Source organism: Nyctibius grandis, chromosome 11 (genome assembly GCF_013368605.1).
Source record: "Nyctibius grandis isolate bNycGra1 chromosome 11, bNycGra1.pri, whole genome shotgun sequence".
In the NCBI taxonomy this organism is placed as follows: Eukaryota; Metazoa; Chordata; class Aves; order Nyctibiiformes; family Nyctibiidae; genus Nyctibius; species Nyctibius grandis.
Window position 1 is genome coordinate 20,644,674 of NC_090668.1, and position 141,656 is coordinate 20,786,329.

General features: G+C 47.0%; 2 protein-coding genes across 15 annotated transcripts; one reads left to right on the plus strand and one right to left on the minus strand.

The window, feature by feature from the left end:
- Nucleotides 1–18,152: 18,152 nt before the first annotated feature.
- CHD2 (chromodomain helicase DNA binding protein 2) lies at nt 18,153–108,477 on the plus strand. Of its 14 annotated transcripts, XM_068409980.1 has the most exons (43): nt 18,153–18,242; nt 29,767–29,846; nt 32,784–32,912; nt 38,507–38,578; nt 39,296–39,385; nt 52,724–52,857; nt 66,883–67,090; nt 69,871–69,957; nt 76,157–76,218; nt 77,554–77,676; nt 78,009–78,158; nt 79,078–79,211; nt 79,865–80,090; nt 80,821–80,921; nt 81,597–81,641; nt 81,809–81,984; nt 82,664–82,788; nt 83,404–83,620; nt 84,252–84,341; nt 84,891–85,081; nt 86,111–86,299; nt 86,814–86,976; nt 87,355–87,507; nt 88,024–88,095; nt 89,292–89,441; nt 90,065–90,213; nt 90,731–90,827; nt 91,586–91,678; nt 92,144–92,317; nt 93,234–93,409; nt 94,899–94,940; nt 95,991–96,130; nt 96,885–97,023; nt 97,162–97,312; nt 98,624–98,746; nt 99,069–99,197; nt 99,945–100,085; nt 101,276–101,410; nt 102,785–102,963; nt 103,366–103,465; nt 104,010–104,226; nt 104,604–104,853; nt 104,972–108,477. In XM_068409980.1, exons 6-43 carry the CDS (start codon nt 52,796–52,798, stop codon nt 105,303–105,305), a joined length of 5,493 nt encoding a protein of 1,830 aa, XP_068266081.1. In that variant the 5' UTR covers nt 18,153–18,242; nt 29,767–29,846; nt 32,784–32,912; nt 38,507–38,578; nt 39,296–39,385; nt 52,724–52,795; the 3' UTR covers nt 105,306–108,477. The 14 variants fall into 14 exon arrangements, with proteins under 14 accessions (XP_068266081.1, XP_068266080.1, XP_068266083.1 ...); XM_068409979.1 differs by lacking the exon at nt 32,784–32,912; XM_068409982.1 differs by lacking the exons at nt 18,153–18,242; nt 32,784–32,912 and adding an exon at nt 20,527–20,612.
- A 3,318-nt stretch (nt 108,478–111,795) lies between these two features.
- On the minus strand, nt 111,796–138,542 carry RGMA (repulsive guidance molecule BMP co-receptor a). The gene is made up of 4 exons (XM_068410268.1): nt 138,317–138,542; nt 130,992–131,107; nt 117,543–118,054; nt 111,796–114,987 (listed from the first exon to the last, which is right to left on the minus strand). The coding sequence occupies exons 1-4, from the start codon at nt 138,328–138,330 to the stop codon at nt 114,286–114,288; spliced, it is 1,344 nt and encodes a 447-aa protein (XP_068266369.1). The 5' UTR covers nt 138,331–138,542; the 3' UTR covers nt 111,796–114,285.
- Nucleotides 138,543–141,656: the final 3,114 nt, after the last annotated feature.

Sequence of the window (141,656 nt, forward strand, 5' to 3'; positions counted from 1 at the left end):
GTCCTTTCGCTTCGGCCAACGAGGGCTGTGCCGTGCCTTTCTCTGTGGGAAGGACAGCGACTCACCTGTTGTGATGTGGATTTGGGGATCCCCCAGAGCCGTCGGTGGAGGAGAGACAGGCAGCTCTCTCCTCACACTTGTACCTGTGATGAACAGTAATCCCACAGGCAGGGGATCGAGAGGAGGGAGAGGTATTTAAACATTTTCTTCACTTGCTCAATGTCTGAGTCCAAATGTATGGAGGTCTAGGTCTGGGCTTCAGCTTGAGAGCTGTAAATAAGGACCTGTAAGCTGTCTTAGGCTTATAAATCTCCCCATCATCCTGAGAAATCAACTGGTTTCATCATCTAGACGCTTGCCAGTGTGTTTGACTGGCATGGTAGTGAAATGGCACGAAGTTAAATGAATTATTCCAAAAGCAGAGAAGGTGAAAAAGCTCTGCTGTGAGCTCAGTGCCTAAATGAGTGTCAGGCCCGGGCTATGAATTCAGGCCACGACGTGTTGGCCAGGGCCCTGCAACAGCTTTTCATGACATGCTGCTCTCGGACCAACTTCTGCGGTTGCGTGGCTTCCCACGCACGGCACTGCTTCGTAGGTGTGCAGGTGATGGAGGGCACAGGACCTGCCTGCAGCTCAGTGAGGGGAGCAGTAAAGACGTCCTTTCTTCCCTGGCCATCCTTTCGCAGCAGAGGCTGCAGCGGGGACAGTGAAGCCAGAGGGATGAAAGGGAGTAGCTTCTGTGAAGTGAGGAAGGGGAAGAGAGAGTCAGGCAGGAGCACTGAACCACATCCCGCACTGTCACGCTGCGGTACAGCACATCGGGGGCTTTTTGGAGAGAGAGGCCAAGCCCTGGCTGGCAAAGTTACATCCAGACAGTTGCAGTGATGAATGGGAAGTGATTCATGTAGCAAATGTGCTCCCGTGATGGAAATCAATTTGCTGGAGAATTGATGATGCTCGGCACAGGTCAGTTCATCTCTCCTGGTTCTCTGCCCCCCTGCCCTAAATCCTGCAGGACACAGAGACCATGGTTCACCCTCCACCAGCCCCAAGCATCTCTCAGGCTGTAGGAGTGACTCAAGGCATCTGCATGGGGTTGGCTCGGGTGGACAGTTGTCCTGATCCATTTGTGGGCAGCTGAGAGTTGTTCGGGAGCTTCAGCAGCCTGGCTTGAAAACAGCTTTGCAGCCCCCACTGAAAAGCTGCCTATGGCTGTAGGGAGGCTGCGGTGACTTTATGCCACAGGCGATGCATTCTGGGCTAGATAAGGAGCTTGTGAGGGAGCAAAGGGGTGTAGAAAAGGGGTGTAGAAAAGAGTGGTTCCTGATTCAGACTGCAAATAAGGGTGGAAGTTGCAACAGAGCAAAATGCTTGGTGGGAAACAGCAGGAGGACTGAAAGCTGGAGAATTCTGTGCTGCTGTGTAAAAAGGTGTTTGGGACTCCAGGGATAAGATAGTCCTTTTTATCTCCTATTTCATTCCACATCAGGGTGCAGTCAAGATCAGGGGACAGGACTCCAGTTCTCAATGGATAAGAGGTTAAATCCAAGAAATTTTGTAACTGTCTTTTCGCAAGTTCAGGACCATCTTGTGGAACCTTTGGGGGTAACAGAAGGAAATTTTCCTCCTCGTTGGCAGCATCATTGCTGTGCGATGCAGCACGCTGGGAAGAACCGCAGAGCTGCATGTGGTGGGAGAACAATACCAGCCTGCCTCGGAGATTGGCATTGCTGCAGCTTTCTCTCCTGCTATATTTCAAGAGGTTTTTAGTAACTCTTGGGTCCTCTTAAAACAGATTGTCTGATTCTTGGCAGTGTATTTTGAGCACCCAATTTGTTTCATGGCACAGAAGCATTGTGGACCATGATGTTTCTATGTCAACACGTGCTTGAGGAGGTAATTTTTTCAGCAGAAGTGGCAGGTGTTAGAATCCAGACCACAGCTCTCTCCACATCATTATTTTTAGTAAAGGACTTTTTTAAATAAGACATGTTGATATGTTTTCTCTATGTGGGATTAAAAGCACTTTAGGCTCATGCACGGAATTTCACTTTATAAATCTGTGGGAGATTTTCTCCACTCTTGCCCACTCTTGTTATATTGCCTTTGTGAAATGGGAATAATAAACCTTGTCTGCCTCCTGAAGGGGAAGAGAATTAACTCTTTGAAGTTTGTAAGGCCATATAAATGCCTTGCTATTATTAACGTTACTACTGCTCGGGGCTTTTAAACAGCTGCCACATTTCACTTCAGAGGAGGTTGCCTTGAACTGGTAGGTGAAGCGAACACAGTATATCAGGGTGTTACGCTGAAAAAAAGCTTTGGGATCTGTTAGGTTGAAAGGCACTATATAAATATGAGTTATTTGTAGAAATGGATTTTGTAACCCTATCGTTCTCCCCTGGTGTACCTTTTAATCTAAGGGTTTCAGTATCCTTTATGAACACTTAACAAGACCTATATTAAGATTCAAGCCCCTTCAGTGCACATATTTTACATTTACTTCGAGTCAATGCAGGGGGGACAGATACATTTTTTTCCCAGCTCACACAGCAGGTCAGCAATGGACCTGAGTAGCCCACTTTGCTAATTAGTCATTCATAATGACCCAGAAAACGGTAAGAGAAATGCAGTAGCTTTAGGAAGAGGTGGCCTCTCAACACTCATGGTTTTGGAAGATTGGCTGCCTCTTGCTCTCCTTGCAGCTTTTCTAGGAATAGCTGAAGACCGATGGTCTCATTTAACAAATGTGGGTTTGGATGAGAGGCACAAAGGCCAGTCTCCGAGCCTGGTGTCTCTGTGTTTGATCTGTGGACACCCATTCCCATACCTTTCATAAATATTGGGACAAGAATAATAAGTGAAAGCCTGTGAGTGTCCCAGTTAATGCAGTTATGGAGACACAATGGGTAAATTATACAGACTGGGAAATGAAGGCACTGAGCTGGTATTTCAGACAGTTCTGTATTCAGAGTGCCAGACTTTTGATTGCTAGAAGATGTAGGATTTAGGCCCGGATAAGCATTTCTTGAAGGAAGATGCTGAGGACTTCACTACTCCTAGTCCCTGTGTTTCTACACTGGAAACTGTTTGAATCTGCCTTGAATCTTTGTCAATGAAGCAAAAACATTTTTTCTAACCTTTGATTTAGTATTTCTGCTTGAGGAAGAAAGAATCAAATTTCGATCCCTGATACTTCAGCAGTGCAGAACGACACTGACGGACAGTAGCTGTTTCAGCCTGTGTCTGGTAACTCTCCCTGAGCTTTCAAAGCTGCGGAGCAACAACAGGGCAGTGCAGCTCTCTGGCCTCTTCTCAGGCAAAGGCTCTTCTCATGACGTCCTCAAGACAGTGTGTATGGGAAGGTAGCAGCATGTTAACATGGAGTGGGGGAAAGCAAAGAAATTAGTTGCTTGATTTTTCTAGTGTCAAGCTTAGACCAAGTTCTGTAAGCCAACAGAGGCCATGGGGATATATGGACAAGCCCACGGCTCTTCTCTGGGCAATAAGGTTGCAGGGAGGTTCTCCATCACTTGGTGACCCATCCCTTCTCCATGGGAAGATTCCAGTTCCTAGTGCTGGAACAAGCTCTGCGTGCACCGCCTGTTAGGGGATGGAAAAATCAGGGTCAGAGTCCTTCCAAGCATCTCTGCAATCTGCTTTCATGCCTCCCAACCTTGTCTTTATCTTTGTAATACTTAAAAAAGAGCAAACATTATGTTTCTCCTGTGCTTGTCCTTGGCCATACCAGATGGTAAATTTGTCTGGTCTTAACTCCAGTATCTCAACAGGTACATGCAGGCCATGAATGAGTATGTACAAAGGAGACTGTTGTTGTGGGGAATGGACTCTCAGCCCCCTTGCCAGGAAGGTGCAAAGCAGGCAGCCACCAGCGCAGGAGGCCCTCTCCTGCTGCCTGTCCCTGCCTTGCCTCCACCAGCCCATACTGACGTGCTGTGGAAGGTGCCACCCTGCCCACCGCTTCTTTCTCCTGAGTGGGAACAGCGTAGGGAGCAGGATGCTGCTGACTGACAGGGTTGTGTTTGGATCCCTCAGCCTTGGCCTGAAGGGGCCTTATCCATGGCCAAGGGGAGGGCTCAGTTAATGAGTCAGTTTAATCATGGACAGCTTTTTATTTTGCCTGCGAAGTCTCCACTGGCTGCTAAGTTACACATCAGGCAGCTGCAGACCGGCTCACTCTTGAACTGCAGCCATAGCCACTGGTTCCTACCTGATGCCCAGGTCTGGGACAGTGTTTTAGCACTGAGTGGTTCTTCATCCTCCAGCTGCTTCCCAGGAGCCTGAGACATTCGCTCCTTCTCTCTCCTTCTGTTGTGCCTACTAAAACTTTTCCCACTGCGCTGGCTCACAGTTGCTACACACTGCGTATGCTGCCTGGAAAGGAGAAACTGCTCGAGGCAAGGAACACCATGGGCTTGGGCTCCTGGAGTGATCCACCCACCCCTTGCAAGCCCAGACAGCTTCAGGGCATGAACGGTCTGATGAGCCTCTTCCCTCGTCTGGGAGAACTGCTGTTGCTTTCGAATTTATTGTCTGTGTAGCAGAAGGCTGTACCAACACATCCTTTATCCCACTGCAAGCAGCAGTGGGTACATTTGCAGGGGGGTGCAGGGGTACGTGCGTAGATATGTGTGCTCTCCCCCGTGGGTCAGGACCAGGACGTGGGTATCCACGTCCCTGTGTGCTTCCATGCCGTCTGGGTCTCTTCACTAGTGTCTTTGCCAAGTATCTATTGATTTCAGGCACACTGAACACAGCCCCTTAAATGCATTTGTTGCTTTATGTCTTCAAAGTACTCTACACGCATTAGCTAATTAATCTTTCTAGTGTGGCCTGTAAAATAGGTAAATATTATTCTTGCTCTGGAGCCAGAGAAGCAAAAACAAGAAGACACAGTGACTCCACCAAGCTATCCCAGACAATTGTGTTAAGGCCAGTGGTGAAGACTCCTGACTGTTGCTGGCAGCCATCATCTGTGCTGCCACGAGCGACGTATGCATGACATCCTTTTCTAGAGGAATTAACAGTACAGACCTCATTTGTCATCACGGTCACATGCCGAGATGCAGCACGAATTCTGATTTCTAGCCCTGTAACCCACATGGGCTTCACCAAGTACGGAGTTGCCAGAAGAGACAAAGTGGAGTGTGGTCCCCGTTCTCAGCATCACTATGAACTAGATGCTCAGCTCTCTATGCTCAGTTGCATTTACGGGCGCCATGTGAGTTAGAAAATGAAATACTGTGAGACAGCCCCTTCTTTAGCAGCCACTCCATTTACAGCTGCCGAATACACCAGATTTTGAAGACGCATCTGAATTTAGGATATTTCTTTCCACCAAACCACTGAAATTCCCAGGCAGGAGAACTGTGGAGGCATGAGGGTACCCTGGATGTGAAAAACAAAGCAGCTTCCTATTGCTGTTCTCAGTTTGAGCTAAAATTTCCCTAGAAAAAATATGTAGCTGCCAACACACTGTGAGTGGAAATTATTTGCCTTACATTTGCATGCTTGCCTTTTCAATAACATGTCTTAACAAAAAAAAAAAAATACAACCTAAGAGCTTGATACCATTGTGCCCAGTTTGATGATCAAAAGTGCTTTTGTTCTTTCTGCTGCTCCCGTTGTTTTACACGGAGAAGGACTTCAGTAAACAGAGAGCGAGGCTGCCCAGGCAGCGGCAGAGAAGAGGATTAAACTCCAGGAGTGAGGCACGGACGATACCTGGAGGTGACGGGGTTTGTACTGAACGTTTCATTAGCTCCCGCAGAGCTGTCTAGCTGACGCCTGTTCATTAGCCACATACATCCCAACCCAATTGCCCATGTAGCTCAGCAAGGGATCCCATCGCTTTATCCCAACGGTGCCGCACACAAAGCAGGAAAGCTCCAGATTTCAAGCTAGCCCCTCAGTAGGAGACATAATTAGGGAGTCTGGTCCATCAATATTTCACCGCATCTCTGCTCCATGAGGGACAGGCTGTGGGATGTTTCTCTGTAGCTCATGTGCTTCTCAAACTTATCTCCTTGACAACTCTTTAAACAAAGATTATTTTGGAACCGGAGCTGTCAAAAAACCCAGTAGCTCCGGGAAGTTTTCTTGTTAAAATCTGTTGGCTCGACAGCACCATCTTCTGTTCTGCCCTTTGAAGAGCCTTAGATGTCCCACTGAAAATGAGTGCGTGCACCTTGGTTAGCTCGGGGCAAAAGAACAGTTTGAATAAGATTGAGTTAATGATTTCCATGCTGGGAGTCGAAGCCATAAAACAGATCTAGCACAAGAGATTGGAAGTGTGAGTCCAGGAGGAGGAAGAGGAGGCAGCGGGGTTGCGGGAGGCAGCAAGGGCCGGTAAACCCTGCCCGCAGTGGCACCTTGCAACCACGGGCAAATGGGTCCCAGTCAAGTGGTTTCCCAGGTGAGGTATCTTTACTGTGGTGGTTGTACTCCTGCTTCTGGGATTTTTCAAGGGCCGTGAGCCCCTCATTACTGCGGTGGCTTTGGGGGAGCAGGAACTCAGCTCCTGCTCTGCACAATCCATCTCGCACGCACACTGAGCCCCGCTTTCCCCGGAGTTTTGCTGTTGGGTTTTCTAGGCTTTGAGGTGAAGACATTCCTCCTTGCCAGAAAAGTTTCTATATGGCTGCTGTCCGGTGATGCTGCATAAATGCCAGGTCCCACTCAGCAGAGCCCAGGGAGATCCAGGGACAGGAGAGAGGGCAGGGAGAGGGAGGAAGGACTCAAAGGCTCCTCCCAGCACACTGGGATTCAGGCAGAGATCTGTGGCATGAAGGTTAAATTAGGAGGGCAGCTACAGTAACTTCTCATATCTTCTTCTGTCTGGTTGCTGTCTCCTCTCAGTGTCCTGCATGTATCCTCTGGGCTGGTAGCTCACCTCCTTCACCTCCAAACACAGCTCTGCTTCTTCAGCCCACCATATAGACAACTGCCCATATGTTTCACTACAGTGTGTGTGTGAGAAAGAGAAAGAACATCCATGTTTACCTTTTACTTTAGAGTATTGTTGCAGGCCCTGAGTAATTAATATCTGAGCAGCTCAGATCCTTGTGTGGCAATCATCACTCAAGAGAAAAGTGTTCTGATGAAAAATACAACAAAGCCCTTAAATCTAAAACACAGCAGCTTTCTTGTAAGAGACACTCTGTGGCAGGATTCTGCAACACAGCAATCACTCTCGCTTTAATATACAGACCAGGGTAATGTAAGAAATACTTGGAGAGCAGCCACAGCTTTCACAGCAGCTGCTGTTACATTTTTGTCAGGATTAAGTTCATTTCAATTATAGAAAGGCTTATGATCACCTGCTAGGAGGTTTTCAGCAGTTCAGGAGGCTGAGGGTGTGTGTACAGCTATATTTAAATACCAAATGCGTAGCATACTCTGTCACCATCCCATTCGCAGAGCACTTTGCAGACACCCCCTAATTAAGTGTTTTAAGTATAGATTCCTTCTTCCTTTATGGCTTGATATGAGCGGATTTTTTTAAAGAGCCACATAAATCCTAATTTAATTTGGAGACAATTTAAAGAAACTGAGGAGACAACAAAATGGACATCATGTCGTGTATCCCTTTGTTACTGCTGCATTGCTGAGGCTATGCCAGAAGAGGGCTAAACGTTGTACCTTTTGGTGCTGCTTCAACCCTTCACTTCACACAATGAAACCACGAAGTACTCTGTCCCAGTGTAAATGCCCAGATACCAAAACCTCAAAAAGGGAGAATTTTATTTTGCACAGAGGTCGAAGGACAATGCAGGCAGCAAAAAGGCTGAGAAACCCATGTGGAAGCCTGGAGACCACCATGCAACCTCAGAAGGAGGAGGACTGGGAGCTGGGACAGAAAATTAATGTCCCAGAAGTGGTCTATGGAAGGAGGATGCGCGGTTTCACATGGCCCTTCTGCCAACCACTGACCCCAAAGGTCTCTTCCATCGTGTAAATGACCCCAAGCAGCCAGAGCCTCGTTGGCTGCAGCGTGAAAGGGAAGAGGCTTACGGGGATTGTTCAGGGTTTTAAGTGAGCGTTTCGCACAGTACTTGCAGCCTGTTCCATTTCCATCCCCGCTCCAACCCAGGTACGACCGCAAACACAGACCTCTGGGGCTCCCAAAGTTTAATCGTATTAAGACTTTGCCCTTCTGTGCCCTCAGCTGTGGGAGGTTTGCAGAATTAGCAGCAGGTAGTCCTGCAAAGAAATACCAGTATCCCTGTTTGGCTGCAGGAGAAGGCAGGTATGGAGAGGGGCAGCCATTCACCTCCTGCTCCCCATCGGGTGGCTGTAAGGGATGTCATGCTGCAGGGCTGACCAGCAAGGTCACCACTGATGCTCCCCCTTCCTACCATGCCTGTCTGGTCATCATGAGAGCCTGCAATCACTGTGGAGGTGGCAAAAAAGGGACAGAAAACAAAGAGGCCAGAGGACTCTGACAGCTCAGGCAGAAGGGAAACCTTTTAGGGTGACAACAGCAAGTGCTTGGCAGCTGTGGGAAGTGACTTCTGGGGAGAAGGTCTGGCACCGCATCTCCTGATAGCAATGCTGGCAGGCAAGTCACAGCTATCATTTGACCTGGGGAACGATGTGGTTTGATTGCCCTTTTAAAAATAAATTAGGAAATGGCTAATGCCAATTTTTAAGAAGTGTCAGAACTACAGAAGCTTCCTAGCACTTTCCGAAGTTCTGCCAGAAGGTTGTTCTCAAAGGAATTAATTTTGTCTAATTAAATATCTCCACAGAGCTCTCCAAGTATCAAACCAAAACATCAACATGCAGCACTTCGAAGACTAATCAGAATCACACTGGAGATTGGCACCATGTGCCGAAGTGTTAACAGATGGAGCGGATGGTCACGATGGAGGAGATGGAGGACAAACCTCCTTTTCCACCTCTGCCCCAAACGATGCACTTCATCCCCCATCTCAGCTTACCCATCTGTTAAATGCATGGAAAATACTTCCTATAGCATGGATTTAGCCAGAGGGCAAGCTGGCTGTGGTCATGGAGCAGAGCAGCAGAGGCTTCGAGGGAGCTGAGAGCTTTGGATTTTTTGGATGAGGTTCAGATGAGTGGGGGTAGAAGCCCTGGTGGGATCCAAAGGATTGTATCTCACTCTGCACTACAGCAACGGGACTCTCGTTGCTTGCAAAACCCTGAGCATTCAGGCCTGCCAGAGACTGATTCCCAAATCTCTCTCTTTTGTTGTATGTTGCAGCAGAGACAGACTGGAGGGTTGAGCCGCATCCTGGAGGCAGAGGGCTGCTGTCAAGTCCTGCCCTGGAGCATCCTCTTCTTGGGTTGCTAATTCACACCAAAAATCAAGCATTTTTGCTTTCAGCCTGATTCAGTTACTGTCACTGGCTCCTTTTTAGTCCCTAGGAAGTGGAAACCTTGTGTTACAGCCAGCTCTGTTGCTGCCCCCAAGTTGTTCTCAACTCCTCCTCCTCTTTATCGAAGAGCAGCGTTTACATGCAGGGCCATGTTTTGGCCAGCCGGAGAGATTTTTGACACTTGGAAAACAGAGCTTCTTAAATATTTCTTACCTATTTCTTACCTCAACACCTTCCATTTTATAAAACCTGAACTATTCATTACAAATCAGGTTAAATGAAAAAAAATAAGTGGGAAATAGCAAAGTCCTCAAAAAAAGTATAAACAGCCAGTTGAAATTGCTGGTGCAGCTTGGTACATGGTACCATGTACTATAGTACAGCCATTCAGTGCAGGCTCAATTATTTCTCAAACTGGTCTGAAAAGCTCCCTGGCTTTGCTACCTATTATGAGCATTTACCCTATTTATAGGAGACGTTTCTGCATAGCGCAAAGTCTGGATGAGATAGACGTGGTGGCCACCTGATGCTCCTGGAAAGTCCTCCCTGAGCCAGCTGCTGCAGTTTGCAGTGCAAACGTGGTGCCTTAGCCTCTGCCTGCCAGAGAGGAGCATCTCGCCTTCTTAAAAGCTGTCAGATTACTTGCAGCAGACAATAAAATTATCCCAGGATAGAGGGTTTTTTGCCTTTTTTAGTGGAGTGACGGACGCTCAGATGAATTGTTTGCATGCTGGATGATTTCCACTGACACGAATAACCTCGCTGCAGTAGGGAGAAAAAAATTTAAAATTACCTTTTGTTTCATAAAGCCACTGCGAATAATAAAAGAGATGAACATAAATTATCTCTGTTGTGTATCTATATCCATTTAAAATTATATATTTGTAGCATCTCACTTTGCCATTGGCCTGATCCCCAGAAATGCTGGGTAACAGCAACAAGTCTCCCAAGGGTGGAGAGGGGCTAAAGATGATTTTCAACAGGAGAGGGAGCTCTCTCTGCACAGCTGCTGGGGAACCGCTGCTGGCTTCAGGCGGGAAGAATGACAGGGAAAAGCCATGCTCACCATTTTGTTCCGTATGTGTTTTCTCATATGTTTGCAAGAATTTCTCAGGCTATTTAACTGCAGTGATTTGGTTTTATATATATAATAATGCTCTATAAATTTAATAGTAAAACAAGCTTCCATGCAAAGTGTGCTTGCATTTGGTCCAAGAAGAAACAACATACCCACTTAAATGCAACAGCTTAGGTTTTGGAGAAGTTTGGCGCAGGAAGGGGAGAGTACACTTGTCACATCCCTAGAGGTCTGCAGGTGAGAACCTTTCCCTTATAATTGCAAGAAGTTTACAGAATGCTAAAAGCTGTGCAAGACACAGCCACACTTGATATCTGCATTTCCTATGGGAAAAAAAAAAAAAAAAAGAAGTAGAGATCAGATGAAAGTATTGTTGCCCTTTTGACCTAAATATTTTTTTTTTAATCAGGATCTTACAATTTATTTGTAGGGAAGGGAAGGGGAGGGAAGGGAAAGGAAGGGAAGGGAAGGGGTGGAATGATTCATTTATTTGACTCAGTTTTGTACATTTACAAATATACAAAATTCTGGTTTTCTGACCAGGACTGGGGGCACTGTCCTTGTTCAGAGCTCCTGGCCCAGATCTCGCTCAGTATTTTCAGCATCACACACCATGTCTTGTTCAGGCTGTTCTGGAACCCCTTTATTTCTCTCTTTCAGTAACACTACTTCTTGCTTGTCAGTTTGTTTCTCTCTGGTGTGCCTGAGCCACAAATACCCACCAGCCATCCATACCCTCGCACCCACTCCCAAAAATCTACCCTGCACAACCCCCTCCCCGGGTGGTTTGCGTTCCCGCGCTGTCTGGCATGGCCGTTTTGGGGGACAGGGAGATATACATGTCTTTATGCCTTTAGCTCTCTGAAACCAAAGCTGGAGCTTACGAAGCAGCTTTCCACCAGGTCCAGCCCCACCAGCGGTAGGACACTGGGCTCCATTCCGCACGCTCCAGAAAAAATGCTCTTCTTTTGGGAGTTTTTCCTGAATTTCTAGGTGGGTTTTGTTTTTTTCCCCCCTCCCCCGGTTCACTGACACACACCCTCCCCCCCATCCCGGGCTGCGGGGGGCACCGGGCTCCCGGGCCACGAGGTGGCAGCAGCCGGTTTCCAGCGGGGCCGGGGCCGGGATCGGGGCCGGGATCGGGGCCGGGGCCGGGGCGGCGGCGGCAGCGCCTGCCCCCCCCTCTCTCGCCCTCCTCTGCCCTAAAGAAAGGTGGTTTGTTTTTTTTTTCCTTACTCCCCCTCATTGTCCCCCATGAGGGTCCTTGGCTGCGCGTTGTAGCGGACTGGGAAGGGCACGGGGTGCCTTAGCTCCAGCGTCGCTGCGAAGGGCGATGTTACGAGCTGGGGGTGTGTTGGGGGGGTTTAGGGTTTGATTCAGAGGGCCCCGGGTTTAAGGACTCCTCGCTGCTCCTGCTGGGGGGTAACACAGGCCTCTCTTACCTCTGTCCCCTGGGATCCCTAAACGGATCGGTGGGAGCTCAGTTGTGTTTTCTCTCATATTTTGGCTTCATTTCATCCTGTCCATTTGAATATCAGATGTAGTTTAATTCTGGCTGTTAACACGCCGAGCAAGTATGGCAGATTAGCAGCCCTTTCATTTGACTTCCTAATTACAACCATCTTTTTTTCTTCTTTGCAATAGGAATGTCTGAACTCATAAATGAGAATTACTTTCCAATTTACAGCTACAGACAAAGTAGTATGTGGCAAAGACGTGTTTCCTTTTTGCACACTGTGTTGGTTTTGGCTGGATTTCAAGTCTGACCTCTCCTTGTATATATGCAGGTATATGCTGGATGTTTCTGCACTATTGTGGTTGGTGCTAGACAGAAAGCTTCGCCAGAGAAGCAGACATTCTTTTTCCTCTTTTGCAAGGGCTTTGTCTTTACTTTTTTCTCTTTATCCTTAGCTCAGAACAAGAGGGATTTAAGTCTGCTGGTATCAATTTGATTAAGAACACGGAACATTTTTCATTATTTCTTTTTTTTTTGTTTCTTCTCTGTTGGGATATTCTCCAGCACTAGGAAATTATGCAATCAAAATGGCTGCTTAACTCATAATTGCAACAACTCATAATTGCAACAGCCTTTGGAGTCAGCTTATGCCTGATTGCTGAAATAGTTTCATTCACTGATGATAGAATATTTCTGTGTTTAAAGAAGAAAGCTTATGATACCTACCCTTAAAGCCATGACTTATGCTTCAATCTTATAAACAGATGGGGAAAACCATAGGGTTTGTTTTGTTTCTTAGTCTAGGAGAGCCGTACTCACCTCTCAGCTTTGGTCACAAAACTCCTGGCAGAGTAATGGCATTTCAGGACTGATTTAATCTCTCTGTATTTCACAGTTAACTTCCATGAGGCGCACAAAGGACCTCAGCATTTCACAGTGACAACAGGACTGAGATGTGGACCTGCCTGGGCAAACCTCCCTCAGCCAGCAGCAGATAAGGGTCTTGAGGCTAAAGCAGTCCCAGACCCACCTAGAAGAAGGAAATGGGGCCAGCGTACCACGTATTAACCAGTTCCTGGCAAACCCGTCTCAAGAGAGGGCCACCAGTTTCACAAGGTGCATGCTCAAGACCTGCATTTAGGGACACAGGTGAGATGGCGAGGAGACACCACGCACCTTCTCACGGTAGGCCAGGCTCCAAATGCATGTCGGGCAGCACCACGCCGAGTGACTGCCTTTCTCTTTAGTGGTAGCTTTAACAGCAGCTGGAACAGCAGGGATGAAAATTGATGTAACTCTCCCAGCAGGGCAGTGGTCTCATTAGGTACATATTTAACAGGAATAAATTCCAGCGCTGAGCCAAACCACAGCATTAGAGGTGAAGTCAGAGTCCCGGTGAAACCCAGTGTTCTCTAAGTACTGCTTTAATCTCTCACCTGCCTTTGGTATTTACATTCATTTGTTCGTTAAAGGTTTTTTGTTTACCCAGGGTAATGTATCGTTCTTCCCAGTGGAGGTCAAATTTTAGCCAGGTGCAAGTCATGGCAGCGCTCTGCCAAATGACCCGCTGCGCTGCGCCTGATGACACGGGGAGAACTGCAGTTCCTCGGTGGAAGAGGAGAAGCCCTGGTGCGGGTATTTACAGGCACAGCCATGCTAACAGCAGGACACAGGGATAAGGCTGGGATGCTGATGTTTGACGCAGCCTGCTGAGGGACCTCCCCATCTTCTAATGCCCTTGCAATGGAGGGCATCAGCCAAAATACCCGTTACCCCTTACAAGTGCTCTCGGGGGTGCTGGATTGGTATGATGTGTGTCCTGCAAAGGAACATGCATCCTCCAGCTTATTCCTCCAGGTCTGCACAATAAAGCAGACAACTGGGATGTGTTTCTCCATGAGCAGGAAGTAAAGCCTCATTTCCTGCAAATTTGTGTCCTGTATTACTGCAAAAATCCCGGCTCCCTCCCCACATCTCCTGTCACACCCACACCACGCAGAGAGTATGTGCTGTGATGATACGCACACTAATTAGCAGGCTATAATGCACGTGCAGCCTGACCGGGCAGCTGCCGCCGAGCAGGATGGCAGATGGCCGTGCTCGCAGCCTTCCTACCCTGAGCTCAAGCGTTTGGAGGTCAGGTGGGGGAAGGAGTTTTGAGGAGACACACAGAAGACACTCTTCGGTTCTTCTACGTGTCTTTCAAGTGTGGTTGGATTCTGCAAGGGAGCTCAAAGCATTGTAGGAAGCACTGCCAGATTGTGCAGCACAGCGTTCCCATAGCAAAGGGGGATAACAGGGCTGGGCTGAGCTGAGCTGACTGCTGTCTCACATGACTCCACAAAATCTCTACCTTCTGCATCTCCTAAACATCCTCAGCAAGTCTGGAGTTGCAGCTGTGCTCACACCAGAACAAGTTCCTGTTGGCTGGAGCCTGTGGCAGTTTCCAGACTTTGCCTTTTCTGGGCTAACACAGAAATACATGCTGGAGTTAGAATATGTATAAATATTGAAACCAGAAGTGGGGGAACTTCTTCGTAAGAGTGAAAGAGTTGGTAGGATCCCTCCTATAGTTCCTCTTCCTATAGTTCCTCTATACCTACCTGCCCCCTTAGATGGTCGTTTACTCGGGCATTAAGGCAATGCAAGGTAAGCTATAGGCTCTTTCTCTTCCCCTGCTGATCTCCCAGTGCACTCGCTGTGTGCTGGCTTAGGAGAGAGGAACCAGCTGAGCCAAGAGCTGTGGCACTATGGGGCTGTTTTGGGGTCAACATGCACCAAACCGAGTCCTTGGTGCTGCTGGCAGGAGGCACCTTGCACTCCTCTGCCCTGGTCCCCTATTCCCACCCACTCTGTGTGCTGGCCCATGTGTGCAGGGAGCTAATCCACCTGAAGAGTAGAGAAAAAAGGAAAAAGACGGAGTTTGAATCTAGATTAATTCGTCAGTCTGGCTGACAGCACGACCACTCCATAGCAAGCATCTCCACGAGAGAAGGGGCCACCTTCTCTTTGAGCTGATGTAGAAGCCAGTTATTAAAAAACATCTTCCACAGGCACAAGCACTGGTGCCAAGAGCCATCCTGCTTTCCTCCAGCCCCGGACACTGTTTCCCAACACCGCAGTGCCCTCACCTTGTGCTGATGGGTGGTTTCAGCCAGATCCGAGCTGGCTGGAAGCTCCTGGTGAGTTGTCAGCTAAATTAGTTCCCTGACCCAGCACTCCAGGTGGTCATACATGGCTGAGGGTGGTGGGAAGGACATCCATCTCTCCCGTTCAACCCTACTATGGATTTTTGCCCAGTTAAAATGACTATTAACTGTGGCCTTTGTTAGTAGGCTTGACAATGGCAACTTTTAATCGAGCATTTGGCTTGCAAAGAGGCGGAGGAGGGAAGGGATCACTTCTCCATTTACGATGGATATGTTTAAAAAAAAACCTAAAAAAACCTCCTCATGAGTAATTTGAGTGTCATACAGCTGGATTTTAAAATTCAGGGCTTAGGCGTGGGAGGTATAACATATATTTTAAATCCCCGCATTCTCTCTCCAGACAGATGAATTTTAGCAAGGATCAGGTTAAGGTGGTGACTGTTTTCCATGTTGGCTCTTGAATGTTTCTGCCAGAACTGGATTTTTATGTCCCATTTATAACGGGGCTGGAGCAGGGGAAAGGTGCTGTAATGGAAGCGCTGACACCACTTCATCGCCCGTCAGCCCTGCTAACGATGCCCGCCGAGCTGGAGGAGACGACTTGGCAGCTTACACGGGGCCAAGCCTGACAGAAAGGCTCTTTGAAAATTAACTTACTGCTCTAAAAATAAACAAAGAAAGGCTAAACTTCATTGCACTGAAGGGGCGACAAAATTGCTCCCAGCTTTATTGGAGTCCCAGGACACTGTCCAGGGCTTCCCCAGGCAGCGCAGCCATGGGGACGGGGTTAATTGCTTGAGGTGTGGTGGGAATTGTTTCCTGTCATTTATTAACACACTTTATCTGATATAGGAGGTACCTGAAGGAGAGAGAGGAAAAACTAGCTAAACTCGAATAGCCCTGGCCTTGCTGAGGGTGGAAGCAAAGTAGTGCACAAGACCAAAGGTGTCTTATCTATGCTGTGTCCTTCTGTCCCTGTGGGACTGCAGGAGGAGATCCGCTGGCCACCAAAGTGTCCTCCCAGCCCTGCACCCCATCCTGGGCTTCCTCACCTGTTTTACTTGTATGGAGTAGAAATCTGTTCCTGGAGAGGAGCAACAAAGGCTGGGTGCTTTAAGCCACCGTGCTGTGGACTTCAGGGAGTTTTTGATTATGTTCTTGGAGGAGCTGCGTTTCTCTCTTCTCCCGTTGAAATGCACGTTGTGGCACAAACAACAGGGTGAACAGTCGGCGGGGCAAACCGACTGCAGGTGTGGGCAGCAACCGCTCTGCTCAGGGCCGGGCACACAGACCCAGGAGAGGGGGTACTACAGCAAAAGAGTTGCTATTTAACACCACGTGAAAGTGCTTCAGCTGGGGACACCACCACTTATCTTGATTTTTCATGAAACCAAGTCCAAAGCTGAGTTTTGAGCAGAGCTGAACTCAGTCGTTTGCGGCGGGGAGAACCGTGCAAAAATCAGGAACTTCTGAGGCTCGCTGAAGCAGAAACGCTGGTTCAAACTGCAAAATCTAAAGGGAAATTTAAGGGAGCCTGGGGCTTTTAACAAGAAATTGTTCTTTTTACATAATGAGAGTTCTCTTAGCAACGCGCCAGTGTTTAAGCGGGGAGGTGACACGTAGCCAGCAGGACCCAGAGCATGGGAAACACAAGGGACGCTCAGGAGATGGGAGAGCAATGGGGGCACCACAAGAGCTGGGAAAATTAATTCAAAATATGCATTTCAAGTGGACTTTTACAGTTTGGAAAAGTGCAGGCTTATTTGAAAAGTAGGCTATGAACAGCTGTTTTAAAATCAAAACATCTTAAGATGAAAAGCCTCCACACAGCCGTGCTCAGCGAGGCCCCTGGCACGGTGCAGCACATCCCTCGCAGTGCTCTCTCTCGCAGTGCTCTCCCTCACTTCGGCAAATGGATTTATTTAGAGGCAGCCCGTGGCTGTGTTTACCCCCTCCCCTGTGATGACGGTGTCCACTGCGTGGAAACCCAGGTTACACTAGTAAAGCTAGAAAGCTACCAAAGCTGGGGCATTCTCTCCCTTGTGTGAGTTTACTGAGCTCAAACCCTTTTGCTTTCTTTGTCTCAGACCACAGCCTTGGAAATGCAGTAGAAAATTCCAGCAGTTCCCTCCAGATGAGCAGAGGCTGCCACGTGGGCAGGTCCGTGCATGACCACCGGTCCTCTCCACCATCAGATGTCTTGTGTAACTCCAGACTCAGAGCGAGATTAGCTTTCACCCGCAACGCACGCTCGTGGTTCTTCCAGAGAGTCTCTGCAGGAAGCCTTGTGTGCTGTTGAAGGGTTTCATTTCATTTCTCTGTACAGCTTGTAAAAGGCTTCCTGGAAACCAGATCTTTGCATTTGACTTGAGTTCGCTTATCTGCCAAAAGCTGTTTCAAGTTACTCTTTCCAAGCCATATTAAATGAATCCTTAGGTAAGAGGGAGGTAGCAACAACAAGTACTGTGTATCTTTGTTGAGAAGTCACCGCTTCTAATTACGTTTTCTCCTTATAAGCTTTAATATCAAGGACTACAAAATGAGGTCAACCTCTATTAAATGTAACGACTTTCCCTGTGGAGCTTGCAATGAAAGCAGCTCCACAACAAAGGCTCCTACTTAAGGGGGGGGAGAGTTTCTATTACAAAGAAGTCCCCTAACTCGGTGCAGGGGCTTCATTTTCATTTGCTGGCTACAACAAAATGAAAAGATTTGGGTTAAGACTTTAACCAGTGCTTATCTGAGAAAAACAGAGAGGAGAAGATGAATGAAAACATGAAGTTGGGGAAGAGCAAAAGCCTTGTTGTTGTAGGAGCTGACCTAGAACCAGTCTGGCAAGCAACACCTTCAATCGCAGGCAGCTCCAGAGAGGACAGAAAGCACAGCTGCACCCTTGAATGAAACCAGGGTCATCACGAGCCACAGCTGCATGCAGCGAGCAAAAAGGTTATAGCAAGTGGAGCAGATTTGCCTTTCTCTGTGTGCTGCAGGCAGGACGTAGTTGGTTCCCTGTAGGTGCCCCTGAGGAACAGGCAGGGTGCTCTGCTCCTCGAGGAGATGAAATTAAACTTGTAATGGATACAGGAGCTCACTTGAACGCTGCAAAGAGCAGTGCTCGTGCAGCAGTGCCGTGACCCTCTTGCTGGGCGGCTTGTGTCCCCGTGTGCCTGGCAGGCAGGTGTTGCCCTGCCCAACTGGTAAGTCTGCAAATCTCTGATTTTCACGTGGCAGAAGTGCAGCAGGTTGAATGGGCTGTTTGGTGCTACTGTAGCTATTTGTGTGGCTCTTCAGCTCAGTATTTTAAGCTAGGTAGGCACAATGCTGTTTTAAGAAATAAGCTCTCTTTTACACTAGGAAACAGAGGTAAACGTGGACATAATTTTTTAAAATTGCTGTTGCCCCGACAATAGTTGAACAAGTAAGTTTGCTCTTTCTTTAAAGATGTTTTTCTTTCCTGCAGCCTTGCAGGCAGAAATTTGCCAGGCAGTTGTTAAAACGTTGCGCCTGCCAAGCGCAAGAGGATTATTTTGGCGTCAGTTCTCAGCTGATATTAACTGCGCTGCGTTCAGGTCGCCATGTTTGAGGCTGTGTTGAAAGCAGTTGTGGAAAGGCAGCTGCCGGCTTGTTCACCTCCTGCCTCTGCCTGCTCAGCTCTTCCCCCCCACCCAGCACTGCTGCTTAGCTCTCTGCTTTACTTTTTTTTTTTATCACTGCAGTCGGTTGAAATATCACACAAATGCTATCTGCCTTTATTAACGCCCCGGCGTGCCAGTGACGCACTGCAGCCTTCCTCGGAGGAAACAAAAAAAAATGACCCTGAGGTGCGCTCGGAAGGGGGATACGGACCAACCTCCTCCGCCAACGGAGGTTCTCGCCCTTTAAGAAAAAGCCTGCAGTAATTTTCCATTACCCTGCAACGCTCTTGTCTACGTGGCAAGAATTGTTTGTGGAGGCTGGAGCATCACGGGTGAGGCGCGGGCCCCGATCCGGCTGCCGTTGCTTGGCTACGCGCTCGGCATGCCGGCGGCACGCCAGGCTCCTGGGAAGCACCTTTGTTCCCTAGAAGGGATTTGAGTTGTGTTTTCGTGCCGAAAACGCTGCTTTTCTCAAGCAGCCTGGCAGAACTGGGGTTTCCAAATAGCACGGAGCCAGCCAAAATACTCAGTAATAATAATAATATGTTCGGGGTGTATCTCCTGTGATGGTTTCTCTGCCTTTGCACAAGGAAATGTCTCATAATGAGCTCGTGTTTGTTTGCTGTCACACTGATCATAATAAGTCACATAATCCAGGCAGTTTGTTGAATCGGGGAAAAACAATGTCAGCAAAATCTCCCTCAGCTTTTGTTTTTATCTAATAAATTAGACAGATAGTTGTTGTTCTGCAACTTGATAAACAGATTTTTTATTTTTTTTTTTTAATGTAAGATCTGGAGTCCCGATGGGCGAGTCTCTGCTCTGGTCTGTGGAGGCTTGTCTGAAATGCTGGAAATATTTCAAATGCCACCGGCAAAATCTGCAGCAGCATGGAGGATCGGGTTTGCATGCTTTCCCTGCTCGCTGAGGCCAGGCTGCAAGTACAGCAGCAGTGTTAGTGCAACAGGCTTTTTTGTGATGCCTCAGGCATGGCTTCAGCTCCAGGGTAGCTTATTTTTATTTTATTGTTCCATTAATAACACAGCTCTGTGTGCCTCTGCTAGCAGCCTGTGCTGTCAAGGACTCTCCCTCCACCAGCAACCAAACCTATGCTGCTAACTGTTAAGCAAACAAGTCCTCACAAGTCCTCCCCGTTAGATAATGCTCCCACTCGCTTTCTGCAGCAGCTCCAGGTGCCCTCATGAGCTGGGCCACTGGAGGAATGAATGAACATGTTATTTTGGGGTGTCTGGCTGCCTCTGGAAACCTGAGGATTGAAAAACTTGGTATAGGTGGAACACATTGAGCGTTAGCCTTAATTTTGCTCCACGGAGTATGAAGCCAGAGGGGAATTTTATGCTCGTAATCTGGCATCCTTCATCACACAGATGAACGAACCTCACCCAGCAGAGCCCTGGCACAGCTACAGAGGGGACCACCTACCCAGCCTCACTCCTTGGGGGGCTGCAGATGAATGGGGGCTTTGAGGCAGCTCTCCCTGGGCACTGGTGTATAGCCCTACCCGTAGCCCTCTCTGTAGCCCTGTCACCCAGCAATATTTGTCTCCTATCCACAACCTCTCTGAGATTTACAGTTTAAAGATGTTGGCTTCCTGGAGTTTCTCGAGAAAATCAGCCATGTTCTCTGCTTTCTGTGTTCCTTTTCTTTTTGGTCCTGTTTCCTCACATCCAGCCTCTCTACCTCATCCCTGCTGCTGATAGCTCCGTTGGTGCCACCCAGCAGCTCAGCCGATGCCCCTGCCATCTGGGGACCTGCACCGCACTCCCCATGTCCCGAGAGCCACGCAGGAAGGGTGGAGCTGGCCATGTTTAGCAGCTTGGCTGTGTGCTGTCTCTCAGCTGGAACATGCTTGTCCTTCATCAGTGAAGTCTGCCTTGTATGTTGGGAATGACGGAGCAGATGTACAGGGTGGTGAGTTTCCATATCCCTAGCTCAAATTTTCCCATGTGGATAACTTGGTGGTTAGAAAGTGCACTTTATCGACCTTACACACTGCTTGGCTCTCTGGTCAGTTAACTTTTTGACTTATTTGTCCTTGGATTGTTTTTTAAAAAGAAAAAGTCAACTACTGCCTCTTAGCAATTTTAGAAAACCTTGGTACCTAAGAAAAGATGAGTTTGGCTCTCAAAAAGCAATTGTTAGTAGTAGCCCTTTTTCTTTTCATTGTGTTTTCAGATGTGAAAAGCAGAACTTCTGAACTCTTGATTTTTTTTTTTTTTTTCCCAAGAAGGCAAGCTAATACAGAGGCTTGCAAAGGAGGGTCCCTTTCTGAAGTACATTTGGCTCTGAGCTGTGTCTGCTCCAACATGCCACAACCACGGCTTGCCTTTGCTTGGGATTTGCTCCGCAGGGTAAAAACGCTGAGGATCCGGTCTGGCAGGAGGAGGGTTTGCCTCCCTTGTTTGAGCAGTTAGGAATGTGGGTGAGTCACTGCCTGGTTTGAGGAATGAAACCTTCGATCCCAGTTTCTTACGCCTTTGTTTGCTTTTAGAACTGCAGTGTTGCTGAAGGTAACTCGCGCTCCCGTGGCTTCTCTGTGGCTCAGTCTTAACATTTGGTTTCACATTTTGTATCGCCGCCTTAAGAGCACGTAGATGAGACTACACCTTTCTGCGTGCGCTCAGAAATCCATAGGATCCAGCAGACTTTATGCAGGCAAAACCACTTCTGTCCCCAGTGAACGAGGCTGGTTTTCAGTAGAACCGGTGGAGCAGGGTGTAGTTCTTCCACAGCACAGTCGCTAATTAAAATAGTGGCAGTTTCCAAACACAAAATTAGAACAGTCTTTCAGAACAATTTGTTTCAGGAAGGCAAGAAAAGCAGAGACGGAGAGAATGTGTAGGAAAGACACACACAAAACAGCACAATTTTATAAATTTTCTAGCTTTCAACTGATTAAACTGAGGGACCTGTGGCCATTTTGTGAAGCAATTATCCGATTTCAAAGGTTTTAAATACCTCAAATGATACTACTACCTTTGAAAATAAGGTGTTTTATGTAGATGCTTAAGTATGACTTTAGGTTCTTTACTTTACGTTTGCAGACTGAAAAAAGGAGATATTAAAAGACTCTTCATACATACATAGTGCCATTTTCCTTTACTGCAATTTGACATCTAAACCTGATCCTTTTTCTTTATACAATAGATAGCTTTCATTCTTGGGTTTTTTTTTTTTACACTTCAATTTAAGTCTGCCAGTTATTCCCAAAAGCTCAGTATTTATATTTATTCCACAGCAAGCACGTGACTCGTGTGACTGCATAATTATATCAAAATGAATTTGGGTTCCTTTTGTTGCAAAATGTTCTAGGGCTACAGATACGCTTTGAATGCGTGATAAGGTCTGAGTATTGAGATTACAAGAAAAACTATCTATGAAATCCTACGGATTAAGGTCATGCATGAGATATTTAATTCTCCCTCCTGTGAGGTTCGATTGCAAGATATAGTCTGCTCCCACTGACTTCTTAAAATGAGAAAGCTTGAAAAATTGACCACATTCTGTCAAATTTACTTTGTTGCTAGAAGAGCTGGAGGTGTTGAAGAAATAGGGAACTGTGAGGAAAGGAAGAAGCAGGGACCAGGAGGGTCAAAATCCCTGCTGGCTCACAGCTTGAAAGTGAGGAAAGCCACCAGGATGACTTTTTTTTTTTCCTGCCAGAATTTGAATTTTACTATAGAATTAACTGTATCAGAAGGGGCAGTTCTTCCTCTTCTTTGTTGCTGTGACCGCAGCAGTGTTTTGAGGCTGTGGTCAGGACCGAGGCTCCGTTGTGCTGGGCCAAAGAATCTGTGTCCTTGCAAGTAAAAGATGCGAAGTGAGGGTAGGAGAAATGTGAAGAGCAGAATGGAGGCGATGGGGGAAGCACCTTGGCCCTATGGAAATTTAGTTGCAGGGGTTTTTTTTCCCCCTGAGGCAGATATGATCAGACAATGTGCCACAGAGCCTTGACTTGATGGAAGGTAAAATTGGGATTGCTCTCTGTTGACCAGCCAGCCCCTGAGGCACTGAAGACCACTGTTTGCCTCTAAATTTGCCAGGAGCTGAGTTGTTTTGTGGTTTTTTTTATTTTTAAGAGGTGACCATTGTTCTGTTTGAATTTGCTGTGAGAGCACAAGTGTTTTTCCATAAGCTGTTGAAAATCATCCATAACTTCCAGTAACTGGTTCTGACACACAGATGGGCTGTATCCTTATGGAGAACATGGTTTTAACAGTTAGATATCGATCAGCTGCACGCACTCCCTCTCAAAATAACCTGTGGATGTAACAACTTCACCCTGTTGCAGACATTATTAGTCTCTTCTGTCCTTCATGATGCCTGTAACTAGGGCATGGCTGCTGCCTGACTGCATGTCCCAAGGGAGCCTGGGGGTGTTTGTGCAAACCTGATTGGGCTGAGAAAGGGGTGGAGAAATGCAGTTCTCTGCCCAGTATATATTTAGTGAATGCAGCTGTGGGAGGCAACAGGAACAAGGGAGCTCTTGTATTGCCAGAGCTCTGACAGCTCACATGCCTAAATAATCTGCTATTTTCTTAGCCATACATTTTCCCCCTTCTACAGTGTTTTTAATTTGAATGTAAAGTTATACGTTCATGTAGCCAGAATTCTTCCTGGAGCTTAAAAGTGAGATGCATTACGGTGCCAGCCTTCCCGTAGCCCTTCAAGGGGAGCAGCAGGCACCATCCACATGCACTGGACCTTCTCCATGGCAAGGAGGGAGATTTGACTTCATTTCTCACCCATCAGAGAGGTTAGTGGTGTAGGAATGTGCCTTTCATGTACTCTGCAGTGCTTGGACCAGCAGCAGCCCTGCAGCACTAGTACAGCCCCTCCCAAGCAAATAAACTTTGCTTCTTGCTAGGGCCGATGACCTGGGGTGGAGAGTCTGCTTTGGGTATGCCAGGGCACTTCATCGTGCTGTGCAAACTCTGCTGGTCTTCCTGGCGTCTCTTGAGAGTCCGATTCAATATTGTCTGATACGTCATGAAATAAAAAAGGCACCAAAATAGGTTTACCGACCCACCGGGTCAAGTGGGAGCATGTTACTGTTGCTCTGCATTAGGACTAATTTGTCTGTACTCCCTGGCCGTGTTCAGACATGTCCCTGGAGAAAAAGACCAAGGCTGGGAATTCCCTGTGCATCTTCTTCCCTGGCTGGTTCAGCAGTGCACAACAAGCCATGAGCTAGTGTGCCTCAGGCATTAAAAGTTTATGACAAATTAAACTGCAGCATATAAAAAGAACAAGTTTTTTCATCTTGTTCTAATGCAGTTTAAGGGGTTAGATAAACAAGACTGGTGCAAGGAGGTCCAAAGCATGTCTTTGTGCCCGGGCACAGCCAGGGATGATGGGAATGTATACATTTAGAGGGAGACAGACTATGCCATGGCTTTCTTAGAGTTTACCCCACCTCACGGTGTTTTCCTGTCCGCAGCGGCGTTGCTGGGAGATGCTGCAGTGACACAGCCACGTTTCCCCTGCCAGGGCAGCACCCTGTCCCTTCCCACTCCACGGTGGGCTGCACAGGTTTGCTGTTCCTGTGGCAGGGACTTGTACCCACCCGAAATCTGTATCAGAAATGCAGCTCCTGTGGGTGGCTTTCATGGTTCCATCACAGGCTGGCACAGATCCTGAAATGCATCCAGCTTTTACTAAAATTGTGCTGTGTAGGAGTTCTGGATATAGCTGTCCCACGTTTGCATGTTGTGACCTGAGAGAGTTTTGGTGGTCAGTTTGTTTACTGAAAATATATACTGAAGTGTAGAAAAATGCATCTGTGAACAAATCTGCACTGAGCTTGATGCCATGGGTACCCACACAATCTTTTCAGTCCCTAATCTGGCTGAGTCTGTGCCTGAGACTTGAGTTTTTTTCAGCAATTAAATGGTTAACTTCAGGACTAATTGGCTCTGAGAGCTCCAGTCCTTTGCAACAGATTATTGGCATGCTGGTAAGAGCAGCTCCCTTCCTTCCCTTCCCCCATCATTATAAAAACATGTACTGTAGCGAGAAACCAAATACCACATGGCGCCCTGTGCGGAGCCCATCAGTGCTCCAGCTCGGTATTTAGCACAAAAGTCCCTTTATGTTTGGGAAGCGGAGGGAGAAAATTCTGGAAACGCAAGATCGTGGGGTGATACTTGCTGAATCAGCAGATTTATTTGCACTGGACAGGGTGCTGGAGTCCAGAGCCCCACGTACCAGCGTGCACCCACTCACCCCACGGCAGCGTGGGGTAGAGTCCCGTGTGTTTTCCAAAAGCTGGAGGCAGATGGGAAAGGCTGGTGTGGGCACAAGGTGAGCTCGGTGCGCTCCCCGTCCCTTCTCTGCTTGTCAGGTTACGGCTTTGCGGAGGGCTCTCGGGAGTCCCCGAGGGACTGAATGTAAAGAGAGAAAAATGAAAGCTTAAAAAAAAAAATAAAGAAGTTGCATCTGTGCTTTCCTGCGGGGACGCGTGTGGTTTTAGGCAGCTGTCTGCAGAGGCAGTCGCCATTTCGTGAAGCGGCATTAATGCAGCGGGAGGAGACATGTTGTGTTCATGGGAGTTTGTATTTTAAGGTTTTTCTCCTTGGTTTTAATCAAGAAATTCATCCCACCTTCACCCTCTTTCAGTCCAAAGGCTTTCATTTTCAAACTTCAGGTAAAATTTAGTAACAACAAGTAAGAAAAACAAAGAAAAAGGGGAAAAGTTCTCCAGGGGTATCACAGCGTGCAACCAAAATCAGGTCTCTCTCTGGGAGACTTAAACAATTTTAGAGGTGTAAAGTGGTTCCAAAAATGCCACTGAGCCTGTAGCGAGGATAACCAGGATGGTAACGTAGCTGTGCACCCAGCATCACGGCGGCATAGCTGAGGTGTTCAGGGAAAATGTAATACATCAGGGGTGTTTTAAATAGAGTATTTGTTTCTAGTATAAAAAGATGTCTGATGGGTCTGTGCGCACACGATACCGGCCCTTTTGGACTTGCACGGGCTGACTTGACTTCCAGATACTGGAATACTAGTTTTGATCTAAAATCTCAGGCTACTGCTAGTGCTGCAGGACTGCTCGTTTGATCAAAAGAGAAAAAACTGATTGTGGCAGGAGCGAGGTCAGACTGGATCCCCTTCAGTGCAAAACTTCAAAGCAAGAAACAGCATTTTTGTTAAGGGTCTTAGATGTTGGAGTTTACTTTCTCCACTCCTGTATCTTTCCCTTGCAAAACATATAAGGCTCATTCGTTTAACAAGTCTCTGGGAGCTGGGAGAGGGAGCATTAATGCTGGCATTTGGGAATACAAGCAATATTGTTGCATTTGATTTTGGTTTCATATCATTATTTTCTGGTTTCAGAGTCAGGAAAAGCTGCTCATTTATTTTTCATGTAGCTGTATTTTTATCCTGGCTTCTTAAGGAGGCAGGGCTTATGAAATTGTGCTGTTAGAGGCCTGGAGCTTTTGATCTGATGTTCATTTTCAACAAATTTCAGTTCTAGAGTTTCTGTGCTGCGGGTTATAGAGACAAATTAGTGCTTCCACTAAAGAACAAGCTACAAAATTAGTGCAAAGGCTATCTTTTCTGTTTCCCTTGCTGACCAGGCAATCAGCATCTCTGTGCCAGTTGATCAGTCAGTGATGTATAGCTCAGAAATATCTCAGCCTCTGCCTGAATACGGCGCAGGAGTGGGGATGCTGCAGCGGTGCAGTGCTAGCTGGGTACGCAGGCTGTCGGAAAAGCAGGCCTCGTTATTTCAGCTGCTCACAAAAGACTTGGTAACTTCACACCATGATATTCAAATCCAAACTAGGACTGCAAAAAGTATTAGTCATACTTAAAACCCAGAGTAAGTCAGATTCTGCCACGTTAACTGCAGTTGAATTTTGCAAGGTCTTTGATCTCCTTGCTCTGGGTCTAAAAGAGCATTCTTTTAAAGCATGTCACCTGCAAAGATTTCTCTGAGACAGTGAATCCTTCACTACAGAAAAGCAATGTAAAGAAACCTGTTTGCCACCTCAAGATCACTGTTTTCTTGATTGCCCTTTTATGCTCTGCTAGGGTTACATTAAATCCGCAGGTCAAATGTAAGTTGAATGCAGTGTGGACTGATGACCAGCAATACGTGTAGTACAGAGCTCTAGTATGAAGTTCATGCACATCTTTGATTTGTTCATGTAAGACTGTGCATTATAATGATAATATAAAGCATAAAATAATTTTCTTATATAAAAATTACTTTTCCAGCATATACTAATATGCCCTTCTGAACCTCTTAATTAGGTTATATTTTCTCCTACACTTGATTCCACTTTATTAACATCACTCGAGTAGACTTTCTGCATTTAAATAATTGTTCTTCATTTTTGGTTCCAATTTTCGTTATCTTTAGTGTGTGTATATAAATACAAAGATAATCCTTTATTAATCTTTTGAAGAGTTTTCATTCATGCAGTGAAAGTACTGTCACTGAATATTCATTATCAGCACTTGATATGCTAGCCGGGGCACAGTATCTTAATAATTGGAGTTTAAGAAAAAAAAGTTATTAAAGTCCCAGTGTTTCATTTTTGTTCATGTTGTGATTCTAAATTATTAAAGCATTTGACTTTATCTCCTACACATACAAACTCATGTTCCCCATACATTTTTTCCTCCAAAGTGTTCTATGGTCTCCTTATCTTATACACTAGGTCGGAGTGTTCAAATGTACTGTTTAATACCAGTAACGTCTGGCTTGTTACAAGAAAATGTTAGATAGTTTCCCAATTAAATGCATTTTATTTAGATCTATTTGCTTCTACTTAAGTCTAGCATTTGGTCTCTTGATAGTCAATGTTCTGTTTTATGGAAAGGTTTTAAAGGTATACTGAAGGAGGTGAATAAGAGGTGAAGTACCTAGCACAATTTAATTCATATTATTCCTTTTGTCATTATTAATAAAAAGAGGCAAGAAAAAGAAAAGCTGGGGAAAATACAAAGAATAATGATGCAATTATACCTACATATACATGCTTGCTCTTAATCTTGAAATTTATAGGCCTCTGCTTTATGTTCTCTTTCCCTTCTGCGGGCTGGGTTAGTTCATGGCAGTTACATTTTCCAAGTACTGACATACATGTTCATTCCTAAATTCACTTCATATGCTTCCAAATCCTTAGGATAACATTCGGTTTAGACACACCAAGAAAAATCTGTAGTGATTCCACTGACCTAAATGTAATTACTCAGTGCTGAATTAAAGGCATAGGCACATAACTTAAGACCTGTACGTTTAGAGTAACAAGAAGAGATCAAAAGCCCAGCTTTTGTTATTAATCTAAATGTTTCTGGACCTTAAAACAAGACACATTAGTAGAGAGAGGTAATAACTTCTTGTTAGATCCACTATTAAATCTTGAGGAAAATAAGTCATCTTTTGGGCACATAGAACCTTGTTCAGGTCTTCTGCTGGGCGAAACCGCGATGAAGGTTGCAGTCAGATCTTTCAGACAGTGATCAAGTGCTGTGGATGTCTCACCCAAGATGTCTTGCATTCCCTCTGCTGCTTTAATTGCACAAAAAGCCATTGACTTCACTTCGGGACAGGACTGTACCAACAGTGTTTTCTTGGGCTGCTTATGTTTTCCCTCCAGCTCACCTTCTAATAATAATCTTTGACTATATATAAAAAAAATACACTGTCAATGATTTCAAGCTGAGACAAATTATGACCATTAATGGTTTTGTCAGAGAGAAAGAGTATTTGTTTCAGCATGGAAATCTGCTGCCTGCAACAGTTAAAGCTGCTAATTCTGGAGTTTAGATGGAGGACATGCCTGACATGCACAAAACTGCTCTAGGCTGATGAGCGCTCTTAGCTGGATAAAGCTCTGGCAGGCGCCCGTTTATAGTGAATTGACTGTAGAAAGAAAATATAAAAGCTCATGGGAAGCATCAGTCTGACACAGAAGCTATTTCTGTTGAAGTGACATTCTAACCCAAGTGTGTCCCTGATATAGTATCACTATATCAGAAATTGATTGGACTCCACATCTGACAGGTGCTGACAAATATGAAGAAGTTTGTTTTGAGCTACAAATATAAGGGGTCTTCTCTTTTGTGTGCATGGTACATTACAACAAAGTGCTTCAGTGCTTCGTCAGACTGTCTATAGAATAAAAAAGTATATGCTTGTAAGATTTCAGAAAAAAGGCACAGTTTCTTTTCACCACGTGTGGCAATTTGCTGAATAATGCATCATTTTGTCAACCATTATATAGCAATCAATAAGATGCCCTATGGTGCTACCTGCACACAAGAGACAAGAATGAAGATCGTTATAGAAGCAGGTTTGAAACTTGCTTGAAATAAAAATCCCCAGGTCTATACTTGCATTTTTGGAGGCCTGGGTTGTTTTTCTTTTCATTCTAGAGTAGCTGTAATTCATCTTGTTCAATTTGAGTGAAATTCATCATGTTTGCAAGGCCTAGAATGAAGACCTTGTGCCTCCAAACCTCCAAGGAGATTTACCAAGAAAGTATACTTCTTGTTAGGCTCGTCCTCTGAACTTTCCAAAGTCTCCACTAGAACTCAAATGGAGAGTTAGTAAAAAATAAAAATTAGAGTTTATAGTTGGGAGGGTTTTTTTGTCCCTGACTTTCATGTGTAAACACATATTTGTGCTAGGTCTCTTTTCCTTTTTCTGATCATATTCCTCAGACACTTAAGCAATCACGATTTACTGACTCATGTTTGCAGCAAATAAATTTCAAGGATGGACAGATGAATGCTTTTGGAAAATGACCTTTAAATCCGCACAAGGAAGTAATGTGTGAAGAGAATTTCAAATTATCTGAGTTAAAAAAAACCCCAAATTATTATTCATTTAATTGTCTACATCTTCTAAAAATGTATTTTTTTCCAGCTACATTTAAAATCCAAATATTCTGAAGATTTTGTTTAAAAGTTATAAAATGTTCTCTTCTGCCTCCTTGCATACCAGTTGTGTAATATATTGGAAAATGGGATAACAATATCTTTATTTTGAAACATAAGATTGGGTATGGCTCTCTTAATCTTGCCAATGTTTGGGTTTTTTTTTCAGACTCTTGATAAAACAATGACCATCTCCCAGTTCAGCAGAATGCTCCTATGACTCTGCAGACTGTATTTACAGTCAGAATGGTAAGTTAAAGAACACTGTTTGCAGTTTCCACCTTTTAAAGAGATTTAAAACCCTACTAATATGTCTAATCCTTGCATGTTTCCAGTCCTGCAACTTTCCAAGCAGCAAACTTTGTCAGTACGGAGAAGTTAAAGAGTGTAAGTCAAGTCAGAGAACCTGCCTTTAATACCCATAGGTATTAAAGTTCCTGGGAAGGTGCACATTACTTTCTTACTTGCTTTCAAAGGTGATTTCAGTAATAAGCAAAGTTGCATCATTCTTTTGCATGTAAGGAGACATGTAATAGCCTTGTTAGCACTTGTATAAATTCTAGTGTCTAAGTCAGTACAGGCAAAATGGTCAATCAGTATTTTTTCTACCATGTCCCAGTCCTCTTATAAAAGTTTGCCAAGCCAAGCAGAATAGTTTGTTACCTAAAAGCTGAGCTTAAAAGCCCAGATCATTTCATATAAGTAGCAGAGGTTAAAAAAAGGGGTAAAGAAACAGATTTGTTTTTCCAAGCTCCAGTGGCTTATTTTAAGAAGAAATTTAACATATTATTAAACAATCACCAAATTCTTTAAGTTCAAATCAGTCTAGAGTTTTAAACTGTCATTAAGATTTCATCAAAATAAGGGCTACTGTATCTTTCCCACTTTTCTTATACCTCTAAGACTGCCATTTAAGGCAATCGCTGTATGTTAAATGCTGATCAAATACAGCATACATACCTTGACTGAGATGGTTACTATTTCTTGCAGTTAAGATGGCAACAAGGGATAATTTGAAGACTATCTGTAATAGTAACAAAGAATGTCAAGTTTCAAACCTCCTTAAGAAAAATGGACTTGATTTCTCAAGAAAAAATATATGTATATTCCTTAGTCAAGCTAACACAAAGCACAATAATTAATCCTCTCACTAGACAACACTTTCTGGTCTTTTATTTGCCTTATTGTATACAGGAACTCATGCAAAACTGAAATAGCGAGGTGAGTAGGTTGTTCAGGAGCTCTTAGATCTAAAATTTGAGCTCAGGCCACAAGATCACATGTACAGAAACAATACTGACTCTTTGATGCATTGTGACCAACAAGTTAAAAATTTGCTTAGGAAAGACAGAATCACAGCATCAACCAGGTTGGAAGAGACCTCTGGGATCATCGAGTCCAACCATAAGACAGTTAAATCCCACAAAAGATATTGGTTCCATTTCTCACTTCTATTATGTCTTTATACTTTTTATTGATAACTTATTTTTATTTGAAAACAGGAATAAAAAGAGCTGAATCTTGGTTAAAATTGCTTCATTTTGAGTAAATTGAAAAAGCACTGGAGTTTGGCTTAGCAGACTTAAAGATTTTTTTCTTTACCATATGTTTATGACACTGATAAGAATTTGTTTCTAATTATTCTTGGTAATAAATCTTTTTCTTGCTGCTCACAAGGTTCATCGTTCTAAATATGAGCACCATAAAAGTGCAAAACCACCATATTAACATAATCCTAGTTTTCAGTGTTAAATCCTAAAAACAAAAAGGGCGTATGTAAAAGTTCTCTGTGTGTAGATGTGTTTGCAATTATTCATTTACAGGCTGGAACAAAAGTCTGGATTTGAATTCCAGTTCCAGACCCAGAGCAGAATGAATAGCACGAGGTGATTGCTAGAATTGGTTTTTATCCTTGCTGCTGTTGTTATTGCTTGCTTTGTGATGGTATCAAAAAGCTTTAGGTAGGATGAATATACCATAATCATCTTCACCAGTCACACAGGGAAGTTGGTTCCATGCTTAGAAGAACTTTGTCTTTATTTACATTTCTGTCTGTTGATGTTGTGTCACTGCTATGAAAAGTCCACAGATGACAGCAGCACAGGCAGAGCCGTACTCTTACAGAGTCTTTGGGCACACTGCTTCAAAATCCCAGGTTTTCAGAAGTGTGATAGAAGGTAATTTGTATCTGCCTGTAATTACTGTGATTTTAATAGTGAATTACTGAGGAAGGAAACAGAAGGAGAAAAAAAAAAAAAGGCAGATTGTTTTAGTAACATATTACAGGTTACATACAAAAACAGAAAATAGGACTAGACATTATTCAGGACAAAGCGACAATTTCTGTGAACACCCAGTTTGGAGGAAGTTAAATGCTTACCACAAAACAGCTTGCTGTGTTCAAAGGGCATTTGATATCCTGTTTGCATATTCTCTTATCGAAATAATCCAAACTATTATGTTTGGCTTAGGGCCTAGAAAATTGTTATTGATTTCTCCTGAAAAGTGATAGAGTTTTGGCTGAAGAAAAGTTTGGTGACATCACACATCTCTGTCTTGTTTAGACTCCTCTTTTCCACTTCAAAAGGCAGATACAATACTTAACCTTTTTGTCAAACATTGGTGTCAGATCTCTGGTTTTTCAATCATATTTGTGTCTCCAAAGAGCTCTATGCTACCTTTGCACCTCGTGTATCGCAAAGAACAAGCTGCTTCACCAATCTTTTGGCAGGCAGGGAAGGGACGCTGCCCCGAGAAATTACAGCGTGCTTTTGCACGTTGTATCTAAGGGATAATAACAATCTTCTCGGGAGCTGGGGGGAAGGAAAAAAGGTTGTAGAAGAAAATAGTTTGGGTGAGTACCAGAAAGCGAGGTTGTGTGCCTCTATTTGGAACTCCAGTCACAGATGCAGTCTCAGAAAATAGTTCCCAAATTAGTAATGGAAACATTAAGTTGTCTCATTATTATCAGACATGTGGTTCATAAAACATGGCTGAAGTATTTGGTCTAATGATACACAAAGCAAGAAAGCGTGTCATCTAAAAGAGAAGAAATAAACTGTATGGAGGAACTTGCAGTTGTGTAGAAATACTGAATTTAGAAGGAAAAAAAAAAATGGGGTAACGAGAATTTTGGAAGACAAAAATGTGAAAAAGGACACCAGCACTGTTCTACTGTTTCATTAGGAAAGAAGAATGCAAACAGACTGTTACCCGTACACAAACAGCAAAGTTGTCTGACGAGTGTGTGGCTCTGGAGAGAGTGGCTGTACTTATGTTCACATACACCTGACCTGAAGCCAAGAAACAGAAGAGGTAATGGATACTTGTGTAAGCTTTTTTGGAGCTGCTTTAGGCCTTGGTAGCCAGGAAGCAAAAGAGCAGTGCTGAATGTATCTCATGAGGATATTGGACTTCCAGTAATTTTTTGGTTACATGTAGCAGCAATACAGTAAGTGACTTTCAAAAACATTTCTGTCTGTAAATGTACATGAATAATTTTTTTTTAAGGAGGAATAGTCTCTTATACTAGACAGTCTGGTATAGTTAGAGAAAATCAGGTAACAGTTTGAGCATACAAGTTAGGTCTTGTTCAGTTACAAGCTTAAACTCTTCTCGCTGGAATCATACTACACTTAAAAAGTGCAATTATGTCCTGAATGCCTGATCTCTTTTCTCCCTTTCATGTGGTTATTGCAAGTGGTCACACTTCGTATATTTTTCTAGGAATGTACTTGTATTCTGGGAAGAAAAAATAGAGGGGCTGGAATTGTACACTGAACTTCTCATCTCGGTCCTTGCTGTGAAGTCATACCTTGCAGTGTCGGCTGAAAATGCCGACGCAAATAGAAGTGCTTTTGCAGTGCCCTACTTTTATCTAGTTGCTGCCTTATCCTTGGTTGCCTTTCCCCTTTTTTCACTGTTGGTAGTTTTCCATGGAGGACAGCATCTGGGTTCTGCCCATGAAAACACCTTTCATATAGTTACATGTGAGTGGTTCCACTGAGAGCAAGAGGATCAGCCTTTGCATGAATCTGAATGGGAATGAAGTTGCAGAACAGGCTTCCTGCTCTCCAGAGTCTCCGTAGACCACAACTTCAGTTCTTCTTGTGCGGGGGAAAAAAGGCCTTTTGCCCTTTCCAGTGAGATGCAGTTATCTCCTGTTTTGCTCTACCATTGATTTCTTGGCTGGAGGCTCCCATGCTGTGGTACCTTCACGCAGGCCACCACCACCCCTTCTTTGAAGTCTGTAACCACCTTATCACCACTGCCTACACAGTCAGCAGATTTGCATGTTCCTTCTCTGCTATCCTGTACAGGGGGGTCGGCTCTTCTCTCTATTTTTAAAGGAAATACATCTCTCAGCTCAACATCATTTACTCTCAGGGACATTAGTGAGTGATTCTTTTCAGCTGACCAGCTACTTCTGGGTTTTCCAGGACCCAGCTCAGCAGATGGCTGCTAAAGTCCAACTGCACAATTTCAAGTGCTAGACTAGCTCCTGAGACTCAGAATCATTTTAAGCAGTGTTGGTTTAATTGCTGCCATAACTACCCACATTATTAGTATAAAGAAGGAAGAATGGGACACCTTTCTCTCTGCTTTTAATGGAGTAAGCTGTGCAAATAAAAGGAGGAGAAAGGCATGCATATCCTTCAAAGTGACTGCTGAAGCACGTAAATATTAATTATGCTGTTCTGTCAGGTTTGATGGGTGTGCCTCTTGCAGAGGAACCTCATAACTGGCTGGGGACAGGCGCTTGTGACAGTGACAAAGAATGTGGGGGATGCCCCTCTATCATGCTGATATCTGAAGTTGTTTCCATGGCAGTAGTCAAAATAGGAGACAGTGTCTTGGTGAGGTCGGCATAGGAGACAGTTTCTATGGTGTTAGCTAAAAAAACCCGGGATACCTAGTTTTATTTGGGTGTCTGTGGTGTTTTTGGGAGGTGCTAGAGGACTGGGATTGATGCTGCGGACAGGCAGGTGACGTGGCCAGTCTGCCTCTTTCCACCGGTGGAGATTAGGAGCAGGTTGAGGGTGTACAACGGAGAGGAGTTCCAGGGCAGTTGGCTGTAGTCGGGTTAAGAGAGCAAAGGGTTTTTTTGTGGCACCACTTTCTGTGGTGAGGTGGAGCTGGAGGGTGGGCTGTGCCAGAGCCCAGGCCCAGCTGCTGCGGATCAAGGGCTAATGAGAACAGAGGTGCTGGTTGTGGGAATGGCAGCGTAGGGTGCGATGGCAAACCGGGCCCGCAGGTGAGGGGTTCTTACAAGCCAGGCTGGGGGGATAAGCCTCCCTGTAGATGGGGGCAGGCTGGCGAGGGCCGCCTCGGGCAGGCTGACGTATGAAGAGATTGCTGAAGCGTGGGCTAGGAGAAGGCGGTGCTCAGAGCAAGCGGGGTCACAGCTGAGATGCGGCGGGGTGGAGCTGAGGACGCCCCGGACAGGTGAGGCCGGGCACGGGGCGGCAGCAGGGCGGCAGGGCGGGCGCTCCGAGCGAGCCCCCCCGCTGCTCTCCTCCCCCCTCACCCTGAGCAGAGGCTTGGGCGGGCGGGGCGGGGCGGGGGCGCCAGGAGGCGGGCAGGAGCCAATGGGAAGCGACCGGCGGCGGGGAGCGCGGCCAATGGGAGGCCGCGGCCGCAGTGCGCGGGCCCGGGGTGGGGAGGGAGGGGCGCGGCCAATGGGGAGCAGCGGGCGGCGCGCGCGCAGCGGAGGGCGGGGCCGTGCGGAGATGAGGGGGGGGCGCTGCGCGCCGCCGGCAGGGGGCAGGGGCGCGGGCCCGCCCCTTCCTCGCCGCAGTGAGTAGCGAGCGGGCGGCCATGTTGTGCGGGGGGGAGGGGAGGAAGGAGTTGAGAGGAGACGGGAGAGACTCTCTCACACACACGGCACAAGATGGCCGGGGAAGCAGCCGCAGCTGCAGCCGGGCTCCCGGGTGCTTTCCCCGCCGCTCGGAGCGGGGAGGCCCGGCGAGCGCCCCGGGTGCCGGTCTCGGGGGCTAAGTCCGGCCCGGCACTCTTGGGGGTTCCGGGGCGACGGAGGGCGGCGAGCCGGGCTGCCGTGCGGGGCTGCCGACGGGCGGAGGGCAATGGCGCCGGGCTGCGGAGCTCTGCCCGCGCCTCTCCCTCGCCGGGCGGGCGCGGGGCCGTTGTCCGCCGCGGGCAGGGCGAGGAGGGGAGCAGCGCCCCGTCCTCAGGGCCCCCGTTGCCCGCCAGCGGGCTGCTCTTCGCCGGGTAAGTGCCTGAGTCTCCTCGCTTCTCATTGTCCTTTGTCCTTGGGAGGGAAAACAAAATGTCCTTGGAGCCGGGAGGGGGAGGGGGCGCCTGCCTCTCCCTGCCCCCCCCCGCCGCTCCCTGAGGGGAGCCCTGGGGACCCCCCTTGGTCTCCGCGACCCCTTTTGGGTGAGGGGGGGACCGCGCGGCTTGGGGAGGGAGTGGCGGGAGAAGGGGTGCCGCAGAGGGAGCCCGGCTCGGCGGCCGCCCCGCTGACACTCGTCGGCTGCCGGGCTGCAGAGCGCACCCCGCCCCCCCGCCATGCAGCACCGAGGGGGCTCCGCACACCCCGTCCGCCGGCGCAGCGCGGAGGCTGGGGGCAGCGGCAGGCGGGCTCCCCAGTGCAGCAGGGAGGAGAGGGGGGGCTGCAGACATGTTCCCCTCCAGTGCAGCGTGGAAGGGGGGCATCTGCAAACCAGCTTCTAACTCCAATGCAGCAGTAAAGGGAGGGGGGGAGAGGTGAAGACTGTACTACATCATCAGTTAAATGTTTAGCCCCGTGTCTGTTTAAAGAGCGTTTGTTGCCCGTTGCTGCTCAGATGGGGAGATGTTTTAGTAGTTTGTAAGAACAAAGACGCCATGTCCTTTTCTCTTAAAAATAAAACTTGGTGGTTTTTTTTTTCGTGGGGTGTTGGCTTTTAACTCTTTCTCAACCAGTAAGAAAAAAACAGGCTGCGGATGAGACAGCTTAGTACTTTACTGAAACAATAGATAAAAATTTACTTCACTTGAAAAACAGCAGTTCAGGTGCAGAACTTTAAAGAAAACTCTTAAGAATTACGGGGAATATGATTTAGCAATTGAAACGGCAATACAAAAACTTAGAAGCTTTAAAAAAAACAAAGCTCGATCATGCCAAGTCTACAGTTTAAAGTTGGCAAAATACTACAGTTGTGATTTAGACGGCACTACGAGAGGAAAAGGTAGTTACTTAAATATGAATTATACGATAAGGAAGCGAATGGGTTTGTGTGTGACATTAAAAGCTTTTAAAAAGCATTTATTGGGTGTCAGTTTTGTTTTTAGTATTCAGTTTGTACATTTTTCAGGGAGCTTGCAGTCATTTCTGTTTACGTAGCATTTTTATCATTGTTTTGATGGTAAATAATTTAGAAGTTGTACAACACCTATTGCAAGACTTTCTAAAAATGCAACTTTAAATGGAGTGCCTGATGTTTGGTTTGCGTTGGCTCGCATTCAGCAATTACCAATTTAAGGGTAAAATTGTAGTTCCAAATGTATAAAAAGTCACTGTAGTAGAGTGAGAGGTAAATACTAAGAACTTTAGTTTTAATTGGAGATTGTGTATTGCCATATTTGTTGGATTTATCTGGTGTACACTTGTACAGGCTTATAAAATTCCGTGCAGGTTTTAAATATTGCAGTTGGAGGTAAATCGACGTTTTTTGGCACCTCCTTTGCAAATATGAATCCGTCATTGCAGCAATGAAAGTTGGCTATTTTTTTTTTTTTAAATGTAAGTACAAGTTTCGGCAATCACTGGACTTCTATCACCTTTATGTGAAGTGTTGGGTATCTTTTTTTTGGATTTGGATTATGGTGGTTTTATAATCCCAGCAACAGTTCTGCAGTGTAGAACAGGTTCTGACATACACACTTTGCTGAAAAGAAAGTTCTAGCTTTAGGTGGGTGTCTTCTGTATTTCTCTTTTTTTTTTTTTAATATATTAGGGGATAATTTTTAAATAGCTTTGACTTGTTTTTTTCAGCTACTGAAAATAAAATAGCAGCTAAGTGTCTGAAAATAAATTGCTCTTAATTCTTAACGTATTTTATTTGATGGTTCTGCATTTTTGTATATCTAAGGTATAGGAATTTTAATTTATGTGTAGATGTCTTTTAATGTAACATTAAAATGTTATCTTATTTACCCATGTATTTACAGAATGATTCCAAACTTCTCCTAGAGTATGAAATAGCGGTGATAAATATAACTGCTGCGAAATAAAATGTTAAGCCTTTTCACAAAAGGCGAGAGGAGTTGGCTAGAGGTGGTGCAAATATGGTGTTCCTTGTGTTAAAGAGCATAGTTTGGATCTGATTAAAGGTTAAAGAAGCTGAAGGCTTTAAAACTGTGTTTTGAAGGGCAAAAAAGATACCTTTTTTTGGAAGATCAAGTAACTTAGGACTTAAAATTCAGAGAAGCTGATGACAGAAGCCATTTTAAGATTACTTTGCTGTCACTAGACGTTTTATTTAATTTTGTGTAGCCTACTTCTAAAGACTTTAATGTGGAAAAAAAAGTCCAAGGACTGAGAGGTATTGTGTGATAAATTACTCTTAAGAAAAAAAAAATCTTTAATTGGCTAGATATTTGATCTTTAAGTCATTCAAAATTAAAGTAATAGCAGACAGAAGAGCAGATTGAAGTTATTCATGCAAAAATATAGATCATGCATGTTGTATGTCACTCAGTCTTCATCTCCAGTCTTTTTCTTCGGCCAAGTACGTACAGCCACCCGTACTTTTATTTTTAGAGTTGAGTTCTAAAGATACAGTTACTGCTATGATAAGTTTTTCCTAACTTAATAATTACCTAAAGATCAATAAATTTCAGGCATCTGACTTGTTCTGCTTTTCTAAAGCAAAATGCTGAAAATTTCCATACTTTCTTTTTTTTAGGTAGAATTCCATGAACAATACCTTATTTCTTGACTGGCTTCCAGAAGAATCGTTCATACCTTATTTTCTTAGGTAAGAGTGGTTATAATTTGTGGTAGTATTTTAATTTCCTTGTTATTTTTTTGATCTTGAAATTTGCCTTTTTGCTACTGTGCAGACAGGAAAAAAGAAATCTCATCTTTAAATTGGAGGGGACACATTTTAGAAATTATCTGGACTTCTAAAAGACTTTTTTTGCAGATATGGGTAGACTATCTTAAAATAACGTGATGTTTATGCTGCTACTTCTGTATAAATTTTAGTTTACTAAGGCTGTTTAGTAAGTGGCTTATTTTTTTATATATGTGAACAGATACATACACATTATATTTGGTGGGAAATGACAAGTCTTTTCATACAAACCCAGACATTCTGTATATCCCATTTCACCAGTGAAAATATGCGTTGAACTTCAAAAATAGATTGTTTTTTGTCCTTAATGAGTTTGTAACGTGAACACTTGGGGATATTGTAGAATTTGTGTATGACATTAATAACCCTAAACTTCAGGTATTCATACAGAAGGGCCCTGTTTTTGGGCCCTGTTTCTTGGTTTTGGAGACCTGAATGCTAATGCTTGACAAGGGTAGAATAATACATTTTTATTAATAAAATTTTTATTAATTGTAAGACACCGTATGTGTTTTGAGAAAGTTTATATCACTTGAGAGCATTAGAACTGTAGGTAGAATCTATATGTACCTTTGTTTTCAGACAAACCTGGTTTTGTGTTTTTTTTTGTCTTTAAAGGCTATTACTGGATATTGTTCTTACTTCCAAAGATCCAGATGGCTGGCTGGGTAAAAGACCTTGAGCAAAAATCTTTACTGTGCATACCAGGTATGTTATACTGTGTTGTGTTTTTTGTTTTTGTTTTAAATTATCCTGGTAGGAATTTTTTTTAGCAAAATAAACAGTGAACTTTTAAGATACAGTGTTTTATCTTGTTGAATTCTCTTTCAAGTTGTAGTGCATTTGAAAACTGTTAGTATGTACTAAATACAGTAATGTTAACGTCTCCTTATACATCCTCTAAGATTTTTGTGGTCACTCATAAATAAGACTTTTTTTAAGAATGTGAAATGACCATGTCAACACACTATAAAATAAAGCTGTACGTGTGAGGATTGCCATCTCTGCTAAGGATGTTCAGTCTAATCAAACTTCAGAATTGCTTTTCCTTCTGTTCAAGGTATTTGTTCATTAGCAAGTGACACTCGTAAGCTTTTCCTTTCCAATAAATTGTTTTTATACAATAAACTTAGAAATTCTCTTTTCAGTGTAAATTTTACTCTAAAAGCCTAAACCTGCACCCAGTCGTTATACAGTATCTTGCTGTCCTCGCAGTATAAACAAATCAGTTTTCTAATGTTGAGTATTTTTTTTTTTTTACTCTTTAACATTCTGCATTTAGAGACAGAGTAACATGTTACATTTGAGTCATGCTTTCACCACCGTGTAATTAAAAGTTGGGGATCTTGTTTGCCTGTCTTAACTGGTTCCTTTTCACAGCTTTCCGTGCTAATGTACTTCAGTACGTGTTCAGGACCTCAAAGCGTAAGGCGTCTTCATGAAGACATGTCTATCAGGATTCTCAAAAATGCTCTTGATAATTTGTTTTTAAAAATTACATAATTTATCACGATAACTTAAGAATACAGATCTTGTGAACCCCTGCCTGAGTGCAGCTGCTCTCTTTGGCTTGGATAGGCTTCAGCCTGTTCCTGTAAGAGAAGTCATATACCAATTTTGCATAAGCTTTTTAAAAATGTCTCTTTAGCTTGTAATAAACCTTTATCTGCAGTAAGTCACTGCTGATATGCAAGGCAGAATTCGAACAATATTTATAGATAAGAGGTATGCCGTACACCATGGATGTCCTACGACAAACACAGCTAATGAACAGGGTTGTTTGGTATGTTCTAGAACTTCAGTATGTAACTGTCTGATGTGAAGTTTGAGAGTTAGAAGTTTGTGTTGGAAATTATCTGGTACCTTGAGAAGAACAGCGGAACACATTTGAAATCCCACGTGAATTTTCAATTTAGAGGGTCAAAATCACCAGATATTGCACAGTACATCACGATAAAGGCAAGACTAGCCTGATTCACATAAAAGTCTGATAGTAATGATGGGACTGAGCTTGTCAAACTCAAGACTTGTATTCTAATGGTAAATCCTTAAATGTCTAAAGCTGCAACTTTTAACTGACCTGCTCTTAAAAAAAAAAAACAAAGCAAAAAAACCAAAAAACAAAACCAAAATTGAAAAATACAGTGCTCATGAGCAGAGTTGACTGACCTGAGCGTTTTATGATGAATATGAAATTGAGCACTTTGATCTTTATGGTCTTACATATTCCCTATATCGTCAATATGTTGTTTTTACTGAATAGATATGATAATAAAAAGTTTTAAATGCCCCTTGTTACTTTTGTGAGCTCTTTGGAGCTGCTTTTTCTTGTAAGAACACTGTGTTTTCATCTAGTAAATGGCAGCTTAATCTTCGAGTTAGGTAGAACTCAGTAGGCTAGATGCACGCTACTGGGGACTTGAGGAAAGTTTTATGACCACCCTAAAGGCATACTAATGAGGATGGATGAGGTCAGAAGAATGCTCTCTGGTCAAGCCTTTAACTTTTTCGGTGGAGAAAGCTGTTCCTCTGTGGTGGTATAAAGCTGTATTAAGTATTCTCATAGAATTAATTTTTAGCATTGACAGCTTATATGGAAAAACATTGGTGTGGTGATACGTATCATCTGTGCCAAAATACTTTCTTAATTTATCCTGAGAAAGAATCTGATGTTGGGTAAATAGCTTTAGAACGTGTGACTTCACCTCATGCTGTAAGAGGAGACACACTTTCCTGATTCTTAGAGCTAGCAGTGCCAATCTTTTGGTGAAGGAGTCATGGACCTATGATCCAAGGCATGTTTTGTGTGGCGTAGGCCATACTGTACTTACGACATCTCATTCTATAATTTAAAAATTAAAATAAGCCACAACTATGACTACCTTAAAAAAAAAGTAAATCCATGTTTATTTTAAAATCTGGGATGGATTTTTTAATCACATAGGGGCTGCAACAGTTACTGTGAGTAGTCCGATATAAAGATTTTTGGTTTGATATTTATTAAATAAATTGAATGTTAAATAGGAAATACAGATGTTAATCTGAAAGGCTACTTTTTTTTCAGCTGGAACTTGTATTTACTAGCTTTATAGTTCGTGGCTCTTGGCGTAAGCTTTCAGCTTTTGTGATGCATTCTGTAGTTCGGGATTGAATGTTTTGGGTATTAAAATTTGAAGACTCAAAATACAGTGATATATTTTATAGCTGTGGAAAAACGATCTCTCGTGTGATCATATGAATGAAATGTAATACGTTATTGACATCTTGGTGCTGTTTTTACAAAACTCATTGTTTGGTTCATTCGTTCAGCTCAGAGTAGAGAAGTCTTACTGCTACTAAGTGGTACCACCCTGAGAAGTATTAGATTCCTTGTGCAAAATTTTGCTGAGGTCAGGGTAACGCGCTCTGCTCGAGTCGTAGTAACTTTTTTAGTAGAGGAAGCTGTTCCTCTGTGGTGATATATAGAGCAATATTGAGTATCCTCATTAAAGTTTCTGTGAAATTACCATAACTGGATGCTAACTCTAGAATTAAAGAAAACAGAAACCAGCCTGAGTGCAGATGATGTATGTTTAGCTGTACTGTAAATTATTAAAAATGGCTGGGAGCTCTAAGTTGAAAATCTTTCAGTCATTAACTTTACCTGGTCTTCATATATTAAATTGTAGTTTTTAAATGGCTTTTTTTGAGTCAATTAGTGCATATAGGAGAGAAGGAGATTTAAAGGGCATAAGTAAATCTCTTGCCTAGTTCATGTCTTTGCTTTGCATGACTGATAGATGCCTCTTGGATGATCAAAGTCTAGCAACCATGTTGTGTTTCTTCTACAAAGTGCCTGTCCACCATTTTAGTAGTACTTCAGTTTTGTGCTTCCATTTAATAGCAGCTGTTGGATCACATTTTAAATGCATGTTTTAAACCTCTGTATTTCATGTTCATTTGGATATTCTGCATGTTTGTGCCAGTTTACTACTATAATTTTTTATCATTTCCCCTTTCTAAAGGGATCTTTTTCCATATTAATAATTTCAAGTAAAGTACATCAACAAAGAAATTACAGTTCTGTTCATCACAGCTTGTTTTCTGCACATCTGAGTAGCTATCAGTTTGAAGAGGAGAATTTAGAAGATTGTAGAAAATTATGCATAGTATAATATCACTGAATAGGTTCATTAATTTTTACGTATTTGAGGCTATATTCCAGTATAAGTAGATTCTGAGAGATCACAAGAGAAGTAGTTTGCTTGTACATGTTAGGTGGATAACTTGTATGGCTCATGATAGTGGATGACTTAATGCCGTTGAAATTTACAGTAAAAAAAGAGGGGTTCATGAGTTGTTGTAGAGTTTTAGGTCTTGTTTTAATCTTACTATCTCTGCTTAAGGTGATTTTGATTAAATGTTTATTGATGTGGATTGGCAATAAGCATTTTCAAATCTGAGTTTACAAATTTGGGCCTTGCCCGTATATGGATAACTTGTTCCATATCAGTGTGTTAAATACTTCCACTGCGTCTGGCTGATACCACCTCCTAGTAAAATGAGTATTTTAATTATTTTATGTGAAGGGCAGATGAGTTAGTTTCAGCATACTTCCACTTGAGGCCCAATGGATCTTTCTCAAAAATTTCAAAAAGATTTTTTTTTGGTTGCTTTGTTTCTCAGGGGATTTGTGTACAGGACTGGGTCTGAATTTCTTGGGTGGTTTGCACAGGTTCTTTAATAACAGGTTGCCTAGTGATACTTCAAATTTTTTATAAAAATGTCTTTTGCACCATATGCTGTGATCCACTGGGAATGGTTTTTTTGTTTTGTTTTTGAGGATAGGGCTTGTGTAATAGTCTTAGGCTAGTGCTCTGGTCTTCTAGGCCCTTAAAGTGTTTTTTTTATTTTTAAATTTTCTTTTAATTAAGTGTTTAATATATAATTTTCCCTACAGATGTGTTGAGGAATTGATTTACTCACTGTAAGCAAAATAACTGCTCTTGGTTGAAGCACTGGTAAGTTGTTATTCCTAATAACATTTACTTTGTAGCTTTTAAAAAAACCCCAGCAAACACACATGGCTATGATGTTTAACTTGCTGAAGTTTTGGGCTGAATACATCCTGAAGTTCGTTAAAGTGTGTCTGTGTGTGCATGTGTGTTTCTAGAAGGTTCAGTTAGAAGGACCACAGGAACATTCTTACTGGGCTCTTAGGAAATGAACCTATGCTTGGATAGTACTCTCAACCTGTCTTGCTGCTTTCATATCTAATTGTAGTTCTTGGGTCTTCTGCTTCTGTGATTTGACTCCATATTTTGTTGAGAAGTATTGAATCATAGATTTGCTTCTTCAGGAGGGTTTGGTACGCAAATGTCTGTCTCTACAGAGAAGTACTACACGCAATTTGGATAACAAATGGTGTGGAAAGTATCATAGCAGGAAGAACTTGTCCTACAAGCATCTCGTGTTGTCCGTTTATGCTTCTGTCAGGATCAGTGAGGGTCTTTGAGCAGATAGTAACTGTCTTCTGTTCTATGATTGTTCTGTTTATGTTCTTCATAAAGTTTCAGCTTTGCAGAAAATGGTATGTAATGCTGATACAGTTACCTGTATTAAACTGGTAGCCGATAGAGTTCATGTAGGAATGATTCCCTATATAGTCAAAATGCAAAATCGGCAGGCTTGAGTAGAAAAATTAATTCAGTTCTATATTGCATGAATATGGGGATAGGATTTTCTCCAGTTTCCTTTACTAAAAGGAATTTGGTCTTGATGACCTTTTGCTGTCTCTGGCACATTCTGTGACTCTTGGGAGTTGTCTCTGGGAAGACCCAAGTCCTTTTGTCTTCCTGTCTGCTTAAAATTCAGACTCCTTGATTCTGCTTTTTTAATTAGGGCGTCCATTGCATTTTGTGTACATGAATTAACCTTTTCTTTTAGTGGGAAGCTCTATTCCTATAGAACTATTCTTCGGAATATAATTTCTTTAAAAGAGACAGTTTCTTGGAGACAGCTCTTTCAGTATGACATGCTACCTGATTGAGTAATGCTCTCCTTAGGCTGCAGACGGCTTGAGGAAATGTTGTTTGAAGATGCAAATATTCTCTTGTTTCAGTGGATAGATGATAGTGATTTTTGGCGGTATGTTATCAGAGACCCTCAGCAGCCATGCTTCCCATGTACGAACCGCCACCTATGCTGCCTCAAGTGCTAGAAAAGCAGCTACTCCCTGTTTGTACTCCAAAGTCCCATGCTTGCTTCTCGTCTACTCGTGCGATGTGGACACCAATGTAGAGCTCTTTTGAAAGGATAAGGGAGTATGTGGGGATAAGGTGCAAACCCCACTAGGCAATGTTATCATGGCCTTGTGCTGCTTTTTGGTACATTTTGTTTTGAACCAATTTTGTCACTGAGTTTTCAGTCCTGAAGCAAAACAGTAGAATTCATGAATTTTGAGGAATTCTGTTCTTACTGTGTGTACATGTGCTCAGTTTTGATGATCTTTGATCAGTGTTACATCTTCTCTTCTACTGTGTTCTGCAAGCTTTGTTACTTTGTTCTTTCAGAAGTCTTAAGCTATTTTTCACACTGCAGGTTGTAGAACAGCGTATTTCTTGCTGTGTTAGAAGTAAATGTTACTCCTTCCAACTATTCCTCAAAACTCTTCCTATGCTGTTCACTGTTGCCTTTTTTCCCCCAATCACCTGCTGTAATCTCTAAACATGTGACTTGTTCCATTTTTATATTAATCTTCATCTGTTTCCTACATTTTTCTGTGTGCATTTTTTCTGTTTTCTCTCATTGGATTGTAAATTAGCTGTTGTCACATCTGGTTTCTTGAGCAGGAATTGTGCTTTTTGGTTACACACTGAGTAATTCTTCTGTCCTTTTCTGTTCTATAATCCTTACCTAAAGGAAAGGGTGAATGTGAAACTCTTAATTGACTTAGGAACAGTTGCCTTCAAAAGAAGTTGTCTTCAAAATGCATTAGTAAATACATGTAAATGTACGGATCTTGAAAGATGTGGTGTTACCCTCTCTGGTTAACATAGATAATGTTTAGTTGAAACACTGATTTTTTTTTTTTTTTTTTTTTTAAATAGAGGGGGAAAATACTTGAAAACAGCAGGAGCTTTATTGAAATTTGCATACTCTGCTTAATGCAATAAAATTTATTATTTAAAAATAATACCCACAAAAGTGTGCATATGTGAATAAAGTCACATCTTGCCTGAAATTAATCTCTCAATCTGAGAAACCTGGCAAACAGCCTTTCTTAGCTAAAAATACCTGATCCTACATGAGTTGTGCTTCTACTGCTGTGCTTACTGAACATCTAATAGTGGTAAAAGCAGACTTAGGACTGTCCAGAGTACTTAATTACTTTTAAAGACTGGACAGAACATAATTACGGACTTTAGATGTCAACAAAGGGCACGTCTGCTTTTTCCTTTAGTGTAAAAGTTACCAGAGACGTGTCTTTGAGAATGAAATCTTGCTTTAATGAATTTTCAAGTGTAGAACTCCAGGTTTGGTTTGCTCAGAACCTCATTCTGTCCATTCAGCTCCCTCTGTTGGAGTGTACTCCCTTTACTAGCAGTATGTCATCTCGGTTTTTAAATTTAAGCCTCAGAGTGTGAGAGATTTCACTCTGGAAAACTTTGTAGATGTGTTGGTGTCTTACGCACTTGTGGTGATGCATGGGTGTGGTGTTTCATGTGTTGTTATTGGCCAAATGCAAGGTGTCAATAGATGTGAAATTGTTGAGGCCATGGTTTTGGCCATAAGGGATGTCTCTTATTGCTGTGGTCTCTTAATAGGTAGAACAACAAATAATTACAAAAAAATTAAGAGGAAAACTTTGTAAATTTAGATGTTTCAAAACCATTGCCTTAAACCTTTAGGCATGGTTGTGAGTGGTTTCCGTCCGTTGATACGGAGTGTCAATATGTTACCAGTGATTTGAAGGAAACTTTGAAACTCTTACATGATTACCCAGGTGCCTTATTTATGGTGACCGAAATACTGTGTTTGGAAACAGGTACGGCAAATAGTAAATAATAGAGCTTGAAAAATGGGATGATGCCTAACTGATGTTACAGAAGGAATGAAATATTTATGTCATATAGCAAAAAAATTGGGCTATTCAATGGCTACCTTCAGCGTCAGATGTATTAGTGGAGAAGGAGTATATTTTTGCAACATTATTGAAACTTCTTAGTAAAATGTGCCTTAATTCATAAGTAAACAAAAGCTGTGAAATCTTTTAAAGCAAATGTAGATTTCACATGAAAAAGCGTACAGATTGCTATTAATATTTTGGCCATTACTATGGCATCTTTTTGATGTATGAATAACTTAGAGCAAGGGCTGTTGTAGCATGTTCTTAATTATAATATATCATGAGTTCCATTTACTGCTAATTATTTTACAAGGTCAAGAGAAGAGTTTAAAGTGAATGTGGCAGGGTTACTTGCAGAGTTTTTGGTACAACCAAATGTAGGTGAACCTGGTAGGGAAACTTGCCCTTAAATTGCTTTTGGCAGATCTTGCTGTTGTGTAAGGCAGAAGGCTAACCCAACTGAAAAGGGCTGTTCGAAGTTGGCTAATATGTAACTAAATTACATTTTTGAGAGGTGGGGAAAGCTGATGCCGGTAATTAAATTTACTTAAGTTTCTTACAGTAACTATAAAAATTATTTTATAAAAACTATTTATGGGGTTTCCACTGTGCTCATGTTAACACTTCTGAATATTTGATCGTGACAACAATGGGCAACTTTGTGGTAGTTTATTTTTCATGTTTTGGTACCTCAGTCAAGGCATTAGCATTAAAAAATATTCAAAGTTTTAATTTGTCTTCAAATGCCTACATGGATTTGAAATTAGGCTCGTGTACCAGTGAGAACTTAAAAAGAAAAAAAACCCCAAAGAACCCCAAAAATCTGTTTATTCAGTTTAGTGTGGGGAAAAAAAAATCTTGCAAAATATTTAATTCCTGTCTTAACTGAGGATGAGTTGAATGCTCAAAACAGAATTTCTGCGAACTCGAATGTTCGATTTCTGGTTCTGAAAATGTGAAGATCCGTGATTGAATACTGTCACAACTATGCACTTTGCCCAGTGCAAAGCAAAGTGAATTACCAGATCCTGCATTCCACTTCCATGTGCTGTACTACTTTTCCATTGTAGTTAAAACAAGGACGCCTGTAGAGGGATATAAGACAGGACATACGGGCAGTTGTGGAAGTCAGACTGAGGCTCGTTGCACTGGTTCCATTGCTGTTTGCTTTGCTGTAACTGGTGATTTTGAAATGAGAGTGGGGAAACTGGACTGATGAGGCAGAGACCACTAGATGGCCCCACTGATTTTTCCTGTACTGTGGGTAATTTCTGCATCACTTCTTGTGAGAATCTGCCCAGGATTATCAGGGGAACAACATAGTGGTGGAGTTGGCTTTCAGACTAAAATGAGCTTAAATCTATACACATTGAAAAGAATAAATTGACGTTGGAGTGCAGATACTCAAAATCATGAAGACATTTTTAAAACCTTTTTTGCATGTCAGTCTCTTCTACAGTTAGCATTGGTTTTAAAATGATGTTCTTGACACTTATTAACTTCCTGTACTTGGTTTTGCACGTTAGGAAGAGTAGTATTTTTTTTTAACTACATGAGCTTATTTTTCTTGGAAGAAAATGTAAAGAAGGGAACATCTGGTTTGTATTTATCCGTGTGGAAGTCATTTGATCAGTTTGGTTTGTCACTCACCTGTGGGCTTGGTTACTGTTACATGAAGAGTAAAGTTGGAATACGGATCAGGAGTAGTATGGTGGCCTTGCTAAAGGCAACTAGTGTAACTTGTTGCCATTTTCATCTGACTTCTGACATGTCATTTCCCACCAGTAACTAAACCAATCATTCTGTTTGTTTCTAAGTGTCTTTGCTGTTGCACTGTATGTCTTTCATGAGCTGGAAAACTGGGTTAAGATGGTGGAATGTCTTGTCTTCAGTCACCATCTGTATATAGGAAACCAGTTTTCATGACTGTTACATTGGTTTTGATGGATCTGTGTCTTTGAAGAAAGGAACATGGACAGTAGTTTAAAAATTTGGCTTATTCTAATAAACTTGGTTTTCCACTAAGCAGTGTCAGCTTTAGTAGATGGGTCAGTCCAATAAAGATGGTTGCCAGAGCAAATATCTCAGATGTCCCACTATTGATTTCTCTAGTGTTTCAACACTATGGAGAAATTTCAAATCGAATTTATGGAGCCTGAAAGGGTTTTTGAACTTCTAATCGTTCCTCTACTACTTCTCTCTAGTTTTGGTTGAAGTTTATATTTTTGACTCTTGAACTGATGATTTGACATTGTTTATTCATCATAAAAGTAGATGTTCTGGAATGTGTAATATAGAATGAAGCAGCAGTTACATGTTTAAACTATCTTCAAGGTACAGTAGTTGAATGTCTTAGTTTAAAGATATAATCTGTATTCCAACAGCATTTTTCTTTTAATTTTCCATAAAGAATCCAATCAGATGGAGAGTGTCAAAAGGAGTCTACGAATGAGACACCAAGATGGCAGTTCCACTGTTGATTGAGAGGTTGAGGAAATGGACTAATGCATGAGTGCTGTGATATGTCTGTCCAAGAAAAGGATGTTAAAACATGGACTCTTGTGTTATTAAACCAGAGAAGATCTGGGTTGTGATCATCATGTCAAAATGGACTTTGCACTTGAATTAATCAGGGGACTCTCGTTGACCATCCAATGATGGATCTGTTTGAGGACTGGATGGCAAAATTTTACTTTGGGGTTGTGTATGCGTAACAGGCAAATTCATTTGGTAAGAGATCTGTTGCTACCCCTTTGGAGAAAATGTAATGTTTCTTAAAGTGACTTAATAAAAGGCTTTGGTTTCTTTCACACTTTGTGTTTGTCCTTTCTGGCTGAATATTTTTTTTAATTGTGTTGATATTGAAGTGGGTTACTTTTTTGGTTACTACTAAAGTGAGAAATACTTTAGCTACTAAGCACTAAAAGCAAGGTAAAATTTTGTGCAGTACTTGATTTAAAATGTGGTTTTCATTTGCAAATTATCTTCACTTTGCCATGACTTCCAATGAATTTTTATTGCTGGTTTGTTCATTCAGGTGCTTAACGTTAAGGGTTTTTCAGTACTTGGCCTATTGTCAGGGTGCTTCTGCTGAACTTTCTGAAGTTATTTTAAGACGGAATTGATATCAATTGAAGGCTGGGCAAATATGACAATAAAGGAGCACCTGAATGTTTTGTGTAACTTTTTCAGGTATGCTTCTTTGGTTGTGTACGGGTATAGAAACTTTTCAACAGATTTCCTGAACAGCATACTTCCTAAACAGTCTGTTCTGTCTTAAAATTGTTCTGTACAAGTGTCCAATCTGCTTCACTTCTATTTAATGTAGGCTTAGCTGCGTGATACTGTACGATGTATTTGATGAGAAAAAAATGAGTTCTTTTTGATGTTGCTACAGATGACATGTTAACCTTTACAAATGAATTTTTAAATGGTTCTAATGTTCACAAAACAATTTCCTTTCAACTTCCTTGTGGATCAAATAGTTAAGTTGTAGCCACCTTCCTATGTATGTTTCACTTGAAATTGATAGTTGTCTTTGTTTTATGCTGGAGGGCCAAGATGACAAACCTGGTCCTGAGATAACCTAGGTGTTTTCTTTTAAAAACAAACGAAAAACAAAAAAAAACCCCATTGTGTGTGTTTTACCATTTGGCTTTCTCAGACTTGGTGAATATCCATTTTTACCATGATGAATTACTCGTACCTGTTAAATCCAGCTGTTTTGATGATACACGCTTGCTTGGGTTTGGTTTTGCCATGTCTTATATGGTGGAGCTGGATACTGGGACCAACCTAAAGGGATCCCCATTCAGGCGAGTGGATTTCCTTAAGTGTTGCCCAAAATTGCTTGGAATGGTCTTGCATTGTGTTTTTTAGTTCTTGTAGTTTAGGTATGGGGAGTCTTCTGTAAATAATGGGTAAACTGGAATTCTTTAAAATGGACTGTGGCAACAGAGCATACCTACTCAAACCTCTTGATGTGGCAAGATGATAGATTGTTGGAGGATGTGAATGGCAAGTGTATGGAGGAGTTGATGGGGACTATCTTGGTTCTACTGATAGAAGCCAATGATTTCAGGCTGTTGGGATGCTGTGCCATGGATGTCCCCATAGAAGCCTAGACTGGCCCATTACCCCCTTCCCCCAGCAGTCCCCCAGCATCTGATTTCACTGTCTAGTTGTGATGCTTATGGATATACAAGATGTCCTTGCACTTTAAGGAGGCTTTTGCTTGTGGGAAGACAACTGGTGGTCAGCATACAAGTGGTTGGGGGATGCTTGGATCTCCTCTGTTCCCTCTGTAATGCATCCTCTCAAAACTAGGATGTTGTATTTGAGACGTTGCTTGATTTCCAGTCCTACAGCTCGGCTATTATGTGGCTTTAAAGTTCATTTGTTCTGTGAAAATCTGTTAATGAACATTAATGGGTTAAGAACGTGAATTCGAAATAACCCTTTTAATGGCATTGGCCTTATTTTACGGCAGCGCCTTCGCGTGACTGATGCAAAATGCGTAGCTGTTGGATTTTTATTGTGGGGGAAACCACTAGGGAGGCGCTGTAGAGTCGGGGGGCTGCCAGCACCGCGGGGCTCCCCTGGGAGCGCCTGCCACCCTGCTCCCAAGCTGTACGTGCGAGCGTTGGGTGACCAAGCGGAGGAGCTGTTGTCTTGGGGATACTGCCACTGAATTGCCAAAAAGCTACCCCCGGGTGGGGGGACCCCCAAGGTGGGTCGGTGCTGGCTGCATGGCTCTCAGCTCCACTGCCATTCTTTCAAAATGGCTTGTAACAGCACCACTTCCTGTCCAGGGAGGAAGTAATTTTAGCCCAGGCACTGAAATATTTAGCAAATCTTTAAAACAAAAGGCACAAATTCCATTTCTTTCTGGTTTTAAAAGGGTGCCTGAGCCACATGGGGTTAAGGTACCCCTTCAGCTGGGGTAGTTGGCAGGAGCCAGGGCTGTGGGGGGTAGCAGGCACCCTTTAGGTGGAGGCTATCTCTTTTTTTTTGGTAGAAATGAAGGGGTGGGTCTATGGTACATCACCTGAGTTGTGGGGTAAATGTAGAGAGTGTCAATCAAAGGCAGAGCTCAGAGCTGGGAAGGAGCTCTAGATGGCGGCTGTGCCTTAGAGAGAGCGCGCTCAGCTCCGTGCCTTCCCCAACACTTTACGCAACTTTCCCTAACTTTTGGGCAGCCTCAGGGGGCCCCCACAGCCCCTTGCCTCTCCTAGGCACTAATCGGGGGCCGAGCGGACCTTTTTCGGGCAGAAAAGCAGCTTTTGAGGGCTCCCTTTTCGTGCCTTGCTGGAAAGAAGAAGCCGTGGAGAGAGCCCAGGTCGTTGTTTTTCCAGCTTAGAAGCCATGGCGTACCTCCATTTTTGTGCGCTCTCCTAATGAGCTTTTTCCCCCGGACATTTTTCTACTAATTATTGCTTCTTTTGCTTTATCAGCAGCATATTTTTTGGGATTAGAATATATATTTTTTTTTCATTCTCTGAAATTTGTATTTTATCATTCTGACTCTGAATATTTTGGATCTAATGTTTTTCCACTACCCGAAACTAATATCGACTTGGTCCTGGTGGCGGTGCATGGATCAGGTAGGTGAGCAATTAATAATAATAATTTTTACATTTCTGCTGTTTTAGGTACTTTGATTTTCGACTGATTTGAGCTGTATTTGGGATGACGCAATAAGATACAGAGATTATTTGCATCCAGTGTTACTTTGGGAAAGTTTGCAGGATGCTCCTCTGCTGTGTTTATTCTTGGATTTTTCTTCTAAAAATGATTATTTGTTTTAAATCTCCGTTTTGCCGTGTTGATCAGTGTTGTGTATTGTTATAACAGTATCGTTGCAGCGTCAGGACTTTGTTCCTGATAATGAAAGCCAGTGAAACGAGCTGGGACCTTACCTTTCTTTCAACTTTTGACAGTAAATACCTGGGCACAGGACTTCAAAGCAAACAGACACCCCTGACCCCCTCTTAATATTTAAGAATAAAAAGATGATGAGAAATAAGGACAAAAGCCAAGGAGAGGAGGGTTCAGTCCACAGCAATGCATCGAGGTATGATCTATCAACTTTCTTTTTTTTTTTTTTTTTTGTAAAACCTGTGAATACCCTGTTTACTTTGACAGCCTTGGGTTACTGTCAGTGCTTAATACAAAACATTTTACTGATTTTGCTTCCTTTTTAAGGAATGACCTTGAGATTGTTAGCATGCCACACCCTAATTTTTTTTGGTAGTAATTTCTGAAAGTTGTGTTGTGACTTAAGGGCCCATGTCATAGTCAAAAGGTACTGTACCTTTATTCAGGGGAGCCCTTTTCTCTGTATTATGTTTTTCCAGCTTTTGAATTTCAGTTTTTAGGTTTTTTGTGCTGTGAAAAATGACCTTGTCGGTTTAGCCATTGCTGCATTGCACCATTTTACATACAAGGCAGATTTTTCTTTGAAGAATCTCAGAAGTCTAAACTTTAACTGAGGGCCATACAGAAGCCTGGTGTAGTAGTAAATTATAGTAAATAGACACAAGAAAAAGTTAGATGAATGAAAAAAAGCTCATTTTAAAATATAAACTGGAAAGTGCCTGTTTGTCTGATACCCCTTACTTCAAATTTTATTTCAGCTTGTGGAACTTTGATACTGTTTAGGTATTTTAGAATATTTTGATACAATTTAACCAGACTTTCTCCTGCTGGTAATAGCATTTCGTATTATAAAATATACATCGGGACTGTTAACAAAAGGCTCCGAATGCTTTGCTTGTTTGTTTAATATATTTTTGCTCAGACTGTTTTTATTTACTTTTGTTGAGTATTGAGATTCTTTACAGATTTTTATAAGCTTAACCTTGATGTGGAAAAAGTATGAAATGCTGGAAATGTTTGTTTGCTAGGAATGCAGAAGTATAACTACTGGATTGCTCATTTTGTATTTGAAGGATCAGCTTTTTCAAAAATTGGAAATTAAACTATATGCATTTTTGTTTTCTAGTTTGTAAATACACTTGAGTTGTGCATTTTGTTAATTTTAATTGAATTGTGGCTTGTTTATTTTTCTCTGGTGTTATCTTCAGTAATTTTTAACTAACATTAATAAAAAAGAATTCTGAACTGTCTGTTGTATCACATGTGCTCTGTGATGTTTGCAGGTGTTTGAATAGTATTTTTGATGTCCAGTATTTAACCTTCCTTAAACACACAAACTTGAAATAGTGTGGGAATATATCTATATTATCAAATTACTGTAACATTCTAGCATAAGCTTGGGTGGTATTCCTGATTTATTAAAGTTGCAGTCAGATTTTAAATCCTAAATTGGATGTAGGTAAGTTTGTTTAATTTGAAATTATTATTAACTAAATTAGCCTCAGGGACTGTTGAAACATTACATATAGCACCTATACAGAGCTTTTATAATAATGCAGTTTAAAACCACATCAGACTTTCAAACCGTGGTATCTTGATATTACTGTAAATACTGCACACAAAATATTGCTTGAAAAGTCGATTTTTTTAAAAAATGACTCATGATTCAGCTTATTTAAGTCTGTGCTTTTTTTAAAGTGCAGATTATCAGCAAAAGCAATAATAGGTATAATTTCTTCAAGAAATCTGAATTAAGGTACTTTATTGGTGTTAGAAATATTATGCTAAATAGGAGATGAAATTGGAGACATTTAGCAGTAGTGCCACAGAAAGAAGACCTCTGGGGTTTTTTTTTGTCCGTAGGGGTATTATATTTGCATAGTCTCTCATGTGTGCTTTTGGTGTTTTCATTGAAAGGTTATTTATCATAATTGATCAATTTGTATGTAACACCTGTTGTGTGAGGTTATCCTTCTCCTCCTTCACAATTATTTTCTCAAAATAAACTTGCTGTGGGTAACATCCACTCACCTGAAGTGTGGGAACGATTGAGCACAGGATATTTGTAAGTGAGCCCTGTCGAGCTTATTTCTGAGCTGTGAGTCAGCTGAATGTCGTAAAATGGGCTTTACTTCCTGAGGTTGACTTGAAGTCGTAGGGGAAATGATTTCTAGGAAGTAAAGCCACCGCTTTGCTTTACTGTAGCCCAGAAATGCACTGATGTCTGCACTTCACGTGCTGCTGGCCAGCTTTCTCCCCAGTTGTGAGACCAGCTCTGCATGCATGGAAATACATGAAGTCCTGTTACCTAATCCCTGGTGGGAGACCTGGGTGATGGAGATGGATGGAAAAGGTAGATATGGCCAGTGCCATTCCCATGGGCTGGAGAAGCAGAAATGCGGGACTAGAGAAAGGTGTTTTAGCAGAAGAAAATCCAGTTCCTGTACACCACCTTAGCGTCCTGACTGGAGAATATGTTTGGAACTGACTCCTACCTTTCTAGTCCTAAGAAAACACAAAGGTATATGCTGAATAAACAAAAATACCTGAGAATTGTCCCAAAGCAGATGATTATTCTTGGGGAGGAAAATGGTGTTAACTCTTTACAGTTTGTAAGCTGAGGGGTGTACTTGGTGCCTTTCTAGAATGAACAGCAACACCTGTCCTTTGTGTATTGACAGTAAGTCTTCCCAGACTTGAAGCTGACTGATTCCATGCAACTTTCTCCACCTAGGATAAAAGTTGGGATGCTGCTGTTTCTAATAACCACCACCTGTGTATCTGGGACTTGCATTAAATAATTGCACAAAATCCTGGTGTGTTTTCTAGCATCTTCTGTGCTGCATTTCTGAAAGGCAGGTGGTGTGAGAGGGTACATCCATGGTGCAACCCTAATGTGAACTTCAGCAGTGAGAGGCAGGCTGGGGTCCCCCTGAGGTCCAGGGGTGAGTTTTTCAGCGTATAGGAAGTAACACGTGGCTGATACGTTGTTCCTCTCGTTTCCCCCGGCCTGCATCTGTTGCAGTTGCTCTTGCACCTCCCAAATACCCCGCTGTGGGAATGGTTTCTGCTACAGAAGCTGTAGGGCTGAACAAACCCTTGCGTCTGTATCCAGCTCTTGGCTTCTCTAGTGCTAAAACAACATTTTTTTGGGGGAAAAAAGAAGGATTGTGGTGGGTTAGATCTCAGCCTGTTTTCTGTTCAGAGAGCTGGAAGTCTGAGGTCTGAAATGGCGTTTTTTTGCGCTCAGCAGCCACCTTACAGAGGCAGAGTGCTCTGCAGTGTGTGCTGCAGCCCTCGCTGAGCAGAACACCCTCCTTTTACGTGGCAGCCATTTTATGAAGATGCAGTTACATACGAAAGAGGATTTGCAGGGCAGGGGGGAGGAGGGAAACGAAGACGTTAAACAAAAATTGCCCTCCCTGGGTGCCGATAAAAGGAGAGGACATCCCTCTCATTTCGGTGGCGCTCAGGAAGCCCCGATTCCCCGTGAAAAGAGCCGGGAGGGCTGCACCGCCTGGCATTTTGGTGCGGGTCCAGTTCAGTCACAAAATGGCTGTTCCTTTGTGCCGCATAGCTGACAGACATACTGCATTGCACTGTGTGTACTCTAAAAACAGCAGGAAGTTGCTGGTGGGGAGTTCAAAGGCCATCTTGTGCTCGCTGGGGACGGCGATTGGCTGCGCTCGCCTGGTAACAGGCGGCCGGTGCGGAGGCAGAGCCATGCCTGCGCGTGATGGCTGCGCACACCGCTCGGCCTCGCCCACGCCTGCCCCGGCACGCCAGCACCGGGCTCTGCTGGGATGTACTGGGTTGTACTGGGAGCCTGGCTGTGGAACGAGTGGCTGCCGCTGCCTTCCCTCGCTTCCTCTCATCTGGCGGGCACAGGCTTTTGTTTTATTAATTTCTTTTTTTTTAATAGTACAGGCTATTTTGAGAAGCAAGGGGGGTGACTTGAAAAGGAGGAGGGTTATTTTTGGTGTGGCTTTTTTTTTTTTTTTTTTAAAGCTGTGAAAGGAATTGCAGAACATCGTAGTATTCCTGGACCGCCTAGCCTTTTTTTATAGCATTATGGCTTTCGGCATCTTTAAATCACTAAAACTCACTCTTTTGCTTTCAACGTGCATTTTACAACTCATTTTCTTTGAGCTGAGTGGAAACGTTAAACACATTTATTAAAATGCCTCTAACTATGGGCTTCAGCTTTTCACACGGGCTGACGGGTTATTTTTTAGCTGTTGCGGCCATCGTGTATGTACCGAGCCTTTCAGTTTCATTTGCACTGCCGGATTCTTTAACAAGGATTTTTTTTTTCTCCTTTTTAAGCTTTAACCCTTTATGAAACTGTCCGGAGGCTTTTTTGAAAAGGGAAAATGCTTGATCAGTGCAGGACACAAAAGGAATAATGTGCAAGGAATTCGTATGAATAATGATGTAATCTGTGTGCAACACAAAGGAGATTGTTCTTGTTTGGCTTTGTTACTTCTGTTTCACATTACCCTCTGGAAGGAAATGTCTCATCTAATTATGAATGCAGGATTCTGAGACTTTCAACTTCTCTGTTTCCTGTTTTGTGATTGCTGCCAGGAATGGATACAATATATACAGCGCTATAAAAAAGGCTCACCAACTGCAAGCAGCTACATTTAGCTGAAATTTAACCTCTTCTGGATTGTTCTTATTAGTTAAACATCTTAAGCTAATTAATCAAATTTTACTTATTCTCTAAATACATGACCGTTTTGCCAAATAAAAATGGAAAAATAGGAATAAAGAGCTCACCTGGGTGATTCTGTAACCCTACAAAAACGCCTCTGCAGCACATGTGTGTGCTGCTGCCGGGGCATCGCTGTACCTGCGTGCACGTGCATGTACGTGTGCTCCCATGCCGCCCCTGCCTCAATTTATTAGTGCCTTCAGCCAAGAGAAGCTGATGTGGCTGAGATTGTAGATTAGAGCCTGTTCCGCTTTCTGTTGGGTTGATGTTTCACCTGCTGTACTTTGAGAGCAACAGTTGCCCTTATCTACACCATCCCCCATTTCCTATGTGAGCTGAAGCCAAACTCTCCCACGGCTCAGGGAGAAATAATGTCGTGTGCCACAGGGTCATACCGCAACCGCGCGCAGGGGGTGGCACTTCTGAGAACACAGGATCTCACGTGTATGTCTTGGGAGCAGCATCGCTGTCCGCATTTGGGCCACAATAACCATGTTTTGTACTAAAACAAACGTTTCCACTTCATGTTAGACGTTTGAGAGGACTCAAGAGGGAGGGCCAGGAAGGCAGTGATGTTTAATTGTAATCTCTCCAACTCGGTATAGGGAGAAACCAGTTCCCATCTTTGTTTTCATGTTTCACTCCCTGTCTCAGAGAGCTGTTCATACAATTAGCAGGTTACTGAGTTGCTAAGCCTGTCTCTGAGGAATTTTTATACTGACATGTCTCTTTACTCAGGCTTATCACTGCTACTTTTAAGGAGCAGATGAGGGTACCGGTGGCAGATGCAGTGAGACTAGCCATGTGGTTAAGTACCTGGGACTGTGAGCAGGCGTGTGGGGACTGAACTGAAGCTTCTGCTGCCGTGGCCTTGCTTCTTTTGAACTCGAGACAGCTAAAGTAAACCTACTTGGAGTGGGTTTGGCAGCTTACGCTGAAATTGCATCTCCTGATACATAACCTGGAGGTGTGTATATCCACTGTATCTTGTTCCGTGTTGCAGACAACAGCTCCATCAGGAGTTACAATGTTAAATTAGGCTGTTAAGTTCTGAAGATGGAGAAGCACTTCTAAATCTCCCATTGCCCCTAGCTGAAATCCAGCTCAGGAGGATGGTGATAATGGATGGAGAAAGATTCTGTTCTGCATTATCTCTCCTCTCCTTCAAGGAAAATAAATACAAACAGCACAGCACTGGGGGAGGGGATGGCCTGGATTACCATAATTAGATATAAGCAGCCTTCTAGCAAAGGATGTACTGTTCTACTGACATGGTGTCTTACATAAATTTTTCTGTTGTGTTTTTATCAGAAGACGTGTGCTGAAATGCCATTTGAAGATGCTTTTTCTGTAGGTGGTGGTGTGCTTGTAAAGTCTGTCTTTATATCCTGCAAAGGATCCTTGAAATGAAAGCAAATAGGACTAGATGAAAAATTCACATCTAGTGACTTGCAGTGAAGCTTTTGTAAGTCTTGTCACGCTGTTCATGCCTCCTTTTCTTGGAGCAGGGAGTGTCTTTTGGATATAATAAGCAGCAAAATGTTGATGAGTCTTTCTAAATGTGCAGTCGCTCTTGTTACATCACGGCTAGTGCAGCACTGCTGCTAAATTATAATTTTTAATATACAGCTTGATTTATATTTAGCTGTGGGCTGAGATAATCTATGCTGTAGTATATGTTTTTCTGGCCTTGACTTCTAAGGTTAAAAAAATAAAAAAGTTTGAAACAGTGATCTCGGATTCCTTTCTGGTGTTGTGCTGATAACGCTTGCACGGCTTTTCGTCTTGGCAGGGCTTCTGTGGAGTAGGTTTGCCAAGCACGGGGTGCCTCACAGAGGGGGATGCTGAACGCTTCATTGCTCACAAACCTTTACCCCGGCTCTGAACAAGTGTGTTGCAATGTCAAGAATCCACTGACTGCAGAACACCTGGCTCCTTAGGAAAAAGTTGTGTTGTAACTATTTATGTTTCTTGCTGGGTATAGGTGACTTAATAGAATTGCTAATATATTAATTATAGGAGTCATTTGCATCTCTTTCATGGGGACGAACCTCTGCTCTTAACTACAGAGTTGTCACCAGCTGAGAGCTTTGGATGCCATGTGCTGTCCCTAAAACTGGAGGCTTAATGATGAGCCTTAAATCTCTTGGTTAAAAACAGCTTTTAACAGTCACTTGGAATAAAACCCTCAGGCCAGGTCAGGCTCCCCTCTTCTGAACTGCAGGTCATCTGGAACCAGAAAGGAATTTATGTGCCCTCTTGTTAATGATTTTGGGTCCTAAATTTCCCTGTTACTTTCTTTAATCTGTTAGGACTTAAAGGAAGTTTGCAAATGTTAAGGGAGAAAAAGCAACGACCCTTTCTGTACTAATTTAAACCAAAATTGTGTGTGCACACTCCAGCCCCCCCCCCCGCCCTGCCCCATGCATCTACACGTCCTTTACAACAGGTCGGGTGCTGCCTGTGTGCAGAGTTCCCTTTGTGCTGCCGCTGAGCGTTAGCCTGGCTGTCCCCTGCGGTGACAAAGCAGAGGCTGGGGCTGGAGTGGCGGAGGGGGTAGGGTGAGTTAACCCCTGCCTGCCCTCTCGGCCTTAGGGGAAGGTGTGTGCCCTGGGGTCCTTCCATCCCATGGGTGCGAGGAGGTGCCGAGCAGGGGGTGGGTGCTGCAGGAGCCGGCCTGGGTCCTCCCGCGGGTGCTGGATGTGGAGCCCCGAAACGCTCCGCTGCCTTCCCCTTTCAAAACCCGGAGAACTGGGATTATCCTTCCCTTTCTGTGCAGGGGAGGGGAGGGATGCCGCCTCTGGAGATTCTCAATGGCCTCCTTGATCAAGCAGACAGGTTTTGACTCCTTTTGTCCCTGTGCTGGGTTGTGTTTTTTTTCTCTCTTTTTTTTCTTTTCCCACTAAACATCCCAGGCATTTTTAGCCTCTGGCTCAAAGATCAGAGAGCGAGAGAGAGCCAGCTCTCCTGATCATGAATGACTGCTCGTTTTGCTTGCTTATGCAAGCATTATGTGGTGTCTTTGTAGTGGAGAGAAAAAAAGAAAACCACTTTTGGAAAATACTTGTCATTCAAGATAGCCCAATGTTCTTTACAGGGACCTGCAGCAGAGCAGCATATTTATATATGGAGATATTTATATATCCATATATATTTATTTATATAAGGGATATATTTATTTTATATAAATATTAACTTATATTTTATATTTTTATATATTTTATATATGTATTTATTTATTTATATATTTATTTACATAAGGGATATATTTAGCTCACTCTGTGCTCAGGATTTACTTTGCCTTTGGCATTTGGGAGTCCTGTGCTGGGGCAAGTAGTGATGGCCAGAATGGGTGTGAAGATTTCCCTCTGCCTCCTCCCCTTCCCCTCCTTTGAACCCGCTGGACCCAATTCAGATGGTTATTGAGGTAGGATACCTGCTGAGTGCATAATCCCTCGGTTGTTACAGTGGCACCATGGCCCTGTTGTGCCTAGTGCTGTGTTAATGTAATTAACACCCAACCTCTGCAAGCAAGGTTAGCAGTCACATGTGGAAGAAGTGTACATTCTCCACGGTAACTCTTTTCACTTGCCTATTTAAGAAAAAAAAAAAGTTGACAATCACAAAATGAGGTTGGGGAAATATTTTTCCTGTTTTTTGAAGGACGTGTTGGTTTTCTCGCAGGGGTGACCCTGTAACCTTGGGAGTGTTTGTTGTGCCTGTTTGAAAGCCTGCTCAGTTGGCCAAATTGAGTAATCAAAGTTGTTTGAGACTCGCTTCTAAAACAGTATGAAGAGCCTGGCTGTGTTTAGTATATTCTAGTTTAAGTGCCTGCTTTGAGACAGATCATTGTGAGAAATACATACCACGCATGAGTAGCAGGAATATTTTTCTTCCATCCCTTCTCCCCATTTCCACTTTTGCCTGCAGGAAATAAGTTGGGAAAAAGTCTTTCACTCTTCTCAGTCTTTTTAAGAGACTTTCAGAATAAAATAAAAGGAACTCAAAAAGCTAGAAATTAATTTATCTTCAGTATCACGATCTGAGTGTCATTCACTTAGCTCTCTTGCAAGCTCTGTGTAGTGTCTGTATAGTTTTGGCTGCGCTTACTATAGCATTTGCTCATATTTTTGTCCCCAAGGCAAGGGATAGATCCCATGAAGTTCTTCTCAGTCCTCTGTGGTCCACATATTATCCTCTCTTTATCAAAAGTTATCCCCTCTTCAGCCAATGATCTATAGCCAGAATCAGTCTTGTGTTTCTCTCCCTGGCTTGTTTAGCCCAGAGGTGAAATTTAATGTGGTTTGATGCTTTTTTTACAGCTACTGTGTGACTTGGGTGCATGCATCAACATTAACTGATGGTGCTTGTTTTTATCTGCAATATATGTAGGCATTTCATGTATGTTTATAGATGACAATAGGGAACATCACATCTATAGATCAAATATTCAAAGGAAACATTTGACAGCAACACGGTATCCAGCTGAGTTGGTGCGTTAGCATCTTCTGGTTTCTCACTGTCCCTTTGTGTGTGTAACAGTTTGTGTGTAGGTCACTTTAGGAAGGCACATCTGTTTAAATAGCTTTAAATTGGTGGCCTGTAGCAGCTTTGCTGATCTGTGCTTTGGAGTAAGTCTAGGGCCAGTGCCACTGGTGGACGGGTGAGGCTGGCAGCCCTTGCTGAAGAGCTGTGGGGGCCGAGAAGTCTCTTTTACTGGTGGAGCTGGATCTGACAGATACGCCTGGCCTGGAGAAGACATCCCGCTCTCTTCAGAGAGCCGCAGCTCGGCTGCCCGCTGCTGTGCCATGGGTTGGTAGTGCCATATGGCAGCAGGTCCGGTGGGCTCACCTGAGGCTCCAGCACCTGCTCCAGGGAACGGTTGGGCTTGCTCGCAGACCGTTGGCCTGAGCTGCCAGAGAGGGAGGTTGAGGACCCAGGGTTGGCCAAACTGAGCAGCTGGCTTGCTGCTGCCCCAAAATTGGGGTCTGGCTTGCCCCTTTTGTCCTCTGCAAGTCATCTGTGCTGCCAACCGTAGTATACTTCCACTGTTCCTGGTGCCTGTAAAGGCTTGCTCTGATTTTACTCACTATGCCAGCAGGGACCTATTTTGCTCTTTCTCTGGGCTAGTCTTCTGATGTGTTATCAAGTTCAAGTGGCTCATGGAGGAGTCCAGTAGCCTAGTCACGGCTGGCGTAAGCACAGAGTGAGTACTGGGAACATGGGCCGTAGGGTGAGCATGAGTGGGAGAGGGCAGGGGATGTCTCCCAGGTACCTGCCTTTGGCCTTTCGGTGGCAGCGAGATGAGACGGGGATGGACAACTGGGTATCAGTTATGCACGGGACATGTGAAGCTGTGTCCAACAACGCACAACAGTGAAGTGTATGTTTGCCGGAGTGGAACAATAAACTTGGTTTCTGATATTATCCAGCCCCTGATATTATCCAGCCCCGGGAGTTTGTGCCAAGGACCTTCTCGAGCCTCCATGAGGCGACTTTGCTGGTGCTGAGTCCCTGCTGAGCTTGCGAAGCCCAGTGGAACATTACAGTTTGAATTCAACCTTGTTTAGATTCAAAATGTTCACAACAGTTCTTAAAGCTAGGAGGAGCTTGGCTTGTGGGAGGGTCTTGGGCCATTAATTCTCCTTTATCCCCCTGGCTGAATTTAAATGCTGTCCATCAAAAGCCAAATTTTAAAGTCTGGGGCAGAATGGTCCCAGTTAGAGCCATTCCTGTGTCAGCTCTTCATTCAAGAAATGCATATGGGGTCATTTTTTCAGCTTGTTCTGCACCTTCTGGAAACATATCTACTGTTTGTCCTTGTTGAGAGCTTATAAAATGTTTTGTTGCTGTTAGCAAAGATGATCCCCCATAAAATGAAGTCATATGTGAAATACTAAATGCTAAGGCTGGAGGCTTCAGGCACAAGGCTATAATTGCCTTGTAAACTTAGATGCCTGATTGTAAAGGGTCTTATCACTGCTGTTCAGCTACTTATTTCTTGGAAGGAACATGTCCTTCTTGGTAAGGGATGATTTAGTTTTCTTCCCCTTCAAGTCAGGATCAGGCTCTTAATTAAAACAGAATTATAGCCTGAAGTATTTCTTAGAAACCAGGGGAATGTATTTGGCTGGATCTCAGCAGATCTCACTTTTTATAGGAGTTTCTTACTTCAGTGAAGTCAGCAATGGTCCAGCTGTGGCTTTCTTGATGATCACGGATGTTTCTGGTGGACTGGTTGAGTCGTGATTTTGCAACAATTGCAGCTGGTCCCCCACTTATAGTTTAGCTGAAAGTAGGTCTCGTTTGGATGTTAACTTAGGGGCATCAAAGCAGGGCGTATTCTAAAAATAGCTTCTGAAAAGAGGACTTAAATCTCCAGTTACGTACAGTGTAAGGCCTGACTTGACACATAACGTTGCTAATCCTTTATACTCTGTTGGCAGGTAGAAATGATTCCTGATTGTCTTGGTGATAGTTAGAAAGGATTATTTTATGGAATGAGCCTTTTCAGTTCTCTTTTTTATTCTATCAGTGTAGAAATAAAGACAAGCACGTATCTTTTGCCTTGATCACAAGTTGTTTATCAAAAACGAATTATTTGCAACAGCCTTCAAAAGGACATAGCACTTCTCATCTACCTTTCCTTAGTAGGGCAAGCGTGTGCATACATGTACATGCAGATGTGTATGTCATCTCTGTCTGTCACTAGAGAAGTCGCCCTATTTTTAGATGACACAGTTCACATCTTGAAAAAAAGAATTATAGTGTCCAGATAATGTTGTGGATAAAGCACATGAATTATGGCTCTTGATGTGCAGAAAGGCTGTGTCCCTGTGTCCTTGAAATAAAGCTTAGGGCCTTGAGAAACAAAGGGCTCCAGAGTGGGAGGAGGCCAGTAATTACTGTTCTGCCTTTAAACAAATACTGCCAAAGCTGTCTGGCCTCAGTCTAGCCTGGGTTGTTATAATTTCTTCCAGCTATTGCTAATAAATCTGATGGAAGAAAAGTGTCTTCCTCTTTTGTGCGTCCCTGTGGAACGTGGGACGCCAACATGACTCAACTATGTTGAGCCTGTTGTTGCCACTTTGCGTCGTGATGGTAGAGGTTTGGATGCCTCCAGATCCCATTCTTTCATGGAGGTCGGGTCCCCGTCCCCGCGGGATGCTCTGTGGGACAGTGTCCTGCTGAGCCCTGACCGTGGAAACCGGCTGTCCACAGGGTTGCTGAAGCATCGTTTCCTTGAGTGGTGTGGCAACGCTTCCGAATAAAATTCCCTTGGTTTTCTTGGAAAAACCCCTGGAACTCTGAAAATTCTCCAACGGAGAAGTTTCATCACTCGCTCTAAGTAGACTCGGTTGCAAAGCAATGTTGTTGAGCGGGACATTGGGAGCAGATGTCAGCACATCCGTGGACGTGCTCAGTGAGAAACCATGCAGAGAGCTGTGGGGCGGCAGGCGAGCAGGGAGAGACACGGTGCGTGGCATAGCAGGAGAGCACAGTGATGGAGGGCCGTGGTGGAGCAGAGAGGAGTGCAACCTGCAGAAAACGTAGAGGAAGGGGCAGGCAGCGGCGGGGTGTAGCAAGAGGGCTGTGCGCAGGGCTCTGCCTTTGGTCGTCACGGGTAGGAGTGGGACAGGCAGGAGCGACCGGGCGGCCTGGAAGGGTGGTAGTTCAACTTGATTTTCCAGCCCTGCTAGGAGGGAGTGATGCGATGCCCCATCTCCTTCGAAACCAAGCTGGGACGATGAAACCAGCAGCCATCGGTGACGGCTCACCCTCCGCTCCTTCCCGAAAAGGCCCCGTTTCTGTTCCTTCAGCCTTAGAAATTCTCGCTCTCCGCTGTCTCTTTCTTCCCTGCGCATGCTACGCTCTTCCATTTTAGGGCTTGCGAACAGACCCAGAGCAGCAGCTGCCACCGCAAGGAGATCACAAGATGGTGGGAGCGGGGTGGCTGTAAGATGGCGGCTGGAGCCTGGCTGCGGCCGCAGGGATTTGTGGAGCGGGTTCCCGCGGCGCTCGGCTGCCGCCCTCTGCCCGGGAGACGGCAGCTGGAGCTGAGCCGCTCGAGCGGGAGCAGCTCTGCTGATGCGTGAGCTGCTGGGGCCCAGCCCTCTTACATGTCACAGATGTCTCAAGAATTCTTTTATCTGAGGGTGGGGAGCTGATTTCTGTGGTGTAAACGAGCCCTGTTTGCATGTGGATGTAGCTATGGATGGAGCTGACTCCGGTGATCCCGCCTCTGTAGCGTGCATTGATTTCTGTAGGATTATATGTAATTGTACCTGTGCTTTTGCCTTTTTTGTCTTTGCATTATTTCTTTCTGAAATTGTGAAATCTGAGCAGAGCCTTCGATGGATCTTGTAACGTTCGTAGTTTTGTACAAAAGGAGAAAAATTAAAAATGTTTTCCCTCTGCGAAGTTTTCCTGACTCTTCTTTTCGTGATGTTATATCTGCAGCACGCCCTTAAACATTACAAAAACATCTAGCTGCGGATCAGGAGCTGACTTGGAAAGAGATGCTCCTTGTTGAAAAAGTTTTCATTCTTGTTATGGCCGCGCTGCATTTTGGTTTGTGACAGTGGGATTTGTAGTGCTGCCTTACTGGCATCTGTGTTAACTGTTGCAATGAGTTTTCTGTTTTCTTTAATTGGATTTTAAATGAAAAATAGATGCTGAAGTGATTGGGCAAAGGTGTTCGAGTATTTTAGCCACCTAAAATAGTTCGACTCTCTCTGTTTTGTTGACGAGCCTGCATTTAAGTGAATATTCTGTATATTAACCTATTTGAATGTAAACGGGGGAAAAAAAAAGAGAAATACACCTCTGATGTTCTCTTCCTCTGTTATTGGATGCTTGAGAAACGCAGCCTGCACAGCATTGGTGTAATCCTTTAAACAGGAACTCCCCCAGCCACATGCCTGTATAAGCTCCTTTCTGCTGCTCTGTTGCTGGATTTATTCTTTTTGCAAGAAACATTATATTTACTGTAATATATAGTATTATGCATACAGTATTTGGTGCTGGCCTCTTTCAGAAATTGGATGTCGGGTTTTTGAACTACCGGCCGTACTCGGGTGTAGCAGAGAGCCATGCCGGAGCAACTGCTTATCTTAAATAGAGCAGGATGGTCTCTGGACACTCCAGCTCCCAATATACCTTATTTTTGTGCTCTCTGAGCAAGCCAGATCCTCCCTGGAGGACCTGTGCTGGTGGTATTGTTAATGCTTCTCTTCATGTTACCACCACTCTGTTTTGACTGATGAGCAGGAGATACTGTACAGTGATTTGGAGCCCACGGTCTCTCCCATGTGTTCAGTGCCAGTCCTGGGAAGGAATTGCATCTGCTTCAATATGTCTGTTTGGGACCACGTGGTTAACACTTGTGTTTAGGCTATTCCAAGGCTATCGTTGTAGCTTGGACATAGCTCAGGTTTGCTCACTGCGTATTTCAAAGCTGTGACAGCGCAGTTAAAATGTAATCTCTTCTTTCTCTACCATCAGTCACTCGGCATCCGAAGAAGCCTCTGGCTCTGACTCTGCAAGCCAGTCTGAAAGCGAGCAGGGCAGCGAGTCAAACAGCAGCTCGGAGTCCTCTGAAAGTCAGTCTGAATCCGAAAGTGAATCAACGGGTTCAAAATCCCAGCAGACCCCTCCTGAAACCAAAGAAAAACCGGCCTCTAAGAAGGAAAGGATAGCAGATGTTAAAAAGGTATTGCCCCCACTGCTCTGCGTAGCCGTGTTGCCCTGGTGCCCACCACGAAAGGGCAGACCGCAGGACCTTAACGAAGCTGTCTTCAACTTCCCTGCCACTTGCACATTGACCAAGCAGCCTCTGGTGTCCCCAGGTCACTCGTTGGCTGTTTGAACTGTGTGCTGGTGCCCTGCTGGTGTCATCCTTGTGAGCAGGAGCTTGTGTGTTTGGTGGGACAACCCTTTGGGCACCAGATAGGTGGTGATGGGGCTGACTGGTGCGAATGAAGGGCAGGTGCCTGTCATCAGTACATGACCCTGTCATTTCATCCTTTCCCTCTGTCTTTCCACTCCTCTCCTGTCTCTCCCATCCCTCAGAAGTGGTAGAGCTTCCCCACGTGATATATAATCAGGACAGTGCTCGTCTAGGATTTGGGCCATGTTGGTTTGTTTCCATCACTGTCTTCCTCTTTGAAAAAAGTAAAGGAAAAAAAAAAGAGGAGGAGGAAAATAACTATTTAACTTTTGTTATTTATTATGTCCAGAACAGTGTTCTTTGTTGTGTTTTTTTCTGCAGCTTCCCAGATACCCTAGCAATACCCTCCCCAAATAGCCAGGTTTGCCCTCTGCCTGCTGCTGCACAGGAGGAAAAGGGATTGCAGGTGTTTAATGCATGTGGTGTCCCTCTGGCTGGAAAGCATCTGCATAGTGCAGAAGCTGTGCCTTGGGTACCTGCTTTACCCGAGGGATGGAGGCACCTGAGTAACAGTGTGGTGTGAGGTGAGAAAGAGGAGCTCAAATACCCATTTGGAGACAGGAACTCAGTGAACTGAGTTTACTTGGAGGGAGGAAGATCGGGTTAGGTCAGTCGTTGTTTGTTTGTTTGTGATGTGTAACTGCCCTGTTCTTAGCTGTGGTTTGCGCTTCGCACAGCTTGCTCACAAGAGTGAGTTTGATGGAGAAAGTTGCTGTGTATGTAAAGACTGAGAAGGACGGTGCTTTCAGCCTGCGCTCCCCACGTACCTGCAAGGGAGAAGTGAATTTTTTGTTAGCAGCTTCTCCCTCTCACAAACCTCTAGGCTGTCGGCTTAGGGCATGGCTGATTCTCCCGTGTTCGGACTGGCAAGGAAGGATGCGTTTATAAGGCGGTTGTGGTAACACAATATTCAAATTTCTGTTTTACTGTTGATAAGTGGGGACTGAAGGAAGTTTTCTCTTCCTCTGTGGGCTTCTAAGAGCATGTCCCTAACAATAAACATTAAAATTATCCTGTGAGGGAACACATCTATATACAGGGTGATAATTAGCATGGATGAAACATGAAAAGGTCAGGGCACCCTCTAATAAGAAAGCCTCTCCCTTCCTTAATTTCTCTGTTAATGGGTGTTTTCCTTAGCTAGGTCTAACCTGGGCATGTTGTTACCTGTTGCCCTTGAATAACCAATGCAATTAATTATTATATTATTGTTTGTTTTGTATTTCTGTCTAGATACACCCATGAAGGTGAGGTTAATTTGAGTTAGGTGCTATTCAGATTTGTCATGGGAGTCGATCCCTCATACAAAAACTGTGCCATTTAAAAGATGAAAAGACAAGTTCTTCAAACTGTTTGGGGAGTATTTTGAGTTTTTCTTTCGCGTGAATTTATCTCTTACTCATACGCCCAACAGATACACACCTTCTCAGTCTGTCTGTTGCAGTGTTATCCCATTACTCCTTTAACAGTAGCAGAAGAATTGCTGGGTTGCAGCCTTGTATTCATCATGTTCTCAATCCTGAGTTGCTGCTGCATCTGGCAGTGTATTTTGGTTTCCTGTTCCTGCCAGTGGCTTGCAGAGACATTTGAGGACTGGAGGGAGAGAGAAGCAGAAGGAGAATGAATAGGCTTAGAAAACACTTAAGAGGATAAGCTCTGCTGAGGAAGAGAGGGATTGTAGGTGTTTGAGAGGCGTGTTGGTGGTTTGTGTCTGCCCTGTAAAGCTTCTGCTGTTCTGTGTTACCAACACAGCTCTGCATTCATGTCCCTCAGGGCATCAGTTCTTGTCTCCCTCTTCTCCTCCTGTCCATCCAGCAAGAACAAATGCATGCAGTTGGACACAGTGCATTACACTGTTTAGGACTTGGTTACAGCAAACAGAGCACAACCATTCCCAGCAGTCGGCTCTGCACGTCCACAGGTCCTGCGCTGCCAGACCGCATTCGCATCAGTGCATTCAGGAGAAGAACCGGCAGTCCTGCCACCTTGCCTCGCCAAAGGACAGGGTGCCCTGGTCCATTTGCCATCCAGGCTGGGCCACAGAATGTAGTTTTGAAGTTGCTGCTGGCGATGCCTCGTCACCGGGCTTGTCAGGCAGCTGGTGGGGTTTTCCCTACGGAAAGGAATTGTGGTGGGAGCTGTTAGCAACAGTGAGTTGTCCCTTGGTGTAGGTACATCCATTCATTCCACGTGCAAGGTGTTGCCTCCTTACCTTTGGCACCGTTGCTTGCAGAGGGCTGCTTATCTCAATGCTTTGTCCTTCAGCCTGAATGAGCTGGAGAGTAATTTGTACCCTGGTGGAAAGATGGACCACTATAAAGATAATGCTGAGATAAAACATGCTGCTTTAGATGTTACCAAATACCCCAAAATAATCATAATCCTTTTCAGCCAGTTTTTTAAACTGTCTGTCTACTGGTTGCTAATTCCCTAATGGTTTTATGTTGATTTTTTTTTTAAAAAACATTCACCATCAAACTTCTCTAAAATGTCAGAAATAATTGGGGTGAAGCAGGCCTTCTGATGGTCTGTTTCTTTTGCAGATGTGGGAAGAATATCCTGATGTTTATGGGGTTAGGAGGTCAAACCGAAGCAGACAAGAACCATCGCGATTTAATATAAAAGATGAGGTAAGATAAGAAAAAAAAACAAAGGATGAGGGATTACTGAACATATAAAACCAACCAAGCCCAAAGAGCAAAGGCAGGTCTTGTCTGCCTTGCCTTGTAAACACTGAGTCCTAGCTTGGTGTGCGGATGTTGGAGCTCACAGTTAAGGTCCCAGTCCTGCAGTTGGATCCCCTTGGCTTGAGACCTCTGGAGTCAGCGGGACACTGCGTGGGCTGAGATCTGCATGCACTGATCTGATTGCTGGAATGGGGTGTAATGCAAGTCACGCTCTGCTGTAGAAATGTCCTGGAGAGAATGTGACTGGGTAAATAAAACCAAAAAAAAACACAACACAAATCCAACCAGGAATAAAGGAAACTTCCTAGAAGCACCTCGCAACAACAAAACAGTCATTGTTGCCCATCCCGGAATGGATCACGCTGATAAATGCATTTGTGTGTGTTCAGCTTTATGAACCATCACTTTTCTTTGGTTGAATATTGGGGAGTCTTTTATGCTTCAGTTGGAGGTGACAGTGGTCAGAGCCTGGCAGACAAACCTTCTAATTGTTCCTTTTTCAGAACATTGTTTTTTTTTCTGAAGATGTAGGAATTAGCTTTCTTTGCATCTTAACAGGCTTTCTGCATAGAGCTTTTTTTTTTGTCTGCAGGTCTTCAGGAAGGTTGAGTAGCTATAGCAGAGGGGAAAGAAAACCAGAGAGAGGCTTAGACCGAAAGTACAAGCCCCCGAAAAGGGGCTTAGCACTAGGTACAAAAACATGAGGTTGGGAATGTTCAGCAGATGTTCAGCAGAGCCGGAGCCCGGTGATGCTCTCTGACGGTCGGGCTGTTTGTGCTTCTCCGCCGAAACGCGCGTTTGGATGCTTGAGGGGTCCAAGTCACGCGGCAAACACAGGTCTCTGGCTCCTTGCTCTGGTGCGTTATCCTTGAGCCTTGCGGCACCCCCAGTGCCACCGCCTGCCCCCCCAGACTCCTGTGCTGGATGTCCCGCATAGCAGCAGGTTAGGAAGGGGCTTGGGGCACATCATTGACTTAGCTTTTGTTTTCCTTTTCAAGTTCGGCAAAGCCCAGGCTCGCTGGCCGCCTCTCTGTGCGATGCCCCGGCATGCACTGTGCTGGCGATGTCACACCCACCACAGACCTCCGCTGCAGACCCGAGTGCCCTCTTAGGGGCTCAGGTAAGTCCCGTCTTTTTTTGTTTTACAATATTACGTGGTTTTGCAAATGTTGTTTTCTTTTTCGATATCGTTATTTCCTACTACTTAAGGTACAATAAAGTTTAAAAAAAAAATCCGAGATGTAAAAACTTTGCTATACCACAAAATATTGTAAAAAACAAAAAAAACCCCTCCTCCAAATGACCCCACTGCTACCTTCGTGAAATGGAAAGCCAAAATTAACAAAATTGGACCACCACCTTCCCCTCTCTCCCCAAAGCAACACTGACTGGTCCCCGTAGGGCAACTCCCATCTGCAGCAGAGTCCGATGGAGGGTGTGACGTGTCAGGAGCACAGTGCTGGGGCCTCGCAAAGAGCAGGAGGAGATGGAAAGTCTTGCTTTTTGGAAGACCTAAACGCCAAGAGAGAGGAAATAGCATAGCTTGAGCCTGCGTGGTGCTGAGCACTCCTTGCTGCTGCTGGAGCTGGCAGAAACCCAAGGCGCTTGACACCTCTTAAGATTGCTTTTTACCTTTGCAGGGTTAAGCCTGTCGCCAGTGACCTGCTCTTGTCACTTGCTGCTTGGGACTTCCAGCACAGTGTCTAGGAGCTTTTAATTGCCTTCTTCCCTAACCCTTCTCTGCAGTATTAGCAGACAGCATCGCCCAGGCAGCGTGGCAGGCTCAGAACAAGAATCACCCGTCACACCTCCCCGCGTGCTGCCCCGTGACTCACCCTGCTCGGGGGAGATGGTGCGTAGGTGGAGGTGGTTGAGTTTTTGGGGCACTGTTTCGTCACTAGTGTGTCCTCTGAGACCAGCAGTTTGGGCAGGGTTATTTCTGTGTTAGAAATGATTGCCTTCTGGGAACTGCCCAGAGGCCACCGGGCATGTTGCGTAGGTCTCTGAGCTGCAATCAGAGGGGGTGGTAACTGGCGATCAATACTGAGGCGTGGGCTGAAAAATCAGGAAGTGAAAGTGCAGTTTTGCATAGGGGTGCAGAGCTGCTCAGAGGACTAGAGCTGTCTCCAGGAATAAGAGCACATGTGAGATTTTTAGTTAAAACAGTACTTGCCCGTGCGTTTTCTTTGCAGTTAATAAATCAGCTTCAGGTTTCAGCCAGGGGAAGTGAGACGTGCAGAGCCAGGTGCCTTTCAGAGTATTCTGGGGCAGTCGAGAAATAAATGTGCCCAAAACAGACACCATCTTCTTGCTATAAAAAGGATGGTTTGAGATTGGAGTTAGTAATAAATGGCACGGCGCATCTTTTCTGTGAGAGTGAGGCCACAAGTCATGCACCAGCAGTATTCCCAAAATACAGTTGTTTTTTTTTATTGAAAAAAGATTCTGCTCATTTGCATTTTGATTAATGCTTTGCCTCACATCTTTGTTGAAAGTTCAGACACTACTGGTGTCAGTGGGAGAGAGAACTTCAGCAAATGTAAGAAAACTAACCTGGCAAGCTGAGATTCTCCAGCTTTTCTGGAGCTCTGTTAAGCCTCAAATGAGCAAATCCTGACTTTGACTTCAGTCTGAAATATTTCTTGCCTCTGTTTAAGCAAGTCTTAATCTCTCCTAGTAGGCAGCATGAGCTCAAGAGGCTCACCTGGACCATGCCAATGGCCTTGAGTCTCCGTTTCTCCTGCCCTGGGCTAGCAGTGGGGACTCTGTAGGACCAGAACTTCAAAGCCACTGCCGCGTTTCCCTGGTTGGTGCTACGTATGCAACATCATTATATATTGTACAGCACCGCTCCACGGCAAAATACAGCATAATTCATCTAGTTAAAGTGTGTGCATTATAAGTGCTGGGAGAGAGAAAGAATAAATTAGATGGGAGGAGTCAGCAAGGCATGGAGAGGGAAGGCTGATCCCCTCGGCTGGAGGCAGGGAAAGCACATTGTAAGAGGCCAGTTCCTAGTCCAGTGGGAAGTAGTGGTGCAGGAATAAGCTGAGCATGTTTATAGTGTTCGGTAGGGAAGGCAAGTCATCTTTCTCCGTGGGCATCTCGGAGGGGCAGCCTGGGCCCAGCCAGCGCTGGTACTCGGGCTCTGAGTGAGCAGTGTGCTGCAGGCATCTCTTGCTGGGGCTGACGGAAAACCCTGGTGGGGACTGGAGATGGATTTTGTCATCTTAGCTTGTGTCATTCAGGGAGGTGACGTTATTAAAATGGAAGTTGCACGTGATTTCCCAACCGATCTGATTCATGATGAGAGCGGGTGGCAGGCTGGAGTGCAGAGGGGACCTCAGGGGCACACTCAGGACCTGGTGTGCTCCCAGCTCTCTGGTTATCACCTGCGCTTCCTTAGCTGAGGAATTTACCACCAAGCAAAGTCTGTGGGTTGATGTTGATAACGGGGTGTTACGAGCACACGCTCTGTTTGTGCTGCAGAGTCCAGGGCAGAGGCACAAATCTCGCCCTTGGGCTGATTTGAGCAATTCAGTGTAGAGTTTTGCAGCTGGGTCCTGAAATACGGGTTTAAACAAAATTAAGAGGTTGCTAAAATGTACTTATGCTTTTAGAAAAAAAATGTATTATTATTTATTTATAAAATGGTAGAAGGCAGCTTTCAGCCGGAGGCTGAATCACCGGTGGCTGCGCAGGGCTGCAGCCACGGCACTTCCCAGCACTCAGGCAGGGAGGATGTGGGAGCACGAGTCAGGCAGATGAGTCAGGCTGGGGACCGGCTGTGTCAGAGGAGATAGAGCTGGGCTTGACACGCATCCAAAAAAGACAATGGTGTCTTTGAAAAATGTAACTGAAGGCGGCTGAATTGCAGTCACAAGTTAAATTTTTCAAGGCAGAAAGAGGTGAGGAGATGTGTCATTAAGAGATGAGCATCAGCTTTGTAGAGACAGCAACAGAGCAGGGGAACAGTGGAGTCGTTAGGAGAGTGGATACTAGAAACTTGAAAAACGGGATTTTGGCAAAGAAGTGGCGTTAGTTTCAAAGAGCTAAAGGTTGTATTTGGTTTTCTCCAAATCTAACCTTCTCTGACGCAGAGCAGAAGAAAAACCCACCTCTCTTTACTTGTGGTTTGCCAAAAGACAGCAAAAAGCAAATGTGCCTTGACGGACAGCTCTCGAGAAACATGCCAAAGTTGGAATGGCAAAGCAGCACACTTCAGAAAGTGGATAAGAGGTTAAAAGAGAAAAAGAAAATTGAGGACACTTAAACTTAGCTATGTCGAAACTGAAATCTGTGGAATGCTTGGCTTATGTTGCAAGGGTAGGTAGGGCTCTCCGTGGTGTTTGCCAGTCACTTGCTTCCTGGATGCTTGGTCTGTGAGACAGGGATTTCATACAGGGCTGTGAAACAGGTGGATGAATACACACCCGTAGTAAGATACGGTGCAAAAGGTGTTATTGTGTCACAGGTAAATCTGATACCAAACCACAGTGAAATTCAGCAAAGCACTTGGTCTAACGTGGCATCCAGTATTTCAGTGTACTTTAATGGAAACACTGACGCAAGTGAGAAGAAAGTTTCTGTTAGTGGAAGGGAAGCTGGAAAATGGAAATAAAGGATTCGGAAAGGAAGCAGAGGGGTGGGCCATGGCTCTCCAGAGCCTTAACTTTTTCACGTAGCAGCTCACACCATTTCACAAAATTCTTATGTGAACAGCTCTTGGTTGTAAGCTTTGCTAGGTGTATCCAGGAGGGTGGTGGGTGTACCAGGAGATGCAAACTGAGGTACCTGTGGTGATGGATAGACATAACCTAGAGCTAAAGCTGAATACTGCAGCAAAAAGCAAAATGAAGCAGGAGATTTCCAATAAGTGTAGAGCAAGCAGTCTTGGAGGCTACTTCTGTCATTTTAATATTCCTTTAGAAAGCTCACAGTGGTGTTTCTTCCATTTTCTCCCTGCCAATTTGTGTTTTCTGGGGTAAGCATGTAAGGCAAAGTCATCTGCTGGTTGAGGGGTGTTGTTTGGGTGATAATCTGTTCTATGGTTGACTGGTTTTTACAAAAACAGTGTTGTGTACAACTGGCCTAAAGATTTCTTGAAACTATCTTGGTCTGTAGGAGTTAATGATGCCCACATTTAAAATAGTACAGCAAGTAGTTAGAATATCTCTAGATACATTTAGCCAGAGAGACTTCACTGGTGGAGGCTGGAGGATTAGGAGGAAGGAAAGCAGCAGGACATGGCTCTGACCCAGTCAGGTCCTCAGTGGCTTTTGCTGTGGGAGAATAAAACAAACAGGAAAGCAAGGACACTCTTGTAGTGAGAATTATAAGAATTTCCTTCCTTGTAAGAGGTTTCTGTAATGAAGGCAGAGATCATAATGCATTCATGTGGCTGCGAAAGTTTCTGCAATCACAGAAACTAAGCCTGAACGCGCCTGAATATTGCAGGATTCCTGCTGAAATGGCAAGCGTGGGTGCTCATGGAAGTACATTCACCCGCTGCACTTTCAGTTAAAAGACTTGTAAAATAGCTAAGCCTTAGCACTGTGGCAGGCCCGGAAAGTGCTGCCCAGAAGACACAAAGTCGTGCTGCTGCCTGCTTCTTGAGCATCAGGCAGGGGTGACGCTCACCTCGCAGTGTAGGCAGAGGTGGCAGCAGCTGAGCCGTCCTCTCTCTCTCCCTCTCTGGGATAGGTTTTGCCGGCAGTGCAAGGTTTGGTGGGTCAAATTCACCCTGTGGCTCTGTAACCCAGGGGGTATTGCAGGTCTGCCTGGCCACTGCCACCGCTGAGACAGCGTCTGCCAGGTATTGGAGGTTGATGCTGAGGGCTAGGTGGGTCACAGCCTTGTGCATCCCGAGCTCAGGGACTCCAGGACAGATGTTGTAGCAGAGCTTTCCAGCCTTTCTGCAAAGAGTTACCTTCTTCACGCTGAGAGCCCACCGAGGAACGGTGCCGGGGAGCTGGCTGCTCTTCTGCAGCCCCATCACACCGAAGCGTCTTTCCAGCGCTGCAGTGACAGAGCAGTCGGGCTGTGTCCGAGCTCAGACCGCGTGCATGCGTTTCAGTTGCATCCTTGAGGAGACAGTCCGGGGTAAAGTCTACAACCTGATTTTCTTTCTTTTCAATTAAAGGCAAGTAGCGAATCTGAAAATGAGAGCCCAAAAAGAAGAGGCCAGAAGCAAATGAAAAAAACGTAAGTTTCTAGGGAAAGGGTTTGGAACGGTGGTACTTTGTCTTCTTTTATTTTTCAGAATAGTAGTATTGGATTGTTTGATAGGCACTGTCAACACGGAGAGCTTGTAAAATATATTACTCAATATTTCCACTAATAATGGATGACTGAAACTGAAGTATGAATATAGATCTACAGATGGATGCAATTTCCCAGCTTTTCTTTTATTTGTATTTTCCCGCTTTGCCTGTGACAGACTCTGAACAAGTCAGGTTCACTTCCTGTTGTCAGTCTTTCACTTCTCCATCAGGTTACTTATTCTCCTTTAGAGATACTTAAAATAGTTAAATCCCTGCTCCTCCCACCTTTTTGATTAATAGAGAATAAAATGCCAAATTATTATCCTCTTTTATAACCCTCTGCTAAAACAAAAGAACTTCCATAAAGGATATTTTGGATGTCAGATCACCATAACCGAGTTCACTTACAGTGATATTTTACTGCCCTTTTCCATCTAATAAGTACCTTCTAGTTTTTCCAAACACTAAAGTGAACTGAAGGGAACTACAAGTTGCTGATGGAGAAAACTTAGACATAGCCATATGATCCAGCTCCCTTTCTCCTCTTTCTTGCATTTAGATTTTTCATTTAGTTATACACATCAGTGCAGGAGGGAAGGTAACACTGTGGTAGTATGGACCTCCCCTGGGCAAGGAGAATAATCCCTGTGGACTCCCCACGTCCCCTTGGAGAGAGGAGGGGCTTCTTCAAAGGGCTTTGCAGAACTACAGCTTTGCTCTGAATTGCCCAGAGAGAACCTGCTTCCTTCCACTAATGGTATGGTGTGATTTGGCTTTACACTTGGAAACTTTAATTGCCTGAATTTAGGTGGCAGGAGACTTCTTGCTTCATGTTCTGGGCTACAAGGAGATCATGTAACTGTGCATGTTGTGGCTCGTACTCCATAGGTGAAAGCGAGCTCTTCTCTTACGATTTTTTCCAGCTCATTGCAGAAGTGGGAATGAAAAATAAATAAATGGAAGCACTTGCCCACCCAGTTGTAAGAAGTACAGCCCTGCCACAAGCGCTGTTGTGGTATGTGTTAAGAGCCACTCTCACTCAAGATGTACTGCCACTACATGAACTAAAACCTAGGTGACTGAGGCCTTTTCCTAAAAGCAGAGAATCACACCATAAAATCCCCCATGCATTGCACTGAACAACCAAGAGTGCAGTTTGAACTTTTTCTCCTAATTATGGCCTGCTAGTATTAACCTAGGTGGCGTGGATGTCTGCTGAGCCAAGTATTTGTGTTGAAATATGATTGCACTTAATGACCTACATTTCTGACCATAGAAATAAGTGGAAAAGAGAGGTTTCTGGTGAAGAAGAAGATGAAGATGGAGGGGAGCAAGGCACCAGTGGAGAGAGTGAGCCTGAACCGAAGAAAGTTAAAGCAAGAAGACCTGCCCAAAGGAGGTAAGGAGTGGTTGGTTCAGTTTGCCTCTTTTTCTGCATCTGTCTTTTCTGCCGCTGCTGGGGTGGAGATATAATCTCTATTTGTTGCTAAAGAATGTTTTTTTTCCTGCAATATTACCCTTGTTTATGACCTAGTAAACCTAAGACCTAGTTACTCACTTGTCTACTCATTTTATGCTCCAGTGAGTGATGCAGTGGTTTCCATGGCAGTTAGAGCAGACTAAATCCCTAGGAGTCTAATACTTGAGATTCATGCTTTCTTAAAGACTTATTAAAATGGATGTTTACATGAAACACACTGTATTATAGCTTGCTATTAATTCTTATTTTAGAACAGTGCCCAAAACCAGTGTTAAAAAGCCTCACAAACCCCAGCGTGGGAAGAAGAAAAAGAAACCGGACTCATCTGAAGATGACGATGATGACGAAGATGATGAGACCCCCAAGAGACAAACTCGACGAAGAGCAGCCAAAAATGTCAGGTATCAAGAAGTGTGGGGTTGCTTGATGATGAGAGCTGTCTGACTGGGAAAGAGGGGGCACCCCAAATTCCCTGCCCTAGCCACTGACTCCCTGTGTGATCCTGCAGAGACCCTCCTCTGCCCTGCAGATATCTGTGGGCTGAGGTGTGGTTCTTTTGACAGGTTCATGCTGCGAACATCTGACTTCTCTTTACCTTGTTTTGCTATCTGTGAAGGAGGGAATATTTACCAGTCCCTCTTAGAGAAATATGGGGAGGTTTGCATAATGTTTCTAAGGCACTCCCAGATGACATTAACAATTACAAATAATAGATTAAAATGAGCTGTACTAGATTGGACCCGGTGTCTGAGAGTGGCCGATAGATAATGCCTTGGGACAGAGTGTTGAGACATGGTGGAGGTAAGGCATTATCCATTCCCCCGTACACCTTCTCACCTTTTGGCAGTTCTAATAAGGGACTTGCAAAGAGCCACACGAATATTTTTTGGTGGTTAAATGTTCATCAAAGATGAGAAGTGTAGTTCCTAGGGCAGTGTAGGCACCCGTGCAGCCTTTCGATGCCCTGCAGCCTCCATTGTTAAACATAAAATAATCTTTCACCGGATAGAGGAGACTTTCTCTGTTGATGGCCTTGCTTCTGCTGCAGGGATTGTTCCACCTCCTTATGAAGCATCTGGTGTTGGCCATGGTCAGAAAAACTGTATGGACAAGATAGAGTATTAGTCTGATCAAGTGTAGCTATCTGAGTGTTTCTGGGAAAAATACCGAATAGCTAACTTCAGAAATGCATGTGCTGAACGTGCATGGAACCACAGGATAAATGCTGGAGAAGGCTTGCTCCAGTCTATGCAATCCTCTGTGTTTCTGGACTGTGAAGAGTCAAGGGCTTTTTATCAGTCTGGTTTTGATCTTGTTCAGTTACAAAGAAGATGATGATTTTGAGACGGATTCTGATGACCTGATAGAGATGACTGGGGAAGGAGCTGATGAACAACAAGACAACAGTGAAACTATTGAGAAAGTCTTGGACATCAGGCTTGGAAAAAAAGGAGGTGCGTAGTTCTGGAAAAAGCCTTTATTTCTGATGTCAGTCGTGTGCGCTCACAGTTTCTCTTGAGCTGTATGGTGCTTTTGCAACTTCAAAGTGGGGCCAAGAGTTGTTTCAGTGCTCTTCACCCTTTCCTCTATGCCTCTTGTTTATGTCTTCTAGCAGCTTTTGTAAAATCTAGTATTGAAAAACCTAAAATGTCAAGTTTATGTGCTTGGCAGCTTTCATTTAGTGTGCACACATTTTAAAGATGCAGTCATTGTTCTGCAATTCTTGCTTTTCTATTCTTTGAAATATAAAATAGATCTTCCAGTAGAGTCAGTTTTCATAGCTCCATTGACAAAGCTATAACGAAAATAAAGCCGATGTTCTGTTCTCGTAGCCTTACAAAAGTGTTTTTGTAAAACTGAATGGTTGTGAACATTTTCAAGAGACCTTTGAATTATACTTAAAGAAAAGGCATTTATGACAGAGATTTAAAAAGATTCTGTTGTATGGAAAACTTTTGTGTGCCTGTCTTATTGGGTTGCAGAATCTGTAGGGTTTTCTTTGTGCTGTCACAAAAGATGTATTAGAAAAATAACTTTCCGCTCTAATGCAGTTCGTGTCCAGTGCTTGATAACAAAGGTACCGACCGCCGCCTGATTTCTTTTGCAGCCACCGGTGCTTCCACCACAGTGTATGCAACTGAAGCCAATGGCAACCCAAGCGCTGACTTTGATCCTGAGAAGGATGAGGGAGAAGTTCAGTACCTGATCAAATGGAAAGGCTGGTCATACATCCATAGCACATGGGAGAGTGAAGAGTCCCTGCAGCAGCAGAAGGTGAAGGGCCTGAAAAAGCTGGAAAACTTCAAGAAAAAAGAGGAGGAGATCAAGCAATGGTATGCTTTACTTCAGCCAGTCATTTGGCCTTGGGCAAATCTTTTTTAGCCAGAGGTTTGCAAAGCCATGACTGAAAACATTTGATTTCTTCTTGCAAAGCATGTTTCATCCAAAGCAACTGTTTTCAGTGCACAACACTCACATCTCTCTTTGCCTACTGATGAACATCCCCCCTTGTAGAGATGATGTCTGTGGCCATGGTGTTGAGAGAGGAAGAGGCATGAAATCCATAATATTGCCACTTCCCAGGCTTAAGGATTGGGGTAGCTGACAACAAATAAATGGTGCCGAGATTCACCTGGCCCAGGAGGTGACATGAGGGCTTGCAGCCTTATTAACCCTTGCTAATTATGGGCTTGTGTGTGTGCAAGTTTTTGCATCAGTTTATGTCTGACCTCCCCAGGAACTATAAGGGGAGCCACAGTGTGTTTCCAAAGTGATAAAGCTGGAGTAGCAGCTTCCACCTCTACTGGATTCTGGTTTTGAGACTGATTGTTGCAGCAGAATAAGATGTCATTTAACAGGGAGACAGTAGGAACATCTATGACATTTGCTTCTCAGTAATGATTTATGATTATAGGAAGCTTGAAGCAACGTGTCATATAAGCAGTAGTGACTTATCTGAATGACGGAATCATATAGGAAATTAGAATTTCTGTATGTGGCCTCCACAAGCATTATGACAGAAGCATTATAGTGGTTTTTTGGTTTGGATTTTTTTGAATGTAGGCTGGGCAAGGTATCACCTGAAGATGTGGAATATTTCAACTGCCAACAAGAGCTAGCTTCAGAGCTGAACAAACAGTATCAAATAGTGGAGAGAGTAATTGGTAAGTGAACCCAACACTTTTGTAACAGGGTGAAGTAAGACATGGGAACTTTAATCTCTAGTGACAGCAGAATGAGTGTACAGCTCTCTCTTCTTCCCTGTCCTCCAGTATCTCTGGAGAAAAAAAAATGGTGTTAAGTCTGTTTCAGTGTGTGAAGTTCAGGGGTTTGAACAGTAGAAATCCAGGCTCACAGATTTGTATTTACAAGCGATACAAATCAATCACTCTCCTTGCCTGGAGTGTGAGATGATACACTCGTTTCCAAGGGGATGTTGAAGTTGCTGCTGCTGAAGTTCTTTGACATCAGCACTTCGGATGCGAGGTGTTTGCATCCAAAGCAGCAGTACAGGCCTGGCTTTTGCGAGGACCACTTCCCGTGATGTGGTTGAGGATGTGGTTAGGCTGCAAGGCAGCTCAGGGGTTAGATTTTCATGATTACTTATTAAAAATAAAAACAGCACTTACTGAGCACTTCAGTAATATCACAGTAATGTCAGTCAGAGGTGCTGGCATCCAGTTGCTTTGGGAATTGGCTTGGAGAGCTGTTTAACATATCTCCAATGCAATTCCTATAAAAACACATGGGGTGCGTGGCAGTGACAGCCTGCCTGCCCTGCTCCCTCTGCTGCCTGCCTGCACCCCAAAGCCTTCCTTCTCTTCTCTCTCCAAACACAGCTGTGAAGACCAGCAAGTCCACAACGGGACATTCAGATTTCCCAGGTAAAGGAGTATTTTTTTTTTTTTGGTCACTCTAAACTTTTCCTACTAGCCGAGACCTGTCTTGTGGTTGTGCAGGTGGTTCAGACTGCCCCTGTGAACCACGCTTGCGGTTCAGCCACAGAACCACGGTTGCTGAGGTTTGGGCTTTTTTTTTGTGTATTTTGCAGCAAACAGTCGCAAAACATCCTCGAATGACCCCGAATACCTGTGTAAGTGGATGGGGCTGCCCTATGCCGAATGCAGCTGGGAAGACGAGGCTCTGATAAGCAAGAAATTTCAGCACTGCATTGACAGCTTCAACAATCGTAACAACTCCAAAACGATTCCTACCCGGGATTGCAAGGTTTGCTTGCTTCTCTTCTCTCCTGTTGCTGGGTTTCTCCAGGTTGGGTGATGACACAAGCAGTGGGAATATGAAGTTTTTGTCAGGATAAATGTTAGAGAACGTTTTCCCATCCTCCCACCAGTGTTTGAATGGTTGTTTGCTGTTCTTGTACTGTACTTTAGGCAGAGATGTGAACCCCTTTTTGGTTTCATTTACTCTGTGCACAGTGAGAACATTATGTCCCCCTGGGGAGTGGGAGGCTTAATTAATCCTTGCAAAGTGCTTCCTCCTCAGAAGGAGCTGCTGCAGAAATGCAAAGTTTTAATATCAGTTGGATGAAAAAACAGCACACCTGGGAAAAGAGAAAACTTACAAGGTGCTGATATAGTAGAGGAGAGGGACACAGATAGTGGGATAAAAAACAAGAGGACAAAAAAGAAAGTGGAGCTTGTTCCATGTAGTGTGCATTATGTACAGCTTACTGCACTTTTGGGGGGACTCACAGCCCTGGTCATCAGGACTAGGGGACAGCAGGCAAAACATAACACTGCGGGGTGCTTTTCCGAAGTGCAGATGTAAGCACTGGCTAGGGCAATGTGGATGGACTTTAACTCACGAACAGACACACATTCATTGCTGAACTTTCAACCTTACTTTGTCCTTTTCTTCAGTGGGCTTACAGCATCTTCTTTTCCAGGTACTGAAGCAGAGACCGAGGTTTGTTGCCTTGAAGAAACAGCCTTCCTACATTGGCAGTGAGAACCTGGAGCTGCGAGATTACCAGCTGGAGGGCCTCAACTGGCTCGCTCACTCATGGTGCAAGTACGTACAGATGCTATGTGACGTTTGTTTTGTGTCTCCTGATTTTTGTCCCAGTAGGATCTGGCCCTCTTGCTTTCAAGTGAGGTCTTTACCCGGCCTCCTTCCGCAGCTTGAAGGATTTCAAATGTTATCGTGCCCAGCTGCGCTGCAGACACCGCAAGCAGGAACTGTCTAAAGCATGAACTTAAGAAACCTTGTGTGAAAACAAAAAGCATTTTCCCTGTCTGCGCCTGTTCACATGCTGGACTTGGCTGCTGTGTGAGCCTACTGCATACCAGCCCTAATTTTCCGTTGCCTTAACTGAAAAAAAGGTTTCTGGCTCAGCTTGCTTACACACTCATTGAAGTCTTTGAAAAATGTCCTTCTAAAGTTAGGCCACTGACTCCCCTCTCCCTTTGCCTTTGTGCTTACTTGCCAGTCTGGAGCCATCGTAGTCTGTTCATTTTTGCAAGTTATTTGTCCCTGGGATCTCCTTGGAAGTGTTCAGATAAATGTTTTCACACTGCCCCCTTTCTGTCCCTGTCGTGGATTGCTCTTCATGCTGGTGCACGGTAAATTAGTAGTGGTGGAAACATGCACTGAGACAGGATTTATGTTTGTTCTCTTCTTTCTCAGGAACAACAGCGTGATCCTGGCTGATGAAATGGGCCTGGGCAAGACGATTCAGACAATATCATTCCTGTCGTACCTCTTCCATCAGCACCAGCTGTATGGCCCGTTCCTGGTGGTAGTGCCATTGTCCACTCTCACCTCATGGCAGAGAGAGTTTGAAGTGTGGGCACCGGAGATAAATGTGGTGGTTTACATCGGAGACCTCATGAGCAGGAACATGGTGTGTAATTGGAAAGCAAAGGGTGTGGGGTTGGGTAGAAACGCTGGGTGCAAAGCAGCAGCTTCTGTGTAATGTGTGACACGTTTTGCTGGAGAGGCTGACAGGTAGTACTGACAGGACTGCAGGCAGCTAGAGCTGGTATAGCTGAGCACTTGGGTATAATTCCCTGCTGCAGGGACTTTTCGACCTCATTTCCCCTCTTAGAGCGAGCACAGGAGTACTGGCTTCACTCAGAGGGCCTGAAAACTGCTGCTGCATGGGGCTGAAACATACTGCAGTAAGGAGTATAGCAGTGTAAAAGTGCTTGCCTCTTACCTTCTGAATTATTCAGACAATGAAGCACACAAACGTTGCGAGTCTAGTGGTATCAGTAGTGAGATGCTGCGTTCATTTGGCAGATGAGGGTAATGTCACAAGTTGTTTGACCTTATTTTGTTACCTGTGCAAGGGCACTTGAACCATGTGAGCGCTAAAACAAGCTGCTCCTTGGGCATCCTGAGCTCATCAAATGGCACCTTGAACAACAGGGTTTTGGACTTGGTTGGAGTCTCTGGCTATAGCTGCACTAAAATAACAATTGTTAAATCTTTCGATAACATTTGTGGAAGTTGACATTTGTCTGCTCTCACAGATACGTGAATATGAGTGGATCCACTCTCAGTCTAAAAGATTGAAATTCAATGCACTTATCACAACATATGAGATCCTCCTCAAGGATAAGGTGAGTAATGGTCCGAGGATGTTTTTATTTAGACTTTCTTTCACTTACAAAGGGGGAAGCCTGCCCTCAACTAGTGGGTTTCACCTCTTTCCTCTCTGGTGACGGAGAATGTATAGCTACTATTTGGCTTGTTCATCTGCTTTCCTGCTGCTGCTCCAATGGGACTAGTGCTACAGCAGGGCCCCAGGGCCATGGAGAAAGGGAGGGGTAGGGGGCTGGGGGAGGACTGTGCTTTCTGGATAAAGCAAAGGTGGATTAAAATAGGTATACTTGCTGAAAGAAACTTCAGATATGGCAGGAGCGCTATACAGCATGTCTAATTTTCAGCTTCTCTTTCTGGGGAGGCAAAACTAGCGTAGGCATCTTGGTCCCAAGATTTTGTTAACAAGAAATTCTTGTGAGCCCAGCTCCTTTGGTGGTGGGTCCAGCACCGTCCAGCACACACTGTGGTGCTTTCTGACCATGGAGAGAGAGGCATGTGCAAGGTGGTGGGGCTTGTCTGACCCAGCATCTCCTTGGGGCCTGTTTTTTGTTCTTTTTTTCCTCCAGGCTGTTTTGGGAAGTATTAACTGGGCCTTTCTAGGCGTGGATGAAGCCCATAGGTTGAAAAATGATGACTCTCTGCTGTACAAAACATTGATTGATTTCAAGTCCAACCACAGGCTGCTGATTACCGGCACCCCGCTTCAAAATTCACTCAAAGAGCTCTGGTCCCTGCTGCATTTCATCATGCCAGAGAAGTAAGTCTCCTTTTGGTCCTTCAGAAAATACCTCTGTGTCCATTCTTGTCCATTATATAGACTCGACGGAGTGCAGAATGGCAGAAATCCCTGAATTAAGTCCCTGAATTAAACTCAGTGGAGTTAGAGCAATGAAAGGGGATCAGACATTGGTGGGGAAAATCAGAGGTTTAATGACCAACACAAGGAGTGTTTCTGGCAGCAAATTGAATGGGGAAACCTAATACATGTCTTTCAAATCTGTCTGCTGTCTTAGAGCCATCCCTAAAAAGCTAAACTTGTTTTAAGCAATCATCTCAACCATTTCTGAGTTTCCAGTACATTGCGGTTCAGCCACCCTCGCCAACCATTTTACGGCAGTCTCTAGGAGTATTGCTCAAGAACGGTGCTGTCCAGCCGATTGTTCGTGTGTCCGCATTATAACAAATATTTTCTTTTCTTTAAAACAAAATGGGCTAAGACAACCAAGACCGAAAACTCACCAAAAGTATGTTTGACTGCAAAAGGAGCTGTCCCCCAAATCCTTTTTGTTGGATCACAGAAAGAGTGAAGGAAAGATTCGAGGTCTCCCAAGTGAAGAAGAGCGGATCTCTGCATTTCAAAGGAGCTGTTGGAGGAAGCAGCAATCCAAAAAAGTCTTCAGAGCAGTGTAAAATGTAGTCTGGTTGTCAAAGCCCTGCCTAGAGGAGGGCATGGCGGAAAGTTCAGAAACTGCTGCCAGGTAAACACCAGCAGGAGACAGCAGAGCAGAGTACTGGAAAACCTGGCATTTTGGATCCTGGGAGTCAGGCAGTGAGGAGCTCAAAGATAAGATGTTAGGAAGGCACTTAAGCCCAGAGAGCTTCTAGCTTTGCCACCAGTCTGTCTAGTTAGCCAGAACAGGGTGAACCTTTTATCTTCCACTGTATCTCCATTAAATTGATGATCTCCTATCTTCTTGTGCAGCAGGAGCATATCCGATAGATGCTGTTTGGTGCAATAAGACAAGAGGTATTCTCACCCCTCTCTGCTCCTTGTTTCTGTTGCTAGGTTTGAGTTCTGGGAGGATTTTGAAGAGGATCACGGGAAAGGTAGAGAGAATGGCTACCAGAGCCTTCACAAAGTCCTGGAGCCATTTCTCCTACGCAGAGTGAAGAAGGATGTGGAAAAATCTTTGCCGGCCAAAGTGGAGCAGATCCTCCGTGTGGAAATGTCTGCTTTGCAGAAGCAGTATTACAAGTGAGTGATTTATTAAGTTATTGGGAGTGCCAGTAGAAACGGGCACACCTTTCTATGTGGGAAGATGTTTCAGTATACTGTGTCCTTCAGAATGCAATGTGACAGCCACCACCTGTAGTACCAGGGGCTTCATGGTAGGAATCTGAGGTAGGGTTTTGTGGTATCTTTTCCTCTAAAAAAAATCTCCATTAGTCTGGAGATGCTTTTTTAGAGGGATGCAATTCAGCTGGCCAGCTTTGCAGGACAGGGGCTATGTCTTTCTTGGAGGAGTAAAGCTCCCCACAAAATTGTGGTGCTGTTTAGTGTTCAACTGTAACAATATCAAGAGGAAAGTACGATCAGGGTTTCTAGTGAGGGAACAGCAGTATCCTGTAGAAGAAGTGGAGAGAGATGGAGGGAGGAGAGTAGACTGATGCCTGAACAAGATGTCCCTGAAGGTTTTGTTCCCCCCAGGCTCCTGTGTGCCCAGTCTGCACTGTGAAATGATCTGGACTTTTTATTTTCCTGCCTGCAGGTGGATTTTGACAAGAAACTACAAAGCTCTTTCAAAGGGAACGAGAGGGAGCACATCTGGTTTCCTGAACATTGTGATGGAGTTGAAAAAGTGCTGCAACCACTGCTACCTTATCAAACCTCCCGAGGAAAACGAGAAAGAGAATGGCCTTGAGACCCTGCAGGTGGGCAGTGCCTTTGGTTAACACTGTTTTTGCTCAACTTTCCCATTTCTCCTGTCGTCCCACCAAGATCTGGTGGAGCTTTGGCTTCTGCTGCTTCTCTAATAGAAATAGTCCTCACAACTGAGCCACTGATTCTCTTGCCCTCTGCTTCCACTGTGGGCAAGGTTTTGTGGCCATAGAGTGGGAGGTGTATGCAGTATAAAATTTCTCTTGGATGATTCATTTTGTGTCTGGCCTCTGCTGTGTAAATCCAGATGATTTGATTAGAGGTGTACAGGAGAAGCATGACCCCAAAAGAACCAGATCTCTGCATATCTGTGTAGTGTACACAAGGGTAAGGTGGGAAGGCATCAGCTGGAATGATGGTTATTTCTTCAGTCTCTGATCAGGAGCAGTGGAAAGCTGATTCTCTTGGACAAACTGCTGACCAGGCTGCGGGAGAGAGGCAACAGAGTGCTGATCTTCTCCCAGATGGTGAGGATGCTGGACATCTTGGCAGAGTACCTGACTATCAAACACTACCCTTTTCAGGTGAGAAACTTCAGCATGGAAAAAACAGTGGGGTTCATTGAAAATTCAAGAAAATGCAGAGGGAACCTGGGTAATGGGAGTCACTGACTTTCCCAGAGGTTGGTGGGTGGGATTACAGGTTGCACTTACTGAAATACACTGGAGGGAACTGGGAAGCCCCTTCGTTTCAGTGTGGCCCCATCTCTGCAAAACGCCTCCTCTGACAGGCCCCTGCTTTGGCCTTTGTCCCGTGATAAACCCCGAGGAGAGGATAACGAACGCAGGGACCCTGGCTGGGAGCCGGTAACGGGAGCTGCAGCGTTGCCCGCTGTGTGACTGTTGCCTGAGCGTACCCGCCCTCCTGCCCTCGCAACGCAGCGGGCTAAGACAGTGCAGTTATTTTTAATTGGTGGTTATTTTTAATGATTAAATGCTGCAGGCAGGGAAGGGGGCTGGAGGGCTCTCAGAACTCGGGTGCAGCAGTTCCTCAGGGCTCCTTTACCTTCTTTCTTTTATCATTATTGTTGATTTTTCCAGCGCTTGGACGGCTCGATCAAAGGGGAGATCCGAAAGCAGGCGCTGGACCACTTCAACGCTGACGGCTCCGAGGTACCGCAGCTGGGGCTGACCGGCCTCAGGAGGGTCCGGGTGGGCTGCCCGAGCAGCGGGCGTTTATGGCTGAGCCGCAGGTTGTGACTGCCAAGAGGGGATTAGTTCAGTTCATTTCATTTTACAGGACCCCAGATACCTTTTAAAGACACAGATATAGCAGGTTTTGCAACTAGCCATGTTGCTTATTTTAAATCTCCCATATCCAAAGAACAGGGCTGCAAGTCACATCTCTAGAAAGGCCCAGAGAGGCTGGGAAGAGCCAGAATTTAGCAATTCTCTCCTCATGGTCTGGGGAGTGAGACAGTTGCTAAATGATTCCTCCAGTCTGAAGCTGGTTTTGGATATGAAATGGCAGAAGCAAAAGGGGGATTTTGTGTCAGCAAGCAGTGGAGTCTGGTGTTGGAGGTGAAAGTCTCCCGTGTAATAGGAGAGGGCATCTTGAGCCTCTCGTCTGGGCTTGCTGACTCACAGTGACTGGTGCAAGGCACTTGTTCTGTCCCACAGTCAGCCCAGCAGTGAGAAATACCTTTCCTCACTCCAGAAGCCTGGAATGGAGGAGGATTCCTGGCTGACACAGGAGATACCGTTAGGTACTTCATGGTTGTGGGAAAGTTAACAATAGAAGTGAGGAGGAGACAGCAGTGTGGGTGGGAAAGGAGCAGGAATGCCCACAGAAGCTACCCTTTCCCCTCTCTGGGGGGCATCCACGGAGGCTCAGGCATCGTGGCCCTAACCTGGCACCCTCTGCCCTTGGGCAGTGACCCAAACAGTCTGTTAGTTGCTGATCTCAGCCTCGGCAGGCTTCAGGCAACAAAAAGCATGTGTTTGCCTGCTGCCTTTGTAGGAGTCTGGTGGGCAGCGTGGTCTCTGACCTTCAGAAGCGACTCCAAGGTGCCCTTGCCCTGAGCTGCTTGCATTTGCTGTCCTGTAATGATGTGTGCCAGGCCCCTCCTGGAATAGCACACCTTTCACCCCTGCCAGCACTGCCTTACCTTGTGCCTTGGCTTAAAGGCCGGTGGTACTTAGCTTGCGTGAGCAGGGCGTGTGGGAAGGAAATCCTTTTTCTGCTTTAAGAAGCACGATTGCAGCAGAGCCTTCCCTGTTTCCTTGCATAGCTTTTAAGTTATTGCTCTTTTATGTCCACAGTTACAAGCTGGCTAACTCATGGATGCTTTTGTTTTTTTGCCTCCCAGGACTTCTGTTTCTTGTTGTCAACGCGAGCTGGAGGGCTGGGAATTAATTTGGCCTCTGCTGATACAGTTGTTATCTTTGACTCGGACTGGAACCCCCAAAATGATCTTCAGGCTCAGGCTCGGGCTCACCGGATTGGACAAAAGAAGCAGGTGGGAAGAGTTACCTGAGTCCTTTTCTCTGTGGTTTTTAGTATGGGCATCTAAAGGGGCTCCCACCTCACCAGAGCTTCTGAAAACATGGTCCTTTTGCCCCCAGCCCTGACTCCAGAGAGTACTGCCAACTCAAGGGAAGCTCATTTAAAAGCCAGGAAACAAAAAATCAGCCCAAATTTGCCAGATACCACGTCTTTCTGTTGTCTTTGGATCCTGGCATGGTTCAAACCCAAGAACTGAACCTGTGGCATTGCACTTCTCAGCCTAGTGGACTCTATTCTTTCTTGCCCTGAAAAACCTGGAATGTAGAACATCCACCTTTACTAGGGTTTTATTAGATACGTGAAAAGTTTGATGCTAGTTTGGATTTAGAGTAATTGTTTCAGAAGATTTTTGCTCTGTGCTTAGTCACACTTCAGGATCTGTGTTAACCTGATTTTAGCTGATGCCCCTGAGATATAAAAAGTATGTGATGGTTTTTATTCTGAAAAGACACACCTGTGCATGAAGGGACCATGTCAGCAGACTAGTCTCCTGTGAAACCACTGCGGGATGCATCGCTGTGTCAGCAGAGCATGTTCAGGTCCAGGAAAGAGCCGTGTTCTTTTCTTGCCGTTCAGGTGAATATTTACCGCCTGGTCACAAAGGGTACGGTAGAGGAGGAGATCATTGAGAGGGCCAAGAAGAAAATGGTGCTGGATCATTTGGTGATCCAGCGTATGGACACCACTGGCCGGACTGTTCTGGACAACAACTCTGGGCGATCCAAGTAAGTGATTGTGTCAGGAGACAGAGGTGTCTGGTACAGCGTGTGACATAACCAGCTTCACCTGCTGGTATCTCACAATGTTTTTTTGATAGGGTACAGGGCAGGAGGCTAATAAATAATGGGAGCATCCACTGATTTGGCTTATGGAACCATTAATTTGGACACTTAAGATAAAGACAATCAGAAATAAAAAACTAGTTTTAATGCATTACCTGTTTTTCCTTCATCTTCCTCCCAGAGGTTGTCCTGGTTTGAGGGAACCTGGTGGCGATGGAACAGCTGCAGTTTGGCAGTGACCTCAGACTCTTCCCATTTCCCCCCAGTAGACAGAGGTTGTTCCCTTCACAGTGGTTGTCTGTGCTAGAGCAGGAAGGAGATGAACAAAAAAGCTTTTTATAGTGCTGGGTAGAAAACTTACTTCTTGCTTTAATTAGGAAGAACTTTGGTATGGTTTTGTGCTGTAGCAGTGCTGACTTAACAGCTCAAAACACATTTTCCTTCTCATTTGTTCTTGCAGCTCAAATCCTTTCAACAAAGAGGAGCTGACAGCTATTCTGAAGTTTGGAGCTGAAGATCTCTTCAAGGAGCTTGAAGGGGAAGAGTCAGAACCTCAGGTAGTTTGAAATTGAAATCACGTAGGTGTTTGTAGTCCTCTGCACATCTGCATGGGGTTGGTGTGTGTTTGCTCCCTCCTTGTACTTACCCTGTGCATGAGAGCAGGTCAGTGAATAGGGCACAAGTGAGTCCAGAGAAGGTGAAGAGAGAGAGCTCTGGGGTTGGGGGACCAGGGGTTGAGGAGAGCCTTTTTGTTTGGGGTTATATAGTAATGGTCACCAAGAGAGTCCCTTGGCTCCTGAGGATTCATTAGCTCGTGACAGCACAGCCTGCTGAAAGCTTCTCTCCCTGCCTCCTCTGAGCACTTTTTCAGCATCCTTTTTTGGTGGTTCTCATCGAGAGGCATGAGTTGGCACAGTGAAGTCGAATAGGTCGCTCTCTTCTGCCTCAGTGCAGCGTTGCTTGACGGTTTAGTATTGAGTGTTTTGACCAATTCTCTTAATGGCCCGAGCAGCAGACCTTCCCCTGAGGGAAACAGTCCACAGTTAATCCATCTCACTGGAAATTTTCCCTGCTGCTGAGCCTTGCTGTTCCTTTTCTTCCTTCCTATCACCCTTATTTATACTCTTTTGTACCACTTGAGATAGTTCATCCCTGCCCTTGGTGATGACACCCTGCAGATATTTGCACTTTATTTAGCTCATATCAGCACAGTGCGTGTTTAGTTATTGCACCCCACGAGTCTGTTCTCAAAGCCTCTTATTTCCTGCTGTGCTCAGCACCCTCCGCGTTATCGCTCTTTCTTTCTGACTGGTAGGAGATGGACATTGATGAGATTCTGCGTCTGGCTGAAACACGAGAGAATGAAGTTTCTACAAGTGCCACCGACGAGCTCCTCTCCCAGTTCAAGGTACGGACCCCCTGGCTCTGTAGTGGGGTGCGGGAATGTGGCTCCCCGGATCTTGCCACAGTGGTAAGGTCAGTAACAGACAGGACAAATCGGGCCTGTAAAAAGCAGTTTGGTGAAGGGCTGTCTGGGTTTGGTAGCTGGGAAGATATATAGGTATTAATGTCTTTTCAAATAAGTGGTTTTGAAGGCTGTGAATAAAATGTAGAATTTACCAAATTTGGAAACAAACCCAATAACTTACAGAGGCTCAGCAGTACTTCTTAAACTGCACGTACCTCCTCAAAAGCTGTTAGGCCAAAAACATGGCAAGGAACCAGGAATGCAGTGACATAGGGATCAATTATAAAGTAGTTATGGAAATGTTGGCAAAACTCCTATGGGGAAGGAGTTGAGGCTTAGCAGACAGCTCTGGGATATTCTTGCCAAGGGAGGGAATTTCTAAAAGTGTTCCTTTGCTTTTAAAAGGTGGCCAACTTTGCAACCATGGAGGAGGAAGAGACAGAGCTGGACGAGCGGTCCCAGAAGGACTGGGACGATATCATTCCAGAGGAGCAGAGGAAAAAGGTGGAGGAGGAAGAAAGGCAGAAAGAATTGGAGGAAATCTACATGCTGCCTCGAATCCGGAGCTCGACTAAAAAGGTACAGCCCATCTCGAGGAGCTGAGAGGCAGGAGGCAAGAGCTGGGAAAGGCAACACTCAAGGGAGGCCTTCTTGCCATCTGAGTGCTTCTTTCCCTCCTCCAGAGTTGATCAGGAGTAAAGCACACTGACCTCTTGTTGGCATCGTGCATTGGACCCATGGTTTGTAATACAGTGTGAGGGCCCATATTGGATTTGGTACAACTCGTCTTGTTGTAGCTGATGAAAGAGAACCTGTAGTGAACAAAGAGCAAAATATCCAGCTGTATAATGCAGATTTTACTGCAGTTTATGCCATTTTCTGTCTGTTTCTTTTCCTTGAGCTCTCTAGCTCCCTGGGCTGCTCTTGCCTAAATGTGGCTCTTGCAGGCAAAAGAGGTGGTGTCTTCCCAAGTTCTTTTTTAGGTGATGGGATCTACCCCAATCCAACAGAAAACAGACTGTGCAAGGAAACTCTTCTTGGATATGGGACTTAAAGGGGTTATGAACTGTTATCTGGGATGAGCTGGGGAAAAACATTAAAGTGAAAACTAGAGAGAAGGATAATTCATATCAGATGATTTCAGATCTATTTCTGAGGTATCCTGGTTTTCAAAACAGCCTAAGGGACTCTGGCACAAAACCACGGTAATCGATTTGTTTTAATGTGTCTTATACCTTAATAAATCAAAATGCCATTGTGAAACTGATGGCTAGAAGGTTCTAAAGGGAGGATGGCCACCAGAGCCTTAGCTAGCTGGAAACTGCAAGGATGTGCAGCCTCTCTGGGTTGATTACATGGGCTTCTGCATCTTCAGGAAGAGATGCCAAGGTGTTTTACAGTCTGAACGTGAAATAGTGCCACTGCATGGAACGGACAGAAGAGGTTGCCATATTAGCAGTTGTTAACTGTACTGCTGTTTTTCTGGTACATACAGGCTCAGACAAATGACAGTGAATCAGATGCAGAAACTAAGAGAAGGCTTCAGAGATCATCTGGATCAGAAAGCGAGACTGATGATACCGATGACGAGAAGAGACCAAAGCGCAGGGGGCGTCCTCGGAGTGTTAGAAAAGACACTGTGGAAGGATTTACTGATGCTGAAATCAGGAGGTCAGTGCTGAGCACAAGATTTGGTTCAGAAAACAAATATAGAAATCCCATGCAGGTGGAGAAAACCCCAGATTAATCCAGGAGGTGTTCACCTGTAAGCACGTCAGTGATTTAGGTGGAGCTGGTTCATTGGGCCAGCTTCTGCACCTTTGTGTAGTTCTGTTTACTCCCAGCTGATGACCTTAACATTCAGGTCTGTGCAAAATGGACTGGATCGTCTTTAGTCAGGCTGCAGTGAAGCTGATACCTTCCTAAAATTAATCCTCGTTGTAACTGCCCTTGCTGGGCTAAGTGGATTGAGCTAATTCTGTATTACACATGAGTTCTTAGGTGCCATGAGATACAAAGCTGGAGAAGCCAAGGACTCTGGCCTTCCTGACATGTTTCTGGCAGTAGTCCTGCTCATTTAAAGCTTTATGTGAAAGGCAAGCTCTGGCAAAATAACTCCATGAGAAGCAGTGGTCCTGTTGATCCCAGCAGTTGTGTATCCTCTTCTGCACTGTGTCCCTGAAGTCAGCTGGGGTCTAAATTCCAGAGCATTATTTTCTTCTTGTATCTTCTAGCTCTTGAGCCTTTCCCAAAGATCTTTGTCTTATGGCTCTGCCCAGATGTTCAGCCAAAGATGGAAAAGAGGAGGTTGTGAGTTTTCCTTGACTCTCTCTCCATCTCTGAGTTGATGTATTTTTAAACAGGAGATGGTCAGACTTTTCGGATTGTGGTAGCTGCCCCATATCCAGCCTTGAAACCACAGAGAAGGAAGGAGGTGTTGTGATGTGAACTATAGAAGCCTTTAGGTTATTGTGATGTAGCAGAAGGAGGCTGAAAGAGCACAAGATGAAAAAAAGAAGGGAAAAAGTTAACAGATTTTAAAAATAATCTGTAGTTGAAGCCATTGGGTCTGCTCCTAGCACAAGGCACTGTTCAGTTGCAGCAACAGTGTCTGATTCTTGCCCTAAAGTTGTGTGTTAGTCATGGCAGGGATTTTCACAATAAAAATAAGACATAAAAATAAATCGCAATCCTTGTCTGCAAACCTTTGTGATGGATTGCACCACGTTTGGCTCTTGTCTGATGGATTGTTACACTTACAGGCTGAGCATTAAAATTACTAATGACATTGATTTAATGCCTCTTTTCTTCTTGGAAAAATGAAGTTAATAATTACCAACATAGTGTGAGCCAATGCTTTCTTTCAATTTTTTTTTTTTACACTGCAGTTATGAGACTCCTCTTTTTTTTTCCCTCAACTGTCAAACATCCAACATTCATAATAATGTTGTGTTCTTCTCCAGCCAAGGTCACAAAACTCTTTGTGAGGGCTAATGGATTAGACTTCCCAGTCCTGAGTGAAGCTTAGCTAATCAGTGTGGAATGCAAGGTTGATAACATGGCAGGCTGTAATTAATATATTCAAGTGTATTTGTGATATTGGACCCACTTTTATGGCAGTTGATTTAGTTTATGTTTTCTTTTTCTTTTTTTTTCTTAGGTTTATCAAGGCTTACAAGAAGTTTGGACTGCCTCTTGAACGGTGAGTCCCAGCCTGGCCCTGCTCCAGAGGGTTATCCCAGGGGGGACGTTGTGTTTCCAAGCACACATTGCTATGGGTGTTTGATACAACCTCCACAGACAGCACAAAGCTTCACTGTCGTGTGATCAGTAACCCAAGCACAGCTGTACAGCCCCTCGTGTCTCAGTTGATGGGCAGTGATGAATGCTGGCCAAAAAGCAGCTAGATCAGTAGTGGTGCCGGGCTGTACACAGCATCGTCCTGCTGGCAGTCTGACCCTTGGGGCATTTCCACTCTGCCTAGAAAGGAGAGGGAGCAGCTGCCTGAACAGCAAATGCAACCCAAAACGCTTGCCAAGCTTCTCTATGCATATTAGTTTCAAGACTGAATTCAGAGCATCTCTCTCTCGCTGCCATATCCCTCTTGAAGGGAAGCGGGGAGAGGCACACACTGTCCCTGAGCGTGGATCTGCAGAGCCCTGCAGAGTGCTGTGCCCCAGCATAAGGGAGGACGGGAGATGGGCACATGTGCTGGGTGTGGAAAGCTGTAGCCCTTGTGGAGGTCTCAGAGCTGAGGCAGAGATCCCTGTGTGTGTTGTCTGAGAAATGACTCTGTTTTTCCAGCTGGTTGTGCTCTTCTGTTGTGAAACACAAGGCTTATATATGAGCCTTGACGTTACTAACTTCAGCCAGGCAAAAGGGACAGCAGATGGCAGCTTTTGACCATCGAATGGAGTTAATATGGAACTGGGAAAGCATGAAGGAACACTGGACAGTCACAGAGGGTGCCTGTTGTGCCCAAGACAGACAGTTCTCAGCTTCGCTTTAATACAAAAAAATCCAAAGGATTGGATCAGTTATACTACATCTGCACTCTACTGCAGCTGTTAGACCTAAAAAAAGACTAAAACTGTGTTGTTCCTGCACGAACTCGACTCGTGCAGGTTTCATATATTTGTACATATACAGCATTGACTGCTAAAAGCTATGAAACAATTGCTCAGGAGGTGACTGGGAGGAGATGTGCTGTATCAAATACAAAACTTGCAATTCTTTTTTTCTCCTTTTCCAGGCTGGAGTGTATTGCCCGGGATGCTGAGCTGGTGGATAAGTCTGTGGCTGATCTGAAACGGTTAGGGGAACTCATCCACAATAGCTGTGTGTCAGCAATGCAAGAATACGAGGAGCAGATGAAAGAAAATCCAGGTGAAGGTAAGCAAGTGGGCTGAGTGCTGCTGTTGTGATGTTTTTGGGGGTTTTCCATGGAGCTGGTGAGAAAACTGTTCCCTTGCTGGACGGGGAGGCATGCCACATTGCTACCTAAAAGCAGAGAACAAGCACGCACTTAAACCATCCCATCTCTGCCAAGCAGCTCTCACCAATGGAGAGAAACCCTGAGTCTTCTGCTCAGACTGCAAAGTGCCATTTGGGTCTGTTGGCTTCTGCTGAACATGAGTTTTTGTGGGGAGAGGCTAAAGTTATCAGCTTGTTTAATGCTGGGCCAGAAGGCAAAGCAGATCATATTTTTAACTGCTCCTGGTACTGGGAATCAAACTGGTGCTGTGTGCTCCATGGTAAAGCTGGATCCACAGTTAGCACTTCCCGGAGCTGGCATCGTCAGCCACTCTCTGTATGGCTGTTCTGTGCTGTTGGTTTGGAGATACAGTGGTCTGGGCTGGATTTCCTGCTGGGTCTCTGCCTGTTGCAGCTGAACAAAACTACTGAAGCAACAGCTCCAGTGTACTTAGATGTATTTTTAAGAAAATGATACTGGGAGGTGTTTGGATGGCAGAGCTAAGTGAGTTAGTGAAAGAAAACTTATATTTTGGGCCTGCCTTAGCAAACAGCCTTATGTTTAAATGCAAGGTTGCAGGCAACGTCTTGATCTCTGTGTGTCTAGACATTTTTACAGAGGCACTTCCTTCTGTAAGAGTTCTCTTAGTTGATGTGTTTTACTGTTGAGCAGGGAAAGGACCTGGAAAAAGAAGAGGTCCTACTATCAAGATTTCTGGTGTCCAAGTCAACGTGAAATCCATCATCCAGCATGAAGAAGAGTTTGAAATGCTGCATAAATCCATTCCTGCAGACCCAGAGGAAAGGAAGAAGTGAGTTTGGCTAAGTAGGCAATGCAGAAAGAGGCTCAGGGAATTTGGATTGTGTAGTGGAAAGAGAGTAGCCCAGATATGTGGATTTGCTTTACCCCCCGCAGCATTAAAAGTAGCACATGTTTGAAATGCCTTCAGGTACCGCCTGACGTGCCGTGTCAAAGCTGCCCATTTTGATGTAGACTGGGGAGTGGAGGAGGATTCTCGCTTGTTAGTGGGAATTTACGAGCATGGTTACGGAAACTGGGAGCTAATTAAAACAGATCCGGAACTGAAGTTATCTGATAAGGTAGGTCGCTTTGCTTGTTGTTTGCATTGTGTCCCTTGCAGTGTTCATGCAGAACGTCTTTGATTTACTCCAGAAACAGATGTTTATGTTTGTAACCACTCCAAAAATAATAATAATGAATAATAATGAGGAAAACAGCGACCTCCATGGAATGTTGCATGCTTGATGGAAAGCAGAGTTGTGTTATTTGATTGGCAGTAAATCTTCTCTGAACAGTACCATATGAACCACACTGAAATGGTGTAGGAAGAAAATGGTAATGCTGACATGTGTGGTTCCATGCACAGTATAGAGGGTGCGTTGCATAATCGTGGCTTGATATTTCCTTGAGCATCGCACAAGAAGCTGAGTCTGAATTTCTGTGTGGAAATAATTTTTCACAGATTTAACACTGCTTATGTCAAGACTGGTCTGTCTTAGCTTTGAGGGTGTAGTTACACGACTGGCTATGGCAGCAAAGCCAGCTGGAAAGCCTCCATCTGGTTCCTCTGTTCCTCGGTCAGTCCCGTAAGAACTGTTCATGGGGGCCATGTTGAAGTGAGCCAGGTTAAAAATCAGCCGCCATCCGTTGTGTCAGCACAATAGAAGGAGAGTGAACTGCAACACAGGGCTGAGGAACATCGAGAATCCCTACACCAGCTTTGCTGCCAATATGCTCCATTCCCATGACATCCCCGCTAGTGTTTTTAGCAAAGATCAGCCTGTAGGTGAGAGCCCTCCTGCATGAGGTTCCGAAAGGCATTTTACAGTGGAAACAATTGCCTGAGACACGCCACCCAAGTTGCAGTAAAGTATAAAGGTAACCTAGTTGGCAAGCTAATTCCTCCACAAAGTGGCACCTTGCAGCCTTGTTTTCTGCTAACTCTGCATCTGTTTCATTGCTGTAGCAATGTCTCAGGTTACCAGAGGGGACCAGCCTGCTGTGACAAGGCTGTCACAAACAAATCTGATGTGTCAAAGAGAGTGGACTCAGTTTTGCAACTGAAGGTCCCAAATATAGTTTGCAAAGTTTTTTTTCTTCTTTTTGCACACTTCAAAGAAAGATCATAGAGAATCTAGAGAGCTGCCTTGGGGTCCTTTCACTTCTGCAAAAGGCCAAGGGGAGGGATGCTTGCTAGGAGCTTCGCTTTTGGCTAGACAGGGAGAGTCTGTGTGGGAGCTGAAAGAAATGCTTGAACCTTCTTGTTCCCCCAGAAGGTGCAGCATCTCCAGCACTTTGCTGGGCTTGGAAGGACTGCTGCAAGTGTGTATCTCTTTTGTCAAGGTTTGATAGGTGCATGTGTGTGTATTTTTTTTTTTTCTTTATCAAAGATCCTACCTGTTGAGACAGATAAGAAACCTCAGGGAAAACAGCTCCAGACCCGAGTTGATTATCTACTGAAACTGCTGAAGAAAGATCTGGACAAGAAAGAAAACATGAAAGATGGGGAAGAGGTGAGATGTGGCTGCTTGATTCTGGGGATTTCAGGATGAGTGTTTGGCTGATGACATGAGACAGCCTGTGTTCCCAGGTCACTGAACATCATCTACTTGAAAGAATATGGACTTGTCTGTTGTCTGATTGCATTGTGATACTGAAATGATAATTAGTAAGGAGCAGGTAATTATTACACTTACTGAAGGACTGAGGTTCATCAGGCTTCCTGCCACCCTGCATGACCTGCAGTTTTTTGCAAGATGTTCAGGAGAGGGGGTATGTCCCCAGGAAGTAGCTGTAGCTATTTGCTTGCCCTGACTTGCTCTGTGTTTTCACCAGGGCAAGCTAAAGAAGAGGAAACCACGAGTAAAGAAAGAGAACAAGGCTCCCAAAGTCAAAGATGAGCATGGGAATGAACTCTCCTCTCCTCGGCACTCAGACAACCAGTCAGAAGAAGGTGAAGTCAAGGTGAGTCAACTTGGTAGATAGCAGCTTTTCCAGGTTTCCTTGAGCTATGTTGTTACTGCAGAAGCTCACCTTGAGAAGCACCCTAGCAAACTCCCTGTGGAGTTGGGGGGCACTACAGAGTGCATTCCCACAGGAGACTGGCAAACGCACAAAAGCATATATACAGCTGTCAGGATGGAAGAAGGACCTTTCCCACCCACTCTTTTACATGAGGGCTTTAAGTGTTTTGGGGGATCCTTGAATGGCCACAAACATGCACATATTGACTTGGAGGAAAGGTTGTCTCAGGACAAACTCTGTTGCCCTTATAAAGGAGAGAAAGAGCAATTGTTTCCCTCTTCGGTACGTCAGCCAGTGGTGAAGCTGGAGTTTACCAAGGTCATGCTGTTGCTTAGAAAACGTTCTGTCTTTGAGTGGTTTGGCTTGTAGTCTAAGGCTTTTTGTTCATGTGCTGATCAGTATCTACCTTAGGGGCTGCGTGTTCTCGAGCACAGCTGGCATAGGAAAGCAGTGCTTATCTATAGTTTGCCAGCTAGTTACAGATTGGGGCTCATCTATTTTGTATACCCTTTTGTCAAGGGTTGGGTGGATTGCAGCTGGTTAAGCAGGGCTTGCTGTCTGGTTAAAGAGGTGTGAGGGCAAATTTGGGACCTCAAAAGTTGCCTGCATTTCAAAGATGTGAGTTTTATGGAAGGAAGTGTACGTGAGGTGAGGGACTCCAGTTTTGTGCTGTGACTGATTTTCTAGGAGGATGGCTTGGAAAAGAGCCCAGTGAAAAAGAAACAGAAGAAGAAAGAGAACAAAGAGAACAAGGAAAAACAGACAACCACTAAGAAAGAAAAGGAAAGCGATAAAGAGAAAAAGAAGACAAAAGACAAGAAGGAGAAGGTATGTGGTACTCAGGAGCAGTTTAAGCGGCAGGAGAGTCTGAGCAGAAGGGCAAGCTATGAGACTTATGATTCGTTAAAGGCTCTGTGTGAAGAGACATCAATGAAGCACGGTGAGGTATTATCCCTTTTTGAGCTCTCCTGAATTCTCATTGTGAAGAATTGCAGTAAGAAGTAGAAAAGACAATATATCCTAAATCTTGATGGAATGTGAGCAAAAAGGAAGATATTTTGTCAGACTGCCTTTAAAGTACGGCTGTCCCTGTGACAGCGATATGGCCAAATACCTGATGTTAAGGAAGAAAGGGGGAAAGTGCCTGGAGCACTCAGATCAAAGTTCTGTTCAGCTGTGATTTATCACAGGGTTGGCAGCTCCTTGTCTGTATTCCCCTCTAATTTAAACTTACTCCAAATAACCCAACTGTCCACACCATCAAGACTGTAAGTTGTCCTTGTTGCTGTTCAGGGCTCAGCAGAATGAGTGTTTCAACACCAATAGTATGTTGTGGACTAAAATGTCCCTTGAATTTTGGGCACAACTGCCTTGAGGCTGGATTCAAATTGGAAAGCTTCTATAATAATGACCTGAAGTACCTGTCCAATGAACAGGTAGGTACTGCAAGCCCAGTGTGTTTTGACACTGAGATCATAAGTGCAAATCAAGAAGCTTTGTTGCATATGTAGGGGAAAGTTTGCTTTCCAGTGATTTTTGGTATGACTTTTGACTCGAAAGGGCTTTGACTGCAGATAAGTCATATAAGTCAAAATTTACACTAACAGGCTGTGATTTGGGGTTGCTTTCCAGAGGATCTGAGGCCTAGTGACATCACATGAAGTTGCAGATCCTCATAGATATGAGACTACTCTGAGCTCTGTCCTTTGCAAGGGACATATATTCTTTAGCTTAACCTTTCTTCCAGGTCTTCAATGTTGGTTTTCTCTCCATGAGTATGAATATCGTATTCATGTCCAAAACGTTGGCTCTGACTTCTCTCTGCTCCCTCAGGGATGACGTAAACCTAAATAGAGACATTGCAGCTTAACGGCTTGAGATCTTGGGAGGAAAGTTGTAGGAGTGGTGCCCGGGGTTTAACAACTGCCAGTAACAATAGTGCAGAGGTTGTTAGTTGGATCACTTGGGATCCTGCAGTCTGGCTCATCACGTGATGTGTGTAATTTGCCTTTGTAAAGCCTAAAGGTGGTGAAGCCAAATCTGGAAGTAAAGGGAAGAGATCGCAAGGTCCCGTCCACATTACAGCAGGGAGCGAACCGATCCCCATTGGAGAAGACGAGGATGATGATTTGGACCAAGAAACATTCAGCATAGTGAGTATTTTCCTCGGGAGATGGGAGGGCAGTGGCAGAGAGCCCAGCAAGGCAGTCAGGGTTTGCTCACATGTTATCCAAGGACGTGTTTTAGGTGTCAGGGCGTGAGCCCCCTCCTAGTGTCCCACAGTGATTTCCTCTGGCCGATCTGAGGGCATGGCAGAACAGCCCTGTACGAGTTGTCCACCAGCCTCCTCTGTGCCTACCAGCTGGCTGCTGTAAATGGTGCTTCAGCTGGAAGAAACTTCAAATCTCTTTCAGCTTCCGATTCTCACTGAGCAGTTGCACTATTGAAAGGTTCAGATAACTCTTTTTTTTCAAAATTCAGCTTTGCACGAGTGCACATGTTCATCCCCTCCCTCTGCCACGGATGCTAGACAGGGCAGAAGAGGGCACCATGTCACCAGGGCATGCAGAAGGGCTCTTTTCTCCAGCTGATAAGTTCCCACCACTCATTTGAAAGCCCTGGGTTACAGAAGACCCTGCAGCCTTATGTGGCAGTCTCTCTTCTGTAGAAGCCAAGGAGCCATTGGGGCTCTTCCAGGTGGGAAATACAGGAGAGTTTTGAGGGTGACCTTGTATGGCCGTAGGAGGTACAGAGTTGCCTGAGCTGTAAGCGCTTCCCTAGTTGTGTAAATGCTCTTGCAGCAAACATGCCGTGTTGTTGCAAACAAGGCTTGTTGTAAAAGTAGCCTTTAGTAGAAGTTGTCATGGCAGACTCTCCTTGGCCTGACATGCACAGGGAAATGCTGAAATGCCGCTTTTTAAAAACAGCTCTCTAAGTGCAAGTCTGTGTATTCGCTAAAGGTCCTGTGTTATTTTTGTCTGTTTTTTTCTTTAACTCTCCCTCTGTGATGCGTGAAAGGTCCAGTCAGGCAGTAGAAACCTGTCTGATTTACCGTCTGTGCGCAGCGTTGATGTGCACAGCCGAAAAAGATGGTGCTTTCATCTCATGTCTTCCAGTTTTGGTAAAAGCGATAGATTAAAGCCACCACAGATGGGGATGGACAGGGAGGCTATTGAGTGAGCACTCATTCAGCTGGGGCTGTTGGTTCAGCATGTCAATGCTCGGTTACGCTTCCCTGCCTGCCGTGGGATCGGTGTAAGAGCAGATCGTGTGCAGTTACGGTTTGCAAAGCAAATTGTTCCCCTCTAAAAGGGGAGGGCAGTGGAGGTGGGAAGGCTCTCATCTTTTCCTGGTTATTTTCTGCAGCATGTCTAACAAATTGCTGTTTTCATAACTGATCTCTCCTTGCCTAATGGTCAGATAAAGCTAATATCTTGTGCTAATGAACTTCTTCCAGCTGTCTGATTAACAAGGGAACAGTGTAAAGCCCTGTGCCAAATGAATCACTTTCTGCTCTCTTTTTCAAGTGCAAGGAAAGGATGAGACCAGTCAAAAAAGCGCTGAAGCAACTCGATAAGCCTGATAAGGGACTGACGGTTCAAGAACAGCTAGAGCACACACGCAACTGCCTCCTAAAAATTGGGGACCGTATCTCTGAGTGCCTTAAAGCCTACACTGACCAGGATCATATCAAGCTATGGAGAAGGTGAGGGACCATTTTGTTTCCTTTGGCTGGTCTGTGATATTTAAAAATGGTAGTCAGAGGCTGCTGGGTTTTATGTGGATGTGTGCCATTTGCCTCTTATTTAACCTGTGAAATCTTGCGTTCTCTAGCCCACTCAGGCCATAACCAGTCTCAGGCGAGGGTTTTGTCTGCAAGTTGTGCTGGTTTCATTTAAATTGATTTCAGAGGTACTTTATCTAAACCAGTGCAAACCTCTTTATTTTACTTTGAAGAACTTGGTTCCAGCTGTCCTGATCATCCTGTCCTGAGCTGGGTTGAGACTGTTTTCCAGAGAGGGTAGAACTGATTTGATGTTGGTTTGAAAGCAGCTGGCAGTTAAAGTACTGATGTAGCAATTAACAGAAAATGTTTATGTCCTTCTAGGAACCTATGGATATTTGTGTCAAAATTCACAGAATTTGATGCCAGAAAACTGCACAAACTCTACAAGATGGCTCATAAGAAAAGATCGCAGGAAGAGGAGGTGAGCTCTGAAGTGCCTTCCCTCCAGTTGCTCTCTTTAAAAGTTGTCACACTTTGGAGTGCCAATACTTTCTGCCTCTTACCGTGGGCTTTCTTTAAGGTTGTTGACAGTCTGTGATTTTCTTAACCTCTAAACAGTCTGGTTGCATTTGCCTCCTCTTTCATGTGGCATTTCTCCTTTCACCTAACAACACTGGTCACTTTGTCCTGGCTCTTCTGACCAAGAAAAAGCATTGCTTGGTGTGGCACGTTGTGTTGAGTTGACCTTTAGAGTGAAAAGCCTGGGAGTGCTGCCCTGTACAGATAGATGTAGAAGCAGAGCCACATGGGGCTAAACTGTGCCTGTCCTCCACCACATTTGTACATTGCCATTCATACCATGCTTGGGCATGGTTGGTTCACCAAGTCCTCAAAGATGTGGGTGGCCCACAGCGTGGGGAGTCTGCAGAAAAATGCAGAGCCTGACAGACAAGGCTGTTGCTCACATAGTCTGAACCTTTTGGTGGAAGAGCAGTTGAGCTGCAACCCTTTCTTCAACCTTGCAGGAGCAGAAGAAGAAAGAGGACATGTCCAGCATGAAGAAGCCGTTCCGCCCAGAGCCTTCAGGCTCCAGCCGCGATTCTGTGATGTCCCAGTCTCACGTGCCTCACAATCCTCATTCCCAGAAGATGCACCTGCCCCCTTCCCACGCCCAACAGCAGATGCATGGGCACCCGCGTGACAACTATGGCCATCCAAACAAGAGACATTTCAGCAACACAGGTGAGTGCTGGCAAGCCAGGAGAAACCATCTCTTCTAACCTAATGGCTGTTTGCTCTTGGACACAAATCCTCCTGGGACTTGTGGCTGGTCAGGTTTAAAGGTGATGGGATGGGACATCTATTACCACTGTACTTATTGCTGGAGTAGAAAACATGGTGATATAGTGGTGAAAGAATATAAGATATAAGAACAGGACAGAATAATATTTGCTAGAATAACGATAAAGAAATTCAAAGGATAAAACTGAGCCCACATAGTTTAGGGAGGAGAAAGTTAAAGGGGCACAGGAATAGTTATCATTTCTTTGAGAATTCAGCAACGTAACGGGCTTAAACTAAAGTACGAAGGACACTTACTGGTGCTTTCCTCGTTGCAGACCGAGGAGAATGGCAGAGGGATCGAAAGTTCAACTACGGTGGCAACAGCAACCAGATGTGGGGTGGGGAGCGGCATCACCAGTATGAGCAGCACTGGTACAAGGACCACCACTACGGGGATCGGCGATCTCGTGGAGAGCCCCACCGCAGCTCTGGGAACTACAGACCAAATAACCTCTCCCGCAAGAGGCCATATGATCAGTACAACAGTGACCGAGACCACAGAGGCCACCGAGATTATTATGACAGGTAATTAATTCCCTTTCATCTCAGAAAGGCTGGGAGGAGTTTGCAGTGATGCACCCAGCCGCAGCAGCCAGGCTTTCCTTGGGGAACTGATCTCCATCCGTTCGTTTTCTCTCTGCAGGCACCACCACGATTCCAAGCGTCGACGATCCGATGAGTTTAGGCCTCAGAACTACCACCAGCAGGATTTCCGACGGATGTCTGATCACAGACCGCCCATGGGGTACCACGGCCAAGGACCTTCGGACCACTACCGGTCCTTCCACACAGACAAATTGGGAGATTACAAACAGCCTCTCCCTCCACCTCACCCTGCAGTGTCGGACCCTCGCTCGCCACCCTCTCAGAAATCCCCCCACGATTCCAAGTCACCTCTTGATCACAGGTCACCTCTGGATAGGTCGTTAGAACAGAAAAACAATCCAGATTATAACTGGAACATTCGGAAAACATAAAGTGACTGAGAGGGGGGAAGCAAACGTCTGAAATACTTGGTTTGATGCAACAGCGGCTGGTTTCTCCAAGCCAGCAACCAGAAAGTCTGAACATGCTGCTATCATCTTGTTGGGTCAAGGAGGATTTTGGGGGAGTAGGTGGAGGAAGACTTTTCCCTAGCTCTTGGTTCTGGTTTGGATTCCCGTTTCCTTTCCCCTCTTCTACCATTGAACACTGAAACCAGCCTTGCTGCCTCATTCTTTGTTTTGTTTTTGTTTTCCCCAGTCTGATGGACCCAAGGGAGTTTTCCCCAGCCAGTTTCCCCAAACCGAGAAGGCGGATCGATGCTGCTTAGGGTTGTGCAGGAGGCTGCGTGCCTGCTGTGACTTCATGTTACGTGACAGATGCTGCTTTGGGATTGGGGATAAGCTGGTGGGGCTGGGCTTTGTGTGTAACCAGCATAGGGCAATGGGAGGGTGTGTTCAAGGAGGGACAGGAGAGTCCCTCAGCAGCCAAGCTTGGTTGAAAGAGGGACTCGATGTCCCTGCAGAGTGACTCCAAAGGAGTTGGAGCCATGCTGGTGACAATCCATCGCTTTCCTGGCCACATTATCATTTCCGTGTCTTTATCCATTTCAAGAAACTGGCTCTGCTTTGATTGCTGTTGTGTCCCCTGCAACAGAATAGGGTTGGGGGAGGTCTTCCTCCCATCTCCAGGGCTGGAACTGGCAAATCTTGACTCTGGGGTGCTTTGGGATATGTAAAAAAAGAGACTTCCTTAGCAAAGGCTTAGTTCACTTCCTAACCAGTAGGAAAGAAGTTGGGGTGAGAACAGTATTTCCCAGTGGACAGGGCTCAGGAATTTGTAACAAAACTCCTCTTCTGACATGGGCAGCTTGGATGGTCCAGGAACTAATACAGGTGCTGGCTGGGCACTGCAAAGTACTAGAATAAAAGACAGCTCTGGGGATCCTGAAGCTCCTGATCTCCCTGCTACTGAAGTGCTCCAGTCTTTGGGCAAGACATTTCTGTGCTTCGTGAAACAATGATCAGAAACCTTTACTGCAACCAAAGGATGAGGGATGGTAGAGCAGAGTGAAATAGGAATCCAGTGGACTGATCACCTTCCTGCCACCCTTCCAGCAGTCAGCAGTAACTCTGAATTGCTAAAAGTACGTGCACTGAAAGACCCTCTGTCTGTCTAAAACAGAAATGTGCCTGGGGGCTTGGCACCCAAGTGAGCAGGGGGAAAATGAGGAATTCAGGACTGGGTCCTTAAAAATCCTTGGAGCAAATGTCTTAAGAGCCCAGCATGGCAGAGGGAAAAGAGGAGTCTGCAGCCCAGCTCAGTGGGCTTCAGAGCAAACACTCCTCCAAGCATTCGAGCCACAGCTTATGATGCAGAGCAGTGTCCAGCCTGGAGACTGGCGTGGTGAGAGGGGTCACGCACAGATTGCTGACCAGAAGTACCTTGGGTGATTGTTTTTCAGGCCCTAGGTTTTTGTTTGTAGAGTCACATCCCTGGAGACCACAAAGCTCTCCCAACAGCCGGGCTGCCCAGAGCGTGGTGTCCAGGGACATGTCATCTCCCGGAGCGCAGTATTAAAGACCAGGCTGTTCCTGACTCCTTTTTCTGATGGGGGACACAAGCAGGGCCTCCTGTTAAGATGCCAGTATCTGACCCTAATAAGCTGTGATGTCCTTTCCGCGAAGGCCTGAGGGGAGGTGGGTGTTCAGGGCTGGCTTCCTGACTCCAGCCAGTGCCTTGGAAGGCGCACGCAAACTGACACTAATACCCCCACGTCCCCACCCCGCGCAGTGCGTCCCTTGAGATCTGCTGCCGTCACTCGCTCCTTCCCAAGCCCACCGCTTTAATGGGACACACGGGAAGCGTTTCGTTCCCCTTTTGAGTTTATCTTGCAAGATTTCCACCAAATGCAGAGCAGTTTTTCTTACTTAGGGGCACCGTGCTGCCCCGAGAAAGTGTTAACGCTTGTGTTTACCTGTGCAGGAGGAGGTGAAGGCAAGTCTTCCACAGTCCCCCTTGGAGCTGCCAGGTGGTGGGAGGGGTGGAGATAGCATATTTCTGCGGCGTTTCTGACTGAGCTGTGATTGCAGGCACGCTTGCTGTGGTATTCCACAAAGAGGTCCTTTCTTTTCAGAGGTATTAGCTTTTAATGTGAAAATGGAGGAAACCTCGGAGGGGCAAAGAGAACTGCTCTTTTTGTTCGCCAAGCGGTGCTATCACGATGGAAAGCTCGTGCCATGTGCTTGTAGCAAAAGGCAATACTGGCCAGACCAGTGTTATGGTTGGTGCAGGAAAACTTTTGAACCCCAGCAAGAGGTTTTTTCCCTGTCCAGACGTGGGGGTTTCTGCTTATCGCAGGTTCCAGGTATGAGGTTGGTTGGAGTTTTGTTCTAATGCAACAGCAAAAGCATTACCCATGTCCACGGAAGAGCTGTCCCCGCTGTCACATTAGCCTGATACTGAAGTCACGTAGTTTTGTTCACTCGTGAGCAGGTCTTCGCTGGGTTTGGCTTTAATGAAGCTGGAGAACTAGATTTGGGAGAAAGTCCTTCCTGAGCACACACACACGCATTTGATGTCCCCTCAACGTAGGGACCATAACCAGACACAGTCACTGGGATGTGAGTGGGATCGGAGGGGACAGGTCCACAGCCATAAACCTCGCTGCCGTGTTTGTGTCAACACCTGGTACAGCTCTTCCTTCCAAACCACCTGCGGGACTCCCTCTAGCCTCTTTGCAGGAAAAAGTAGCAACTTGCTGGGTTTTTATTTAAAAAAAAAAAAAAAAGTTTTTCAGCCTGACCCCTCTGGAAATGGTGTAAAGCTGTGAATCCACACGGTGGAGACTGAATCCTGGCTGTGGGGACAGGCGATGCGGTGCCCAGCCGACATGGATACCTGACAGCGCTCTGAAGCCCTTACGTGAACAGTGTAAGTGATCCACACAAAAATACTACTCTGCTTTCACCCGTTTCCTCCCGACCTCCGCCTCCCCTCCGGGGAGAGAAGGACTCTTACTGTAAAAATGTGGACTTTTAAACCTGTTGACTAAAAACAGTAATTAATATTAATTTATATTTGTGAAAAAAATGCCACTGTCCTAGTGATTTCTGATGTAAATATGTTGTTTATATAGTATGTATTAAATTTTCCTACATTGTAAAACTGCTGTACTTTTGATTCTTGTATATTAAAAAGTGTTACTGAGATTTTCAGAACCGCGCCAGCGTGGTGTGTCTGGGGGGGGTCCTGCAGCCCCTCGGTACAGCAGCAAGTCTAGATTTGGGAGAAAGTCTTGGATGACTTGGGATTTGGGAGGAAGCACAGGGTGAGCACCTAAAACGGGGCCATTATGGGATTGCAGGGCCCTTTCCTGCTGGCCACGGGCACGCTGAGATGGGGATTTTCACGGTGCAGGAATAAGCACGTTGTTCTTGGCTGGTTGACGTAGTTGCACAGTTTGCGGTGATAGAGACTTGGAAGCCCCTTCGGATGGGAATTTCCACCCGATGAGGAGAAGCCGTGTGTTTCCTCACCCATTCCCACCAGCATCGCACTGGGATGGTGTTTATCACACTGGTTTTGTGTCTATCCAACCTCTGTCTTTTCTGGATCTCTGGGGATGTGTAAACTTCTTTTTGACCCTTTCTGGGGAGAATTCCCCTTTCTCCAGGAGAACTCTGCTCCCACTGCGTCGGTGGAGTTCTCTGCTCTGTCCCCAGCCCTGGGCAGGACGTGCCTCTCCCCAGGTGGGATGCCATGCCATCCTGTGGGCTGCTTTGCTTTGGTCTTTCCCCTCCACCCGCTCACCCCCAGGCCCACACAGCAAGGCGCGGTGCAGGGATTGAAGCCATTTCTCCAAATTTACAACAGCTCGTTGTAAAAAGGGCTTTTCACACCTGTAGCCACTGGGCCCTTCCCAGCCTCTCTGCTGCTGAGCCAAGTTTCAGTCAAGGGTGAAATTTCACAGCTGAGTTACGTGCCCCTGAAAAATGGATTTCCTAATGGAAAGAGTGACTGGCTGTTAGCCGTGGGGCTGCGGCAGTGAGAGGGGCCTCGGCTGGAGGGAGGCGCAGGGACTGTGAGGAGCTGAGCCGGGTGTCCCTGCCTGGGGCACAGGGGTGTGAATTCACCTGAGGCAGGTGATCTTTTTAATTTGGCACTGACCCATCTTTTATGCAGGGGTACCCACAGGAAAGCTGGAGAAGCAGGGGCCTGAGGAACCGGAGCAGTGGTGCAGGTAAGGATGCAGGCACCCTGATGCCAGGGGACATTGGCATCTGCTCCCCGGCACAGCTCAGCCCGGCATCCCCTGCCAACCTGTATCCACAGCACCATGCTGCAATGTTAAATCCCGAGGCCTCATCAAAGCCGATGGGGAAATGATCCCTTGGCGTGATGCAACCTCCCACATCTCTGCAGGCCCAGTCGGTCCCACAGGAGCATCTCCTCTGTAAGGACATGGTCCATGCGGCGCTGTGGCCATCCCAGAGTGCTGGGCAGGGCTGGGGGCCTGGGCTGAGCTGTGGTCACTGTTGCTGGCTGATTTCAATGAGGGGACCCTGTCCTGGTTTTACAGGGATAAAATTTATAGAATCACTTTTCTGTTCCATTTTGTTTCAGTTTGTGGCCAGCTGTGGGATGGTGATCAGGGCCATTAGCAGTGAAAGCCAGGGCAGCTGCCCCAGGCTGGCCCACAGGTGTGTTCTGTAACATTAACGTCAGATCTCTATAAATGGGAAAGCTGCTGGGGAGGGAGGCTCTTTGCTCTGCTCTCCTCTTTTCTTAGTGGTTACTATCCCTGGAGAGACTTGCCACCACTCTATGGGCTGAGTATAATTTTGTGTCTTTTGTATTAGTATTGATCTTAGTTTTCTTATTTTATTAAACCTGTTTAAATTTCAACCCAGGAATCTCCCTCCTTTTCCCAATTCCCTTTCTCGGTTGGGGAGGGGTCTTGGGTGATAGAACAACTGGTTATTGTTTAGCCCTGGGTGCGGGCTAAATGGAGACAGACCCATTGCCCAAGGTGGTGGGCAAAGCCACTGTGCAGCCGCAGGGAGCAGGACCCCAGCCCTGCTCGCACCCACCCCAGGGCGGGGACGGGGAGGCTGAGAAGCCCCTGCTTGTTGCCTCATGCCAGAGCGGACCCTCTAGAGGGCAGCCAGTTCCCAGCAAAAAGCTATTTTTGATCGAGAATATTTGAATTTTTGGAGAATATTCTGCAGTTGGGGTTATTCCCCACAGCGGGTGTGAAGGGTGGCCGCGGTGTCCCAGCTCACCCCGAGCGGTGGGATGTGAAGCTCAGAGCAGCAAAGGCACTGGCCCGAGGCCAGGGGATGGGCAGGCATGGCCAAAATGGGGCTGGGAACCATACCTGGGACACCAGGCTGTGGCACTTGAGCAGCCACCCACCACAGGACGATGTGCAGAGAGGGGTAGGGTGGGACAGGACCTCGGGGTGCCCAGTGGCTGCACCCTCACTGCCTGTGGAGCGATTTGAACCTCTCAGAGATGCTGTAGGGTCATTGCTGCCACCACTGCCCCGGTGTCCCTGCATGGCCTGCGCCTTCCCCACTCACCTCCTGGGGAAGCTTCAGTGCCACAGGGGGTTAACGAGGATGGGGCGTCCTGGTCACTCGGGGATCACCATACCCTCACACCAGCACTTTGTCCCACCAGGAGATGCAGATGTGCTCTTGCTGCCTGCTCGCTGCCCAAGGCTGGTGAGCAGGGGACCATTGGTGACCTCCTGGCAGGGAGACCCCCAGCCCCTGTGCTCTGGGCAGTTTTTATGAGACTCTGCAGATTTGGCTAAAGCCAAGCTCTTGTGAGCTGGTGCAAGTGGTGGCAGAGGGAGTGGGTTTGGCTCTTTCCGAAAGCTGTGGTTCATCAGGGCTCTGGAGGAGGGGGAGGTTGGGTCTCAGATCTCTGGTGCTGGCTGGCTGTGCATGGGTTTGCCCAAATAATGTGTGTTTTCAGTTGGTGCTGGTGTCCCACCCAGCCTCAGCATCTCCCTGGCCCCAGATGCTGGGCCAAGGAGTCCCTTCAGCTTTTCAAAAAAGGGAAATTAAGAAAAAACCCTGCAGTTTTGGTTTCCCTCATTAGAGGGCAGTAACAGACCCAACTGGGGCTAAGAGCCATGCCCAAGACAGGGAGATCATCGGTGAGCAGGGGAAGGATGACGGTACCACTTGGACTCCAGTGGTGCACATCTCCTTTCCCACCGAGGCTCAGCTCCAATAGTTTATTACCTGTATTTTCTCCCCACACCCCCTTTTTATTTTTCTCATTTAGCTGTAGATAAATAAAACTCCAGAGTGAAATTCTTAGAACTTAGGACAGAAATGAGCTCTCAAAGGGCCCCTGGGTTAGAGATGGAAGAAAGCTGCTTCAGGGTGAATGCAGAAACGGGGCCGCACTCGCATCCTGCGGAGCGAAAAGCACCATCCAACACAGCGGGAACAAAACGAGACCTACTCATTTATTGTCAAAAAACCTCAAACTTTACTTGCGTTTCTCTCAATAAATAATTTACAGTATATACAGGTGGTGACACTCCCGTGGGTCTCAACGCAGGGAAGAGGTGGAAGGGGTCTTCTCCTAATGCCCCCCCCTTTGCCTACGTATTTTTTTTGTTTCCAAGTATCGGGTCTTTCTTGGCCACACTTCACCTTTAACCAGAACTGGGTCAAACACAAATAAAATAAAGTGCTTCACTGTTTGCTTCTAAAATAGGGATACCCCAGCCACCGTAGGACAGCCGGCCACCGCTGGAGCGCTCACCTGGACAGCGGGACTGAGCCACGCCATCGTCAAACAGACTTCACTTGGCTGGAAATTACCCCTAAACCACAGCGCACCGTGCCGGAGGGCGACCGCTTTATAGCAAAGGGAGGTCTTAAGAGAAGTACTGACTTGTTGGCACGCTGTGGCTTGGCCAGCTCAGGCTGCTTTCAGGAAGCTCCGTGCCTTCAGAGGGATGCTTTGCACGGCCGCTGTTATCTATGGGGTAACCCAGCAAGGAAAAAAAGCTTCCCCTCACCCAGTAACAAATTTTGACCTTCAAAACTTGCGTTTCGAATTTCTAGGGAAGACAAAAACTTGGTTCTTTCTTGAACAAAGGAAACAAAAAGTCCAAAATCAGCCTGGCTGATGCAATTAGTGCATCGGGAACATAAACCGCCCTGTGCTGCGCTCCAGCGGTTCCTCTCCTCGGACAGCGGCTCCCAACTGTGATATCCTTATTTCAAAATCTCCCTAAACAGAATACCTGGGGCACCAGCAAACAAAGCAAGGAGCAAAGTAGTAAACACATCTTTTTTGTTTCTTTTCTTTCCTTAAACATTTAAAAACCAATTACATCTCTTCATCTGTACAGTCACACGAGATCAATGCCAGGGCTCTATATATTAAAGAGACAATATAAATTACATCCATTGACACAATTTTGCATTTCTCTGCTGCTTTACAAATGGAGCTCTAGAGCTGTTAGGACACAATGAATAGTCACGTGGAGTATTTACACCAGGCTGCCTCTTGGCACCAGTTCAGACTGCCAAACGTAGCCTGTTCCCACCTCTTTTGGTGCTAGCTTGTCTTATCATGCCCAGAGACCTCCCTTGAGAGCAGGAGGTGCCCCCAAGAGTCACATGTGTTTTGGGGCTGGTTTCTGGGAACCTCCCCCTAAGGAAAGGAGGGGAAACCCATCAGGAGGTCTCCAAGACGCAGACCAAGGGTGGTCTTGCTGTTTGTTCAGTGAGTGACGAGGTGAACCACAGAGGAACATGGAGAGGAAGAGATGGGCAGCACTACGTGGTGGGGGAAGGAGATTGATGGTTTCGAGGCAGGGAACAGACATTTGGAAGCAGTTGGGGGGTCCTCCGCTGCATCCCATCTCCTGGATGGATTTCTAACATTGCCCCATTTCCGATTCAAGCCCAGAAGGGCTTAAGGTGCAACTGGTCTGCAACAGGGTTGCAAGTCACAGCCCCAGGGTGAGGAGCAGAACAGAGAACTAGCAGCAAACAAACAGAGCGCGACGCTCCTGCTCCATCCCAGGGCCTGGCCGAGCCGCGGGCAGGCGAGCGGGTGCAGGGCTGGAGGGAGGTGTGGGTCGGGTCTCCCACTGAGCAGCCTCCTCGCTGCCAGTTTTAGGGGACTGGAGAGCAAACGGTGTGAGGAACTCATCCAACACTGGGCAGAAGTTGCAGAAACAGCTTGAATACTGGCCAGGTTTCTCCCGTTGCCATCAAGAGTCCTTGGCAGGTCCGACTAGAGACAAGGGAGCCAGGAATAAAACTACTGAGTGAATCAGCCGAATGAACTGGCTAAAATAGGAGATGTCCTTTGAACCACAGCAAACGCAAACCGAGGCTTGAGGAACGTGTCCTCCTTCCACCCAGAAGCTGCCTGGCACTGGCGGCCAAGCAAGTGGGACCATCCCCACCATTTTGGCCCCTTGTACCACTTTCTGCAACAACAGGGCTGTGGGCAGAGCGGGACGTGCCCGAAAAGCAGAGCACGGCCCCGCTGGGCTGGCCAGGCTTGGCCCTGTCTCGTTGCTCTGCGCCCTCCTCGCAGGCTCTGCTCCCCGAAGGCAAAGCCACGTTCACGCACGCCAATGTCACAGTCACCACGTGCATTTTCAGGCCCTGGGGGAGCGCCTCGAGGAGGTGGGAGCTCCTTGGCACCCACACTACTGGAAGGAGGAGGAGGAGGAGAGGGGGGCGTGAGGAGGGTCCAGACAAGGTACAGTCCAGTGAAAACTCCTGACTGGTCCCACCAGCAGCACGCTCCTCCCAGGCAAGAGCTGGGAAGGTGGAGGACCTGGTGCCAAAGAGAAGGGCTGAGGTTTTAGGACAACCCCTGCAGCTCTGATATCCAGCCTCCTGTTGTCCAACACTGCCATCTCATCCTTGGCTCCCTCCTGCTCCCCTTTCCCCGCTCTCCACGGTGTGAAGGAGCAAACCTCTACAACAAGCACAACCAACACTGACTCAAACACAGCAGTGCTACCCAGAGGGTGGCGGGGGTTCCCGAGGGAGCCGTGTTGCCCGGGGCCAGGTCGCGTGTCCTTTCATAGAGGTGCAGCTTGTCTTTGTTGGAGTGAAGCATCTTCACATCCTCAAAGGCATAGTAAGCAGCCAGCATGAAGTTGACGTCCCCTGTGGTAAGGAGGTCGAAGACGCAGGACTGAAAGTAGAGGTCCTCCACGGGCAGCTTTTCCCTGCACTTGGCCGTGGCCGTTTCATACGTGAAGGCCTCGGGGGGTGCCGGCAGGCTGGGCCCCTTCCTACGAGTACGACCCTCTGTGGCCTGAGCCGAGCGGATGGTCTGGAAGTCAATCTGTTGGTTGAGCGGACAACCGCGGAGGCACAGGTAGAGGCCCTGACTGTCCCGGTCCTCCACAGCGTTGACCACCTCCTCTGGCATGCGCACGGCAAAGGTGAGGTACCGTCCCACCTGCCTCACCACAATGGTGGTGCCGATGTACTTTGCCTGGATCTCGATGTGTTGGCCCGACACCTTCTCAGTGATCTTCAGGCTGTTGGCTCCATGCTTGTCCCCACCGTTCTTGGAGCCATCGGCAAAGGCAGCGGGGAGCTCGTCCATCTCTGCCTGGTACACTTTCTGGTCCACACACTCCTGGAAGCTCTTGAAGATGATAGTGAGCTATGGTGGGGGAGAGAAAGGATCAGGGTTACAACAGTGATGATCACCTGAGAGCATACAGCCACCACCAGGAGCGGCATCGGAGGTGGAGGAGCTGTCTGCTCAGCCCAGCTCGGAGCTCATGGGCAGGTGCTTCATCCTAAGAAGCTGCCCCAACTTTTAGGCACCCAGACATGGCCATCCTGCTCCAGCACAGGGATGAGGACATAGTGTATGGAGTCAAGACCCAGAGGCTGGACTGAACGTACCACTGGGATCTGCACTGTTATCTCCAGGCCCAACACAGGAGCTCCCTTGTAGCTGGAGCTGGGTGGAGTATCACTACTCACAGGCCTGTGGCAGCATGCCCGTGCACGCAGCACTGTCTTGCCTCCAGGGCCTGGCAGAGGGGGACCAGCTCCAACTCTCTTAGAGGTGGTGGAGCTCCTCTGGCTCCCACGGCATTTATGTCCCAAGGGCTGGACATCTTCCTTCCCAGGCCACTTGCACACCAACAGTCTTCTCCTCTGGGCCCCAGAACACATCATGCTCCATCTCAAGCACGCAGACACACACGTGTTCAGCATGTTTGAGTGGGGAGGCGCTTCTAGGGGTGATATGGGCATAGACTGAGCCCAACATGGCTCCCCACCCTTGGCTGGGCTCAAACATGGGTCCCTTGCTGGAGGAAGGACCTCACAGCACTTGCTCTTCCCTTGCCGACCTGGCTTTGGGAGGAAGGCTGGATGAGAAGGACGAAGAGTAGAATTTGCATGGGAGGAAGAACAACTTGCTCTTCTTCCCATGCAAACTACGCATCCTCTTTCACCTCTTGCAGACTTGCTCTTCCTCTTGCACCTCTTTCAACGAGCAAGGAGCAGTAAGGGGGACGTCCCGCCACGTGGCCCCCAGGAAGGGGCAGACTGGGACTTCGCCAGAGTGGGGCAGGGCTGGAGGAGAGACGACTCCAGCAACTACAGGGCAGCTATGCCCGAGGGCTGAGTATGAAGGGAAAAACTGAGGCTCCCCAAGACTGGGCTGAGCACAGTGGTGGTTCCCAGCATCTCTGCTCCCAGTGGTGCTGGTGAGGAGCTCAGAACTGTCCAGAGCCTTGGCAACGTCCCTCTCTCCCACCCACTCCTCTGCTGAGTGCCCAGATGCTCCCAGTCCCACGGCAACCCTGCTGTCTCCTCCTCAGCCACCATGCCCTGGGTTTCATGCTGCACTACCCCTCACATGGAGCTCTTGCTACCTCCTCTGGGTCCAGCCCCGCCTCTGGCTGGAGGAAGAAGGGTAAACCAGAGAACATCATGCAAAACCACAGAGCCCCATGGACCGAGAGGCTCCCATCCTTTCCAGCAGCACATGGTCCTCTAGCAATGACCCAGTAATGCTTTCCACAGCTCATGCTGCAGATCTCATGACTAATCCCTCCTCACCACAAGCCTGTGAGGCAGATAATGGGTGAAAAGGCTCAATTAAGATGGTGATCCTGGGATCCAGCCTAGAAATTGCAGATCCCCGGGGTTCCTTGAGGACCACTTTCCTCAAGCCAGACTTCCTTGCAAGCTTCAACAGGTTTTGATGTCTTTTGGTAGGTAAGGAGTTGAGAGCATCATGAAGTATCTTTGAGGAGGTTTATTAGGGACAGGTCAAAACCAAAATGCCAGCTCCAGCTCAAGCTAAAAAGGTCATACCCACAGCTGAGAAGCAGTCCCTGTCCTAGATGTGCTTCTCTGCTCTCCCCACATGCAGGGAGAAGCAGAACGCCCAGACATGGCAGGACAGGACATCTACCAAAAGCAAGAGGATACCTCCTGCTGAGCCTCCCTTTTTTTGGCACCAAAAAAATGCCTGTTAGCTTTAGAGCTTGTGCACCATGGAGCAACATAACAGTTCATCAGCTCCAGGTCTCTCCTGAAGCTGAGGCCATGCCACACAAATCCTGCTGTATCACAGCAGCACATTTTCACTTGGGTTCTCTTGGTGTTTGCCTTGTACCTTCAGGATGTTTACTTAGGCTGTCAAAGCACCTCCAGAACAGACTGTGCCCCACACAATGCCTTGACTTGGCTGCAAACCACAGAGACAACTGGGCAGAGGGGAAAGCAGCGTGAGGAGCTCAGCTCCCTCCAGGCTTTTCCTTGCAAGCTGGAGCCTCCCTGGAGGGTAGTTCTGGGTTTGCTTGGACCTTGGGTGTCTCCCAAAAGGTGTCACTGTCATTCCTGGTCTGGCTGTTTACAGCAACCAACCTGGAGTCCCCCAGGTGGGAGCCCTCTTCATTTGCAATCCCCCACTTTGGCCACAATAGCCCTCTGAGCTGCAGCATCTCCATGATGGGGCTGGATGTGCCCAGGAAGAAACCACAGGCCATTTAAGTGAATCTGGGGACAAAAGAGGAATGGGTGTCTGATATTTAGTGCCAAAAGCTCAAATTCAGAGGAGCTCCCACCTGGTCTTACCCTCCCCAAGGAGATGTGCAAATGGTGGAGGAGAGAGACGGTGGGAAGAAAGGCTGTTCAGAAGCACCTCTGCCCTTGCCCACCTCTGCTCGTGGGGACATACCCGAGGCTCACCTTGCTGGTGGCGGTGGCCGCGGAGCCAGGCAGCACCGGCGTGTTGGTGACCTGGACGTTCAGGTAGTTATTGTCTATGAGCGGCCAAGCCCCTTGCACCTTGCAGGTTTGGAAAGTGTCTGTGAAAGTCCTGAGGTGGGGGTCCCCGAAGAGCCCGCAGTGGGTATAGTTGGGGGTGGCTGAGTGTTTGTGAAAGCTCTTCTCGTAGTGGCAGATTTCGGGGCTGTCGGAGCGCTCCTGGCTATCCCCGGGGGGCAATGTCCGAAGGCGGGGCTGGGACGTGGGGCCATCCTTGGAGCAGTTGTGTTGCACCATGAGATCGTCTATGCCATGCACGGCGGAGTGGTAGGCCAGGTCGCCCCTGCAGGTGCGGGCGGTGCGGCGGGTGCAGTGCGCGTAGGCGCGCAGCGCCGTGCAGAACTCGGGCACCTCCTCCGTGCCCAGGTGGTGGGAGCCCGACGTGGCCGCCCAGAACTCAGAGTTGCACTTGAGGATCTTGCATGGAGACGTCACTGCGGGAGGGGAGGAAGATACAAGGTGGTCAATGCTCGCACGTCTGCATGCGGGACACCCAACTCTACCCCCAGCAAGAGGCTGGTGGCCTCCTCCCGCAGCCCAAACTCGTGACATTGGCTCTACCGCGTGACAGGGCCTTGCTCACCAGACGTGACTCTCTCACATGACCCAACTCTCATGCATCAAAGCCAAAAAAACCAACAGGATCTGCCTCAGTTTAAGCCAAGAAGGGAAAGAGCATCCAGGCTTTAGATCAATGCTCCTGGGGGAAAACCAGGGTGTGGAAGAATGGGACATATTCATTAGCAGGGGTAAGGGAGAAGCATTAATGTGGGGGGACGATGCAATGGGGGTTTTAATGCCTTTTTAGAGTTTGACATTCAAAGCTCTGTGCTACACGAATTACTGTGGTATGTCCAAACCAAGCTCGACCAGGGCAGAAGTCTGACTGCTTTCCTTTTCCTCCTCCGCAGGCATGGGGAAACCCAGCCCCGGCATGACCACTGTGCCCCAGACAGATCTGTGCCGTGACCGAGCCCTGCGGCAGAGCCAGCGGCCACCCCACCACCCTCGGGGCTGCAGCAGTGTCGGGAGCGGAGCTTGTCAGTGCCCCCACACCCCGGGAAAGAAGCAGGAGCCAAAAAAATGTCTTTCTTGCCTGTCATACACTTCTGCCCAGCCCCGGGAGTCTGTTCCCCGCCACGGCCCGCTGAGAGAGAACATGAGGTGTAGGAGAAAAACCAGCGCGGCAGGGAGCGGGGAGGCGGTGGGGTGCGGGGATGTGGTGGGGTGCGGGGATGTGGTGGGGTGCGGGGATGCGGCGGGGAGCGGGGATGCGGCGGGGTGCAGGGATGCCAGCCGAGCATCGCCCGGCAGCAGGGCCTTCGCGGGCTCAGCCAGAGCCCCGGTGATCTCTGGCAAGGCAGCGGAAGGCAAAGAAAATCCAAATCCTGTTCTTTTCCCCCCTCAGCGACTGCTCCCCAGGGCAGCGTGGCTTCCCCGGAGCAGACTTGAAAGCAGCTGTGCAAAAAGCACGCGGCTGTCGCCGAGCATCGCACGGATGCTGAGCTGCCCGTGCCAATCTGGAGCCGTGCTGGGTGAACCCAGGCTCACACCACTTACAATTCATGGTGTTTCCCTTCCTGTCCTCTTAACCGACCCCCTCGGAGGGCTTGAAGACAGGATGGACTCAGGCACCAAAGGCAGCAGAAGGAGGAGAAGAGAAGCCCCACCATTTCCAGGTGCTTTTGTGGTGCCTCTCGCAGGAATACATCAATATTCCTGTCTCGGGGTTTGCTTAGAAGGAGGCTGGCAAGGCATCTGTGCCAAAACCAGTTCAGATTTGTTTAAAAAGAAAGTTACAAACCCCAGTATTGTTTCAGGGAAAACAGTATGGTTTAGTTTTAAACATCCCAGTGCTGGAAATCTAAACATAGCTGGTGCTGGAAAATCAGAAAGGGAGACCAAGGCTATAAAACACTCAGCAGTCCAGCTTTAAGAACCAAGCCTGTCTCCTTTCCCTTTCCAAGAAGAGTGAAGTGCAAACAGGAACCGGTGACAGGTTCCTCACAGTTTTAAAACTCACGTTTCATGAATTCAGATGCTAGCAACAGCACCAAGAACCCAGGAGCTGTTTCATCTTGGCAGCATCCCATTTAAACCTGCAAGAAGCCTTTAACTCACCACTGACCAGAGGTGACTTCATAACAAGCTTTTGACATGGGACACGGGCTCACGTTTCTGCTAAGCCTTCTGCACTTATGGGTCAAATCTAAAAACATTTATTATTTCATGTCCCCTTCTTTTCTGCCCCAAGAGTGTTGTTTTCCATCAAAGACACTTTGCTTATCAGTGGGCTTCCCATCACAGCCACTGGCTTGCAATGGAGTGCATTGCTTGGCGTTTCTCCTCGATCTAAGACATGATACAAATGATGTCTTGGTACCAGCACGCAGAAAAGCCCAGCTCCCCAGCGCTGCCCGCCTTGGCTCTGGAGGCTGTACGTTCAAACATGGCTGTTGCGATGTGCTATAGCCAGCACGGTGCCTGAACCCAGTCAGGGGTGGGATTTAATGCAAGTGATCGCACACGGTAGCACGGTCAGAGGGACAGGAGCAAACAAGCTTGCTGGCACAGGGAGTGCAAGCAGGGGCATTTCGGGGTGAGAAGCTCACGGTGAGGGTGTGAGTTTATCAGGGTGGAAAATAAGGAAAATGCATCTCACTGCCTCTGACAAGAGACGGAGGGCACAGCTTTGCAGACCCCCCAGGACCCTCCCAGTGGAAGGTAGGATGTGTGCAGCACTGTGACCAGTGCCACCGTTGCTGGTTATCCCAAACAGTTGTGGCATCAGGCAATTAAAATCATCGCTCTCCTAGTAGTTATGCTAACATACAGCTTGAGGATGCCTTGAGGTCGCATGTGGCTGAACGTGCTGTCACTGCAGAACAGACTTGCCAGCACAGCCCTGGGAGAAGCTGGAGGACACGTCCCTGGACACGCAGGACCCACACACCCCACTTCACCTGACAGCTTGGTAAGGCACTGGGGTGCACTGAGCAAAGCATCCCGTCCAGCCAGCAGCCTGCCAAGTCCAGGCTGCAGCACTGTGGCTGCCCCAGCCCTTCAGCCGCTGCGTAGGTAGGACTTTTTTAGTAGGAAGTCCTGGTTTCATGGGGATAAAATTTACAGAATCACTTTTCTGTTCCATTTTGTTTCAGTTTGTGGCCAGTGTGGGATGGTGATCAGGGCAATCAGCAGTGAAAGCCAGGGCAGCTGCCCCAGGCTGGCCCACAGGTGTGTTCTATAACATTAACATCAGGTCTCTATAAATGGGAAAGCTGGTAGCAATGGGGGCTTTTTGCTCTGCTCTCCTCTCTTCTCAAGGGTTACTGTTCCTGGAGAGACTTGCCACCACTCTATGAGCTAAGTATAATTTTGTGTCTTTTGTATTAGTATTGATCTTAGTTTTCTTATTTTATTAAACCTGTTTAAATTTCAACCCAGGAATCTCCCCCCTTTTCCCAATTCCCTTTCTCAGGTGGGGAGGGGTCTTGGGTGATAGAACAACTGGTTATTGTTCAGCCCTGGGTGTGGGCTAAATGCAGAGACAGGAATAAAGCCACAGCCTGTTGCTCTTCAAGGACACGCTTCATTCGCTCGCATCAGGAGACACAGCCGTAAGCTGTGGCAGCCCACGGACAGAGCAGGACGCTGCCAAACAGCCCCCGACACTCTGAGCCCAATGCACCCCCGTGCTGAGCATCCCTCGCCCCGCACCGCCCGGGGGTCATGCGTGATTTTATAAGGTACTGAGTTAAAAACAACCCCAGCAAAGCCGAGGGCAGGGAAGCCCATCTCCTTCCTCGCCGGGCCTGAAGGGGGAGCGTTCTCCGCTGAGATGTTATCGCTCGGGTTTTGGCACGCGTCCCCCTCTCGCTGTTTCGCTCAGGGCCCCATATAAGGCCAGATCTCCAAAGCCAGGTGCCGCAGAGGCGGTGTGCGAACGGGGCCGCGCACCCCGGCTCCTCACGCCTGGGCTCTCCCATAGATGCTTCTCCAGCCACACCAGTGGCCGCTGGGTTTGGCAAAGCCCTTGTGCTGCTGGGGAGGGACCGTGGCCGATGAAGGCTATGGAGGAGAGCAGATGACCCTCTCCCCTCCCGACAAGCACGCCTTGCCTTGTCCCCTCTGGCAGCAGCTTTGGCACAGCGGTGCAGGCTCATTTGTACCCTCGCCAAGAAATGATGTTTATTCAATTCCACATAATCTATTTTCCATCGACTCACAATGGATCTGTTTTTCAACCACAGATGACTTAGCACGGAAACAAACCCCTCTCAAGCAGGAACCCAGCAATGTTCTCCCAGGATCTGCAAGACACCCCTGGGTCTGGGTGATGCTACCACCCTTGTCCATTGCAAAGGGTCCTTCATCCTGGGGACAGGTGACTTCAACCCCTGGTAATCCAGCCACCTCCCAACCTCCCCATCATCTTCTCCTTTCGTGCCACTCAAACCAGGGACAAAATTTCCTTTGGTATCTTGAAATCAACGGTTTTGGAAAGTTTAATGCCAGAAGAAATCACTAAATCACCCGGACTAAGACAGGTTCCCCGTGCGCAGCCTGGTGCCCCGTGTTTGTTCAGGTATACCTCCCATGAGGACTTCTGCGGTCTGCGCAGTCTGAAAAGCCACCTCTTTCCTCGGCGGGCTGTTTCAGGAGTTTATCACCTTTACAAAACGTGATTCTTGGTTCTAAGTGGATTTTATCTGACTTCATTGTAAGGACATAAAAAGAACCAGCGATTTTCTCCCAAGCAGTAAAAGGTCTGTTAGTAACTGGTATGTTTCCCACAAAGATATTTACACACTGCAATCAAATCGCTTGTCAATCCTCTAGATAAGCTGAACGGTTTGCACTTTTAAGATCTCACTGGAAGGTGTTTGCCCAGCCCCACCATCAGACCTCCCCCCTGGCACGCTTGCTTCCTGCAAATCTACCACCCCAACAGGCGATACTGATGCGGGACATGCGCTTGCCACTCTCCCGAGGTCACCCCTTTCGCCAGGACATCATACTGCAGCGAGCAGAGATGTCTATGATTGTGTGTGTTGTTTGGCTGCAACCTTCTCCGGAGCTCCTGGTTTGCAAAGCACCGATCCTCTGTCCTGCAAGCATCCCCTGGTCCATGCGCTCAGGAGCCTGGAGTATCACACAGCTCAGGCCCTGCTGCTCTGCCCTCGTTGTTGGTATGTTATATTAAACACTCTTAAGTAAGTGTTCAAACATATTACATGCACATATCTAACTTTAACAGCCTTTTAATTATCAGTGTCCCCTATTTTCCCTTCAGCTGCTGGCAGGTTATGTAGATTTCATTTACCCAAATCATGCTCTTTCAGAAAACCAGCACAAAACTGACAATTCATGGATTCTCCTGTACTTTCTCTAGCAAAGAGAATTACTGGAAATTAATTTCAGTAAGCAAAACCCAATTTTTTTAAGACTCTTGGGTGCATGTTAACCAGACCTGTTAATTTTAAAGGCCTTCACTGCTAAGAGATGTTGTTTAATATCCTCTTGGTTACTAACGGGCTGGAAAGTATTTCATCACCCACATGTGATGCAAATACATCATCCCGCGTCTTTCCAAATATATGGATTGAAGTGTAGATGTGCAAGCCTCACACGCAGTGAAATGCTTTTTCGGAGGACACAGTAAAATGTAATTACTTTTGGCCTCGGATCTGAGCGCCTAGACTTAGGCTCCTAAACACATATTTATTTAAGTAATCTAAATAAACATATTTATGCTGACACCTCAATAGGAAAGGCACGATTCTCAGAGGTGCTGAATACCAGCAACATCTACCAGCTTCAAGGAGATGTGGGCTGCTCAGCTCCCGCCTGGACAGCAGTCACCACCAGCACCAGAATGATCCCAGAAGAGTTAAGAAAAACACATCGCTCCTCAAAAACCTGGCTGATGGGATCCCTTCCAGCAAGATTTCAGGAGTCCAAAGCAAAACCAAAGGGGATGAGAGACATCAGCCCTCTGCGTCCTGTCCCAGCGGGGAAGTCTACGCAAGCCACCCCACACGCCGACCATGCTGGACCCATGTCTTGGTGCCCACATGTGCTGCCAGGACGAATTGCATCAGCCGGTGCCTTGTCACACCAGAGAGAGAAACGAGCCCACGGGTGCCGTCCGCAGCCCTGATGGATGGGGTGTCATGGGCAGGGGCAGCTCTTCTGCAGCCCTGAAGGGCACCATGGAGTGAGGAAGACCCAAGGGCCACCTGACCCAAGCTTCACGAAAGGATTTGTGGGCGATGGCAGTGCCGGGCTCTTCCAGCGACCTCCTTTGAACTGTTAATCAAGCACAATCTTGCAGAATAATAGCCTGGTTATTATTGCCTTGTTTGCATAACAAAGAGGCCCAATAAAACTGATTTGACTGTGCTCAGAGGGGGTGTGAAAGATCAGCCCTGAGAAAAGAGCTGCAGGAATGCAGCAAACTGCTCCAAAGCCTCAACCCAGGAAGAAAGACAATGCAATTTGCCATCAAGAAAAGCCCAATAGACCAATAAATTACCCATGTGCAAAGGGATTAGATCAGGTTTCAGTTGCACTGAAGTGGGGGGAGGAGGACCAGGAAGAGGGAACTGAAGGAGAAAAATAAACCTGACTCTCTTAAAGCGCTGGAGCTCATATTTTGCAAGGGCGTGCATGGGGAGGCTGGCTCGGAGGGGCCACCTTCCTCGCTGGGGTCTGGGTTTTGTGCTCTCTGCCACTGGCAAGAGCAGCAGATGCATTAAATCCAGGCGAAGGACGTGCTGATAGAGTGACTCTAGATGTATCCTAGAACGCACCTCAATCTACGCAGCTTCTTTTAACCCAGTCCTTGTCTTGCTCGAGAGGATGCTGAGGAAAGGCCTTCTCCAGTTTCTTTAAGTCAAAAGAGGGACACGGAAGGTGTTTTCTCATTTCAGTCTGTGTCAATCACTACAGCATCTGGAGGACCTGCCGTGGCCAACCCCCTTTTGTCCTCAGCACTGAGTTCATGGCCCCCCATCCCTCCTCTCCAGGCGTCGCGGAGACACGGGGCAAGCACGGGCAAGAAAAAAGCAGAGTCAGTGTCTTCACCAGCTACGGCACGAACCGTTGGATGCTGCTGAAGGAGCCCTTGATCGTTCCTGTCACTTAGTCAGCTCTTTTGGCTTTGAGAGTCAGCTTACCACCGACCCGGCATGCTCAGCGGGGATGAACGTGCCTCTCCGCAGCCCCCCCGGCAGCGTGGCTCCTCCACGCTCACCTCGGCATCCCCACGCAGGGAGCAGGGTGCGCAGACACCATCAGAGAGGGCATCAACCGTGGAGCTCATAGCCAGGGCCGTGAGCGGCTGATGCTGCTGCTCTGAGAATGACTGGCAAATCTTGGGGAGTTCGGGAGGCACAATGGGCTGAAAGGAGGAACCAGCACTTACAGCCGAAGCAGCGACAGAGTTGCAGACTTTGCTCTTAAAACTTCATCCTGGGATTCAGGCTTCAGAGTTGCCTTTGCCGCAACCGTTGTGCTTTCACAAGCTCGGAAGAAGCAGCGCTGGTGGATGGTTGGGAGGATGCGGGTTTTGCTCCACAGAACGGATACGGTGAGCTGGTGGATGGAGGATGAGGAGGGAGCGAGGAAGGAAGGGAAGTGATCTCCTCGGATTCTCCATCTGCAGAAGGGCGCTAACGAAGCTGGCTCCCTGCCACGGCACGCTGCGGGCTGGAAAGCAGTGCTGGAGCTGCACACCTGGGCTTTCCCAGCTGGGGAGCGCCCAGCCGTTCTCACCCACAGCTCTCAAGAGCCCGTGAATCTCCGTGAGGGGAGCGGTCCATTTTACAGATGAGAATGCCGAAGATGTGAAGGGTTTCACCCAAGATGGATTCACACTCTCATCCCTTGCATGAAGCATCACCCTCATCTTCCTCCCCTGGCCAATACCACAAATGTCCCCATCCCTCTGAAGCAGCGGTACCTGGACAAGGCCACCTCCACCAGCCACCCCCATCGCCGAGCATTTCGGGTTTCCAGCAGACATCACCCTCCCCACGCCGAAGCTGTTTTCCCAGGGTGCCTTTGAAGGCACGGCTGCCACCCACCAGCGCCCGGGGGCCCCCCAGGTGTGGCAGCAGGTCCCTCGCCCTCCTCCCCCTCGCCCGGGCCGTGGCGGGGCTGGCAGGGAAACGCTTTCTGCTCACAGGTGTGGATTCCCTCTAGGAATAATCATCCCCGCCGTGCTCTTGTGAAATTTCAACGCTTCAAACGCAGAGGTAAATGAGACACGAAACGAGGAGATGGAGAGAAGCCCGGAGCACATAAATCTGGATCAGGCAAATTTATATAATTAAATGCTTGCCAAAAAAATTGCGGCATCTGCATCGGAGGCGTTGGTTTGTGCGCGGGGCGTGGGGTGGGCTGCCCGGCTGGCAGGCAGCAGCCCCACAAGCCCACCGAAAACCCACGTGAGCACCCGACTGATGCTGGAACCACACCCGGGGGGGGGGTACAGGGGATCTAGTGGATCCCTCCTGCGGGCTGGGCTCCCACCCGGCACCAGACTCTCTCCCCACCGCTCATGCCCCATGGAAGCCACAATATCTGCTCCTCCTTCACAGCCACAGACCTTCAGCAGTTTATTTATTTCTAAATGCATCTGATTGCTGGCCCCCCTGGGCTCAGGTTTTAATTTTAAGAGAAAAAGTAACTTTCTAACTGGAACCCACCCCCTTAGTCCCGCTGCTCCGAACCCTCCCATGATGCTTTCGCATCACTGTGAGCTGCCAAAGCCCGAAGCCAGGTTCCGTCCCTGAACTGTCCTGCCACATGTCCTCGTCATCTCAGAAAGGGACGGCTGGAGCATGTCACACAGCAAGAAAAATAGGAAGCTCGTCCGAAAACCAGAATGCCGTAGATCATTACTAGGGCTTTGGGGACCAAAGTCAACAGCTGTGAAGGAAGGAAAGGAAACTGAGGGAGGAGAAAATACTTTGGGCTCAAGTGAAGCTTGCTCTCTGCCTGACCCATCAAAACCCCATCCATGCAGGGATGGCTCTGCTTGCTGGGAACCAAACAGCCAAACCCCCCTGGATGCTCGTGCAGCAGAAAAAGGAACTCGACACACGTCTGGTGCTCCACCCTGAAAGACACCGGCAGGGACCCGCACACCATGGCCAGGCCGTCAGACAGAGCGGCTCAGTCTGCGCCCACGAGGGCTGCGTGTGTGTAGGAGCCAGCTTGTTCTCCGCAGTTAAGAGCCCGATGACTTCATCAAGGGGATGGCATCTGGTTTTGCAGTTGGCCATAATTCAATTCTCCCCCTTGCTGCAGGAATTTCAGCTGGTGAAGCAGTGATTTACTCAGCCCGGCTGCACTTGAGTGCAAAGCAATCTTGAGGCTACAATCGAACGCCCTGTTATTTTGAGAGCTCACGGACAAGGGAATAAATATCCTCTTCTTCTCATCCCAGCAGCTGCCAAGTGCAGGGTACAAAGCTTTTTAAAGGCATTTAGGAGCTCTCCTCTTACAAGTGCGTTCCGGGTGCCAGTGCACAGCCAGGCAGGGCCCTGCCTGCACGCATCGCTCCTGACCTCCTGCAGCATCAAGGCAGGCTTTGCCAGGACAGCCACAAAAAGGGCAGGCACCCCCTCACCTGCCCCACCACAGCTGCACCTCTGAGCATCCCCCATCCTCCCCGAAACCCCTTCCCCGTCCCCCCAGCACACAGCACTCCTGCCTTGCAGCACCCCCAGGTTCACCCCAGCCCCTTCAAACCACCTGGCACCCTAATGCTCTTTTGGTCCCGGGTTCCCACACTCCCCCCTTATTCCAAGTTTGGTGCCTGCTCCAACGGGCAAAGCAAATCAAACCCAACCAAACCCATCCAGCTGGGCCAAAACCCCTCATCTTTGACCTTATTTGCTATCCCACTAATGCTCATCCCTTGGGATCCGTAGGACTCGGCTGGGGGGTCCCCTGAAGGACTGATGGGCTGAGGAGGGGCTCGCTCGGGCTGTGCATCGCCCTGCCAGAGCCTACGGTCGCTTTATGGGATGTGACCATCAGGGAGCCAGAAAAGAGACCACAAAACTCATTGTCGCTGGGGCCCGATCCAGCGCCGCAGCCCGGCTCTCCGGGGATAGCAGGTTGGTGCAGAGACCGAGCAGAGCCCCCGGGTCAGGAAGTTTTGATGGCTGCCCAGCCCTGTGAGCACTTTCATGTGCACATCCGAGTCAGCACAGCTGTTTGGGCTGCAAAGAAGGAAACCTCAGCTGCTGCCATTACAAACCCAAAGTCACTCTTAATATCCCCCCCGTTTCCAGTAACCAAGGGCCAGGAATTTCAAGGATTTTCTGTGGAAAAGCGCAACACATCCACCCCATCTGCATTAAAAACAAGGCGCCTCCTTCCAGCCCCACAACGAGCCTTGCTGGCAATCGCCGAGAACTCCCTGTTCCAAGTACGAGACCGGCTCCGAGCAAGCAACAAAACAGGGAAGCCAAAATATTTCCAGGTTTACGTTTGAATCCCTCCCTTCTTCTCTGCCCTGACAACATCCCGCACAGGCGCGCTCCTCCCCTGCCGCCACCTTCCCCGGCCCCCCACCCCGCTCCCCATCCCCAGTGCTGCGGAGGTGTTGTTTTAACAGCCTCTAAGCCCCTCTTCTCAGTTTCGGCTTAATGCTGCCATCACGTCCCTCCTTGCCGCTGAGACAAAAGCCATTTATCAACCAATCCCATACACCTCCAGGAGGGATGGATCCTTATCTGGAATGAACCGCATTGCCCAGATGGACCATGGGCAGAAAACTCCAATTTTTTTTTGGAGGCAGGAGTGTATTACAGCCGAAACGGCAACGCTGAAGACAAATCCGGAAAGCCAAAGCAAAGCGGAGTATGAGGGAGAGAGCAAAGCTTAACATCTGGAGCAAAACACCCAGGGCCAGATTTTTTAAGTCTAAAAGGGTACAAAAGGATTTGCAAGAAAACTCAGCACAGCCTGTACTGGGAGGCACAGGCGGGGGTCAGCCGAGCACCCTGGGAAGTCAGGGTCCCAATCGGGAGGGGAGAGCACCCATGAGCATCCAACGCTGGGACTTGGCACAAGCCCTGAGCAGGACTTCTGCCAGGGAAACTGTCAGCAGTGGCCTGCTCTGCCCAAACCTCCTTCCCCAGCTGCACCACGCTCAGCGGTCGCCCTGACCCACGCAGGGGGGACCCGTGTCAGTGCCCCCAGCCCAAGGGTGCCCGACGGCAGGGGCCACCCAGGAGGCAGCGGGGTGAAACCGTAGGTGTGAGAGCAGCACAAGCGGGAACCCAGCCTGGGGTGTGCACGTAGAGGGTGGGTAAGCAAATAAATAAATAGAGCAGGACTCGGCAAGGCACCGATGTGACATGCTGAGTGCCTGCTTGGGCAGCCTGCAGCGGCCCCGCTCAGCCAGGGCTCTCAGGAGGGGTGCTGGGAACCTGCTGGGAACCCACAAATTCCCAGGAAGCACAGGGGAAAAAGGGGCAAAAGATATGCCAAGGAATAAATCCCCCTCTTTTTCCTCCCTTCCCACCCCAAAAGCTTACAACGAAAGCCCCCGGCGTGCTCCCAACCCTGCGCACGGGGAGCACCGTCTCTGCCTGCACCCCGCTCCTGCGGGCTCCGGATCGCCTCGTTCTGCCAGTTCTTTGCACCTTATTTGACTGCTGAAGGGAGAATCAAACAAAGCAGCCAGCCAGATCTCCTATCAAGTTCTTTCTTGCACCGTAAATCTCACAGCCTCAACGCTTTGCAACTCAAAACGCTCCAAAAAGGGCGTTAAGCAACACATATGGGAGCAGGTCCAGAGTTTCCAGAAAAAAAAAAAAAAGAGAAAAAAAAAAAGAAAAAACAAACCCAAAACAGGGGGTTCAGCTTCCAGCCTGCTGGGAAATCCCCTGGGAGAAGTGGGGTCCGGAGGGACACCTCAGTGCTAAGGGCAGCGCTGGAAGGGCTCGTTTTCCTGCTAAGAGGGCAAAGGGGGGAGGAAGGGCGTAAAGCAGTTATTTATTTATTTACTGCATGTGTGTGCAAGACGGCTTCACCTACGGTTATGCAAAAGAAAGGCAGAGGCGATGTAAAAATTAATAAAAAAAAAAGGGGGGGGGGCAGTTTTACTAAACTAAAAAGATAAATGGGGAGATTTAAGCGTTAGGGCTTTTCTTTCTCCTTTCTGCTTTCTCTCCGTTCCCCCCCCCCCGCCCCTTGCAAATGAGAAAAAAAAAGGAGGTAAAGAAACTGGAGAGTTTTGGAAGGAACAAATCCGCCTCTGTGGACTGGGTTTCCCCTCCCCCAACAAAAACAAGCACTCAGGGCTTGAAGGAATTTGCAGGCAGAGATCTGCCAAAAACATTGTGAAAAACTATGGGGGATTCATTGGAAACAGATGGCGTTTTCAGCTGTAATTCTGAAATTCGCTCCTTTTCTGACACAATACAAACAAACCGGGGCTGGGGAGCGGGGGGAGGCAGAGAGCGGCGCGAGGTGCGGGCGGCCGGGGGTGCGCGGGGAAGGGCCAGCGGGCGAGGGCTGGGCTGGCCCGGCCCGGGGGAGGCGATGCTTGCGGGACCATTTGGTTGCCATCCCGCCCTCGGACAACCCAACAAGCTCCCGGCTCGGCCGGGGCAAGTTTTCCAACGAAATAATGGTGCTCAACTCAAAAAAAACCCCAAAACAACCCCCAGCCCGAAGGCGGAGGGGGGCGATGGGGGATCCCGCTCCGCGCCGCCCGCGCATCCTCCGCCGCCCGCCGCGCTGCCTGGCCCAGGTAAGCCCCGGGACCGGGCTCCCCCTTCCACGGGGCCCTGCAGCCCCCCCGGACACCCAACCTTCCCGAAATCACAAAGCAACGACCCTCCTTACCCCCACCAGCTCTTCCCTCCCCAGGGGGTTCGGAGCGGGGACCCCCCACTGCACTCAAGGGCAGAAATTTGGCATCTGGGGTGTTCATGTGTGGGGTCCCCCACACACCCCTTCCTTTCAAGGCACAGAGCACACCCGGGAACGGGAGAACAACGTAACCTGCTGTCAGAAACACCCCCCGGCTGCCTTCGCCGGGGATTGCTTTGATTTCGACCATCTCCTTCCTTGTGGGATGAGGCAGCGGGGAGACAAAGAAGATGAGGTCAAGGAAAAAAAACACCCACCGCAACTGCTTGGGGAAAAGGGAATGGGGGACACACACACAGAGCCACCAAAACTGAGCCCCACTTGCTTATTTTAAACATGTGGCAAACTGCTGCAGAGAGAGGGAGAGAGAAAGAGGCCCAGAGACAGGGGGAACTGAGGCGGCTATCCAAGGGCTGCGAGAAATACAGGGGGAAAAAAAACACCCTTCAAAATAAAGAGGCTGTTCCTTACCTGAAGGGAAGATGCAGAGAAAGACAGGGAGGATTTGGAAAAGTCCCAGGGCTGTGGATCCTGCCCCTCTCCCCATACCCATCCATCCAGCTCGAGCTTTAACCACTATCCTCTCCCTGGAAGAAGAGTTTAAAAAGGAAAAAAAAAAAAAAAGGAGAAGGGAAGAGAGGAAGAGGAAAAACAAAAGGGAAAAATAAATCAATCGAAAGAAAGAACTGGGAAAAAAAATAAAATCAAAAGCCCCTCATGGCTCCGCGGAGCGATTCAGGGACGGGCGGCCCCAGCGCCGGTGGCCTCCGCACTGCGAGATTACACAGACTTTTTTCTCCTTCTCCTCCTCCTCTCCTTCCCCTCCCAGCCCACACCATCAATCATCCCGGCTGCCTTCCAATGCCTGCATCCTCTCCGTGCGCCTCCTCCCCTCCGGAGCGCGGCCGCCCGCCTCCCCGGCCATGCTGCTCCGGCGGCGGGCGAGGGGCGGAGGGACGGGCGGCCATGGCGGGCGGGGGACAGCGAGCCGGGAGACCCGGGCAAGGGGGTTATCGGCTGTGGGTCGAGTCACCAAACCCTCCCGTGCCTTGTGGGGTGGGGGCCGGGGGTCCCGCGCAGGATGGGGCTGCGGGAAGGGCTGCGGGGATTTTTTTGCCCTCTCTGCCGTGGTGCGTCGCAGCTCGGTTGCAATATGGGAGAGGGGCTTCCTACCACCCCAGCGGGGTCTCGACACCCAGTGCCCCCTCCCTGCCTCTTTCCCACGGGCCCAACGAGCGCTTTCGATTTCCCCAAAGTTAAGAAATTTGGGGTAAAGGGGCTGTTGTACAGCATAGGGGGGAAACTGAGGCAGGGAGATGCCAGGCAGCTCGTGCGGGGCAGGGATTGCGAGGGTGATGCTGCAGCCCCCGGGCCCTGGGGCATGGCCCCCCCGGCACAAGGAGCTCCTCCATGCCGCCCCAGCCCTGGCTGTGTGGTAGGTGTGAGTGTTTCACAACCCTTCCAGGTCATTCACCCGCACTGGCACTGGCAGCGGTGAAGTAAGCCCAGATGACTCAGAAACAGCAACTCTCATAGATCGTTATCATTAGACCAACGCTCCTCAGAAAGTGGGCCAACTTTCGGGGGTCCCTGAATCTAGTTGCCAGCCTGACAGGGACTGATGGAGAGGACTAACGTGTCCCTACGCTCTCTCAGGGCCTCCACCACAGCCTAGTCTGTGCCACCAGCTCGTGTATAGATCTGGATGTTCAGCTTTCTTTGGGGGAAAGTCTCACCAGTTGTGTTGGTATAGTTGTCCCGGAGGTCTCACTTTGTAAGCACCCCTTAGGATGGCAGTCCCAGGAGCCCCCTCCCTGCTCACGGACCATGTAGATGGAGCAGCAGCTTGAAGCACGCAGGCATTTGCTTGCTGGGCTTCAAAATCCTGCTCCTTTCCACCTCCTGCGATGCCACAGCATGAGGAGATGAGCAGGTTGGATCTGCAGTCCCACCGTCCCAGGGGTCTGCTCCACCCAGGCAAGGGCTAAGCCAGGGGGAAGCATCCTTAACAGACCACTTGGATCTCTTCAAAATTTCTTTTGAAGGATGTTTTAGCCACAGTGAACTAAGACAACTTCAGACTGAGAGTGCCCACGGGTGCAATACGCTTTAATTAATATGCTTTAACTTTCCTGTTTTAAATCATTAGCCCTCCTTTGATTGAATGCCCCCTTGCCATCTTAATGTTTCATCTCCTTTCTCTTGGGGATCTCATACAAAGAATAAAAGGACACTGGTTGTTTTACACAACCCTTCTCCCAATGCTGTAAATGCCCTTTAATGACAGGTCTTTCCTCCTGCAGCTTGGTATAGGCCTGAGATGCTCCTTGACTCTGCTTCTAGTTGTCCAAGGAAATCCTGTTCTCTTCTGTCTCACGATCACCCTTAAGGATGCTTTTTGGAGTGATGATAGCTTAAAATCGCCAAGAAGAGTTTGTGATTTCCTCCCATTGTGGATCGAATCTGTGATTCAGCTACAACAAATACCCCATGGAAGGCGAGGTGAGGAAGAGGAGATGGGAGTGAATATCCACCAAGCAAAGGGATCTAACAACACCTATCTGGTTCTCCTTGGGGAATTTGAGCCCCGTTGCCTCCAAATGAAGGATGAGCTTCACTGGGGCTTTATCCAGGCTGCAACTGGAATTAAAATGATGAAGCTTTTCCATCTGGGACCCAGATGGGATCCAAAAATCCTGTGGCCTTGCCTGCTTGACTGGAGATCTGTCTTGGTCCTGATCCTCCTACAGCTGCACTCAGATGATGTCCACTAAAGTTAGAAGGAGCTCTGTGTGCAGAAGAGCTGCCAGACCGGGCTGAGCTGGGCAGGAGATGAAAGCTGGCAGGCCGGATCCAGACCTGTAGCAAAGGCAGTGTGGGAGGAACGCCTACTCGAAGCACCTCTTTGTGGGGGATGTCAAACAGGGGCAAATATGTCCAAACCCTGCCAGCTGCTGCTACCACCCAAGAAGAAATGCCTGCTGATGGGATGTGTAGGCAGCTGGAGCTGGAAGGGGCCTGGAGGGAGGAGGGAGAGGGTCCACGAGCTGGGGAGAGCCTAGGCAGGGGGGAGAGAACCAGGGGAGGGGGCTTGAGACCCCAAATCCCTTCCTCTTCCTCTCACCCTGTCCTCTCGCAATGCAACTTTTGCTTCTATTTCAATCTGAAAAACATCACTTCTCCTATTATCCCAGCTGGTGACATATAGCACGATCTATTTATTTTTAATACAAAAAAACATCTGAATTAAGAACTTTTAAAATCCAGCTGCTAAATAGCTGCTGCGAGGCTAGTTGGATTCTTTGACCTAAAGAGCCACTTTGATATTGCCGTTTTGTGGCAACCTGACACATTGCAACAATAGACTGGAATCCAGTTTGAAGCATTATTTTTAAAAGAAGACCTTTGTTGGAGCTTCTGCCTTTGGTGTAGGGAAAACTGTGCTGCCATAAAGCAACGGTCCGATGCCCCTGACTCCAGTTTGTAAAAATTTCTCCTTGATTTTGCTCAGTTGCATCATGCATTGCAAATGGGATTGCTGTTCTTGGCACTGATCAAAGCAGCAGATTTCACTGGAGAAAACAACAGATGTGTCCAAACCGTAAAGGCAGAGCAGGAAAAGGCCCCAAATAAGGTGCGTTTCTGAAATCCTGCTCCCCCCTCCATGTTTTTTGAATAACCTTCACCTTACTGATTAGCTGAATCAAAGGTCTGGACTTTAAATCACCTACTGAAATGCAGGTTCTCTGAAATTCGGATCTCTGCCTTGCTTAACGGGGATATCTAGGCCTGGAAATGTGGAGTGACTGTGTTTCCCCCTGCTGCTTTATTTCTTGAAGCCTGGCCGAGGCTCCCCGTTTAGGCAGCACCGAGCCCAACGCTCTTTGCAAACAGTATGTGGGAAACCACCCACCGCTAAAATGCAAACACCTCTGAGGCACGGCGGCGTTACGCTGCGCAGCGGCTCAGCGCGGGGGGCAAAGGCACCTCCGTGGTCACATACACAGCGATTCTGGTGTTTGGTGTCATTACAGAGGGGTGACAGGCAAATCACAGCCAGGTTAGCCGACAGCATCCTCCGAGGTGTTTGCAGGATGAGCAGGAAGATCCCAGTTCCCAGGGGAAACTCTGCTGGGACCACTCATGTGAACTTCACGTTTCTCTGCCCTGCGTCACACCATGCACGGCTGCGGGCTTCAGAGGGGCTGAACGAACACGTCTAATTTGAACCCTAAGGTTTACAGATGATACCTCCCCTTACAGCCTTCCTAATGGAATTATTCACTACCTGTAATTATATGGCTAAAATAGTAAACATGGGTATTTCTGAGGACTGTAACTAGTAGTTAGAGGAATGGATATCAGGGCTCCTAGTCTGCTCCTGACTCTCCCATGACCTTTCTGCGTGGCCACTCTTCACACAACCATCTCCGCACAGCTTCAGCACGTGCCTTTCCCTGCTCTGCCTCAGGACAAGGTGTTCAATGAAAGCTGCTCGTGGCCTGGCTGGGATGAGCCGTGATCACCTGGGCAGGAAACTAATCCTGAAACATTCTGCTATGATGTGTTTGGGGTGAGCAGCAAAAAGCAAATCGCTCCCTAAAGGAGGAAGAAAGGAAGTTTGGAGTGGAAACCCCGAAATTGTTGTCTGGGGAGTTTGACAACTGATCCCAAAATGTTCATGGAAGTAAAACCATGTGCTCCGAACGGTTCCCTTAATAAAGAAAAAAACCTCTGAAGAAGAAGAAAACAAAAAAAACACCCTTCATCTTTCTGCAGTAACAGCCACACCTCTCATGTTTGCAATTCTGGGAAATGCTGCAGTTCATTTTAAAGACCCTTCTTTTACTCATTGTCCATTTTTGTTTATAATTTCACAGTATCCCTGGCTGACACAATGAGCAGATGCTCTCCCTAAGCTGTCCACCTCCAAGCTGTCAAATATCAACTAAAGCCCCGTTGCCTTGTAGTAGGATGCCTGATAGAGCAGCTGAGAGGGAAAGTGTCCCCTCAAGGTCTCAGCACTGGCTGTTTGCAGTACCTGAATGGGGCAGGTGGAGGTGAGGGCATGGAGCTGGGCTTTGAAGACCGATGCACTCCCGCATAGCAGAGTGCAGAGAAGAGTTTGCTGGTTTAGCAGCCCCATAGCTGCCCCCGTGAACATTAGCCTTGCCATCTGGCGATGTAAGGAGAGGCCAGTGCGTCAAAAGTGGAATAAAATACAGCTTTGTAACACCAATAAGTGAAACAGTAAGAATGCTTTGTTGACCTGCATCTTTGCATCCACAGATTAACTGATTGACAGCAGCCCCAGCTGAAGTCGCTGTGAGTATCCCTGCTGTGGGCTCTCCCTTCGAAGCTGCTCCAAGCTCCCGGCCATAAAAGTCACCTCTAAATGCTCACAACCAGCCCGGCTGGACAAGGGAAAGGGAAGATGGGCTGGTGGAAAACTTCCAGTCTCACCCATGCCAGAAAGCAAAACAAGCAGGGATATTTTCAGGCAAATGGAGTTCATCATGTCAATTTTTTTTTGACTGGTGGCATTCATTTGTGTCTCTCCTTTCCCCTTGCTTGCAAAGCCCTGTGGGGTGAGGCCTGACTCCTACACGTGGGAGCATGTAACCATCCCTTGTTCGGCAGTGTTTGGAGGGCTGGCTGGAATTCACCATCTGTATATTTAGTTCTCTGCAGGGAGTTGGCCCTCCTGGCCCAGTCTGCTCTTTGGGGTAAATATCAAGCAACATCTCTCTAGTGTATCTTCTTCACATCTGGGCTCCCCTCTAAGAAAAAAATAAAAGGAGGTGGGCTGGGAGGTTCCCAAGTGCAAGTTCAAATGGCCAAATGTCAGCTCAACAGAAAAGATGGATAAATCTGAACTGCCAAAAAATGAACAGCACAGAAGAATTGCAGAGAACTGGGTGTTTATGAACAGAGACAGAAACCAGTCTATGTCATGGGACAGTCTTTCTCTGCTGCTTTTAAAAGCTACTGGTATCTTGAGAAAGTGCAAACATAGCTCCCTAATTCCCCACCCTCTAAGCGACAGGTCAGCTAAGGACATCTCCTGGATCTCATTTAAAGGTGGGAGATGGCATCAAGTGTTTGCAAATCTACATCTTCAGCCCTTTGAGAAAGGGGTGTTTGAAGGATGCTATGGAAAAAGCTCTGAAACTCAGCCACCTTTCCCATGTCCCCTTCTGCCAATTCCTGACAGCGGTGGCCAGAAATACAACCCACTGCAGGACGCCTTTCCTGCGCTCTTGGTCAGGAAACACTAAGTGACAGTGTCATCAGCTGATTTAAAACTTTTTCCTGAATATCTGAGAAAGAGACATTCCTTCTTATGGGGGGAAAAAACCAAACAACTTTAATCCAGCACCTCTGTAGTTATTTTGGCAAATGCAACTGGGAGTTCGTGTGGAGGGGGAGCAGCTCGGAGGTGGCATCGGGAGTCCTCCCAGGTGTGCCCGGCTCGGGGCTGGGATGGGGCTGGAGCCGGGGCTGAGCTGGGGCCGAGGCTGAGCTGGAGCCGGGGCTGAGCTGGGACTGAGGCTGAGGCTGAGCTGAGGCTGAGGCTGAGCTGGGGCTGAGGCTGGAGCTCGGCTGAGGCTAAGCTGGGCTGAGCTGGGGCCGGGGCTGAGCTGGGGCCGGGGCTGAGCCGGGGCCGGGGCTGAGCTGGGGCCGGGGCCGGGGCTGGGGCCGGGGCCGGGGCTGGGTGCGGGGCCGGGGCTGGGTGCGGGGCCGGGGCTGGGTGCGGGGCCGGGGCTGGGTGCGGGGCCGTGCCCCGCTGGGTGGCGCTGCTCTCCCTGCGCCGCGCGCGGCCCCGCTCCCCCCGCCGCTGCCGCCCAGCGCCGCCCGAAACCACATGACACACCAGCGGCTCGCGAGCTCCCATTAAAATCCCAATTTGGGGAAATTGATTCTACCTCTGAGCAATTGCGATGCAATTACTCCGACAGGCAGCAATCAAGGATCACATCAAAACAACACCAAACTTTCATCTCCCGCCTCGCAGCCGCCGCCACAACAAACAGCACCTGCCTCGCGCTCGCGGCCCGCGGTCCTGCCCGGGATGCGCCGCTCCGGGAGGGCAACGGGCAGCTCCCGGTGGGGAAGCGAGTCCCGACAGCGGCTGGTGCCTCTGACATGTCCTCACTGGGGGCTGTATTGTGCCCCCCCACGGCTCCTCGCTGAGGTTATGGGCTATTTATGGACTCTGTTAATCAGGAGCAAAGTCTCCCCCCGGCCACACACGCTCCAGCTGCCCATCCTCTCCCTGCGCACAGATGTGGCTGTGCCTGCCCACGTCCCACATCTGTCCAGCTGTCACCCCCCCCTCCCTTTCCCTCCGAGCTTGCAAACACCCCAGCGCTTTGCAACCACGGGGGTTAGGGGAAAGCTTTGTCCCCCCGCAAACGAAGCGCTCCGGTCTCGATAATCACGGTCAGCCCCGTGATGAGCTCTCCAACGGAAAGGGGAAAAGATCGGGGAGGATATTTTCAGTTTTCATCAGTGGTCTGGAAGAAATTATTCGATTGACTTAGCCCAGCAGGGTGCATTTTTAGTGGCAACCATCAGAAGGGAGGATAAATGAATAACCGCATGCACGCCAGGCTGGGATCGAGCCGCACAGAGAAAAATGGGAAGAATCGAGGGTTTCTTATCAAAACGGCTCGGGAGGGAGGAGGCAGCCGGGGAGCGACAGCCTCAACAGGTCCCGCGGAGGAAGGGCCATGCAGGGAGCCGGGGGCAGCATGCGGCCGGGGGGGCCCCGCGCAGCCCCCCGCCCCGCTTACCTTAGCGGCCGCATCAGCCTGGCCAGCCCGCCGGGGGTCGGTGCAGGGAGCGGCGGCTTTGGGTTTATTTTTTTCCAGCAGGGGGGAGATCAAACAAAAATAAACCCAAAGAAAATAAAAGAAAATAGTAAATAAAAAAAAATAAAACAACCAAAAAACCCCCCGGGCAGACGGGGCGGTGGCGGGGCGGGGGGAAGGCAGGCAGCCCCCCCGGCCCTGCGCAGGGCAGCCCCGGCGGGGTGCAGCGCGGCCTCGCTCAGCGGGACGCGGGGAGCCGCATCGCCCGCCCGGAGCATGTGAGAGGCAGCGGAGGAGATAGAGCCAGATAGGGAGGTCCCCTCCCTCCCTCCCTCCTTCCTCCCTCCCTCCCTCCCTCCTTCCCTCCGCACTCGCTGAGCAGCGTCCTTAGCATGCGGCGGCGGAGGGAGGGCAGGCGCAGCCCCCGGCCAGGCGGAGGGGGAGCTGGGGGGGTCCTCGCTGCAATCCCCCCCCCCCGGCCCAGCACTCCCTCTCCCTGTGCAGGCAGCCAGGGTCGGGGGAGGCAGAGCAGGGCTTGCGGGGTACAACCCCTCCTGGAGGGGTGGGGATGCTCCACCTGTAGCGGGAGGGTGTGGAGGGGAAGGGGGGTCTGGGGGTCACCCCCTCTCCAATGACTCAGGCACATAGAGGCACTGAGAGCATCTTTCTCTTGGTGCGGGATTGCAGCAAGGACTGGGGTTGGGAGAGGGAAGAGGACCCAGGCAATGGGGAAGGGATGACGACCCCAGGCTTCCCTACCAGCCCCTCGGTGTAGCCCCCAACCCCAGCTCCCTGAGCACCCAGCGTTGCTCGGATTTGGGCAATGTGGCAGACCCCCCCCTCCAGCCTCACCCACCCATTGGAGTGAGCTGAGGTGAGCATCCAGCTCCCACAGAGGCCTGGGGGTTTGATTGTGCATGGGTACCCGGGTGCCTTCTTTTCAGCTGCTGTGATGGGAAAGCTCTGGGTGCAAGGCTGTGTCGGCCAGTTTCAGACACACAATTAATTACTGCAGCCCCAGAGCCACAACGCACTAAACGTGCTGTCGCCGTAGTGCGTGGATAATAGCAGCCCTTTGCAAAGTGTTTCTTTCTCCCCGTGTTTTTTTTTTTTTCTCAGCGCAAGAGACAACAATTGCAGAGAGCACACAGCAGCGCGCTGCTGCTTGATTAAGTCAGCAGAGAAGGCAAAATGTGCCTGCACAGCTCAGGCTTAAGGAGGGATTTGAGTGCGTGTTAGGTACAAATTAGAAAATGGATGTGATTTAATCACAGCAAATCTAAACAGCCCTGTTACAGAAACCCTGCCATCAAAGAAGTCTTTTTCTTAAATGTGGATACTCTGGGTGTATAGTCCTGACAAAGGAACAACGTGTTTGGGGATGAATTGTTAAAGCAAGAACAGAGAAAAGACTGGGGAAAGCCTGATGTATACCAGATAAGTTATCAGGAATAGAAGGACCGGCTTCCTTCCGTAATAATTATTTGTAAATCAGTTCACGGTTCTGGATCCTGTGGTGGCTGGATACTACAGTACAGACAGAGCTGCTTCTGTCAGGCCTGGGACGCTGCACAGACAGAAACCAGGCACAAACCCTGCCTGAGAGCAGGTAAACTGCTTGTGCAGAGGAGCGCAAGTGAATGCAGCAGACAAAGAGGAGGGGGGGAGAAGTGATTGCAAGGCCAGGCCTTCCTGCAGGTGTGCGCAGTGGGTCGGGGCTCGAGTCCCAGGCTGTAAAATACTGTACGCTGAAGCATTACTAATCTGAGCACTTGGGGACTGTGGCACCACTGTTCTGGGGGGGGAATCGCTGCCTCGAACACGTCGTCTTTGGCTGTGCTGTGGAAGTGCTTCGCTGAGAAGACAAAGCACAAGACAGAAGAAATGCTAATGCACCGGGCGCTGGAAGCGCCTTGGTAACAGCGGCAGAGCATCTCGGTGGCAGCAAATTGGTGCTGAGCTGGGTTCCTGTTGGGAACCGGGAGCCCTGGAGCAGGGAAGCTCTCGGCAAAGCACAGCCGCCCTCGCGGGAGCTCTCAGAAGTCTCCGCCGGCCACTTCCCCCAGCTCTTATCAGCACATCCGTTAATCTTTGGCGTTGCAACAGGAGTTGGCACCTTCAGTTCCAAGTGCAAGGTGCATGTCTTTGACCTTGCCATTTCCGCCGTAAACACCCAGCGAGGTGCAGAGCGTCGGTGTAGGTGTAACAGCTCCCCTCTTGCAGGCACCCTTCTGCATGAGCTTCGCCCCTGGGGTGACAGCAGCACCCAGCTAACAGGGCATTACTGTAGATGCAGCAGATAAATAACTGTGGATCGTGGGAGAAGAGGAGGACTCAATGGAGAATGGACTATTGGCCTTTTAGATAGGCTCCAAGAGCAGTGACGTAAATTTGTTCCTGGTCTGTGACATATATCCAGGTGAAAATTAAATCCAGAATATTTAGATTTCCCTTTTCTTTGCTTGTCCTGGGAGTCCCCAATTTAGCACCTGTGACCAATTTCACCTACTTATACCCAAGACGAATTTGCCCCCCTCCCTGCACAGGGACCTGCTTGGCCACAAACCAAACAAAACATGTAGTTCCACTACACTTTGTCCTTCCAGAAACGATTAAGCCAACACACCGGAGTAGGCAGTTAAAGGAGGAGCTTGGCCACGGGAGAAGAGGGATGACAGTGCAAGATCCATCGTCAGCAGGCAGGTGGCTGTCCTGAGGAGCAAGAGGGCGCAGGTGACCTGGGGAACATTGATGGGCTGGGGCATGTGGCAGAGATTACTCCACAGCTCACTGAAGCTGATGGAAGTCATCTTCAAGTGTTTGTGGGCATCACCAGGTTGATATGCAGGGGCAACGGAGAGTGTGTGACACACGAGCTTTTCATTTGCCATTTTCACCCATGCACAAGAGTCACCTAAACTTATTATTTTGAAGGCATTTTCCACGCTGCTGCTATCTTCCTCAACCTCATCTCAACCTGATCTCAAGATGAACGATTGTCACCTCACAGGGCTGTGAACACCCGTCCGTGAGATTAGGCTCTGAATTATTAATGCAATCAATGACTACCTCTTTTCATCCTAGAAGAGGCACAAAGGAAAGCTACAGGGGCCCTGAAAGGGAAGGAGGGAGGATTCTCAAGCAAAGGGGGAGAAGTCACCAGTGGGAACTGGTTTTCTTTGGGTGGGAACTGGTTTATTTTGGAGGCAGGAACAATGGCACCATTCAGGAGGTGACCACGCAGCTACGTTTGTAGGGCTGATGGTGGCACTGAGAAACCCCTTGTGGGGACTGTGTGTCTGGGGGAGGACATCCTTCCTTC

Bases quoted from the DNA above. Each gene is read 5' to 3' on its own strand.
- CHD2 (XM_068409980.1), top strand. From the start codon at position 52,796: ATGATGAGAAATAAGGACAAAAGCCAAGGAGAGGAGGGTTCAGTCCAC. The intron at 88,096-89,291 runs GTACCGCAGCTG...TTTGCCTCCCAG, and splicing joins TCAACGCTGACGGCTCCGAG to GACTTCTGTTTCTTGTTGTC. The intron at 92,318-93,233 runs GTACAGCCCATC...TGGTACATACAG, and splicing joins TCCGGAGCTCGACTAAAAAG to GCTCAGACAAATGACAGTGA.
- RGMA (XM_068410268.1), bottom strand. The intron at 118,055-130,991 runs GTAAGGAACAGC...CCCCTCCCGCAG, and splicing joins TCTCTGCATCTTCCCTTCAG to TGACGTCTCCATGCAAGATC. The intron at 114,988-117,542 runs GTGAGCCTCGGG...CCCCCACCATAG, and splicing joins CGGCCACCGCCACCAGCAAG to CTCACTATCATCTTCAAGAG.